This window comes from Scardinius erythrophthalmus (genome assembly GCF_964197995.2).
Source record: "Scardinius erythrophthalmus genome assembly, chromosome: 3".
Lineage (NCBI taxonomy): Eukaryota > Metazoa > Chordata > Actinopteri > Cypriniformes > Leuciscidae > Scardinius > Scardinius erythrophthalmus.
Window position 1 is genome coordinate 58,475,979 of NC_138223.1, and position 144,179 is coordinate 58,620,157.

General features: G+C 39.3%; 14 protein-coding genes across 14 annotated transcripts; 1 reads left to right on the plus strand and 13 right to left on the minus strand.

Annotated features, from left to right (window-relative positions):
• Positions 1-1,047: 1,047 nt before the first annotated feature.
• Positions 1,048-2,594, plus strand: LOC308687985 (microfibril-associated glycoprotein 4-like; the record flags this gene model as incomplete). The annotated part of the gene is made up of 5 exons (XM_081360801.1): positions 1,048-1,053; positions 1,156-1,356; positions 1,437-1,533; positions 2,082-2,249; positions 2,338-2,594. The coding sequence occupies 5 exons, from the start codon at positions 1,048-1,050 to the stop codon at positions 2,592-2,594; spliced, it is 729 nt and encodes a 242-aa protein (XP_081216927.1).
• A 6,050-nt stretch (positions 2,595-8,644) lies between these two features.
• LOC308688781 (microfibril-associated glycoprotein 4-like) lies at positions 8,645-11,137 on the minus strand (the record flags this gene model as incomplete). The annotated part of the gene is made up of 4 exons (XM_081362145.1): positions 8,645-8,898; positions 8,977-9,144; positions 9,251-9,347; positions 10,931-11,137. The coding sequence occupies 4 exons, from the start codon at positions 11,135-11,137 to the stop codon at positions 8,645-8,647; spliced, it is 726 nt and encodes a 241-aa protein (XP_081218271.1).
• A 14,596-nt stretch (positions 11,138-25,733) lies between these two features.
• LOC308688893 (microfibril-associated glycoprotein 4-like) lies at positions 25,734-26,819 on the minus strand (the record flags this gene model as incomplete). The annotated part of the gene is made up of 5 exons (XM_081362331.1): positions 25,734-25,990; positions 26,080-26,247; positions 26,338-26,434; positions 26,515-26,718; positions 26,814-26,819. 5 exons carry the CDS (start codon positions 26,817-26,819, stop codon positions 25,734-25,736), a joined length of 732 nt encoding a protein of 243 aa, XP_081218457.1.
• Positions 26,820-35,378: 8,559 nt separating this feature from the next.
• Positions 35,379-36,476, minus strand: LOC308687986 (microfibril-associated glycoprotein 4-like; the record flags this gene model as incomplete). The annotated part of the gene is made up of 5 exons (XM_081360802.1): positions 35,379-35,647; positions 35,737-35,904; positions 35,995-36,091; positions 36,172-36,375; positions 36,471-36,476. 5 exons carry the CDS (start codon positions 36,474-36,476, stop codon positions 35,379-35,381), a joined length of 744 nt encoding a protein of 247 aa, XP_081216928.1.
• Positions 36,477-41,559: 5,083 nt separating this feature from the next.
• LOC308687987 (microfibril-associated glycoprotein 4-like) lies at positions 41,560-42,655 on the minus strand (the record flags this gene model as incomplete). Its single annotated transcript, XM_081360803.1, has 5 exons — positions 41,560-41,828; positions 41,918-42,085; positions 42,174-42,270; positions 42,351-42,554; positions 42,650-42,655. 5 exons carry the CDS (start codon positions 42,653-42,655, stop codon positions 41,560-41,562), a joined length of 744 nt encoding a protein of 247 aa, XP_081216929.1.
• Positions 42,656-45,648: 2,993 nt separating this feature from the next.
• On the minus strand, positions 45,649-46,744 carry LOC308687988 (microfibril-associated glycoprotein 4-like; the record flags this gene model as incomplete). The annotated part of the gene is made up of 5 exons (XM_081360804.1): positions 45,649-45,917; positions 46,007-46,174; positions 46,263-46,359; positions 46,440-46,643; positions 46,739-46,744. The coding sequence occupies 5 exons, from the start codon at positions 46,742-46,744 to the stop codon at positions 45,649-45,651; spliced, it is 744 nt and encodes a 247-aa protein (XP_081216930.1).
• Positions 46,745-49,734: 2,990 nt separating this feature from the next.
• Positions 49,735-50,830, minus strand: LOC308687989 (microfibril-associated glycoprotein 4-like; the record flags this gene model as incomplete). The annotated part of the gene is made up of 5 exons (XM_081360805.1): positions 49,735-50,003; positions 50,093-50,260; positions 50,349-50,445; positions 50,526-50,729; positions 50,825-50,830. 5 exons carry the CDS (start codon positions 50,828-50,830, stop codon positions 49,735-49,737), a joined length of 744 nt encoding a protein of 247 aa, XP_081216931.1.
• Positions 50,831-59,345: 8,515 nt separating this feature from the next.
• On the minus strand, positions 59,346-60,449 carry LOC308687990 (microfibril-associated glycoprotein 4-like; the record flags this gene model as incomplete). Its single annotated transcript, XM_081360806.1, has 5 exons — positions 59,346-59,614; positions 59,704-59,871; positions 59,968-60,064; positions 60,145-60,348; positions 60,444-60,449. The coding sequence occupies 5 exons, from the start codon at positions 60,447-60,449 to the stop codon at positions 59,346-59,348; spliced, it is 744 nt and encodes a 247-aa protein (XP_081216932.1).
• A 7,356-nt stretch (positions 60,450-67,805) lies between these two features.
• Positions 67,806-68,903, minus strand: LOC308687992 (microfibril-associated glycoprotein 4-like; the record flags this gene model as incomplete). Its single annotated transcript, XM_081360808.1, has 5 exons — positions 67,806-68,074; positions 68,164-68,331; positions 68,422-68,518; positions 68,599-68,802; positions 68,898-68,903. The coding sequence occupies 5 exons, from the start codon at positions 68,901-68,903 to the stop codon at positions 67,806-67,808; spliced, it is 744 nt and encodes a 247-aa protein (XP_081216934.1).
• Positions 68,904-71,931: 3,028 nt separating this feature from the next.
• On the minus strand, positions 71,932-73,027 carry LOC308687993 (microfibril-associated glycoprotein 4-like; the record flags this gene model as incomplete). The annotated part of the gene is made up of 5 exons (XM_081360809.1): positions 71,932-72,200; positions 72,290-72,457; positions 72,546-72,642; positions 72,723-72,926; positions 73,022-73,027. The coding sequence occupies 5 exons, from the start codon at positions 73,025-73,027 to the stop codon at positions 71,932-71,934; spliced, it is 744 nt and encodes a 247-aa protein (XP_081216935.1).
• Positions 73,028-76,039: 3,012 nt separating this feature from the next.
• On the minus strand, positions 76,040-77,149 carry LOC308687994 (microfibril-associated glycoprotein 4-like; the record flags this gene model as incomplete). The annotated part of the gene is made up of 5 exons (XM_081360810.1): positions 76,040-76,308; positions 76,398-76,565; positions 76,668-76,764; positions 76,845-77,048; positions 77,144-77,149. The coding sequence occupies 5 exons, from the start codon at positions 77,147-77,149 to the stop codon at positions 76,040-76,042; spliced, it is 744 nt and encodes a 247-aa protein (XP_081216936.1).
• A 3,000-nt stretch (positions 77,150-80,149) lies between these two features.
• Positions 80,150-81,263, minus strand: LOC308687995 (microfibril-associated glycoprotein 4-like; the record flags this gene model as incomplete). Its single annotated transcript, XM_081360811.1, has 5 exons — positions 80,150-80,418; positions 80,508-80,675; positions 80,782-80,878; positions 80,959-81,162; positions 81,258-81,263. 5 exons carry the CDS (start codon positions 81,261-81,263, stop codon positions 80,150-80,152), a joined length of 744 nt encoding a protein of 247 aa, XP_081216937.1.
• A 3,058-nt stretch (positions 81,264-84,321) lies between these two features.
• LOC308687996 (microfibril-associated glycoprotein 4-like) lies at positions 84,322-85,417 on the minus strand (the record flags this gene model as incomplete). The annotated part of the gene is made up of 5 exons (XM_081360812.1): positions 84,322-84,578; positions 84,668-84,835; positions 84,936-85,032; positions 85,113-85,316; positions 85,412-85,417. 5 exons carry the CDS (start codon positions 85,415-85,417, stop codon positions 84,322-84,324), a joined length of 732 nt encoding a protein of 243 aa, XP_081216938.1.
• An 11,773-nt stretch (positions 85,418-97,190) lies between these two features.
• LOC308688780 (microfibril-associated glycoprotein 4-like) lies at positions 97,191-98,176 on the minus strand (the record flags this gene model as incomplete). The annotated part of the gene is made up of 4 exons (XM_081362144.1): positions 97,191-97,447; positions 97,537-97,704; positions 97,793-97,889; positions 97,970-98,176. 4 exons carry the CDS (start codon positions 98,174-98,176, stop codon positions 97,191-97,193), a joined length of 729 nt encoding a protein of 242 aa, XP_081218270.1.
• Positions 98,177-144,179: the final 46,003 nt, after the last annotated feature.

The window sequence follows — 144,179 nt, forward strand, 5'->3', positions numbered from 1 at the left end:
TGAGAGAATGAACTTGTTATCTTGATGTTTTGAGATGAGACTCCTGTTTATAGTTAGAGCCTGGCCAAATCCAACCTTGGAAAAGCTGTGTGTTGGTGTGTGTGTGTTAGTCTTCTTGGCAGGGGCGTCAGACAGGGGGTAATAGTGGAACTGAGTAACAGGGGCCCTTGGTGAAGGGGGGCCCCACAAAGATATATTGATATATATTGGTGTTGTGAGGGGCCCACCCCTTGGTTCTGTGACCGGGGCCCAACATTTGGTGCTACGCCCCTGCTTCTTGGTTACAGGTTAAGGAACCACTGGCATTGTTGGAGATTGACTGAGTTGTTGTTCGGGACATGCTGGCACCCAGCAACCCAAATCTGCGACCTGGAAGGTCACGATGTGCCTGACTTCAGGGTCCGAGTGTCAGCTGCATAATCTATGGAGATATGCTTCAGTCTATCTGTATATGTGTGGAAAATTACTATGTTTATCAATTTCTTAGCCAATCTGAATCATTCAACCTGTAAGCAATGACATAGCTTAGACCTTGGAAATGGTATAACTGCTGTGATCTTTTTAACTGTAAGCGGGGCGGCCTACAAACTCCTGTGTGAGTCTTGAAGCTGACTTCTGCTGATGAAATTTTTTTATAATTCTGACTCCAGGTCTTCTTTCAAACATCTGGTCCTTGGGTCCTAAACTGTTAACCCCTAACAATACACATCTTTGAAATCAGACAAGTACTCTGCTTCATATAGGATCAGGGAATCGCCGTACCGTAACATTTTGGATGTTTCCTAAATGTGAAAACAGCTGCTGGAGGATTTTTCCGAGATTGCCACAAACGGACTTTGACACTAACACACAGAGGAGGAGCTCGGAAATCAGATATTTAAAGACTGTTTGTGCCATCAAAGACTGAAGAACACAAACGGTGAGTTACTGTTTTATTCTCCAACATTTAACATAGACAGTCTGGGCTTTCAGAAGTTCTTACAATGTTTAACACATTTTTAGATAAATGTATCTTTGCTGTGAAACTGCTGAGGAGAGATTGAGAAGATGGCAGTAAGTTCACTGGTTTTCCTTCATTGTGTCAATCACATTTTTAGAGACGGTTCCACCTTGATTTCAGTGTGATGTTCATCGCTCTCTTTCCGTCTCTTGTAGATGAAGGTGTTTTTGGTGGTTCTTCTCCCAGTTGTATTGGGCAGTGACTGTAAATTCATGCCATTCGACTGTTCTGATGTCTATAAATCAGGAGAAACAGTCAGTGGGATTTACACCATCTATCCAGCAGGAGACGTTCCTGTCTGGGTTTACTGTCACATGGTCTCAGATGGGAAAGATGAAGACAACGGAGGATGGACGGTACGAATGTGACTTTAGATCATCAAACACACATCAGAACATACATTATGAATCATATATTCTATATAAACCCATCACAGGTGATTCAGAGGAGAATGGACGGCAGTGTGAATTTCTATCGGCCGTGGAATCAGTACAAGAGAGGATTCGGGAATGTGGAGAGCGACTACTGGCTGGGTAAGATGCGTCGTTTTTGTTATCTGAATATCTGAGTTTCTGAATCCACCCGCAGTCTTTAGTATCACACTGTGAAGTCTAAGGACAGTAATTTTAAGCTGTTTGTAATATTTTAATGAATAAGATTTTAAACTTTTAACTCAAATCAATATTTCATGTCAACAATGACGTGGTGATAAGCCGTGTAATCACTCTTAAATGTCCTTCTAGTTTGAACTTGTTCATTTGTCTTGGCTCAAAGCTGTTTGCTAGAAACTGTTTTTCTTTGTGTAAGTTTTACAAGTGGGCTAATATTTCATATCCAATTATTTCATTATGTGTAGAGTAACACAGCCCGTTGTTATCTCAAAATAAGCCCTCTCAGGATGATAAAAGACCTCTACACTTCAGGTCAATGTCCTAATCAAGATGTCAGGGTTTATTTTGTGATAAATACCGCATGATTGTACATTATACCATACTTGGTGTTCATGACTCTCTCTCTCTCTGTGTGTGTGTGTGTGTGTGTGTGTGTGTGTGTGTGTGTGTGTGTGTGTGTGTGAGAACAGGGCTGGAGAACATGTACCAGCTGACACGTAACAGAAAGTACATGCTGAGAGTGGATCTGGAGGACTTTGAAGGAAGGAAGGGTTTTGCTCTGTACTCATCCTTCTCTGTGGATTGTGAATGTGTCGGATATCAGCTGCATGTTTCAGGGTTCACTGATGGAGGAGCAGGTAGGACACTTTCATTCATCCTCATGAATATTCATTTGTGACGTTCCAGTTGAGTTACTGTCCTCAATGATGCTCTTACTCTCTACAGGCGACTCTTTATCTGGCCATAATGAACTGAAGTTCTCAACCTTTGACAAAGATCAAGATGCTTATGATAAGAACTGTGCCAAAGAGTTTCTTGGGGCATTTTGGTACGGAGCCTGTCACACTACAAACCCCAACGGTGTGTATTTATGGGGGGAAGATCCCACTCATCACGCCATTGGAAATGTTTGGTACACCTGGAAGACCAGTCACGCTGTCGGTATGAAATCCATCAGCATGAAGATCAGACATGTGTCTTAGAAACATTACAGTGCTTCTGAAGGGGACACATTGGACTTTTAATCTTTTTTATGACATTTTAAGATTTTCTTCTCTTTCCATTGTGTAACTGAGCAATATTTTAAATATATGTTGGCTGCTGGTGTTGCACATTTTATTTTGGTCATTTCTCATGTTATGATTTTACTATAGTGTTACTAATATTAGGCCTCTCTTCAAAAACTTTAAGTAAACTTATACAGTGAATGCCCTTTTCTTTAAATATAACCCAAAACTAGACATATTTGACAGACCTGTTGGTTGAGTGTGGCTAAAAGGCCAGGGTTTTAGTATGAAGTAGTGTTCGGATAAATCACAGATTGGATAACATTTACCTTTTCAACAGATGGTGTGTTGAAAATAGTTTGTCTGTGCCAAAGAAAAGTCAGGTAGTTAGAAGGTATGTAGAGAGCGGTGCAAACTTTTCCTGAAAGTTTGTGCTGGTGAAGCCTTTTAAATGACCCAAACATTGTCATTTTGGCCATATTTACTTTAAAATAACACCATGCCTGTTCATTTAGTAATAGTGTTTGAGGCCAGTGCAGAAGTGATGAACTGAACAGCCTATGAACAGAAGTCTAATATAACAGTCTTGACACTCCTGGCGGGTTGAGATACTCTTAACATCAAGACTGCTGTTTATTGTCTCGAAGACAGTGATGACCCAAGATGAATGATCTTGTCCTCAAAACACTTCTGGATCCTCATGTTATAGTGCTATAGTTATATTGTCACAAAGTGGTCGTTCAACCATGTTGATTTATGATGTCACACATGTGGTGGAGTAATTAACTTCTGAGATTGAATTAACGCGAGATGTTTTGCAATAAATTACAGACATGGCATCTGAGGACTATTTCTAATTTTTCTCAGTTATTTTGATTTGTTTCCAGATTCAATCATAGACTCGTTCTTACGCACTAGAGCTCGTTCACACATGCGCACTCTTCAGAAACAGTGCTTTCAATCTCTTGACAAACTAAAAGACGTAAATGACATTTGTATGTATTCTAAATAAAAGATTGTACTGAATGTCAGCTTGCTTATTTTGCTCAAGATAAGGATTTATTGTCCACATGTCTAGAGCTGTCGCTCCAAACACATAACTTTGCAATGTTCTGTGTGAATTAAAGTGATTTGATATCTCATGTTTGTTGTCATTTGAGTTTTTCAGTGGTCTTACTTTTACAGCTGTGAAATTAATGATCATACACATCTTTGAAATCAGACAAGTACTCTGCTTCATATAGGATCAGGGAATCGCCGTACCGTAACATTTTGGATGTTTCCTAAATGTGAAAACAGCTGCTGGAGGATTTTTCCGAGATTGCCACAAACGGACTTTGACACTAACACACAGAGGAGGAGCTCGAAAATCAGATATTCAAGGACTGTTTGTGCCATCAAAGACTGAAGAACACAAACGGTGAGTTACTGTTTTATTCTCCAACATTTAACATAGACAGTCTGGGCTTTCAGAAGTTCTTACAATGTTTAACACATTTTTAGATAAATGTATCTTTGCTGTGAAACTGCTGAGGAGAGATTGAGAAGATGGCAGTAAGTTCATTGGTTTTCCTTCATTGTGTCAAATACATTTTTAGAGACGGTTCCACCTTGATTTCAGTGTGATGTTCATCTCTCTCTTTCCGTCTCTTGTAGATGAAGGTGTTTTTGGTGGTTTTTCTCCCGATTGTATTGAACAGTGATTGTAAATTCATGCCATTCGACCGTTCTGATGTCTATAAATCAGGACAAAAGCTCAGTGGGATTTACTCCATCTATCCAGCAGGAGACGTTCCTGTCTGGGTTTACTGTCACATGGTCTCAGATGGGAAAGATGAAGACAATGGAGGATGGACGGTACAAATGTGACTTTAGATCATCAAACACACATCAGAACATACATTATGAATCATATATTCTATATAAACCCATCACAGGTGATTCAGAGGAGAATGGACGGCAGTGTGAATTTCTATCGGCCGTGGAATCAGTACGAGAGAGGATTCGGGAATGTGGAGAGCGAATACTGGCTGGGTAAGATGCGTCGTTTTTGTTATCTGAATATCTGGAGTAAATCCACTGCAGTTTTCAGTCTTTAGTATCACACTGTCAAGTCTAAGGACATTTAAGCAGTTTTGAACGTTTTAATGAATAGGTAAGATTTTAAAACAGTTTCAACATGAATCAATATTAAATGTCAACACTTACTGTATGTGGCGATAAGCTGTGTAATCAGTGGTATGACTCTTAATGTCCGCGTAGTTTGAACTTGTTCATTTGTCTTGGATCAAAGCTGTTTGCTGGAAACAATTTTTCTTTGCGGAAGCTTTACAAGTGGGCTAATATTTCATATCCAATTATTTACATATGTGTTGAGTAGGCATATAATAAACACACAGTCACCCAATTGTTATCACAAAATAAGCCCCTTCAGGATGATGAAAGACCTCTACACTTCAGGTCGATGTCCTAATCAAGATGTCAGGGTTTATTTTGTGATTACTACTAACTTCAAAATTCAGAATGTCTCATCTGTGGCAAGAGAGTATTGTTAGTGAATATAATCTATTAACATCAAATAACCACTTTTGGTCAGTGATGAGATTAGTGATTTATTCTACTTTATGCTGCTGAAAACTATATCACCTGATTATCTTTGTTTCTGGCTTTATTTGCAACAAATTATGGTTTTGGTAAAAACTGTTACAAAAACCACAAACCCCCAAAAAAGCTAAGAGTCTAACTGACCAACTACAGGAAACACTGATCACCATAATGGTGACCAATATTTTAAATAAATCCTGAACATCTAAACCTCTGTTAATTCTCAATTAGAACTTCTGTAGATATATGAAATAAAGTCAATCTGGTTAGTAATAAGTGAAGCTGGTAATGCTGTTTGAGTTGTTTAATCCTCCTCTGCTGAGATCTTCACAGATTTAATGTCTTCTTTTCTCTTCAGTTGATTTCATCTAAGCCTGTGGCTGAAGTCAGTTGTAGTGCTTGTGTTTCTCTTTTTTCTGTTCTTGTTGTTCTCTTTCCTTCGGTGATTCTGCTTGTTAACAGCAGGTGTTTGTCACTAATTCTCAATCATCACTTAATTAATCACTTAAGTGTCTCTTTAACTTTAACACTGATTCAGAGTTATATTTTAACTCTCTGTAGAGAGGGGCCAAATGTACTCTGAGCATAGTTAATTTAACTCTGGGAATTTAGCTGTGTAAGCTTTAAGCTATGTGAGCACATGGAAAACAGAATCCATACAGGACTTGTTTATTAGTGACAGTAGTCGTTAAGTGTTAATAAGAGTATGATCTTGCTTCAATTCCTACTTCAAATAAGTAAATTGTGATGTTCTCTTTCCATTAGGGTTGGGTATTGGTTGGGTTTTTTCTGATACCAGTACCTACTCGGTATTTTTTAAACGGTTCCGGTGCTTAAATGGTTCTTGAACCGGTACTTAAGAAAACTAAACTGCACACACTTTATCAAAAAAAAAAAAAAACCTGTGTGTGTGTGTGTCCAAACTGGACACAATGTTAACTTAAATCTTTAAAGATTTTATGATTTCTGATTAAATGAAAAATTGCGCCATTTTTTTAAGATTTCTGATTAAATAAAAAATTGCACCATTTAATAGGCTACTGATGTAAAACTTTTAAGTTAAGATCAACATTTTGTCTTCACATATTATGACTTTTACTTTAAAACAGAGAAATATCTGACACTGAGCAGAAATATTTAACACACACAGTATAGCCTCATATAAAGAAGTGTTGGAACTTTGTTAAAACATTTTGCACACGTTGTCACACTCACTGTTGAATGGCAACGCTGTTTGCTAGCCTACTTGATATGCAAGATTTGCAGTTGGCATTAAAATACTAGACTTACCCAAAGAGGAACGGCTGCTGTTATCATCATCTGTGATGTCCACCACCACACTGGCAGCCTGCTGAACTTGAACTTTCGTCAAGTGTGTTAGAGGTTTTGGGTTCTAATCCGCATTCGTACAGTTTTTTTTTTTCTCATCAAAACCGATTATGCTCATCAGTGGTTGTATATCAAGCAGGGACACTTTGTGTGCATTATATTTTGTGATTTCACCGGAACGAATAGAGTATCCGCAACAGATTGAAGCGCGCGTCCGAGTGAAGACAGTGCGGTATGCGCGAGCCACAAAAGAAAACACTGTTTCCGCGCCACTGATCGCAGCGGCAACGAGCACTTTGATCACTTGATTTAAAAAATACATTTCAGTGCTAGATCGTCTCTTATTTCACAAACGAACGAAATGAATGCTCTGCTGGTTAACTGGAGATGTTTTATTATTGGAACATTCGTGCCGTGAGATGCTTTATAGGGGGCGGTAAAAAAAAGTCAGTCACCGAAATCAGGCACCAGGAACAAATTTTCGTTCTTATTCGGTCTTGTTACTATTGTTTACGTCGGAACCGGTTCCCTTTTGGAACCGCATTTCAGTACCCAACCCTACTTTCCATACAATAATAAAAAACTGTATAGCCTATATATATATATATATATATATATATACAGTGGGGAGAACAAGTATTTGATACACTGCCGATTTTGCAGGTTTTCCTACTTACAAAGCATGTAGAGGTCTGTAATTTTTATCATAGGTAAACTTCAACTGTGAGAGACGGAATCTACAACAAAAATTCAGAAAATCACGTTGTATGATTTTTAAATAATTAATTTGCATTTTATTGCATGACATAAGTATTTGATCACCTACCAACCAGTAAGAATTCCGGTTCTCACAGACCTGTTACTGTATGTATACACCGCCGCCGACTTGAGCTGCAAAGAAGCTCTGGCCGCCCTGTCAAGGACGCTTGTCAAAAAGTACGCTTGTTGCGCTTTGGCCGCTTTTACGTAGCAGCATTCTATGTTCGATCATGGGAGAAGAGAAGTGTCACACCATGAAATGTAAACAGAAAAAACAAGCAATGCATTCGGCATATTTGTACATCATACAAATAAATAGTTAAAAAAATCATATATTGTGATTTCTGGATTTTTTTTTTAGATAATGTCTCTCACAGTGGACATGCACCTACGATGACAATTTCAGACCCCTCCATGATTTCCAATTGGGAGAACTTGCAAAATAGCAGGGTGTTCAAATACTTATTTTCCTCACTGTATATATATACACACACACACATACACACCTAGCTAGAGTAACAAAGAATGCTCTCTGAACTTTGACTAACATTCTGCATTCTGGAAAGGTTTTCTCAAAGTTATGAACAAAAACTTTCTTCCAGTAAACATTATTTATACATCGCTTAAGGAACCTTTTTACCTAAAATGTTTTTGTGTTTGATGTCTTTTTTTTTTGTTCGAATGCTCAGAGAACATTAAAAAGTAACATGATCATGTTTGCAATTTGATAAAGTTTAATGTTTCCTTAATGTCTGCATAACCAAGAAACATTTAAGAATTTTTTTTTTTTATCGTTCAGAGAACATTAAATAAATATTGTTTCTATAACTTAATGGGAATATTAGCCAAACTTTCTCAGAACCATTTTTTTGAGAAATACACCCTGTCCACAAAAATCCACTGAATGCAGCAAAATGTGCTGTAAAATTTTTTTTTTGATGTAAGACTTTTGCTGACAAATAAACAGGGATATCTGTGTTAAGATAAACTTACACATTGTTTATTTACATATAGGGTTGTATTTATAGGGAAAGTAAATCAGTTTATGAGCAGTTGAACTGAATTTCTCATAAATCCACATCAACACAACATGCATTTAATTGCTGGTGTTTATTGAAGTTTATTTTTGATTTGTTTCAGCTGTAGATTTAAAAGAAAATAAATTGATGAGATTACACAAAACAACAGCCATATATCCAAAGTTACCATATATACCAGGATTTACTAAGTTTCACAGTTAACAGAGGAAAGGAAATTCAAAACCTTAATTTTATTGTTTTTTTGTTTTGTTTTGTTTTGTTTTCTGGGAAACTCTGTAATGTTTCTTCAAATGTCTAAGACACACGTCTGATCTTCATGCTGATGGATTTCATACTGACAGCATAATTCTTCCAGGTTGACCAAACAACACCAATGGCGTAATGAGTGGGATCTTCCCCCCATAAATACACACCGTTGGGGTTTGTATTGTGACAGACTCTGTACCAAAATCCCCCGAGATACAGTTTGGCACAGTTCTTATCCGAGGAGTCTTGGTCTTTGTCAAAGGTGGAGAACTTCTGTCCATTATGGCCAGATAAAGAGTCGCCTGCAAAGAAGAAGAGCATCATTGAGGACATTTACTCAACTGAGTGTGATTTCTTGAATGTGAATGAAAGTGTCCTACCAGCTCCTCCATCCTTGAACCCTGAAACCTGCAGTTTATACCCGTCAGTTTCACAATCCACAGAGAAGGACGAGTACAGAGCAAAACCCTTCCTTCCAGTGAAGTCCTCTAGATCCACTCTCAGCATGTACTTTCTGTTACGTGTCAGCTGGTACATGTTCTCCAGCCCTGTTCACACACACACACACACACACACACACACACACACACGAAGAACATGTTCAACCAAACACATGATCATTCACACAAACAGACACACGCTGTGAGATCTTACCCAGCCAGTATTCGCTCTCCACATTCCCGAATCCTCTCTTGTACTGATTCCACGGCCGATAGAAATTCACACTGCCGTCCATTCTCCTCTGAATCACCTGTGATCAGAGCCGGATTAACGCAAAGGCAAACTAGGCACGTGCCTAGGGCCCGATTGGCGGGATGGGGCCCAGACAGAGGGACAAAAAAAAAAAAAAAAGTACAAATGTCCTATCTACAATTTATTTCAATATTTATTAATTCACTATAAATAGTGACGATGTTTATCTTAACCATAGACTGTTACATTACTGCAGTTAAACCAATTAATGTGTGCCGGCATCTGAAAGTATGTGTAACGAACGCATCCATCAGGTGCTGCGAGGCTAAAGCCTAATAAGCACACAAAGAAGCACAGCTCATAATGCAGGTGTGAGAGTTGTCGTCATCTATTTTGGAGTGATTGCAATGTATTCTAAATATAAACTTGTACTGTAGATCAGCGTCATTTCTGGAAAAATCATTCACCGCTTTATTACGAGTTTAAAAGAGCGCGAGCGTCATTAACGTGCCCAGACGCGACGCTTTGAATTTGCGCGTACAATGAATAACATCGCGTCGGGAGCTGACTAGTAAAAAAGCTACAAAATTAAAAGACAAGACGTCTGTATTCTAAGTTAAAAAGCCAACACACTACAACATTTTTAAATGTTTCAAATAGTCTAAAGGATCTCATATATATGGGTCTATCTTCTAAATTCTGCTGATGATTAGATTCCTGACATTACGCCAATAATTTCACTTTATATATTTTTTTCTGCTCAGTAGCGATCGTGTCTTTCTCTTCCACTTGATTTGTGTATAGCATATTTAAGGTAGCAATGCAATATAAAAGCACTTATGCTCATCTACTGAAGTGGGATTCTGGAACTGTGAATAAATTGAATAAAACAGCAAAATAACAACAACAACAATAACATCTTCATTAAACAAAAAAGAGATTACCGTAGATAAAGTTTGATTAATATGTACAGTACCGGTAAAAGTCTGGACCCATTACTATTTTTAATGTTTTTGAAAGAAGTTTATTATTATGCTCTACAAGCCTGCATTTATTTGATCAAAAATACAGAAAAAAAAATATATGTGTTAAATATATAAAAAGTGATAGTGAAGACTTTTTTAAAACAACTCTTTAATAATCAAAAATCCTGAAAAAAAGTATCACAGGTTATAAAATAAATATTAAGCACCATTTCTAACATTTGATAATAAATCAGAATGATCACGTGGCACTAAATTCAGCTTTGCATCACAGAAATATAAAGTATAGTAAAATAGAAAACCATTATTTTAAATTTTAATAATATTTCACTTTATTATTTTTCTGTTTTTTTGATCAAATAAATCCAGGCTTGATGAGCATAAGAGACTTCTTTCAAAAACATTAAAAATAGTAATGTGTCCAAACTTATGTACTGTGTAAGTAAAAATATACTGCTTTTAAAATTAAATGTTGTATAAATAAAAAGGTTAGGAATCATATTTGTTTCAAGTGTTTTTTTATTGGGGGTGGGGGGCCTCCAACATGAATTTTGCCTAGGGCCTCCTAATGTCTAGAACCGGCTCTGCCTGTGATGGGTTTATATAGAATATATGATTCATAATGTATGTCCTAATGTGTGTTTGATCACACTCGTACCGTCCATCCTCCGTTGTCTTCATCTTTCCCATCTGAGACCATGTGACAGTAAACCCAGACAGGAACGTCTCCTGCTGGATAGATGGAGTAAATCCCACTAAGCTTTTGTCCTGCTTTATAAAGGTCAGAACAGTCGGCCGGCATGTCTCCATCCTGACTGCACCCGCTCACCAGAACAACAGAGAGAAGAACCGCCAAGAACACCATCAACTACACGAGACAGACAGAAAGAGATGAACATCACACTGAAACCCTCTCTAGACATGTAGAGTTGTTGATGAAATTACTGCCATCTTCTCGGACTCTCCTCAGTAGATCACAGAAGATTGGATTTATCTAGACAAAAATAACAGAAACATTTAATTTTTTTCAATCTAAATGTCAGAATGTTCTGTGAGGTAAATGAAGAATAAAACAGTAACTCACCGTTTGTGTTGTTCAGTCTGACACAAACACTCTTCATATATCTGTCAGATTCTCAGACTCCTCCTCTGTGTTACAGAGGAAATTTACTTTACGAACACCCACATTTTGGATGCAAATGAAAAAGGCATCTGTCATCCTTGATGGAAGTTAAACATGCGGTGACAGACACAATTGTCTTTTATATATTCAGTAAATCTGACTGTATCTTTGTGATTTTAGGTTACAATTTGTAGTTTGGATTACTTCATCATGATTAATTATCATTTTGGGTGTAAATGTGGTCTGTCTCATAATCTATGTTAGACAGGCCCGGCTGCAGAATGAAATGACTGAGGGGGCATGTGAAATTGTTAAGGGGGCTTAACTTTATACCATCAATGAACAATACACAATAACTTGCTTAGTAAAAAAAGATAAGCCAGCTTCATTTATTATGCATATATTAACCCTTTCACGCTTAATTTTAATATTCTAACTGACTCTGAGTTTTTTCAAGGCGACTGTTATTTTAGAATTTAGAACGTTCCCCCTTAATGTTTCCATGGCAACGCGTCATATTTGTCACGTGACACACCGCGGATATATCGCTTTTATTTCCTTTTCCCTTTTTGATTCAAAATACTCACAAACTTGCTTATCATGTCATCAACTATCTGATAAAAAAAATGTGTATGTGAGTGTGTTTGGTCATTTAAAAACCTTTATAAATAATCTTGATCTTGATCTATAACGTGAGATGGCTGTTTCTTTGCGCCGCGTTCTGAGAATCCTGTGAGTCATCAATTTCTCCCGAAATACATGCAAGAAAGTGGAATAGAAGAATAGAGTAAACTACTTTATAGTTACTTCCACTGTGTTTGTCTGATATGATGAATAGCACACGTCGGCAAATTATATTTGAATAGATTGTTATTGCTGCTTCCACAGACATCAGTGTGTATTTTACAAACTCCAAATGTATTGTTTTACTAGTGCTTAATGTGTATTTAATTGTCTGAAACCTAAAATAAAAATTGTGAGGTTGAAAACACTGCATAGTTGTGATATATGACAGCGCTGAGCGCGTCCGACTCTGGCTCAGCGCCAACCAACGCGCGAAAGCACAGTTTGAATCTGGCCGTTATGTCACGTAACCGAACATTCTAAATCCCATATGTGGGACCGTACTCTCAGGGGCACTGAAATAAAAAAAAATCCCATATATGGGACTGTACCGCTCAAAAGGTTAAACATTTCATTTGTAACCATAAATACAAAAATGAAACTGAGGGGGCACAAATCAGATCTGAGGGGGCAATGCCCCCTTTTGCCCCCTCGTGGCGCCGGGCCTGATGTTAGATTTAATGAATGTTCACTGTTTTGTTTGACATGCTGTGCTTACAGTGATTCAGCTATATTCTGAAAACAGCTAAATTCTTATTATGATTATTACACCTGAATTGAAGTCTATGGTAGCATATAACAGTGTTTGATTAGAAGTTGTGACATTGGCACATAAATAGAGGAGAGTCTGAACATTGACCATAGTAAATTTGGAAACTCTATCTCAAACCCTATATCGCCACCAATGGGTCAAATAAAGCACTCATGTTAATGCTAATATCTTATGAACCATATGTTTTTTTGTATCTTCTACAAATTTTGTCTAGTCTGCCTAAACAATGCATAGTTTCGGAACAGTGGCAAGTACTGGACACGATATATGAAAAAAATGCTTTTTTATTGTATAATATTAATATTTTGACCAGAAATCACAAAATTGTCTCTTTAGATTCTGTGTGACATATAGAGTTGAGTTGAGTGGTACCCAATTTTCATGTCGGCCATTTTGAGCACCACCCTTTTTGTACATAAAATGCTATATTTTGGCGCCAACCTTCTCAGGCACCTTCAGGGCACTGTGGCGATAACACATGCAAACTTTAACAATGATAAGTCAAAGCATTCACAAAATATAGCATTTTATATTTTCCACACCTCCTAGTGGAAAAAAACATGTAAACATATGTTTAGAACTTTTGTTCTGACGGATCTTTTATGACCGAAACATTTCTCTAGACAAAACTTGCCATGGTTTTCCATTTTGATTTATCGCTTTAACGTCTTTTCACAAATTCTTTCAAGACTGTTTACCCGATTGGAATGAAACCACTGAAATAATAACCTGTGTGGTTAAGTTGTTAAGCTGTAATGAATTAGGAAAGAAAATTCTCTCTGCCAAAAAAAATGTTGTCAAACCTTGGGAGTGCCAAGTTTTGTAGTGCACAAAAATATAAATAGCTATAACTCTTAAACATAATAATATATATTCACAAAATTTGATGCACTTCTTTCCCAACGCCTTCCTGGCCTGGAGGACAGTCCTCAGATCCGCCTTCTCAGGAGGCTGTGGGCGAGAGCGCCGGCTAGAGCGCCCCCTGGTGGCAGCCTCCTTAGACCTTGAGTGGCAAGGGAGATACTGCCTGAAAGCTGCTGATTGCTTTTTCAACTCCTGGAACCTGTCGAGGACCGCATTAACAGCGTCGCCGAACAGGCCAGAAGGTGAGACCGGGGCATCATGGAGGACGGCAATATCATCAACTGTAGGTCCCTGCCCCTATCAAGGTCTTTTAAAATGTCTGCCTGGTAAGCCTGCAAGATATGCAGGCTTGTACCAGCCTGACACGCTGCCATATAAGCTCTGCACACCAAAGCAGATGTAGTATAGCAGGGTTTGGTGGGCAGCGCCGGGGCTTTTCTGGGATGACACAATGGCGAGGGAGAGGTACTGGCCAAAGCCTCTTCCACCCGCAGCATCATCCCATAGCCATTCTCCTTAGCCCCAACGATGTTAGCGTGAAGGCTGTGAACTGTGCTGCAGAAAGTGCTCATCAAGCTTACCTCTACCCTGCGCTTCCTGCCTTTTGTGTGGCTAACTGATGTTTAGTTTGAGCCACCACATGAGTCACAACCTCCACAAGCTCCTCGTACACTGGTGCACTCTGAAATGGTGAGCTTCCATCGAGATTCCCCACCATGATGCTGAGCACATCTACATTTGAATTGTATATCTGCAGCACCGGGCTCTCAACCCGAGCGTAAGAAGCCTTGGGGCGGGCTTCCGCACGGGGAGTGGTGGGATTGGAGTTAGCAGATGAGGACTGAGAAAGGGCCAAAGCAGTCTCAATCCCCTCTGCCAGCTCCATCTGCGAGCCCCACAATCTGAGCCAACACGGAGCCTCAATGGACGCAGGACCCGAACCGCGAGGAGTGTGATCCTAATTGCACTCTGATAGATAGTGCTTCACAGTGGCCGCAAGCAGCCCCCTCAGACCTGTTGCACTAAGAGGCGGTCCCCATAGTGTCATTATCGAAGCAGTGCGAATTCCCTCGAAAGGGAACATTGCCATTATCGGCCAATCAGGATCCAGAAGTTATAAGAAAATGTTAAAAGCCAATTGGAATAAAACGCAGTGAACTTATTTGACACTTGACCTAAGAGAATTGTGGAATAACAAATAACAAAAAATGCTGTTGTGATTTAAAGCAATTTAAATTGTTTTACATAATGTAGGCTTTCTCAGAAACAGAAGAATCTGAGACTAATATCTGCAGTTGTTTGCTGTCAAGAAATGAAACTTTAAAAGCAATTTTGGTTCAATTGTAAGTGATTCTGTTTGTTCCATTTTTAAACACTTAGCCAAAAAGAATCGCCATAATGCTACAACCAAATTATATGCGCTTTGTGGGCTTGGTTGGGCCCAATAATTGCTGCATACAGCTATATATATTTTTTTTTTTTTGGAAAATGTTCAAATGAATCCATATGTTTATTTATAATAAGTCATAATCCACATCCAGACATAACCATTTTACCTAAAACCACAAAGGATTAGGGGATTAGGATAAAGCACAAAGGATTGGGCACAAATTCCATTTCCTTCTACAGCACATCCTGGACCAACATAGACACATCAAACAAACTACAGTTAAACAAAATATATAATCGTTTTGATTCATCATAGATTAATGTTTGATTTTGATGTTTGTCATCAGATCAGCTGACTGCCATGACCTCAGAGCCCAACACATTGTTCTCCAAAACTTTTCTCTGCTTAAATCCATTTTTCCATGAGTGCTCCTGGAAGAGTTTACCAGAGATACAGTATTTTCAGTTCTCAGCATACCTTACATGTAACTGGGTGGCAAGTGTATATGTTTTAGAACAGGATAAGAAAAGCAGAGACATTTTACTGTTTAATGTTCTGTTCTGAATTATAGGCTACTTTTAAACAAAGAATATATGATGACAGAAATGCAGAAAGGTCTGTGAGGGTTTGGCTTTTATTTAATATTTTAAAGGTGGCCCTCTTGTGGTTAAAAAACAAAACTGCATGCATCATCTCCATGTAGCCTTTACAACATTTCAAATCCTTCAGTTCCCTATCAGTCAGTTACGTTCTACGTTACAGCAGAACTGATGAATTGGGATCTCGACAGACAGCCCAATCACCATAGATTGTAAACTAAATGAGCCAGTGGACATTGCCGTGTCAGATTGGTATCACGCACCCTGCTTGCACTTGCACATTCAAGCTTTTGCCTTGGAGCCGAGCGTTTCATAGATTTTGCTCTGCAATCATCCATACGAGTGTTCTACAAACCCGGAAGAAGCTCTGCAGAGAGTGTTGGTGTGACAGCGCGTCAGCGGTGGTCGCCATTTAAAGAGACGTTTCCTCTGCATTCATTACAGTTAAACTAAAAGAGTTCCTGTGCACACAGCAGCCCTCCACTAGTTTTGTGCGCTGTGCAACGACCATTCCCTTTGCACTTCAACATTATAAAAGAGCTATTTCCCTAAAAGAGCAATCACAAGTGTTATGTTGCGTCTTTTTAAAGATGTCATTTCACCCGTGTGTTTCTGGATGCTGTCGTTACCTGGTTTCAACTGACAGCCCCGATCGTTGCCTCGTGTGTCTGGGCTTAAAGGGATAGTTCGCCCATTTAAGACATGAAGTTGTATGCAATCCTTACCAGCACTATAGTGCATACACACTGCCCCACTCTGTGGTCACCTCCCTGGTCAGAGTTCTGGCCGCTGGAAGTTTTTCAAGAAAGTATTCCCGGTTAGTTTCCGGGGCCTCAAAACTGTGCGTTTTTACGTGAAAAAAATGATATGCGTTTCAAAGCTTGATTAATTTACATCACAAAAAACACTCAATTCATACCTCAGTTTTAATCGGCACTATTTTCTTTCCATTTCTATCAATCCGCGCTGCTGTCAACGTCAATAGTGCGCACGTTCCGATCAGCTGTTCCATAGTGTTTACACAATCGAATGACAACGACGTAAAAAGTTGAAAATTAACAATGGTGCAAACATGGACTGCACTACATCCTGAAACATCTAAACAGACCAGGACTTACACAAAGATCTTATTTGTGGACTTCAGTTCGACCTTCAATACCATCATGCCTGATCTTCCCACAACTGACCCAGCTCTCAATGCCAACAGACAGGCAGCAGCTTTTGAGGCTGGGGAAAGTCTCATCCAGGACCCTCACTATCAGCACTGGTGCTCCTCAGGGTTACGTTCTCTCCCCACTGCTCTTCTCGCTGTAAACTGTACAGCGCTCTCGTCACTGTAAACGACTGCACTTCAAAAGACCCTCTTCTGAACAGCAGGCTGTCTGGTTCAGTCACAACCACCATGGAGCTGAAAAGGCACAAAACAGTGGAGATGATCTCAGGAGAAACCCCCAACTCACCATCATGAACAGCACTGTGACATTCAGGTTCCTGGGCACCACCATCTCTCAGGACCTGAAATGGGACACTCACATAGACTCAAAAACGACCCAGCGGAGGTTGTACTTCCTTCGTCAGCTGAGGAAGTTCATCCTGCCACAGGAGCTGCTGAAACAGTTCTACTCAGCCGTCATTGAGTCTGTTCTGTGTTCATCTAGAACCAGGGCCGGTTCTAGACATTTGGAGGCCCTAGGCAAAATTCATGTTGGAGGCCCCCCACCCCCAATAAAAAACACTTGAAACAAATATGATTCCTAACTTTTTTATTTATACAACATTTCATTTTAAATTTAGTATATTTTTACTTACACAGTACATAAGTTTGGACAAATTACTATTTTTAATGTTTTTGAAAGAAGTCTCTTATGCTCATCAAGCCTGGATTTTATTTTATCAAAAATACAGAAAAATAATATAGTGAAATATTATTACAATTTAAAATAATGGTTTTCTATTTTACTATACTTTAAAATATATTTCTGTGATGCAAAGCTGAATTTAGTGTCACGTGATCCTCCAGAAAACTTTATAATATTCTGATTTATTATCAAATGTTAGAAATGGTGCTTAATATTTATTTTATAACATGTGATACTTTTTTTCAGGATTTTTTGATTATTAAAAAGTTGTTTTAAAAAAGTCTTCACTATCACTTTTATATATTTAACACATCCTTGCTGAATATTCCTGTTTTTTTTTTCTGTATTTTTGATCAAATAAATGCAGGCTTGTAGAGCATAATAAGAAACTTCTTTCAAAAACAATAAAAATAGTAATGGGTCCAGACTTTTTACTGGTAGCCTACTACATCAAACTTTATCTAAGGTAATCTCTTTTTTGTTTAATGAAGATGTTATTGTTCTTGTTGTTATTTTGCTGGTGTATTCAGTTTATTCACAGTTCCAGAATACCACTTCAGTAGATGAACATAAACGTGCTTTTATAATTGTTTTCATAGCTGCGTTATGGGCAGATATTGCATTGCTACCTTAAATATGCTATACACAAATCAAGTGGAAGAGAAAGATACGATCGCTACTGAGCAGGGAAAAAAATCTAAACTAATATTCGTATAGGCTATGATGTCAGGGTATTATCTAATCATCAGCAGAATATAGAAGATAGACCCATAGATATGAGATCCTTTATTTGAAACATTTAAAAATGTTGCAGTGTGTTGGTTTTTTAACTTTGAATACAAACGTCTTATCTTTTACTTTTGTAGCTTTTTTACTAGTCAGCTCCCAACGCGATGTTATTCATTGTACGCGCAAATTCAAAGCGTCGCGTCTGGGCACGTTAATGACGCTCGCGCTCTTTTAAACTCGTAGACTAACAAAGCGGTGAATGATTTTTCCAGAAATGACGCTGATCTACAGTAGCCCACACGTTTATATTTAAAATACATTGCAATCACTCCAAAATCGATGACCTGCATTACGAGCTGTGCTTCTTTGCGTGCCTATGTAGACTTTTGTACAGTCATGGGCTGGCGTTAATGTGACGTAATGTAACAGTCTATGGTTAAGATAAACATCGTCACTATTTTTAGTTAATTAATAAATTTTGAAATAAATTGTAGATAGGACATTTGTACATTTTTTTTTTTTTTTGTCCCTCTGTCTGGGCCCCATCCCGCCAATCGGGCCCTAGGCACGTGCCTAGTTTGCCTTTGCGTTAATCCGGCTCTGTCTAGAACTATCTGGTTTGGTTCAGCTACCAAATCAGACAAAAGGAGACTACAATGTACAGTCAGTACGGCTGAGAAGACTATTGGTTCCCCCCTGCCCAACCCTCCAGGACCTCCTGTACTCCAGAGTGAGAAAAATGGCTAAGTAAATCCCGCCGGACCCCTCACACCCAGCCCACTCTCTCTCTGAACTGTTGCCTTCTGGCCGGCGCTACAGAGCACTGAGCATCAGAACAGCCGGACACAAGAGCAGTTGTTTTGGCCCTCAGGCTATATTCAGTCTGGACAGTTGAAACCCTCATAACTATACATCATATATCATAACTGTCCATTTGCACATAACATCTCAAAATTCTACATGTCTAATTAACATCTCAATCTGTACTCCTGTTAATAACATATCTGTACATTCATTAAACTTATTACACTGTATATATTTTTTTCAGTCTATATTTCTCACTGTACTATATAGCATTATTTAAATTTAGTTCTTCTTTAAAATAGTGTTGTGCTAGATAACATTTTATTGTGTAATTTATTTGTATGCCTGCACTGGAAGCACCAAATTCCTTGTGTGTGTAAATATATTTGGAAATAAAGCCCTTTTTCTGATTCTGATGTGTTTCCATTAATAACCACCAAACAACAATTACTGTCAGGATCTAAAAATGCCATGAACTGCATATTCTTGAATGAGGGCTCCCTCTGTTGACGGACAACAGGGTTCACAGGCAGACTCATAGTGTGTGTCGATCAGATGAGTTTGAGCTTGGATGGCCATATGGTGTCAAATTCATTCCAGTGCACTGAAATGTCATGTTTTCTTCACATATATTCTCCAAAGCTGACAGAAATAGAGGACAAGTATATATCCATAAAGAACAAAGAACCTTTAACATCCATGGAATCTTTTCAAAAGACACTTTATAGTGGAAAAAGGTTCTTTAGATTTTTAAAAATGTCCTTCATACTAGTAAAAAATGGTTCCTTCAAGAACTGATTACTAAATGTTTCTTTGGGGAACCAAAAATGTCATCTTAATTTGGCCATGTTCATATAGCAGCAGACTATGGCTGTTGTCAGTCTGGTATTTCAGTCCTTAATACGGTTATGTTCATAAACTGTTTGATTATTTACAGGAGGGACAACCGCATTCTATTACAAACTCATTCCTGTAAATTTTAGGGCTCATTACAGCATTCTCAAAAACCCTAGGTCAAGGTCAATTTATAAAGCACATTTAAAAACGGTTGCAGGCTGACCAAACATTTAAAAGCAGCAAAGAACCGACGGAACTATATACTAAAAGCCATGGAGAAAAGATGAGTTTTGAGGCAGGGTTTGGACTCAGATAAAGTGGAAGCCGGTCTAATGTGATCTGGTGGGTTATTCCAAAGAGTGAGGCCAGACACTTCAAAGGCTCTATTTGCCCTGGTCTTCAGGCGGGTTTTGGGAATCTTAAGGAAGAATTTGCCCTCCGATATTAGTCCTCTCATGGGAGTGTGTAGGGGTGGAGTAGATTTGTCAAATAACAAGGGGCAAGATTATTAAATGATTTGTAAACAAGTAGAAAGATTTTAAACTTGATTCTATAATGAATCGGCAGCCAATGAAGGGATCTCAGAAGAGTTATTTTTTTACAAACTTCTGTAGGCGGGAGGTCTTAGATATGCAGTAGTAGAGGGAGTTGCAATAATCCAGTTGAAAAATTATTAAAGCATGGATAGCAACCTCTAGATAGCCCTCAGAAAAAAGGTTTGATTTTAGAGAGAGAGTGAAGATAGAAGAAACTTGAACCTACAACAGTACTGAATTGTTTGTCAAATGTCAGACAGTTGTCGAATTCCTCACCCAAATTACAAGGGATGGATGAATTAAAAAAAACTAAAGGTTGAGTAGATTTCGTGCCCCTGAGTTCTTGTTTTATTCTCCAACATTTAACATAGACAGTCTGGGCATTCAGAAGTTCTTACAATTTTTAACAAATTTTTAGATCAAAACCTTTACTTTGCTGTGAAACTGCTGAGGAGAGATTGAGAAGATGGCAGTAAGTTCACTGGTTTCCTTCATTGTGTCAATCACATTTTTAGAGACGATTCCACCTTGATTTCAGTGTGATGTTCATCTCTCTCTTTCCGTCTCGTGTAGATGAAGATGTTTTTGGTGGTTCTTCTCCCGGTTGTATTTAGGAGTGACTGTAAATTCATGCCATTCGACTGTTCTGACGTCTATAAATCAGGAGAAACAGTCAGTGGGATTTACACCATCTATCCAGCAGGAGACGTACCTGTCTGGGTTTACTGTCACATGGTCTCAGATGGGAAAGATGAAGACAACGGAGGATGGACGGTGCGAATGTGACTTTAGACCATCAAACACACATCAGAACATACATTATGAATCATATATTCTATATAAACCCATCACAGGTGATTCAGAGGAGAATGGACGGCATTGTGAATTTCTATCGGCCGTGGAAAGAGTACAAGAGAGGATTCCGGAATGTGGAGAGCGAATACTGGCTGGGTAAGATGCGTCGTTTTTGTTATCTTAATATCTGGAGTTTGTAAATCCACCGAGGTTTTCAGTCTTTAGTATCACACTGTGAAGTCTGAGGTCTTCATTATTTTAAGCTGTTTTGAGCATTTTAATGAATAGGTATGATTTTAAAACCGTTTCAACATGAATCAATATTAAATGTCAACACTGATGTGGTGATAAGTCTTGTAATCAGTCGTATGACTCTTTCTGTCTAGTTTGAACTTGTTCACCTGTCTTGGCTAAAAGTTGATTTCTAGAAAACTGTGTTAGTGGGCTAATAATCCATATCCAATTATTTACTTCTGTGGTAAGTAGGCATATAATAAAAGGGCTAAAGCACAGTCAGCCCGTTATTATCTCAAAATAAGCCCTTTCAGGATGATATAAGACCTCTACACTTCAGGTCAGTCCTAATCAAGATGTCAGGGTTTATTTTGTGATAAATACCGCCTGATTGTACTTTATCCTATACTTGGTGTTCATGTCCAGTGTTTTGGTTGAACATTCTTTGTGTGTGTGCGTGTGTGTGTGTGTATGTGTGCCCTTGTTTATATTACATTGTGGGGACCAAATGTCCCCATAAGAATAGTAAAACCTGAGATCACCTACATTGTGGGGACCAGCCAGCGGTCCCCACTTTTCAAAAGGCTTATAAATCACACAGGATGAGTTGTTTTGAGAAAGTAAAAATGCAGAATGTTTCCTGTGATGGGTAGGTTTAGGGGCAGGGGCAGTGTAAGGGGATAGAATGTACATTTTGTACGGTATAAAAACCGTTACGTCTATGGAGAGTCCCCACAAAGATAGTGAACCAGACATGTGTGTGTGTGTGTGTGTGTGTGTGTGTGTGAGAACAGGGCTGGAGTACATGTAGTATCAGAGTATTCCTTTCATCGTCCCTATGACTGTGCCATAGATTTACTGCCAGGTACGTCTCCGCCCAAGGGCAAGTTATATTCACTCTCTGTTCCAGAGAGGGAGGCCATGGAGAAATATATTTCTGATTCTATAGCAACAGGGTTCATCCATCCTTCCTCTTCTCCAGCGGGGGCGGGGTTTTTTTGTGGGGACGAAGGACGGGTCTCTGCGACCTTGTATTGACTACCGGGGGCTGAACAGCATCACGGTAAAGAATACTTATCCTTTGCCGTTGATGTCTTCAGCCTTCGAGAGGTTGCAGGGAGCGTCCATCTTCACGAAATTGGATTTACGTAATGCTTATCATTTGGTCCGCATCAGGGAGGGGGATGAATGGAAGACCGCTTTTAACACCCCCAGGGGGCACTTTGAATACTTGGTCATGCGCTTCGGGCTGTACAACTCCCCAGCGGTCTTCCAAGCACTTGTCAACGACGTGTTGCGAGACATGGTCGATCAGTTCATATATGTCTACCTGGATGACATATTGATTTTTTCTTCGTCTCTCCAGGAACATGTGCAACACGCATGTGCAACATGTGCAACACGCAGCCGAGGCTGCGTTTGCCAAACTGAAGGGTTGCTTCGTTTCAGCCCCCATTCTGATAACCCCTGATCCATCACGTCAGTTCGTGGTGGAGGTCGATGCGTCAGAGGTGGGGGTAGGTGCAGTGTTATCCCAGCGTTCCTCCTCAGACGATAAGATGCATCCTTGCGCGTTTTTGTATCATCGTTTATCCCCTGCGGAGCGCAATTATGACATTGGCAACAGAGAGTTATTGGCAGTCAAGTTAGCATTGGAGGAATGGCGCCACTGGTTAGAAGGGTCGGGGGTACTTTTTATCGTCTGGACCGATCACAAGAACTTGGAATATATTCGGACAGCTAAAAGACTAAACTCCAGGCAGGCTCGGTGGGCTCTTTTTTTCGGTCGTTTTGATTTTACTCTCTCGTACCGCCCGGGTTCCAAAAACATCAAACCCGATTCTTTATCGCGTATTTTTGACCGTTCCGAACGCCCGTCTACTCCCGAGTGCATTTTACCAGAGTCTCTATTCGTCTCTACACTCACATGGGAGATCGAATCGAAGGTCAAGAAGGCCTTAGAAGGGGTAACGCCTCCGACTCGTTGTCCACCGAATCGTTTATTTGTGCCTGAGGGTTTACGGTCCAGCGTGATTCAGTGGGGACATTGTTCCAATGTGGCTTGCCATCCAGGAGTTAATCGCACTAAATTTTTGGTCAAGCAACGATTCTGGTGGCCTCTCATGGCTTGTGACGTTCACAATTTTGTCTTGGCTTGCTCAGTTTGTACCACAGGTAAGACTTCCAATCGCCCTCCAGATGGGTTACTTCAACCGCTGCCGGTGCCTTCGAGACCCTGGTCCCATATCGCTCTAGATTTTGTCCGCCTCAATCTTCCTCCAGTGTACAGGAGGATTCATCCCGTCTTTCATGTGTCCAAAATTAAGCCCGTTTTTTTTGCTCGTATTAATCCGCCAGTTCCGGTTCCCCCCCGCCGCGACTCGTAGATGGGGAACCTACTTATTCGGTCAGTCGTGTCCTGGACTCAAGGTGGAGGGGACGTGGATTTCAGTACTTGGTGGACTCGGAAGGTTACGGTCCGGAGGAGAGGAGTTGGGTACCGGCTAGAGACATCCTGGATCACTCCCTTATCGATGATTCTAATCGGCAGGTAAGGGAGCCTGGGAACGCCAGGAGGCGTTCCTAGGGGAGGGGGTACTGTCACGGTTCATAAATCCTATGCCTCTTTCTTGTCTCGTGTTCCTGTTGTTGTATGTTGCGTGCTGATTGTGTGGGCGTGCCGGCTGATCAGCACTCATCAACAATCAAGTTCATCACTCCGTCACCAGCTGCAGCTCATCTCAGCACCTATATATACTCACTCAATTCTCATCTCCTTTGTCAGATCGTTGTATGTGGTTCCCGGTGTGTGATCTCGTCATGTTCCAGTCTCGGTGTCTCCTCGTTCCTGTTCGTGTCCCCGTGGATGTTCACCCTGGATTTGTCACGTCACGTCATCACCCTTCATCACGGCACATCTGACCATCGAAGTCCCTGCGCCACTACCCTGTTTCGCTCTGGACACTATCTATCATCAACTTGTTTACAATAAAGAGAAAAGAGTTTACTTGCATTTGCTTCCGTGTTTCTATCATGACAATAATCTTGCTTCAATTCTTACGTCAAATAAGTCAAGTCAAGTCATCTTCATTTATATAGCGCTTTTAACAATGTAGATTGTTTCAAAGCAGCTTTACAGAGATAAACGTATAATTTAAGGTACCAGAGATTGTTTTGGCTTTATAGCGGTTCTTTAGTAAAGTTATTTTCTAGCTAAGGTTAGTTATGATTGATTCGCTTCCGTCGCACCGATCATTTGTTCTTAAATTAGGGGCCGCTAAGACGACACCACACAATTCTCTCTACACAAACTTTAAACGCAAACCTGTGAGAAACGCTTATGGCGTTCACATGCACATTAAGAATTGGTTCTATAGTTATGTGCATTTGAATATATGTATATATATATGTACGCAGGTTTGTAATTCCCTACAAACCAAGCCTAAACAAAGTACTGGTGTTTCCTTATAATTTTTGATACAGAATTTTATTTTATTTTTATCAATTTGGGGTAGATACGCGAATTGAGTTTCCCGACAACGCTTTATCTGTAGAGTGGTAAAGGGATCCTCCATAGGGAGAGGAGAACACCAAGTATGGATCCTCAATTTACATCTCAAAGTAAATTGAGATGTTCTCTGTCCATACAATAAAAACATGTATGGCCTATATAAACACATACACACACCTAGCTACAGTAACAGGGAATGTTTAATTTCAGGAATTTTTTTGGAATGCTCAGAGAACATTAAAAAGTAACATTTTCATTTTTGCAATTTGATAAAATTTTATGTTTCCTTAACGTTTGCACAACCAAGAAACATTTCCAAACCAGGAAAATCTGCTGGATGCAGCAAAATGTGGTGTAAGACTTTTGCTGACAAATAAACAGGGATATCTGTGTTAAGAAAAACGTACACGTTGTTTCTTTAGGATTGTATTTATAGGGAAAGTAAATCAGTTTATGAACAGTTTAACTGAATTCCTCATTTACTGTTTCTGAGGTCTATTGTGAAGATAAACAAATCCACATCAACACATAATGCTTTTCATTGGAGTTTTTTGAAGTTTATTGTTGATTTGTTTCAGTTGTAGATTTAAAAGTGAACCAAAACAAAAAAGAAAATAAATTGATGAGATTACACAAAACAACAGCCATATATCCCAAGTTACCATATATCTTATGGTTTACTAAGTTTCACAGTTAACAGAGGAAAGGAAACCCAAAACCTTAATTTGATTGTTTTGTTTTTTTGTTTTGTTTCTAAGAAACTCCGTAATGTTTCTTCAAATGTCTAAGACAAACGTCTGATCTTCATGCTGATGGTTTTCATACCAACAGCGTAATTACTCTTCCAGTGGTACCAAACATTTCCAATGGCGAAATGGGTGGGATCTTCCCCCCCTAAATACACACCGTTGGGGTTTGTACTGTGACAGGCTCTGTACCAAAATCCCCCGAGATACTGTTTGGCACAGTTATTCGCCCAGGAGTCTTGGTCTTTGTCAAAGGTGGAGAACTTCTGTCCATTATGGCTAGATAAAGAGTCGCCTGCAGAGAAGAAGAGCATCATTGAGGACATCAGGTGCACATTTACTCAACTGAGTGTGATTTCTTGAATGTGAATGAAAGTGTCCTACCAGCTCCTCCATCCTTGAACCCTGAAACCTGCAGTTTATACCCGTCAGATTCAGGACCCACAGAGAAGGACGAGTACAGAGCAAAACCAATCCTTCCAGTGAAGTCCTCCAGATCCACTCTCAGCATGTACTTTCTGTTACGTGTCAGCTGGTACATGTTCTCCAGTCCTGTTCACACACACACACACACACACGAAGAACATGTTCAACCAAACACATGATCATCCACACAAACGGACACACACTGTGAGATCTTACCCAGCCAGTATTCGCCCTCGGTTGCCCCGAATCCTCTCTTGTACTGATTCCACGGCCGATAGAAATTCACACTGCCGTCCATTCTCCTCTGAATCACCTGTGATGGGTTTATATAGAATATATGATTCATAATGTATGTTCTGATGTGTGTTTGATGATCTAAAGTCACATTCGTACCGTCCATCCTCCGTTGTCTTCATCTTTCCTATCTGAGACCATGTGACAGTAAACACAGACAGGAACGTCTCCTGCTGGATAGATGGAGAAAATCCCACTGACTGAGTCTCCTGATTTATAGACATCAGAACAGTCGACCGGCTTGTCTACAGGATTGCACTCACAGCCCAATAAAACAGGGATAAGAGCCACCAACAATAACATCTGCACGAGAGAGAATGAGGTGAATATCAGTCTGAAATCAAGGTGGAAACCATCTTAAAGAATCTGACTGACAAAAAGGAAACAGAAAAACTTACTGCCATCTTCTTAATCTGTCCTCAGTAGATCACAACAGAGATGTTTGTTTCTTTTAAAAAAAAAAATTCTTTACTCAGACAATTTGTAGAGAATAATGTCCAGAGAAGCTTTGGAGAGCAAACCAGCAACTCACCGTCTGTGTTTTCCAGTTGGAGACGATACAAACGCTCCTTTAAATATCTGATGTTCATGCTCCTCCTCAGTGTCAAAATCCATTTGAAGCAATGTTTTAAAAAACATTCTTTTTGCAAATTTAAGAATCAACCAAAATGTGAAAGCATGGGAATTCCCAGTTCCTGTTATTTATAAACCATTGGTATGCACAGATAAATGTTCCTAAATACAGCCCACTTAATCACAAATAATCTTAAAATCGTGGAGTCCACCAGCAGAACATTAACAATTGTTCCTCAATAACAAATTTACCAGCTGTCCATAAATACTCAAACCACACAAATAAAAGATCACAGATTAACTGAGTTAGACCCACACAAGTCTGTGACCTAAAGAAGTCAAACATGCATGAGTCAGTTGTACTGGAAGAGGATTTACTAGGTGAACGACCATGGAAACACTCAAACATGACATTTCAAATCAATTTCATTCGAATGTTAAACATTGAATATAATCTCAGGACTTCAGGCGATCAGAATCTTTCATTCTTACACACTTCCTCATCTCTGATTTGGTGACTTACCTTGGTTGTTGTTCTACAGGGAAGCATGTTGGAATATTTTGCAGTGTTTGGAATATATACGAGTGCTGAAGTTTGTAAGTTTGAACATACAATTGTACATGCAGCGTTATAATCTCAGACAGACTGTAACGACAATGCGTAGAAAACCAACCACAAAATAATCTTCTTCCAGAATATTAATTCAAACAGAATATTAATTCAAGATTTGGTCAGGACTTCTATCCTCATCCATCTTGTCACGGGATCCAGGCGCCGACCAGCCTGACTAATTACACCCCCAACACTAACCAAATAGCTGGTCAATACTAAGCTTTGTTGACAAAACGCTGACTGTTTAAGAGAAAGACAGAGACCAAGGTCTCACACAAGAGTCCTCACATTCCAGGGTCAAATCACCAATCCGGGGCCATAAAATCAGGCTCCAGCTGGTCTACGCTAACCAACGAAAACCCCCAACTAAGAACTTTTATGAGCCCAGCCAAAGGAAGAACTTGTCAATGTGAGATAGCTTGGAAAAGAATGATTGGTTCAGAGTGACACAACTCGAGCCCACAACATTCCAGCCCCCTTCCTCCTTAACCCTCTGAGGTCGGCAAACGCGCCGGCGCGTTTTGCTGGATTTTCTCCACATTGTAGCACTATAAACTTAAATTACTCCGTCATTTATGGTCATACAGAAAAAAGAAAAATATAAAAATTATCTGTGATATTTCTACTTTTGTATGTGTCCACTTACAATCAAATCAAAACATTGTGCTTTTGTAAAATAAAGAAAATAGACAGGGTGTGCGTTCTGCCTCTCCGTCGCGGTGAACTTTTTTTTCTTGAGCACGTCTATAAACTGAAACAAAACTCAGCGAATACTTGTCACACATTTATGAGCCATACACCTTTATAAACATTTAAGTGTGTACTTTTAAATGATCGGGTTCAAAACGAAAACCAATATTTTCTGTTTAAGGAATTTGTATAAAACCAACAAGATGTCCAGCTTCTCAAATGCTTGCTCATTACAGTTAATTTGGCCACGCCCACTCACACAAAAGATATTCACATGCAAATCTCCACATGGAACGCGAACGCGCTCGTTACCTCAACAACAAAACACCAAAACACTTCACTTCACTTTTCGTTGAGTTTGAAAGACGCGCCAGAGCTTACATTGGATTTAGGCTACCTCAGAAGAAGCAGAACGCGATTTGAAGACAAGAAAGATTTAAGGTAAGAAATGTTTACATATTAGTTTGTTATTGTCGCATAAATGTCACATTGCAGTTCAACTGTTGCTAGATTTATGGGGACTATTATAATATTTAGACCCGTGTTTACTGTTAGGCCTACTGTGTTTGTGGATATCTGGTCAAACGTAGATATGTATGGTAACCATAATGATTTATATGTGAGCGCGATCGCGTTTGAATGTATCAGATTTTGCAGCGCAATCGCGTTTGAATGTATCATTTGAAAATTTGAAAAGCAAAACACACCAAACGGCTTCATGTTTTTACTATTATCTCGTTTCATATCATCATAACGAATGGAAACATTTGAAGTAACATGATAATCAATATATTTTTCTCTAGCTTGGTTGTTACTGAAATATTTTGTAAGATTTATACTGCTATCTATTGTTATTATTATTTTACCCAGCACTGCGCATAGCTTATGCCTACAAGGCACAACAAACCTGGTGTTCATTATATTATATATTGTTGGAAACATTTGTGTGTGTGTGTGTGTGTGTGTGTGTGTTTGTATTTTGTGAATTTTAAAAAGCAATTTTAACCAGAAAAATCTAATATTTATTTGCAAAATCTTGCAGGCCTTTCTCTTGATATCAGTATGTTCACTTTTTTTTCAGGGCCCAGATGCCACTGAGTCCTGCCGACTTCAACATTCACATGAGTCTCTGGAACATGAACATGGTAAAGTGAAAATCAAACACCTTGGAAATGAGAGGTATTTTACAATGTTTTTAGGAATGGCACAAAGGTCTCTGTCTTTCAATAAGTGCTTTTTTGCCATTTGTTGTGTCTATTTGGATTATGTTGTGTAAATAAATCCAAACAATCTAAAAGCCATTCTTTTTTAAATCTCCTCATTTACAGTATTGTGCAAGGTTGCTCAGAATGATAGGGGCCCTTATAGCTCCTAATAGGGCCGTTAGGGGAGTGTCTTTGTCTTTCTCAGGTGAGAAAAGCCATACATATTAATGAGCTGTCGAATAAGGCTTATTCATACAAAACACGTCGTAAAAATTTTAAATCAATATATTGTCTTCTCTGAATGAGCAGTCAGGGTGATTTTCACATAGTTTTAGAGCAAATATTCTAGGCTACGTGATACAATTTTCAAAAGTCTTGTAAAGAAATAATTAGTAGGGGTTTCATGACCTTATTTCTGTGAGAATTTTTTTTGTATTTTCACAAACCACGCATAAATGTCATTATCTCAAAACTGCAAACTTTTACATACATGCTGTTGATATATTATTGTAGCAGAGTTTGTGCTGAATACAGTGTAATTAGACTTTAGCCATGAAAATGTCACAAGTAACAGAAATAACCAGAAATGTCAGAGCATGTCAGAACACCTCCAGGGCCCAGAAAACAGCTCAGACCTCAGAGGGTTAAGGATTTCTGAACGAACAAACCAATTCTCTTCTGAGATTCTTCCTACAGTATGCGTAAAACTCATTCAAGAACAATTTTCAATGGACTCTTTACATCATACATCAAAGCATCATACATCATTCTATGTGTTTCTACGATATATGTGTCCATTTAATATGCTTTAATCCCATATAATTCATGCAATTGTTATAATTATTAGATGTTTGAATGAAAGTGGGTTGTGTTTCATATCAGTATGATCGTATGCCCGAGATTCAAAAGATGGCTTGAATGATATCTGTGTAATAGGTTTTGATCTTCTTTTAATTAGAAATCATGTCTAAACTGGCCTCTGTTCTCTCTGCTTAACCCCCTGGGGTCGACGGTATCGCCGGCGATACCAGCTCGCTTTTTTTCAGTTCAGTTCAAAAGAAATTCATTTTGCTCTGTGGACTTTGATATTACAAGCAAGTTTCATACATCAATCGATTCTGTTAAATGTGTATTATTTTTGTGTATACTCACAATAAAAACAAAGTGTTGTGCTTTTTGCCAAATAAAGAAAAATAAACGTGATGCGAGTTCTGCCTTCTCTCTCTCAGTGAAGACCATTCTGAAACGCGTCCGAAAATGAACTGTAACTCAGCGAATACTCAGTCAAACAGACATACAGATACACAGACATGAAGCTTGAATTATATGCTTTTAAATGAGGTAATTTATATAAAAAACAAATATTCTCATCTTGTGAAATCTGTATTAAAAGAGAGCGATCCCAGTCGAGCTCATTAGAGCTAATTCAAAGGTAATGTGACTCCGCCCACGGAGAGCGCGTGCTATTCAAACGCAAACTACTGAGGCAATCCAAGCAAACCTGTGAACGCCCCCATCTCAGCTCGAGAAAACAAGTTTATTCAGATCATTGTAGCCTACGTTTTTACACCATCTGGCAGCGCCAGGGCCGGAGTGGGGCCACTTTTCAGCCCTGGAGTTCATGCCCAAGACCGGCCCACTTTTTCCACGGTGGAATTCCAAATTAGCACTTTTTCCAATTTGGATAAATGAAGCAACAGTTCAGTTGTTACTATTGTGTAGTTGGTATTAATACCATAGTTCAACAAATAATGTAAAGGTTAAATAATAATTCACTTAGACTTTATAAGAAGCAATTGCGATTTTATATCACACAATTCAGACTATATCTCGTAATTCTGTATTTCTGACTTTAAAAAGAAGCAATTGCAACTTTATTTCACGCAGTTCTGACTTTATATCTTGCAATTTCTGACTATAAGAAGCAATCGACTTTAATTCACACAATACTGACTTTATAACACGAAATTGCGACTTTATATCTCACAATTTTGACCATCTCGCAATGCTGACTTTATAACACGCAATTGCAACTTTATTTCAGGCAATTCTGACAGTTATATCTCGCAATTCTGACAATTGAGACTTTATATCACGCAATTCTGACCATCTCACAATGCTGACTTTAACACGCAATTGCAACTTTATTTCAGGCAATTCTGACTTTATAACACGCAATTGAGACTTTATTTCAGGCAATTCTGACTTTATAACACGCAATTGAGACTTTATTTCACGCAATTCTGATGTATTCCGAAATGTAAACTCGCAAGTGTGAGATAAAAAGTCGCAATTATCTTTTAAAACGTTTTATTCTGTGACGCAAACAAGCTTCCATACCTCCTGGCCTCTTCCTCCCAGCCATCCTCCCTGACGCGTACCGTTACGGTAGGGCCGGCCAGGCGCGGTAGGCGCCGGCGATGCCGTGGACCCGCGGCCGCAGTAGCCTACCTAAAACGTTTTGGAAAAGACTGGCTGTGGACCCAACCAACTCTATAGTAGGGGAGGGGAGAACTCCCTCACATGGTACAACCCATGCAGAGGCTGCGCGCTGCAGTGTCAGAAGGCGGAACGTGTAATGTTACTAACGTGACATTGAAATGTGAAAAGAAAAAAAAAAAGAAAAATCCTTGACCGGCCCAAAAGTGAAGCGGCCCACCGGGAATTCTCCCGATTCTCCCGATTACCCAATCCGGGCCTGGGCAGCGCTGTGAGAAACATTAATAATGGAAAATCTACCTCAGAGTGCGGGTATTGCAGGAGAGAGGATCCGAATATGTAGTAAGTTTTTTTTCCTTCTCAAGTTAATCGCGTTTCTGTGAATGAATGAACGGCAGCCGCAGAGATGCGCGCTGTTTATCACAGCTCGCAAAAAGACAGTTTAAATTTAAATTGCGTCTCTGTGTGAATGAATGATGATGTTTTAGCAAACTGTATTGCTATACTGAGCAGTGGCGTAGCCACGAGGGGGCCTGGGTGGGCCTAGGCCTCAGATTTCTGATGGCTTAAAATAAAATAATAAAAATAAGAAATTTTTGATGTGTTAGTCTAATTGATAGATTGATCAATCAAAATACTGCGCGGTAAAATGCGGCTGTTTTCAAACTTGATTTGACGTGTTGTGCCTAACCTACGCTGTCATCTTCGCGTGAGAGTTCATGCGGTGAATGGCAGCGTTGTGCAAAGTACAATATTACGCACGAAAATATGAGCGAGAAGGAGAAAATATGTCATCTACATCTGAGTATGATTTAGCTTACTACAAGATGACAGCGAGTGAAGCGGCTAGGAGACAGAAACGCACATATTTCATCACAGAATAGCGGTGAGACTTCGACTCAGATCGGCACATTGCGCAATGACTTGTTTGCAATTGATGAACCGCCTTCACAACCAGTGATGACCACATTTCCTGTATAGCCTATATCTGTTGTATATGAAGAGTTTGGTTTCAAAACGCGATAAATTCATTATGATTAATTTTGAGTAATAATGTGTTTTCTTTACCAAGAGAGTGGAAAGATTAAAACCACTATTTTTTGTTATCAAAATTATAAATCAAATCGATGGAGCTCCAAAGACAACAACGCGTTCAGACGCGACGCATGCGCATTCGACAACAGGAAGTGTTTCGAACATCAAACAACATCACTTCAGATCATCAAACACACATCAGAACATACATTATGAATCATATATGCTATATAAACCCATCATAGGTGATTCAGAGGAGAATGGACAGCAGTGTGAATTTCTATCGGCCGTGGAAAGAGTACAAGAGAGGATTCGGGAATGTGGAGAGCGAATACTGGCTGGGTAAGATGCGTAGTTTTTTTATCTGAATATCTGGAGTTTGTAAATCCACCGAGGTTTTCAGTCTTTAGTATCACACTGTGAAGTCTGAGGTCTTCATTATTTTAAGCTGTTTTGAGCATTTTAATGAATAGGTACGATTTTAAAACCGTTTCAACATGAATCAATATTAAATGTCAACACTGATGTGGTGATAAGTCTTGTAATCAGTGGTATGACTCTTTCCGTCTAGTTTGAACTTGTTCACCTGTCTTGGCTAAAAGTTGCTTTCTATAAAACTGTGTTAGTGGGCTAAAAATAATCCATATGCAATTATTTACTCCTGTGGTAAGTAGGCATATAATAAAAGGGCTAAAGCACAGTTAGCCCGTTATTATCTCAAAATAAGCCCTTTCAGGATGATAAAAGACCTCTACACTTCAGGTCAGTCCTAATCAAGATGTCAGGGTTTATTTTGTGATAAATACCGCCTGATTGTACTTTATCCTATACTTGGTGTTCATGTCCAGTGATTTGGTTGAACATTCTTTGTGTGTGTGTGTGTGTGTGTGTGTGTGTGTGTGTGTGTGTGTGTGTGTGTGTGTGTGAACAGGGCTGGAGTACATGTACCAGCTGACACGTAACAGAAAGTACATGCTGAGAGTGGATCTGGAGGACTTTGAAGGAAGGAAGGGTTTTGCTCTGTACTCGTCTTTCTCTGTGGATTGTGAAAAGAGTTTGTACAAAATGTATATCCATTCATTACTGTAAGCTATAGCCTAATATGTGAGCACATGGAAAACAGAATCCCTACAGGACTTGTTTATTAGTGACAGTAGTCTTTAAGTGTTAATAAGAGTATAATCTTGCTTCAATTCTTCGTCAAATAAGTAAAGTCAAGTCATCTTCATTTATATAGCGCTTTTAACAATGTAGATTGTTTCAAAGCAGCTTTACAGAGATAAACGTATAATTTATGGTAACAGAGATTGTTTTGGCTTTATAGTGGTTCTTTAGTAAAGTTATTTTCTAGCTAAGGTTAGTTATGATTGATTCGCTTCCGTCGCACCGATCATTTGTTCTTAAATTAGGGGCCGCTAAGACGACACCACACAATTCTCTCTACACAAACTTTAAACGCAAACCTGTGAGAAACGCTGATGGCGTTCACATGCACATTAAGAATTGGTTCTATAGTTATGTGCATTTGAATATATGTATATATATATATGTACGCAAGGTTTGTAATTCCCTACAAACCAAGCCTAAACAAAGTACTGGTGTTTCCTTATAATTTTTGATACAGAATTTTATTTTATTTTTATCAATTTGGGGTAGATACGCGAATTGAGTTTCCCGACAACGCTTTATCTGTAGAGTGGTAAAGGGATCCTCCATAGGGAGAGGAGAACACCAAGTATGGATCCTCAATTTACTTCTCAAAGTAAATTGAGATGTTCTCTTTCCATACAATAAAAAAATGTATGGCCTATATAAACACATACACACACCTAGCTACAGTAACAGGGAATGTTTAATTTCAGGAATTTTTTTGGAATGCTCAGAGAACATTAAAAAGTAACATTTTCATTTTTGCAATTTGATAAAATTTTATGTTTCCTTAACGTTTGCACAACCAAGAAACATTTCCAAACCAGGAAAATCTGCTGGATGCAGCAAAATGTGGTGTAAGACTTTTGCTGACAAATAAACAGGGATATCTGTGTTAAGAAAAACGTACACGTTGTTTCTTTAGGATTGTATTTATAGGGAAAGTAAATCAGTTTATGAACAGTTGAACTGAATTCCTCATTTACTGTTTCTGAGGTCTATTGTGAAGATAAACAAATCCACATCAACACATAATGCTTTTCATTGCTGGAGTTTTTTGAAGTTTATTGTTGATTTGTTTCAGTTGTAGATTTAAAAGTGAACCAAAACAAAAAAGAAAATAAATTGATGAGATTACACAAAACAACAGCCATATATCCCAAGTTACCATATATCTTATCGTTTACTAAGTTTCACAGTTAACAGAGGAAAGGAAACCCAAAACCTTAATTTGATTGTTTTGTTTTTTTGTTTTGTTTCTAAGAAACTCCGTAAGACAAAGGTTTGATCTTCATGCTGATGGTTTTCATACCAACAGCGTAATTACTCTTCCAGGTGTACCAAACATCTCCAATGGCGTAATGGGTGGGATCTTCCCCCCCTAAATACACACCGTTGGGGTTTGTACTGTGACAGGCTCTGTACCAAAATCCCCCGAGATACTGTTTGGCACAGTTATTCGCCCAGGAGTCTTGGTCTTTGTCAAAGGTGGAGAACTTCTGTCCATTATGGCTAGATAAAGAGTCGCCTGCGGAGAAGAAGAGCATCATTGAGGACATCAGGTGCACATTTACTCAACTGAGTGTGATTTCTTGAATGTGAATGAAAGTGTCCTACCAGCTCCTCCATCCTTGAACCCTGAAACCTGCAGTTTATACCCGTCAGATTCAGGACCCACAGAGAAGGACGAGTACAGAGCAAAACCAATCCTTCCAGTGAAGTCCTCCAGATCCACTCTCAGCATGTACTTTCTGTTACGTGTCAGCTGGTACATGTTCTCCAGTCCTGTTCACACACACACACACACACACGAAGAACATGTTCAACCAAACACATGATCATCCACACAAACGGACACACACTGTGAGATCTTACCCAGCCAGTATTCGCCCTCGGTTGCCCCGAATCCTCTCTTGTACTGATTCCACGGCCGATAGAAATTCACACTGCCGTCCATTCTCCTCTGAATCACCTGTGATGGGTTTATATAGAATATATGATTCATAATGTATGTTCTGATGTGTGTTTGATGATCTAAAGTCACATTCGTACCGTCCATCCTCCGTTGTCTTCATCTTTCCTATCTGAGACCATGTGACAGTAAACACAGACAGGAACGTCTCCTGCTGGATAGATGGAGAAAATCCCACTGACTGAGTCTCCTGATTTATAGACATCAGAACAGTCGACCGGCTTGTCTACAGGATTGCACTCACAGCCCAATAAAACAGGGATAAGAGCCACCAACAATAACATCTGCACGAGAGAGAATGAGGTGAATATCAGTCTGAAATTAAGGTGGAAACCATCTTAAAGAATCTGACTGACAAAAAGGAAACAGAAAAACTTACTGCCATCTTCTTAATCTGTCCTCAGTAGATCACAACAGAGATGTTTGTTTCTTTTAAAAAAAAAATTCTTTACTCAGACAATTTGTAGAGAATAATGTCCAGAGAAGCTTTGGAGAGCAAACCAGCAACTCACCGTCTGTGTTTTCCAGTTGGAGACGATACAAACGCTCCTTTAAATATCTGATGTTCAGGCTCCTCCTCAGTGTGAAAATCCATTTGAAGCAATGTTTTAAAAAACATTCTTTTTGCAAATTTAAGAATCAACCAAAATGTGAAAGCATGGGAATTCCCAGTTCCTGTTATTTATAAACCATTGGTATGCACAGATAAATGTTCCTAAATACAGCCCACTTAATCACAAATAATCTTAAAATCGTGGAGTCCACCAGCAGAACATTAACAATTGTTCCTCAATAACAAATTTACCAGCTGTCCATAAATACTCAAACCACACAAATAAAAGATCACAGATTAACTGAGTTAGACCCACACAAGTCTGTGACCTAAAGAAGTCAAACATGCATGAGTCAGTTTTACTGGAAGAGGATTTACTAGGTGAACGACCATGGAAACACTCAAACATGACATTTCAAATCAATTTCATTCGAATGTTGAACATTGAATATAATCTCAGGACTTCAGGCGATCAGAATCTTTCATTCTTACACACTTCCTCATCTCTGATTTGGTGACTTACCTTGGTTGTTGTTCTACAGGGAAGCATGTTGGAATATTTTGCAGTGTTTGGAATATATACGAGTGCTGAAGTTTGTAAGTTTGAACATACAATTGTACATGCAGCGTTATAATCTCGGACAGACTGTAACGACAATGCGTAGAAAACCAACCACAAAATAATCTTCTTCCAGAATATTAATTCAAACAGAATATTAATTCAAGATTTGGTCAGGACTTCTATCCTCATCCATCTTGTCACGGGATCCAGGCGCCGACCAGCCTGACTAATTACACCCCCAACACTAACCAAATAGCTGGTCAATACTAAGCTTTGTTGACAAAACGCTGACTGTTTAAGAGAAAGACAGAGACCAAGGTCTCACACAAGAGTCCTCACATTCCAGGGTCAAATCACCAATCCGGGGCCATAAAATCAGGCTCCAGCTGGTCTACGCTAACCAACGAAAAACCCCAACTAAGAACTTTTATGAGCCCAGCTAAAGGAAGAACTTGTCAATGTGAGATAGCTTGGAAAAGAATGATTGGTTCAGAGTGACACAACTCGAGCCCACAACATTCCAGCCCCCTTCCTCCTTAACCCTCTGAGGTCGGCAAACGCGCCGGCGCGTTTTGCTGGATTTTCTCCACATTGTAGCACTATAAACTTAAATTACTCCGTCATTTATGGTCATACAGAAAAAAGAAAAATATAAAAATTATCTGTGATATTTCTACTTTTGTATGTGTCCACTTACAATCAAATCAAAACATTGTGCTTTTGTAAAATAAAGAAAATAGACAGGGTGTGCGTTCTGCCTCTCCGTCGCGGTGAACTTTTTTTTCTTGAGCACGTCTATAAACTGAAACAAAACTCAGCGAATACTTGTCACACATTTATGAGCCATACACCTTTATAAACATTTAAGTGTGTACTTTTAAATGATCGGGTTCAAAACGAAAACCAATATTTTCTGTTTAAGTAATTTGTATAAAACCAACAAGATGTCCAGCTTCTCAAATGCTTGCTCATTACAGTTAATTTGGCCACGCCCACTCACGCAAAAAATATTCACATGCAAATCTCCACATGGAACTCGAACGCGCTCGTTACCTCAACAACAAAACACCAAAACACTTCACTTCACTTTTCGTTGAGTTTGAAAGACGCGCCAGAGCTTTCATTGGATTTAGGCTACTTCAGAAGAAAAACCAATTTGAAGACAAGAAAGATTTAACCCTCTGAGGTCGACAAACACGCCGGCGCGTTTTGCTGGATTTTCTCCACATTGTAGCACTATAAACTTAAATTTCTCCGTCATTTATGGTCATACAGAAAAAAGAAATATAAAAAAAGAATGTGGTATTTCTACTTTTGTATGTGTCCACTTCCAATCAAATCAAAACATTGTGCTTTTGTAAAATAAAGAAAATAAACAGTGTGCGCGTTCTGCCTCTCCGTCGCGGTGAACTTTTTTTTCTTGAGCACGTCTATAAACTGAAACAAAACTCAGCGAATACTTGTCACACATTTATGAGCCATACACCTTTATAAACATTTAAGTGTGTACTTTTAAATGATCGGATTCAAAACGAAAACAAATATTCTCTGTTTAAGTAATTTGTATAAAACCAACAAGATTTCCAGCTTCTCAAACGCTTCCTAATTATTTTTAATTTGGCCACGCCCACTCGCGCAAAAGATATTCACATGCAAATCTCCACATGGAACGCGATCGCCCTCATTACCTCAACAACAAAACACTTCACTTCACTTTTCGTCGAGTTTGAAAGACGTGCCTGAGCTTACATTGGATTTATATCAGAAGAAGAAGAACGATATTTGAAGACAAGAAAGATAAGGTAAGAAATTCTTACATATTAGTTTGCTATTGTTGCATAAATTTCACATTGCAGTTGAACTGTTGCTAGATATATGTTGAATATTATAATATTTAGACCCGTGTTTACTGTTACTGTGTTTGTGGATATCTGCTCAAACGTAGATATGTATATGGTAGGCCTAACCATAATGTTTTATATTTGATCGCGATCGCGTTTTAATGTATCATATTTTTGATCGCGATCGCGTTTTAATGTATCATATTTTTGATCGCGATCGCGTTTGAATGTATCATATTTTGGAAAAGCAAAACGCTCCAAACGGCTTCATGTTTTTACTATTATCTCATTTCATATCATCATAACGAATGGAAACATTTGAAGTAACATGATAATCAATATATTTTTCTCTAGCTTAGTTGTTACTGAAATCTTTTTGAAAATATATATAGGCTGCTATATTGTTATTATTTTATGCAGCACTGCGCATAGCCTATACCTACAAGGCACAACAAACCTGGTGTTCATTATATATTGTTGGAAACATTTGTGTGAGTGAGTGTGTGTGTGTATTCTGTGAATTTTAAAAAGCAATTTTAACAAGAAAAATCTAAAATGTATTCCCAAAATCGTGCAGGCCTTTCTCTTGATATCAGTATGTTCACTTTTTTTTTTTTTTTTTTTTTTTCAGGGCCCAGATGCCACTGAGTCCTGCTGACTTCAACATTCACAGTACATGTCTCTGTACATGAACATGGTAAAGTGAAAATCAAACACCTTAGAAAATGAAAGGTATGTACAATGTTTTTAGGAATGGCACAAAGGTCTCTTTCTTCAATAAGTGCTTTTTTGTTATGTATCTTTAGATTATGTTGTGTTGTAAATAAATCCAAACAATTTTAAAAGCCATTCTTTTTTAAATCTCCTCATTCTTTGTGCAAGGTTGGTCAGAATGATGGGCCCTGATAAGCTCCTAATAGGGCCATTAGGGAGGTTCTTTGTCTTTCTCAGGTGTGGAAAGCTTTCATATTAATGAGGTGATCCGCCCCTTCGCATATTGCTTTCTAACACAAAACACGTCGTAAAATTTTTAAATCAATATATTGTCTTCTCTGAATGAGCAGTCAGGGTGATTCTCACATAGTTTTAGAGCAAATATTCTAGGCTACGTGATACAATTTTCAAAAGTCTTGTGAAGAAATAATCAGTATGGGTTTCATGACCTTATTTCAGTGAGAATTTATTTTTGTATTTTCACAAACCACGCATAAATGTCATTATCTCAAAACTACAAACTTTTACATACATGCTGTTGATATATTATTGTAGCAGAGTTTGTGCTGAATACAGTGTAATTAGACTTTAGCCATGAAAATGTCACAAGTAACAGAAATAACCACAAATGTCAGAGCATGTCAGAACACCTCCAGGGCCCAGAAAACAGCTCAGACCTCAGAGGGTTAAGGTAAGAAATTTTTACATATTAGTTTGTTATTGTTGCATAAATGTCACATTGCAGTTGAACTGTTGCTAGATATATGGGGAATATTATAATATTTAGACCCGTGTTTACTGTTAGGCCTACTGTGTTTGTGGATATCTGGTCAAACGTAGATATGTATGGTAACCATAATGATTTATATGTGAGCGCGATCGCGTTTGAATGTATCAGATTTTGCAGCGCGATCGCGTTTGAATGTATCAGATTTTGCAGCGCAATCGCGTTTGAATGTATCATTTGAAAATTTGAAAAGCAAAACACACCAAACGGCTTCATGTTTTTACTATTATCTCATTTCATATCATCATAACGAATGGAAACATTTGAAGTAACATGATAATCAATATATTTTTCTCTAGCTTGGTTGTTACTGAAATATTTTGTAAGATTTATACTGCTATCTATTGTTATTATTATTTTACCCAGCACTGCGCATAGCTTATGCCTACAAGGCACAACAAACCTGGTGTTCATTATATTATATATTGTTGGAAACATTTGTGTGTGTGTGTGTGTGTGTGTGTGTGTGTGTGTATTTTGTGAATTTTAAAAAACAATTTTAACCAGAAAAATCTAATATTTATTTGCAAAATCTTGCAGGCCTTTCTCTTGATATCAGTATGTTCACTTTTTTTCGGTGAACATCCGCTGGATGCAGCAAAATGTGGTGTAAGACTTTTGCTGACAAATAAACAGGGATATCTGTGTTAAGAAAAACGTACACGTTGTTTCTTTAGGATTGTATTTATAGGGAAAGTAAATTAGTTTATGAACAGTTGATCTGAATTCCTCATTTACTGTTTCTGAGGTCTATTGTGAAGATAAACAAATCCACATCAACACATAATGCTTTTCATTGCTGGAGTTTTTTGAAGTTTATTGTTGATTTGTTTCAGTTGTAGATTTAAAAGTGAACCAAAACAAAAAAGAAAATAAATTGATGAGATTACACAAAACAACAGCCATATATCCCAAGTTACCATATATCTTATCGTTTACTAAGTTTCACAGTTAACAGAGGAAAGGAAACCCAAAACCTTAATTTGATTGTTTTGTTTTTTTGTTTTGTTTCTAAGAAACTCCGTAAGACAAAGGTCTGATCTTCATGCTGATGGTTTTCATACCAACAGCGTAATTACTCTTCCAGGTGTACCAAACATCTCCAATGGCGAAATGGGTGGGATCTTCCCCCCCTAAATACACACCGTTGGGGTTTGTACTGTGACAGGCTCTGTACCAAAATCCCCCGAGATACTGTTTGGCACAGTTATTCGCCCAGGTGTCTTGGTCTTTGTCAAAGGTGGAGAACTTCTGTCCATTATGGCTAGATAAAGAGTCGCCTGCGGAGAAGAAGAGCATCATTGAGGACATCAGGTGCACATTTACTCAACTGAGTGTGATTTCTTGAATGTGAATGAAAGTGTCCTACCAGCTCCTCCATCCTTGAACCCTGAAACCTGCAGTTTATACCCGTCAGATTCAGGACCCACAGAGAAGGACGAGTACAGAGCAAAACCAATCCTTCCAGTGAAGTCCTCCAGATCCACTCTCAGCATGTACTTTCTGTTACGTGTCAGCTGGTACATGTTCTCCAGTCCTGTTCACACACACACACACACACGAAGAACATGTTCAACCAAACACATGATCATCCACACAAACGGACACACACTGTGAGATCTTACCCAGCCAGTATTCGCCCTCGGTTGCCCCGAATCCTCTCTTGTACTGATTCCACGGCCGATAGAAATTCACACTGCCGTCCATTCTCCTCTGAATCACCTGTGATGGGTTTATATAGAATATATGATTCATAATGTATGTTCTGATGTGTGTTTGATGATCTAAAGTCACATTCGTACCGTCCATCCTCCGTTGTCTTCATCTTTCCTATCTGAGACCATGTGACAGTAAACACAGACAGGAACGTCTCCTGCTGGATAGATGGAGAAAATCCCACTGACTGAGTCTCCTGATTTATAGACATCAGAACAGTCGACCGGCTTGTCTACAGGATTGCACTCACAGCCCAATAAAACAGGGATAAGAGCCACCAACAATAACATCTGCACGAGAGAGAATTAGGTGAATATCAGTCTGAAATCAAGGTGGAAACCATCTTAAAGAATCTGACTGACAAAAAGGAAACAGAAAAACTTACTGCCATCTTCTTAATCTGTCCTCAGTAGATCACAACAGAGATGTTTGTTTCTTTAAAAAAAAGAATTCTTTACTCAGACAATTTGTAGAGAATAATGTCCAGAGAAGCTTTGGAGAGCAAACCAGCAACTCACCGTCTGTGTTTTCCAGTTGGAGACGATACAAACGCTCCTTTAAATATCTGATGTTCAGGCTCCTCCTCAGTGTCAAAATCCATTTGAAGCAATGTTTTAAAAAACATTCTTTTTGCAAATTTAAGAATCAACCAAAATGTGAAAGCATGGGAATTCCCAGTTCCTGTTATTTATAAACCATTGGTATGCACAGATAAATGTTCCTAAATACAGCCCACTTAATCACAAATAATCTTAACATTAACATTAACAATTGTTCCTCAATAACAAATTTACCAGCTGTCCATAAATACTCAAACCACACAAATAAAAGATCACAGATTAACTGAGTTAGACCCACACAAGTCTGTGACCTAAAGAAGTCAAACATGCATGAGTCAGTTTTACTGGAAGAGGATTTACTAGGTGAACGACCATGGAAACACTCAAACATGACATTTCAAATCAATTTCATTCGAATGTTGAACGTTGAATATAATCTCAGGACTTCAGGCGATCAGAATCTTTCATTCTTACACACTTCCTCATCTCTGATTTGGTGACTTACCTTGGTTGTTGTTCTACAGGGAAGCATGTTGGAATATTTTGCAGTGTTTGGAATATATACGAGTGCTGAAGTTTGTAAGTTTGAACATACAATTGTACATGCAGCGTTATAATCTCAGACAGACTGTAACGACAATGCGTAGAAAACCAACCACAAAATAATCTTCTTCCAGAATATTAATTCAAACAGAATATTAATTCAAGATTTGGTCAGGACTTCTATCCTCATCCATCTTGTCACGGGATCCAGGCGCCGACCAGCCTGACTAATTACACCCCCAACACTAACCAAATAGCTGGTCAATACTAAGCTTTGTTGACAAAACGCTGACTGTTTAAGAGAAAGACAGAGACCAAGGTCTCACACAAGAGTCCTCACATTCCAGGGTCAAATCACCAATCCGGGGCCATAAAATCAGGCTCCAGCTGGTCTACGCTAACCAACGAAAACCCCCAACTAAGAACTTTTATGAGCCCAGCTAAAGGAAGAACTTGTCAATGTGAGATAGCTTGGAAAAGAATGATTGGTTCAGAGTGACACAACTCGAGCCCACAACATTCCAGCCCCCTTCCTCCTTAACCCTCTGAGGTCGGCAAACGCGCCGGCGCGTTTTGCTGGATTTTCTCCACATTGTAGCACTATAAACTTAAATTACTCCGTCATTTATGGTCATACAGAAAAAAGAAAAATATAAAAATTATCTGTTATATTTCTACTTTTGTATGTGTCCACTTACAATCAAATCAAAACATTGTGCTTTTGTAAAATAAAGAAAATAGACAGGGTGTGCGTTCTGCCTCTCCGTCGCGGTGAACTTTTTTTTCTTGAGCACGTCTATAAACTGAAACAAAACTCAGCGAATACTTGTCACACATTTATAAGCCATACACCTTCATAAACATTTAAGTGTGTACTTTTAAATGATCGGGTTCAAAACGAAAACCAATATTTTCTGTTTAAGTAATTTGTATAAAACCAACAAGATGTCCAGCTTCTCAAATGCTTGCTCATTACAGTTAATTTGGCCACGCCCACTCACGCAAAAAATATTCACATGCAAATCTCCACATGGAACTCGAACGCGCTCGTTACCTCAACAACAAAACACCAAAACACTTCACTTCACTTTTCGTTGAGTTTGAAGGACGCGCCAGAGCTTTCATAGGATTTAGGCTACTTCAGAAGAAGAAGAACGCGATTTGAAGACAAGAAAGATTTAAGGTAAGAAATTTTTACATATTAGTTTGTTATTGTTGCATAAATGTCACATTGCAGTTGAACTGTTGCTAGATATATGGGGAATATTATAATATTTAGACCCATGTTTACTGTTAGGCCTACTGTGTTTGTGGATATCTGGTCAAACGTAGATATGTATGGTAACCATAATGATTTATATGTGAGCGCGATCGCGTTTGAATGTATCAGATTTTGCAGCGCGATCGCGTTTGAATGTATCAGATTTTGCAGCGCAATCGCGTTTGAATGTATCATTTGAAAATTTGAAAAGCAAAACACACCAAACGGCTTCATGTTTTTACTATTATCTCATTTCATATCATCACAACGAATGGAAACATTTGAAGTAACATGATAATCAATATATTTTTCTCTAGCTTGGTTGTTACTGAAATATTTTGGAAGATTTATACTGCTATCTATTGTTATTATTATTTTACCCAGCACTGCGCATAGCTTATGCCTACAAGGCACAACAAACCTGGTGTTCATTATATTATATATTGTTGGAAACATTTGTGTGTGTGTGTGTGTGTGTGTTTGTATTTTGTGAATTTTAAAAAACAATTTTAACCAGAAAAATCTAATATTTATTTGCAAAATCTTGCAGGCCTTTCTCTTGATATCAGTATGTTCACTTTTTTCGGTGAACATCCGCTGGATGCAGCAAAATGTGGTGTAAGACTTTTGCTGACAAATAAACAGGGATATCTGTGTTAAGAAAAACGTACACGTTGTTTCTTTAGGATTGTATTTATAGGGAAAGTAAATCAGTTTATGAACAGTTGATCTGAATTCCTCATTTACTGTTTCTGAGGTCTATTGTGAAGATAAACAAATCCACATCAACACATAATGCTTTTCATTGCTGGAGTTTTTTGAAGTTTATTGTTGATTTGTTTCAGTTGTAGATTTAAAAGTGAACCAAAACAAAAAAGAAAATAAATTGATGAGATTACACAAAACAACAGCCATATATCCCAAGTTACCATATATCTTATCGTTTACTAAGTTTCACAGTTAACAGAGGAAAGGAAACCCAAAACCTTAATTTGATTGTTTTGTTTTTTTGTTTTGTTTCTAAGAAACTCCGTAAGACAAAGGTCTGATCTTCATGCTGATGGTTTTCATACCAACAGCGTAATTACTCTTCCAGGTGTACCAAACATCTCCAATGGCGAAATGGGTGGGATCTTCCCCCCCTAAATACACACCGTTGGGGTTTGTACTGTGACAGGCTCTGTACCAAAATCCCCCGAGATACTGTTTGGCACAGTTATTCGCCCAGGTGTCTTGGTCTTTGTCAAAGGTGGAGAACTTCTGTCCATTATGGCTAGATAAAGAGTCGCCTGCGGAGAAGAAGAGCATCATTGAGGACATCAGGTGCACATTTACTCAACTGAGTGTGATTTCTTGAATGTGAATGAAAGTGTCCTACCAGCTCCTCCATCCTTGAACCCTGAAACCTGCAGTTTATACCCGTCAGATTCAGGACCCACAGAGAAGGACGAGTACAGAGCAAAACCAATCCTTCCAGTGAAGTCCTCCAGATCCACTCTCAGCATGTACTTTCTGTTACGTGTCAGCTGGTACATGTTCTCCAGTCCTGTTCACACACACACACACACACGAAGAACATGTTCAACCAAACACATGATCATCCACACAAACGGACACACACTGTGAGATCTTACCCAGCCAGTATTCGCCCTCGGTTGCCCCGAATCCTCTCTTGTACTGATTCCACGGCCGATAGAAATTCACACTGCCGTCCATTCTCCTCTGAATCACCTGTGATGGGTTTATATAGAATATATGATTCATAATGTATGTTCTGATGTGTGTTTGATGATCTAAAGTCACATTCGTACCGTCCATCCTCCGTTGTCTTCATCTTTCCTATCTGAGACCATGTGACAGTAAACACAGACAGGAACGTCTCCTGCTGGATAGATGGAGAAAATCCCACTGACTGAGTCTCCTGATTTATAGACATCAGAACAGTCGACCGGCTTGTCTACAGGATTGCACTCACAGCCCAATAAAACAGGGATAAGAGCCACCAACAATAACATCTGCACGAGAGAGAATTAGGTGAATATCAGTCTGAAATCAAGGTGGAAACCATCTTAAAGAATCTGACTGACAAAAAGGAAACAGAAAAACTTACTGCCATCTTCTTAATCTGTCCTCAGTAGATCACAACAGAGATGTTTGTTTCTTTAAAAAAAAGAATTCTTTACTCAGACAATTTGTAGAGAATAATGTCCAGAGAAGCTTTGGAGAGCAAACCAGCAACTCACCGTCTGTGTTTTCCAGTTGGAGACGATACAAACGCTCCTTTAAATATCTGATGTTCAGGCTCCTCCTCAGTGTCAAAATCCATTTGAAGCAATGTTTTAAAAAACATTCTTTTTGCAAATTTAAGAATCAACCAAAATGTGAAAGCATGGGAATTCCCAGTTCCTGTTATTTATAAACCATTGGTATGCACAGATAAATGTTCCTAAATACAGCCCACTTAATCACAAATAATCTTAACATTAACATTAACAATTGTTCCTCAATAACAAATTTACCAGCTGTCCATAAATACTCAAACCACACAAATAAAAGATCACAGATTAACTGAGTTAGACCCACACAAGTCTGTGACCTAAAGAAGTCAAACATGCATGAGTCAGTTTTACTGGAAGAGGATTTACTAGGTGAACGACCATGGAAACACTCAAACATGACATTTCAAATCAATTTCATTCGAATGTTGAACGTTGAATATAATCTCAGGACTTCAGGCGATCAGAATCTTTCATTCTTACACACTTCCTCATCTCTGATTTGGTGACTTACCTTGGTTGTTGTTCTACAGGGAAGCATGTTGGAATATTTTGCAGTGTTTGGAATATATACGAGTGCTGAAGTTTGTAAGTTTGAACATACAATTGTACATGCAGCGTTATAATCTCAGACAGACTGTAACGACAATGCGTAGAAAACCAACCACAAAATAATCTTCTTCCAGAATATTAATTCAAACAGAATATTAATTCAAGATTTGGTCAGGACTTCTATCCTCATCCATCTTGTCACGGGATCCAGGCGCCGACCAGCCTGACTAATTACACCCCCAACACTAACCAAATAGCTGGTCAATACTAAGCTTTGTTGACAAAACGCTGACTGTTTAAGAGAAAGACAGAGACCAAGGTCTCACACAAGAGTCCTCACATTCCAGGGTCAAATCACCAATCCGGGGCCATAAAATCAGGCTCCAGCTGGTCTACGCTAACCAACGAAAACCCCCAACTAAGAACTTTTATGAGCCCAGCTAAAGGAAGAACTTGTCAATGTGAGATAGCTTGGAAAAGAATGATTGGTTCAGAGTGACACAACTCGAGCCCACAACATTCCAGCCCCCTTCCTCCTTAACCCTCTGAGGTCGGCAAACGCGCCGGCGCGTTTTGCTGGATTTTCTCCACATTGTAGCACTATAAACTTAAATTACTCCGTCATTTATGGTCATACAGAAAAAAGAAAAATATAAAAATTATCTGTTATATTTCTACTTTTGTATGTGTCCACTTACAATCAAATCAAAACATTGTGCTTTTGTAAAATAAAGAAAATAGACAGGGTGTGCGTTCTGCCTCTCCGTCGCGGTGAACTTTTTTTTCTTGAGCACGTCTATAAACTGAAACAAAACTCAGCGAATACTTGTCACACATTTATAAGCCATACACCTTCATAAACATTTAAGTGTGTACTTTTAAATGATCGGGTTCAAAACGAAAACCAATATTTTCTGTTTAAGTAATTTGTATAAAACCAACAAGATGTCCAGCTTCTCAAATGCTTGCTCATTACAGTTAATTTGGCCACGCCCACTCACGCAAAAAATATTCACATGCAAATCTCCACATGGAACTCGAACGCGCTCGTTACCTCAACAACAAAACACCAAAACACTTCACTTCACTTTTCGTTGAGTTTGAAAGACGCGCCAGAGCTTTCATAGGATTTAGGCTACTTCAGAAGAAGAAGAACGCGATTTGAAGACAAGAAAGATTTAAGGTAAGAAATTTTTACATATTAGTTTGTTATTGTTGCATAAATGTCACATTGCAGTTGAACTGTTGCTAGATATATGGGGAATATTATAATATTTAGACCCATGTTTACTGTTAGGCCTACTGTGTTTGTGGATATCTGGTCAAACGTAGATATGTATGGTAACCATAATGATTTATATGTGAGCGCGATCGCGTTTGAATGTATCAGATTTTGCAGCGCGATCGCGTTTGAATGTATCAGATTTTGCAGCGCAATCGCGTTTGAATGTATCATTTGAAAATTTGAAAAGCAAAACACACCAAACGGCTTCATGTTTTTACTATTATCTCATTTCATATCATCACAACGAATGGAAACATTTGAAGTAACATGATAATCAATATATTTTTCTCTAGCTTGGTTGTTACTGAAATATTTTGGAAGATTTATACTGCTATCTATTGTTATTATTATTTTACCCAGCACTGCGCATAGCTTATGCCTACAAGGCACAACAAACCTGGTGTTCATTATATTATATATTGTTGGAAACATTTGTGTGTGTGTGTGTGTGTGTGTTTGTATTTTGTGAATTTTAAAAAACAATTTTAACCAGAAAAATCTAATATTTATTTGCAAAATCTTGCAGGCCTTTCTCTTGATATCAGTATGTTCACTTTTTTCGGTGAACATCCGCTGGATGCAGCAAAATGTGGTGTAAGACTTTTGCTGACAAATAAACAGGGATATCTGTGTTAAGAAAAACGTACACGTTGTTTCTTTAGGATTGTATTTATAGGGAAAGTAAATCAGTTTATGAACAGTTTAACTGAATTCCTCATTTACTGTTTCTGAGGTCTATTGTGAAGATAAACAAATCCACATCAACACATAATGCTTTTCATTGGAGTTTTTTGAAGTTTATTGTTGATTTGTTTCAGTTGTAGATTTAAAAGTGAACCAAAACAAAAAAGAAAATAAATTGATGAGATTACACAAAACAACAGCCATATATCCCAAGTTACCATATATCTTATCGTTTACTAAGTTTCACAGTTAACAGAGGAAAGGAAACCCAAAACCTTAATTTGATTGTTTTGTTTTTTTGTTTTGTTTCTAAGAAACTCCGTAAGACAAAGGTCTGATCTTCATGCTGATGGTTTTCATACCAACAGCGTAATTACTCTTCCAGGTGTACCAAACATCTCCAATGGCGAAATGGGTGGGATCTTCCCCCCCTAAATACACACCGTTGGGGTTTGTACTGTGACAGGCTCTGTACCAAAATCCCCCGAGATACTGTTTGGCACAGTTATTCGCCCAGGTGTCTTGGTCTTTGTCAAAGGTGGAGAACTTCTGTCCATTATGGCTAGATAAAGAGTCGCCTGCGGAGAAGAAGAGCATCATTGAGGACATCAGGTGCACATTTACTCAACTGAGTGTGATTTCTTGAATGTGAATGAAAGTGTCCTACCAGCTCCTCCATCCTTGAACCCTGAAACCTGCAGTTTATACCCGTCAGATTCAGGACCCACAGAGAAGGACGAGTACAGAGCAAAACCAATCCTTCCAGTGAAGTCCTCCAGATCCACTCTCAGCATGTACTTTCTGTTACGTGTCAGCTGGTACATGTTCTCCAGTCCTGTTCACACACACACACACACACGAAGAACATGTTCAACCAAACACATGATCATCCACACAAACGGACACACACTGTGAGATCTTACCCAGCCAGTATTCGCCCTCGGTTGCCCCGAATCCTCTCTTGTACTGATTCCACGGCCGATAGAAATTCACACTGCCGTCCATTCTCCTCTGAATCACCTGTGATGGGTTTATATAGAATATATGATTCATAATGTATGTTCTGATGTGTGTTTGATGATCTAAAGTCACATTCGTACCGTCCATCCTCCGTTGTCTTCATCTTTCCTATCTGAGACCATGTGACAGTAAACACAGACAGGAACGTCTCCTGCTGGATAGATGGAGAAAATCCCACTGACTGAGTCTCCTGATTTATAGACATCAGAACAGTCGACCGGCTTGTCTACAGGATTGCACTCACAGCCCAATAAAACAGGGATAAGAGCCACCAACAATAACATCTGCACGAGAGAGAATTAGGTGAATATCAGTCTGAAATCAAGGTGGAAACCATCTTAAAGAATCTGACTGACAAAAAGGAAACAGAAAAACTTACTGCCATCTTCTTAATCTGTCCTCAGTAGATCACAACAGAGATGTTTGTTTCTTTAAAAAAAAAAAATTCTTTACTCAGACAATTTGTAGAGAATAATGTCCAGAGAAGCTTTGGAGAGCAAACCAGCAACTCACCGTCTGTGTTTTCCAGTTGGAGACGATACAAACGCTCCTTTAAATATCTGATGTTCAGGCTCCTCCTCAGTGTCAAAATCCATTTGAAGCAATGTTTTAAAAAACATTCTTTTTGCAAATTTAAGAATCAACCAAAATGTGAAAGCATGGGAATTCCCAGTTCCTGTTATTTATAAACCATTGGTATGCACAGATAAATGTTCCTAAATACAGCCCACTTAATCACAAATAATCTTAACATTAACATTAACAATTGTTCCTCAATAACAAATTTACCAGCTGTCCATAAATACTCAAACCACACAAATAAAAGATCACAGATTAACTGAGTTAGACCCACACAAGTCTGTGACCTAAAGAAGTCAAACATGCATGAGTCAGTTTTACTGGAAGAGGATTTACTAGGTGAACGACCATGGAAACACTCAAACATGACATTTCAAATCAATTTCATTCGAATGTTGAACGTTGAATATAATCTCAGGACTTCAGGCGATCAGAATCTTTCATTCTTACACACTTCCTCATCTCTGATTTGGTGACTTACCTTGGTTGTTGTTCTACAGGGAAGCATGTTGGAATATTTTGCAGTGTTTGGAATATATACGAGTGCTGAAGTTTGTAAGTTTGAACATACAATTGTACATGCAGCGTTATAATCTCAGACAGACTGTAACGACAATGCGTAGAAAACCAACCACAAAATAATCTTCTTCCAGAATATTAATTCAAACAGAATATTAATTCAAGATTTGGTCAGGACTTCTATCCTCATCCATCTTGTCACGGGATCCAGGCGCCGACCAGCCTGACTAATTACACCCCCAACACTAACCAAATAGCTGGTCAATACTAAGCTTTGTTGACAAAACGCTGACTGTTTAAGAGAAAGACAGAGACCAAGGTCTCACACAAGAGTCCTCACATTCCAGGGTCAAATCACCAATCCGGGGCCATAAAATCAGGCTCCAGCTGGTCTACGCTAACCAACGAAAACCCCCAACTAAGAACTTTTATGAGCCCAGCTAAAGGAAGAACTTGTCAATGTGAGATAGCTTGGAAAAGAATGATTGGTTCAGAGTGACACAACTCGAGCCCACAACATTCCAGCCCCCTTCCTCCTTAACCCTCTGAGGTCGGCAAACGCGCCGGCGCGTTTTGCTGGATTTTCTCCACATTGTAGCACTATAAACTTAAATTACTCCGTCATTTATGGTCATACAGAAAAAAGAAAAATATAAAAATTATCTGTGATATTTCTACTTTTGTATGTGTCCACTTACAATCAAATCAAAACATTGTGCTTTTGTAAAATAAAGAAAATAGACAGGGTGTGCGTTCTGCCTCTCCGTCGCGGTGAACTTTTTTTTCTTGAGCACGTCTATAAACTGAAACAAAACTCAGCGAATACTTGTCACACATTTATAAGCCATACACCTTCATAAACATTTAAGTGTGTACTTTTAAATGATCGGGTTCAAAACGAAAACCAATATTTTCTGTTTAAGTCATTTGTATAAAACCAACAAGATGTCCAGCTTCTCAAATGCTTGCTCATTACAGTTAATTTGGCCACGCCCACTCACGCAAAAAATATTCACATGCAAATCTCCACATGGAACTCGAACGCGCTCGTTACCTCAACAACAAAACACCAAAACACTTCACTTCACTTTTCGTTGAGTTTGAAAGACGCGCCAGAGCTTTCATTGGATTTAGGCTACTTCAGAAGAAGAAGAACGCGATTTGAAGACAAGAAAGATTTAAGGTAAGAAATTTTTACATATTAGTTTGTTATTGTTGCATAAATGTCACATTGCAGTTGAACTGTTGCTAGATATATGGGGAATATTATAATATTTAGACCCATGTTTACTGTTAGGCCTACTGTGTTTGTGGATATCTGGTCAAACGTAGATATGTATGGTAACCATAATGATTTATATGTGAGCGCGATCGCGTTTGAATGTATCAGATTTTGCAGCGCAATCGCGTTTGAATGTATCATTTGAAAATTTGAAAAGCAAAACACACCAAACGGCTTCATGTTTTTACTATTATCTCGTTTCATATCATCATAACGATTGGAAACATTTGAAGTAACATGATAATCAATATATTTTTCTCTAGCTTGGTTGTTACTGAAATATTTTGTAAGATTTATACTGCTATCTATTGTTATTATTATTTTACCCAGCACTGCGCATAGCTTATGCCTACAAGGCACAACAAACCTGGTGTTCATTATATTATATATTGTTGGAAACATTTGTGTGTGTGTGTGTGTGTTTGTATTTTGTGAATTTTAAAAAGCAATTTTAACCAGAAAAATCTAATATTTATTTGCAAAATCTTGCAGGCCTTTCTCTTGATATCAGTATGTTCACTTTTTTTTCAGGGCCCAGATGCCACTGAGTCCTGCCGACTTCAACATTCACATGAGTCTCTGGAACATGAACATGGTAAAGTGAAAATCAAACACCTTGGAAATGAAAGGTATTTTACAATGTTTTTAGGAATGGCACAAAGGTCTCTGTCTTTCAATAAGTGCTTTTTTGCCATTTGTTGTGTCTATTTGGATTATGTTGTGTAAATAAATCCAAACAATCTAAAAGCCATTCTTTTTTAAATCTCCTCATTTACAGTATTGTGCAAGGTTGCTCAGAATGATAGGGGCCCTTATAGCTCCTAATAGGGCCGTTAGGGGAGTGTCTTTGTCTTTCTCAGGTGAGAAAAGCCATACATATTAATGAGCTGTCGAATAAGGCTTATTCATACAAAACACGTCGTAAAAATTTTAAATCAATATATTGTCTTCTCTGAATGAGCAGTCAGGGTGATTTTCACATAGTTTTAGAGCAAATATTCTAGGCTACGTGATACAATTTTCAAAAGTCTTGTAAAGAAATAATTAGTAGGGGTTTCATGACCTTATTTCAGTGAGAATTTTTTTTGTATTTTCACAAACCACGCATAAATGTCTCAAAACTGCAAACTTTTACATACATGCTGTTGATATATTATTGTAGCAGAGTTTGTGCTGAATACAGTGTAATTAGACTTTAGCCATGAAAATGTCACAAGTAACAGAAATAACCAGAAATGTCAGAGCATGTCAGAACACCTCCAGGGCCCAGAAAACAGCTCAGACCTCAGAGGGTTAAGGATTTCTGAACGAACAAACCAATTCTCTTCTGAGATTCTTCCTACAGTATGCGTAAAACTCATTCAAGAACAATTTTCAATGGACTCTTTACATCATACATCAAAGCATCATACATCATTCTATGTGTTTCTACGATATATGTGTCCATTTAATATGCTTTAATCCCATATAATTCATGCAATTGTTATAATTATTAGATGTTTGAATGAAAGTGGGTTGTGTTTCATATCAGTATGATCGTATGCCCGAGATTCAAAAGATGGCTTGAATGATATCTGTGTAATAGGTTTTGATCTTCTTTTAATTAGAAATCATGTCTAAACTGGCCTCTGTTCTCTCTGCTTAACCCCCTGGGGTCGACGGTATCGCCGGCGATACCAGCTCGCTTTTTTTCAGTTCAGTTCAAAAGAAATTCATTTTGCTCTGTGGACTTTGATATTACAAGCAAGTTTCATACATCAATCGATTCTGTTAAATGTGTATTATTTTTGTGTATACTCACAATAAAAACAAAGTGTTGTGCTTTTTGCCAAATAAAGAAAAATAAACGTGATGCGAGTTCTGCCTTCTCTCTCTCAGTGAAGACCATTCTGAAACGCGTCCGAAAATGAACTGTAACTCAGCGAATACTCAGTCAAACAGACATACAGATACACAGACATGAAGCTTGAATTATATGCTTTTAAATGAGGTAATTTATATAAAAAACAAATATTCTCATCTTGTGAAATCTGTATTAAAAGAGAGCGATCCCAGTCGAGCTCATTAGAGCTAATTCAAAGGTAATGTGACTCCGCCCACGGAGAGCGCGTGCTATTCAAACGCAAACTACTGAGGCAATCCAAGCAAACCTGTGAACGCCCCCATCTCAGCTCGAGAAAACAAGTTTATTCAGATCATTGTAGCCTACGTGTTTACACCATCTGGCAGCGCCAGGGCCGGAGTGGGGCCACTTTTCAGCCCTGGAGTTCATGCCCAAGACCGGCCCACTTTTTCCACGGTGGAATTCCAAATTAGCACTTTTTCCAATTTGGATAAATGAAGCAACAGTTCAGTTGTTACTATTGTGTAGTTGGTATTAATACCATAGTTCAACAAATAATGTAAAGGTTAAATAATAATTCACTTAGACTTTATAAGAAGCAATTGCGATTTTATATCACACAATTCAGACTATATCTCGCAATTCTGTATTTCTGACTTTAAAAAGAAGCAATTGCAACTTTATTTCACGCAGTTCTGACTTTATATCTTGCAATTTCTGACTATAAGAAGCAATCGACTTTAATTCACACAATACTGACTTTATAACACGCAATTGCGACTTTATATCTCACAATTTTGACCATCTCGCAATGCTGACTTTATAACACGCAATTGCAACTTTATTTCAGGCAATTCTGACAGTTATATCTCGCAATTCTGACAATTGAGACTTAATATCACGCAATTCTGACCATCTCACAATGCTGACTTTAACACGCAATTGCAACTTTATTTCAGGCAATTCTGACTTTATAACACGCAATTGAGACTTTATTTCAGGCAATTCTGACTTTATAACACGCAATTGAGACTTTATTTCACGCAATTCTGAAGTATTCCGAAATGTAAACTCGCAAGTGTGAGATAAAAAGTCGCAATTATCTTTTAAAACGTTTTATTCTGTGACGCAAACAAGCTTCCATACCTCCTGGCCTCTTCCTCCCAGCCATCCTCCCTGACGCGTACCGTTACGGTAGGGCCGGCCAGGCGCGGTAGGCGCCGGCGATGCCGCGGACCCGCGGCCGCAGTAGCCTACCTAAAACGTTTTGGAAAAGACTGGCTGTGGACCCAACCAACTCTATAGTAGGGGAGGGGAGAACTCCCTCACATGGTACAACCCATGCAGAGGCTGCGCGCTGCAGTGTCAGAAGGCGGAACGTGTAATGTTACTAACGTGACATTGAAATGTGAAAAGAAAAAAAAAAAGAAAAATCCTTGACCGGCCCAAAAGTGAAGCGGCCCACCGGGAATTCTCCCGATTCTCCCGATTACCCAATCCGGGCCTGGGCAGCGCTGTGAGAAACATTAATAATGGAAAATCTACCTCAGAGTGCGGGTATTGCAGGAGAGAGGATCCGAATATGTAGTAAGTTTTTTTTCCTTCTCAAGTTAATCGCGTTTCTGTGAATGAATGAACGGCAGCCGCAGAGATGCGCGCTGTTTATCACAGCTCGCAAAAAGACAGTTTAAATTTAAATTGCGTCTCTGTGTGAATGAATGATGATGTTTTAGCAAACTGTATTGCTATACTGAGCAGTGGCGTAGCCACGAGGGGGCCTGGGTGGGCCTAGGCCTCAGATTTCTGATGGCTTAAAATAAAATAATAAAAATAAGAAATTTTTGATGTGTTAGTCTAATTGATAGATTGATCAATCAAAATACTGCGCGGTAAAATGCGGCTGTTTTCAAACTTGATTTGACGTGTTGTGCCTAACCTACGCTGTCATCTTCGCGTGAGAGTTCATGCGGTGAATGGCAGCGTTGTGCAAAGTACAATATTACGCACGAAAATATGAGCGAGAAGGAGAAAATAAGTCATCTACATCTGAGTATGATTTAGCTTACTACAAGATGACAGCGAGTGAAGCGGCTAGGAGACAGAAACGCACATATTTCATCACAGAATAGCGGTGAGACTTCGACTCAGATCGGCACATTGCGCAATGACTTGTTTGCAATTGATGAACCGCCTTCACAACCAGTGATGACCACATTTCCTGTATAGCCTATATCTGTTGTATATGAAGAGTTTGGTTTCAAAACGCGATAAATTCATTATGATTAATTTTGAGTAATAATGTGTTTTCTTTACCAAGAGAGTGGAAAGATTAAAACCACTATTTTTTGTTATCAAAATTATAAATCAAATCGATGGAGCTCCAAAGACAACAACGCGTTCAGACGCGACGCATGCGCATTCGACAACAGGAAGTGTTTCGAACATCAAACAACATCACTTCAGATCATCAAACACACATCAGAACATACATTATGAATCATATATGCTATATAAACCCATCATAGGTGATTCAGAGGAGAATGGACGGCAGTGTGAATTTCTATCGGCCGTGGAAAGAGTACAAGAGAGGATTCGGGAATGTGGAGAGCGAATACTGGCTGGGTAAGATGCGTAGTTTTTTTATCTGAATATCTGGAGTTTGTAAATCCACCGAGGTTTTCAGTCTTTAGTATCACACTGTGAAGTCTGAGGTCTTCATTATTTTAAGCTGTTTTGAGCATTTTAATGAATAGGTACGATTTTAAAACCGTTTCAACATGAATCAATATTAAATGTCAACACTGATGTGGTGATAAGTCTTGTAATCAGTGGTATGACTCTTTCCGTCTAGTTTGAACTTGTTCACCTGTCTTGGCTAAAAGTTGCTTTCTATAAAACTGTGTTAGTGGGCTAAAAATAATCCATATGCAATTATTTACTCCTGTGGTAAGTAGGCATATAATAAAAGGGCTAAAGCACAGTTAGCCCGTTATTATCTCAAAATAAGCCCTTTCAGGATGATTAAAGACCTCTACACTTCAGGTCAGTCCTAATCAAGATGTCAGGGTTTATTTTGTGATAAATACCGCCTGATTGTACTTTATCCTATACTTGGTGTTCATGTCCAGTGATTTGGTTGAACATTCTTTGTGTGTGTGTGTGTGTGTGTGTGTGTGTGTGTGTGTGTGTGTGTGTGTGAACAGGGCTGGAGTACATGTACCAGCTGACACGTAACAGAAAGTACATGCTGAGAGTGGATCTGGAGGACTTTGAAGGAAGGAAGGGTTTTGCTCTGTACTCGTCTTTCTCTGTGGATTGTGAAAAGAGTTTGTACAAAATGTATATCCATTCATTACTGTAAGCTATAGCCTAATATGTGAGCACATGGAAAACAGAATCCCTACAGGACTTGTTTATTAGTGACAGTAGTCTTTAAGTGTTAATAAGAGTATAATCTTGCTTCAATTCTTCGTCAAATAAGTAAAGTCAAGTCATCTTCATTTATATAGCGCTTTTAACAATGTAGATTGTTTCAAAGCAGCTTTACAGAGATAAACGTATAATTTATGGTAACAGAGATTGTTTTGGCTTTATAGTGGTTCTTTAGTAAAGTTATTTTCTAGCTAAGGTTAGTTATGATTGATTCGCTTCCGTCGCACCGATCATTTGTTCTTAAATTAGGGGCCGCTAAGACGACACCACACAATTCTCTCTACACAAACTTTAAACGCAAACCTGTGAGAAACGCTGATGGCGTTCACATGCACATTAAGAATTGGTTCTATAGTTATGTGCATTTGAATATATGTATATATATATGTACGCAGGTTTGTAATTCCCTACAAACCAAGCCTAAACAAAGTACTGGTGTTTCCTTATAATTTTTGATACAGAATTTTATTTTATTTTTATCAATTTGGGGTAGATACGCGAATTGAGTTTCCCGACAACGCTTTATCTGTAGAGTGGTAAAGGGATCCTCCATAGGGAGAGGAGAACACCAAGTATGGATCCTCAATTTACTTCTCAAAGTAAATTGAGATGTTCTCTTTCCATACAATAAAAAAATGTATGGCCTATATAAACACATACACACACCTAGCTACAGTAACAGGGAATGTTTAATTTCAGGAATTTTTTTGGAATGCTCAGAGAACATTAAAAAGTAACATTTTCATTTTTGCAATTTGATAAAATTTTATGTTTCCTTAACGTTTGCACAACCAAGAAACATTTCCAAACCAGGAAAATCTGCTGGATGCAGCAAAATGTGGTGTAAGACTTTTGCTGACAAATAAACAGGGATATCTGTGTTAAGAAAAACGTACACGTTGTTTCTTTAGGATTGTATTTATAGGGAAAGTAAATCAGTTTATGAACAGTTGAACTGAATTCCTCATTTACTGTTTCTGAGGTCTATTGTGAAGATAAACAAATCCACATCAACACATAATGCTTTTCATTGCTGGAGTTTTTTGAAGTTTATTGTTGATTTGTTTCAGTTGTAGATTTAAAAGTGAACCAAAACAAAAAAGAAAATAAATTGATGAGATTACACAAAACAACAGCCATATATCCCAAGTTACCATATATCTTATGGTTTACTAAGTTTCACAGTTAACAGAGGAAAGGAAACCCAAAACCTTAATTTGATTGTTTTGTTTTTTTGTTTTGTTTCTAAGAAACTCCGTAAGACAAAGGTTTGATCTTCATGCTGATGGTTTTCATACCAACAGCGTAATTACTCTTCCAGGTGTACCAAACATCTCCAATGGCGTAATGGGTGGGATCTTCCCCCCCTAAATACACACCGTTGGGGTTTGTACTGTGACAGGCTCTGTACCAAAATCCCCCGAGATACTGTTTGGCACAGTTATTCGCCCAGGAGTCTTGGTCTTTGTCAAAGGTGGAGAACTTCTGTCCATTATGGCTAGATAAAGAGTCGCCTGCGGAGAAGAAGAGCATCATTGAGGACATCAGGTGCACATTTACTCAACTGAGTGTGATTTCTTGAATGTGAATGAAAGTGTCCTACCAGCTCCTCCATCCTTGAACCCTGAAACCTGCAGTTTATACCCGTCAGATTCAGGACCCACAGAGAAGGACGAGTACAGAGCAAAACCAATCCTTCCAGTGAAGTCCTCCAGATCCACTCTCAGCATGTACTTTCTGTTACGTGTCAGCTGGTACATGTTCTCCAGTCCTGTTCACACACACACACACACACACACACACGAAGAACATGTTCAACCGAACACATGATCATCCACACAAACGGACACACACTGTGAGATCTTACCCAGCCAGTATTCGCCCTCGGTTGCCCCGAATCCTCTCTTGTACTGATTCCACGGCCGATAGAAATTCACACTGCCGTCCATTCTCCTCTGAATCACCTGTGATGGGTTTATATAGAATATATGATTCATAATGTATGTTCTGATGTGTGTTTGATGATCTAAAGTCACATTCGTACCGTCCATCCTCCGTTGTCTTCATCTTTCCTATCTGAGACCATGTGACAGTAAACACAGACAGGAACGTCTCCTGCTGGATAGATGGAGAAAATCCCACTGACTGAGTCTCCTGATTTATAGACATCAGAACAGTCGACCGGCTTGTCTACAGGATTGCACTCACAGCCCAATAAAACAGGGATAAGAGCCACCAACAATAACATCTGCACGAGAGAGAATTAGGTGAATATCAGTCTGAAATCAAGGTGGAAACCATCTTAAAGAATCTGACTGACAAAAAGGAAACAGAAAAACTTACTGCCATCTTCTTAATCTGTCCTCAGTAGATCACAACAGAGATGTTTGTTTCTTTAAAAAAAAAAAAATTCTTTACTCAGACAATTTGTAGAGAATAATGTCCAGAGAAGCTTTGGAGAGCAAACCAGCAACTCACCGTCTGTGTTTTCCAGTTGGAGACGATACAAACGCTCCTTTAAATATCTGATGTTCAGGCTCCTCCTCAGTGTCAAAATCCATTTGAAGCAATGTTTTAAAAAACATTCTTTTTGCAAATTTAAGAATCAACCAAAATGTGAAAGCATGGGAATTCCCAGTTCCTGTTATTTATAAACCATTGGTATGCACAGATAAATGTTCCTAAATACAGCCCACTTAATCACAAATAATCTTAACATTAACATTAACAATTGTTCCTCAATAACAAATTTACCAGCTGTCCATAAATACTCAAACCACACAAATAAAAGATCACAGATTAACTGAGTTAGACCCACACAAGTCTGTGACCTAAAGAAGTCAAACATGCATGAGTCAGTTTTACTGGAAGAGGATTTACTAGGTGAACGACCATGGAAACACTCAAACATGACATTTCAAATCAATTTCATTCGAATGTTGAACGTTGAATATAATCTCAGGACTTCAGGCGATCAGAATCTTTCATTCTTACACACTTCCTCATCTCTGATTTGGTGACTTACCTTGGTTGTTGTTCTACAGGGAAGCATGTTGGAATATTTTGCAGTGTTTGGAATATATACGAGTGCTGAAGTTTGTAAGTTTGAACATACAATTGTACATGCAGCGTTATAATCTCAGACAGACTGTAACGACAATGCGTAGAAAACCAACCACAAAATAATCTTCTTCCAGAATATTAATTCAAACAGAATATTAATTCAAGATTTGGTCAGGACTTCTATCCTCATCCATCTTGTCACGGGATCCAGGCGCCGACCAGCCTGACTAATTACACCCCCAACACTAACCAAATAGCTGGTCAATACTAAGCTTTGTTGACAAAACGCTGACTGTTTAACCCTCTGGGGACCAAGGTGTTTTTGGGGCCCTTGAGAAGTTCTGACATGCCTTGACATTTGTGCTTTTTTCAGTTATTTATAAACATGTTAATGACAAAGGTGTAAATTCACTCTATATAGCACAAACAGGGCTACCATAATATGCAAGCAACTTGTATGTAGATGTTTGTATTTTTAAGAGAATAATGTTTATGCGTGGTTATTGGAAAAAATAAAAATGAAAGTTGCTGAATTAAGACCACAAAACACATATTAAATATGTGTCCACAAGACTTTTGACCAATGGATGTGGTCCCTTTGAGTTCTAGCTTCAAAATTATATGAAAATAGTCTTGCTTTATCGTTCACAAAAAAAAAATACATTGATTTAAATGGTGTAAAACAGGTTTTGCTTGGAAAGCCAATATGCGAGGGGGAGGAGTAGTTCACACCCACTCTGCATAATGACTCTGCCTAATGAGCAATCCTTTCAGGTGTGACACTGACTGAGCCACAATACAAGGACAAAGGATGTATTTAGAAGAAGACTTATATTGACCATTTAAGATTTTGCTTACATCTCTCTTGTAAATATGTTTTGCTATTTTATTAAAAATGTTACAATTACAACAATAATTACAATTTCAACAATATTTCAAGTGTACTCTTTCTTTGTAAAAAAGAAAAAGAAAAAAAGATTATAGGCCTACATTTTATCATATGTATTCATTAGTTTGAATATAGCCGCATTGGAACATCTAACATCTTAGTCTATGACTTTATTTTTGACATATATATATATATATATATATATATATATATATATAAAACGTTAGATATGAGCAGAAATTGCTAAACAAAAGCTTATTTTATGTGGCAGTATATTTTACAGTAGCCTAAAAACTGTACCCAAATCTAGTCAACAAGTGACTGACTGTAGCGTTGTTTTTATGAAATATTAGGGCATATAAATGCTAATTTGCAGTTTAATACGTTGCTTGTACAAATACATTTTATTTCAACATATTCCAGTCGATTTTTACTCATCTCAGTAGGCTATAGCAAAGCAGTTTATTCTTTCACACACAGACGCGCGATTTATATTTAGGCTAAACAGTCTTTACAAATATGTACCCTTCATTCATCTCACAGAAAGGCGAGTCATATTATAGAAATGCGATTCATCTTTTTGCGGTTTGCATAGGCCTACACTAACGTTATTCCATAACGTTATTCCACACGTGAGAAAAGAAAACAGCCTACCTCACTCCTCAGCGGGATCTGCTCCTCATATCAGGATATATTGCTCCTCATATCAGCACTGTTCTGAGGAATCTTTTCTCCATAAGGTAGGCTATATTATGCCTCACTCGATCGCGACGCGCTTTGTTTACAGCTGATGTGGGCGTTTCACAGATCTTCAATAGTTCTCAGAATTTGCGTTTGAATAGCACGCGCTCTCCGTGGGCGTGTCACATTACTGTGAATTAGCTCGTAATGAGGTCGACTGGAGTCGCTCTCTTTTTATACAGATTACAGAAGCTGATAATATTTGTTTTTTATATAAATGACTTTATTTAACAGATGCGATCTCAAGCTTTATGCCCGTGGGTCTGTTTGCCTGTTTGACTGAATTTTCGCGGAGTTATAGATTATTTTCGAACGCGTTTCAAATGGGAGTTTACGGATAGAGAGAAGGCAGAAATCGCATCATGTTAAAGTTTCTTTATTTGTCAAAAAGCAAAACACTTTATTTTTATTTTGAGTATACAGAAAAAAAATAGAAAACTGAACAGGATCGATTGATGTATAACACGAAAACTAAAGATCAAAATTAACAGAGCATTTTGTGTTTATTTTTCATTGCTAAAAAAAAAAAACGAGCAAAACGCGCCGGCGCGTTTTTGGTCCCCAGAGGGTTAAGAGAAAGACAGAGACCAAGGTCTCACACAAGAGTCCTCACATTCCAGGGTCAAATCACCAATCCGGGGCCATAAAATCAGGCTCCAGCTGGTCTACGCTAACCAACGAAAACCCCCAACTAAGAACTTTTATGAGCCCAGCTAAAGGAAGAACTTGTCAATGTGAGATAGCTTGGAAAAGAATGATTGGTTCAGAGTGACACAACTCGAGCCCACAACATTCCAGCCCCCTTCCTCCTTAACCCTCTGAGGTCGGCAAACGCGCCGGCGCGTTTTGCTGGATTTTCTCCACATTGTAGCACTATAAACTTAAATTACTCCGTCATTTATGGTCATACAGAAAAAAGAAAAATATAAAAATTATCTGTGATATTTCTACTTTTGTATGTGTCCACTTACAATCAAATCAAAACATTGTGCTTTTGTAAAATAAAGAAAATAGACAGGGTGTGCGTTCTGCCTCTCCGTCGCGGTGAACTTTTTTTTCTTGAGCACGTCTATAAACTGAAACAAAACTCAGCGAATACTTGTCACACATTTATAAGCCATACACCTTCATAAACATTTAAGTGTGTACTTTTAAATGATCGGGTTCAAAACGAAAACCAATATTTTCTGTTTAAGTAATTTGTATAAAACCAACAAGATGTCCAGCTTCTCAAATGCTTGCTCATTACAGTTAATTTGGCCACGCCCACTCACGCAAAAAATATTCACATGCAAATCTCCACATGGAACTCGAACGCGCTCGTTACCTCAACAACAAAACACCAAAACACTTCACTTCACTTTTCGTTGAGTTTGAAAGACGCGCCAGAGCTTTCATTGGATTTAGGCTACTTCAGAAGAAGAAGAACGCGATTTGAAGACAAGAAAGATTTAAGGTAAGAAATTTTTACATATTAGTTTGTTATTGTTGCATAAATGTCACATTGCAGTTGAACTGTTGCTAGATATATGGGGAATATTATAATATTTAGACCCATGTTTACTGTTAGGCCTACTGTGTTTGTGGATATCTGGTCAAACGTAGATATGTATGGTAGGGCTGTAGTCAAGACCACCTTTGTCGAGTCCAAGACAAGTCCAAGACCAGGTCTAGTCGAGTCCAAGTCAAGACCGAGTCCAAAGAGGTTCGAGTCCGAGTCAAGACCGAGTCCAAAAAGGTTCGAGTCCGAGTCAAGACCGAGTCCAGGACAGGAAAAAAAAAGTCTGCTAAAAAATATAGGCTAGCCTATAGAAATTAAATCATTATGTAATAATGAAATAATGAATAATTTTAATTTTATTTAAAATAATTGACTAATTCAAAGAACAACAAAAAAATAATAATTATATAGCCTAGGCCTAACACATTCGTTTTGACTGTCTGATCAGCCTTACATTCTGTTCCTGTCAATCATACACGCGATGTCAACCAATTAAACTGCATGAGGGAAGACCGAGACAACTCACAGACACACACACACACACACACACAAGAGATGCGGATAAACCGCGGATCGGGCGGATGACGTGACGAAAAATAATATTTTAATTAATTTCGGGCGGGTGGCGGCTGAAGCAATCAAATGAAAAAAGTTTGCCACTAAGCAAACCTGCAAGTTATGAGCTGGGTTATTTTGTTTCGATATTAGCTATATTTTAAAACAGCCAGTCATTGCGCCTACCACTCATGGAATAGGCAAAGAAAGAAAGGTAAGAAAAAAAGTCGTAAAACTTTGCCCATTAATTAGATGTGCAAGCAGGGCCGGAGTGGGGCCACTTTTCAGCCCGGGAGTTTCAGGCCCAAGACCGGCCCACTTTTTCCATGGTGGAATTCCAAATTAGCACTTTTTTAAAATTGGATAAATGAAGCAACAGTTCAGCTCGTACTATTGTGTAGTTAGTATTAATACCATGGGTTAACAAATAATGTAAAGGTTAAATAATAATTCACTTAGACTTTATAAGAAGCAATTGCAACTTTTTCACACAATTCTGACGTTATATTTCGCAATTCTGACTTTATATTTCGCAATTCTGACTTTATAACACGCAATTGCTACTTTATATCACACAATTCTGACTTTATATCTTGCAGTTCTGACTTTATAAGCAATTGCGACTTTATTTCACACAATTCTGACTTTATAATTTGCAATTCTGACTTTATAACACGTTTTATGATTTTATATCACACAATTCTGACTCTATATCTGGCAGTTCTGACTTTATAAGCAATTGCGACTTTATATCACACAATTCTGACTTTATATTTCGCAATTGTGACTTTATAACACGTTTTATGACTTGATATCACACAATTCTGACTCTATATCTTGCAGTTCTGACTTTATAAGCAATTGCGACTTTATTTCAGGCCGTTCTGATTTTACATCTTGCAATTCTGACTTTATAAGAAGCAATTGCGACTTTATATCACGCAATTCTGACTCTATATCTCACTATTCTTTATAACACGCAATTGCAACTTTATTTCAGGCAATTCTGACTTAATATCTCACAATTCTGACTTTTTAACACGCAATTGCGACTTTATTTCAGGCAATTCTGACTTTATATCTCGCAATTCTGAGAAAAAAATTCAGAATTGCCAGATGTAAACTCGAGATAAAAAGTCGCAATTATCTTTTAAAATGTTTTATTCTGTGGCGGAAACAAAGCTTCCATAGCTTACCTCCTGGCCTCTTCCTCCCATCCATCCTCCCTGACGCGTACCGTTACGGCCGGCCCAGCTATCGGCAGGCGCCGGCGGAGCCGCGGTAGCCTCCCTGAGAAAACGTTTTGAAAAGACGGGCTATGGACCCAACCATTTCTATAGGAGGGGAGGGGAGAACTCCCTCACATGGTACAACCCATGCTGAGTTGCGCGCTGTGGTGGCAGAATGCGGAACGTGTGTATCCTAATGTAACTAATGTGACATTGAAATGTAAAAAAAATAATAAAAAAAAATTCCTCGACCGGCCCAAAAGTGAAGCGGCCCACCGGGAATACTCCCGATTCTCCCGATTACCCACTCCGGGCCTGCGTGCAAGGCAAGCAGGCTAGTTTTCGGGGTGTTATGGACAATTAAAAATGTGAATATTCACGTTGCACTAGCGGTGGACTTTCAGCGAGTTTATTTAAACATTTATTTTTTAAAGAGCCGTTTGTGAGTCAAAAGAGCCGGCTCTTTCAGTGAGCTGAGTGAAACGAGCCGGCTCACGAAAAAGAGCCGAAATACTTATTAGGTGGCCAGTGTTTCACTTTCCCTCCAATAATATATTGTTTTAATATCGCGGCGACGTATGTGTGATTACTGGGAACATAATAAAGAAACCCGGACTCGGTCGAGACCAAAAGCCATATTTGGCAAGACCAGTGGCCGAGACCGAGACAAGTCCGAGTCCGAATACCAGCGAGTCCGAGACAAGTCCGAGACCATAGAAAAGCGGTCTCGAGTCCGGACTCGAGTCCAAGACCGGACTCGAGTACTACAGCCCTAATGTATGGTAACCATAATGATTTATATGTGAGCGCGATCGCGTTTGAATGTATCAGATTTTGCAGCGCGATCGCGTTTGAATGTATCAGATTTTGCAGCGCAATCGCGTTTGAATGTATCATTTGAAAATTTGAAAAGCAAAACACACCAAACGGCTTCATGTTTTTACTATTATCTCATTTCATATCATCACAACGAATGGAAACATTTGAAGTAACGTGATAATCAATATATTTTTCTCTAGCTTGGTTGTTACTGAAATATTTTGGAAGATTTATACTGCTATCTATTGTTATTATTATTTTACCCAGCACTGCGCATAGCTTATGCCTACAAGGCACAACAAACCTGGTGTTCATTATATTATATATTGTTGGAAACATTTGTGTGTGTGTGTGTGTGTGTGTGTGTTTGTATTTTGTGAATTTTAAAAAACAATTTTAACCAGAAAAATCTAATATTTATTTGCAAAATCTTGCAGGCCTTTCTCTTGATATCAGTATGTTCACTTTTTTTCGGTGAACATCCGCTGGATGCAGCAAAATGTGGTGTAAGACTTTTGCTGACAAATAAACAGGGATATCTGTGTTAAGAAAAACGTACACGTTGTTTCTTTAGGATTGTATTTATAGGGAAAGTAAATCAGTTTATGAACAGTTGATCTGAATTCCTCATTTACTGTTTCTGAGGTCTATTGTGAAGATAAACAAATCCACATCAACACATAATGCTTTTCATTGCTGGAGTTTTTTGAAGTTTATTGTTGATTTGTTTCAGTTGTAGATTTAAAAGTGAACCAAAACAAAAAAGAAAATAAATTGATGAGATTACACAAAACAACAGCCATATATCCCAAGTTACCATATATCTTATGGTTTACTAAGTTTCACAGTTAACAGAGGAAAGGAAACCCAAAACCTTAATTTGATTGTTTTGTTTTTTTGTTTTGTTTCTAAGAAACTCCGTAAGACAAAGGTCTGATCTTCATGCTGATGGTTTTCATACCAACAGCGTAATTACTCTTCCAGGTGTACCAAACATCTCCAATGGCGAAATGGGTGGGATCTTCCCCCCCTAAATACACACCGTTGGGGTTTGTACTGTGACAGGCTCTGTACCAAAATCCCCCGAGATACTGTTTGGCACAGTTATTCGCCCAGGTGTCTTGGTCTTTGTCAAAGGTGGAGAACTTCTGTCCATTATGGCTAGATAAAGAGTCGCCTGCGGAGAAGAAGAGCATCATTGAGGACATCAGGTGCACATTTACTCAACTGAGTGTGATTTCTTGAATGTGAATGAAAGTGTCCTACCAGCTCCTCCATCCTTGAACCCTGAAACCTGCAGTTTATACCCGTCAGATTCAGGACCCACAGAGAAGGACGAGTACAGAGCAAAACCAATCCTTCCAGTGAAGTCCTCCAGATCCACTCTCAGCATGTACTTTCTGTTACGTGTCAGCTGGTACATGTTCTCCAGTCCTGTTCACACACACACACACACACACGAAGAACATGTTCAACCAAACACATGATCATCCACACAAACGGACACACACTGTGAGATCTTACCCAGCCAGTATTCGCCCTCGGTTGCCCCGAATCCTCTCTTGTACTGATTCCACGGCCGATAGAAATTCACACTGCCGTCCATTCTCCTCTGAATCACCTGTGATGGGTTTATATAGAATATATGATTCATAATGTATGTTCTGATGTGTGTTTGATGATCTAAAGTCACATTCGTACCGTCCATCCTCCGTTGTCTTCATCTTTCCTATCTGAGACCATGTGACAGTAAACACAGACAGGAACGTCTCCTGCTGGATAGATGGAGAAAATCCCACTGACTGAGTCTCCTGATTTATAGACATCAGAACAGTCGACCGGCTTGTCTACAGGATTGCACTCACAGCCCAATAAAACAGGGATAAGAGCCACCAACAATAACATCTGCACGAGAGAGAATGAGGTGAATATCAGTCTGAAATTAAGGTGGAAACCATCTTAAAGAATCTGACTGACAAAAAGGAAACAGAAAAACTTACTGCCATCTTCTTAATCTGTCCTCAGTAGATCACAACAGAGATGTTTGTTTCTTTAAAAAAAAAAAATTCTTTACTCAGACAATTTGTAGAGAATAATGTCCAGAGAAGCTTTGGAGAGCAAACCAGCAACTCACCGTCTGTGTTTTCCAGTTGGAGACGATACAAACGCTCCTTTAAATATCTGATGTTCAGGCTCCTCCTCAGTGTCAAAATCCATTTGAAGCAATGTTTTAAAAAACATTCTTTTTGCAAATTTAAGAATCAACCAAAATGTGAAAGCATGGGAATTCCCAGTTCCTGTTATTTATAAACCATTGGTATGCACAGATAAATGTTCCTAAATACAGCCCACTTAATCACAAATAATCTTAACATTAACATTAACAATTGTTCCTCAATAACAAATTTACCAGCTGTCCATAAATACTCAAACCACACAAATAAAAGATCACAGATTAACTGAGTTAGACCCACACAAGTCTGTGACCTAAAGAAGTCAAACATGCATGAGTCAGTTTTACTGGAAGAGGATTTACTAGGTGAACGACCATGGAAACACTCAAACATGACATTTCAAATCAATTTCATTCGAATGTTGAACGTTGAATATAATCTCAGGACTTCAGGCGATCAGAATCTTTCATTCTTACACACTTCCTCATCTCTGATTTGGTGACTTACCTTGGTTGTTGTTCTACAGGGAAGCATGTTGGAATATTTTGCAGTGTTTGGAATATATACGAGTGCTGAAGTTTGTAAGTTTGAACATACAATTGTACATGCAGCGTTATAATCTCAGACAGACTGTAACGACAATGCGTAGAAAACCAACCACAAAATAATCTTCTTCCAGAATATTAATTCAAACAGAATATTAATTCAAGATTTGGTCAGGACTTCTATCCTCATCCATCTTGTCACGGGATCCAGGCGCCGACCAGCCTGACTAATTACACCCCCAACACTAACCAAATAGCTGGTCAATTGTTGACAAAACGCTGACTGTTTAAGAGAAAGACAGAGACCAAGGTCTCACACAAGAGTCCTCACATTCCAGGGTCAAATCACCAATCCGGGGCCATAAAATCAGGCTCCAGCTGGTCTACGCTAACCAACGAAAACCCCCAACTAAGAACTTTTATGAGCCCAGCTAAAGGAAGAACTTGTCAATGTGAGATAGCTTGGAAAAGAATGATTGGTTCAGAGTGACACAACTCGAGCCCACAACATTCCAGCCCCCTTCCTCCTTAACCCTCTGAGGTCGGCAAACGCGCCGGCGCGTTTTGCTGGATTTTCTCCACATTGTAGCACTATAAACTTAAATTACTCCGTCATTTATGGTCATACAGAAAAAAGAAAAATATAAAAATTATCTGTGATATTTCTACTTTTGTATGTGTCCACTTACAATCAAATCAAAACATTGTGCTTTTGTAAAATAAAGAAAATAGACAGGGTGTGCTTTCTGCCTCTCCGTCGCGGTGAACTTTTTTTTCTTGAGCACGTCTATAAACTGAAACAAAACTCAGCGAATACTTGTCACACATTTATGAGCCATACACCTTTATAAATATTTAAGTGTGTACTTTTAAATGATCGGGTTCAAAACGAAAACCAATATTTTCTGTTTAAGTAATTTGTATAAAACCAACAAGATGTCCAGCTTCTCAAATGCTTGCTCATTACAGTTAATTTGGCCACGCCCACTCACGCAAAAAATATTCACATGCAAATCTCCACATGGAAATCGAACGCGCTCGTTACCTCAACAACAAAACACCAAAACACTTCACTTCACTTTTCGTTGAGTTTGAAAGACGCGCCAGAGCTTTCATTGGATTTAGGCTACTTCAGAAGAAGAAGAACGCGATTTGAAGACAAGAAAGATTTAAGGTAAGAAATTTTTACATATTAGTTTGTTATTGTTGCATAAATGTCACATTGCAGTTGAACTGTTGCTAGATATATGGGGAATATTATAATATTTAGACCCATGTTTACTGTTAGGCCTACTGTGTTTGTGGATATCTGGTCAAACGTAGATATGTATGGTAACCATAATGATTTATATGTGAGCGCGATCGCGTTTGAATGTATCAGATTTTGCAGCGCGATCGCGTTTGAATGTATCAGATTTTGCAGCGCAATCGCGTTTGAATGTATCATTTGAAAATTTGAAAAGCAAAACACACCAAACGGCTTCATGTTTTTACTATTATCTCATTTCATATCATCATAACGAATGGAAACATTTCAAGTAACATGATAATCAATATATTTTTCTCTAGCTTGGTTGTTACTGAAATATTTTGGAAGATTTATACTGCTATCTATTGTTATTATTATTTTACCCAGCACTGCGCATAGCTTATGCCTACAAGGCACAACAAACCTGGTGTTCATTATATTATATATTGTTGGAAACATTTGTGTGTGTGTGTGTGTGTGTGTGTGTGTGTGTGTGTGTGTGTGTGTGTGTGTGTGTGTGTGTGTTTGTATTTTGTGAATTTTAAAAAACCAATTTAACCAGAAAAATCTAATATTTATTTGCAAAATCTTGCAGGCCTTTCTCTTGATATCAGTATGTTCACTTTTTTTCGGTGAACATCCGCTGGATGCAGCAAAATGTGGTGTAAGACTTTTGCTGACAAATAAACAGGGATATCTGTGTTAAGAAAAACGTACACGTTGTTTCTTTAGGATTGTATTCATAGGGAAAGTAAATCAGTTTATGAACAGTTGAACTGAATTCCTCATTTACTGTTTCTGAGGTCTATTGTGAAGATAAACAAATCCACATCAACACATAATGCTTTTCATTGCTGGAGTTTTTTGAAGTTTATTGTTGATTTGTTTCAGTTGTAGATTTAAAAGTGAACCAAAACAAAAAAGAAAATAAATTGATGAGATTACACAAAACAACAGCCATATATCCCAAGTTACCATATATCTTATACTTTACTAAGTTTCACAGTTAACAGAGGAAAGGAAACCCAAAACCTTAATTTGATTGTTTTGTTTTTTTGTTTTGTTTCTAAGAAACTCCGTAAGACAAACGTCTGATCTTCATGCTGATGGTTTTCATACCAACAGCGTAATTACTCTTCCAGGTGTACCAAACATCTCCAATGGCGAAATGGGTGGGATCTTCCCCCCCTAAATACACACCGTTGGGGTTTGTACTGTGACAGGCTCTGTACCAAAATCCCCCGAGATACTGTTTGGCACAGTTATTCGCCCAGGTGTCTTGGTCTTTGTCAAAGGTGGAGAACTTCTGTCCATTATGGCTAGATAAAGAGTCGCCTGCGGAGAAGAAGAGCATCATTGAGGACATCAGGTGCACATTTACTCAACTGAGTGTGATTTCTTGAATGTGAATGAAAGTGTCCTACCAGCTCCTCCATCCTTGAACCCTGAAACCTGCAGTTTATACCCGTCAGATTCAGGACCCACAGAGAAGGACGAGTACAGAGCAAAACCAATCCTTCCAGTGAAGTCCTCCAGATCCACTCTCAGCATGTACTTTCTGTTACGTGTCAGCTGGTACATGTTCTCCAGTCCTGTTCACACACACACACACACACGAAGAACATGTTCAACCAAACACATGATCATCCACACAAACGGACACACACTGTGAGATCTTACCCAGCCAGTATTCGCCCTCGGTTGCCCCGAATCCTCTCTTGTACTGATTCCACGGCCGATAGAAATTCACACTGCCGTCCATTCTCCTCTGAATCACCTGTGATGGGTTTATATAGAATATATGATTCATAATGTATGTTCTGATGTGTGTTTGATGATCTAAAGTCACATTCGTACCGTCCATCCTCCGTTGTCTTCATCTTTCCTATCTGAGACCATGTGACAGTAAACACAGACAGGAACGTCTCCTGCTGGATAGATGGAGAAAATCCCACTGACTGAGTCTCCTGATTTATAGACATCAGAACAGTCGACCGGCTTGTCTACAGGATTGCACTCACAGCCCAATAAAACAGGGATAAGAGCCACCAACAATAACATCTGCACGAGAGAGAATGAGGTGAATATCAGTCTGAAATTAAGGTGGAAACCATCTTAAAGAATCTGACTGACAAAAAGGAAACAGAAAAACTTACTGCCATCTTCTTAATCTGTCCTCAGTAGATCACAACAGAGATGTTTGTTTCTTTAAAAAAAAAAAATTCTTTACTCAGACAATTTGTAGAGAATAATGTCCAGAGAAGCTTTGGAGAGCAAACCAGCAACTCACCGTCTGTGTTTTCCAGTTGGAGACGATACAAACGCTCCTTTAAATATCTGATGTTCAGGCTCCTCCTCAGTGTCAAAATCCATTTGAAGCAATGTTTTAAAAAAACATTCTTTTTGCAAATTTAAGAATCAACCAAAATGTGAAAGCATGGGAATTCCCAGTTCCTGTTATTTATAAACCATTGGTATGCAAAGATAAATGTTCATAAATACAGCCCACTTAATCACAAATAATCTTAAAATCGTGGAGTCCACCAGCAGAACATTAACAATTGTTCCTCAATAACAAATTTACCAGCTGTCCATAAATACTCAAACCACACAAATAAAAGATCACAGATTAACTGAGTTAGACCCACACAAGTCTGTGACCTAAAGAAGTCAAACATGCATGAGTCAGTTTTACTGGAAGAGGATTTACTAGGTGAACGACCATGGAAACACTCAAACATGACATTTCAAATCAATTTCATTCGAATGTTGAACATTGAATATAATCTCAGGACTTCAGGCGATCAGAATCTTTCATTCTTACACACTTCCTCATCTCTGATTTGGTGACTTACCTTGGTTATTGTTCTACAGGGAAGCATGTTGGAATATTTTGCAGTGTTTGGAATATATACGAGTGCTGAAGTTTGTAAGTTTGAACATACAATTGTACATGCAGCGTTATAATCTCAGACAGACTGTAACGACAATGCGTAGAAAACCAACCACAAAATAATCTTCTTCCAGAATATTAATTCAAACAGAATATTAATTCAAGATTTGGTCAGGACTTCTATCCTCATCCATCTTGTCACGGGATCCAGGCGCCGACCAGCCTGACTAATTACACCCCCAACACTAACCAAATAGCTGGTCAATACTAAGCTTTGTTGACAAACGCTGACTGTTTAAGAGAAAGACAGAGACCAAGGTCTCACACAAGAGTCCTCACATTCCAGGGTCAAATCACCAATCCGGGGCCATAAAATCAGGCTCCAGCTGGTCTACGCTAACCAACGAAAACCCCCAACTAAGAACTTTTATGAGCCCAGCTAAAGGAAGAACTTGTCAATGTGAGATAGCTTGGAAAAGAATGATTGGTTCAGAGTGACACAACTCGAGCCCACAACATTCCAGCCCCCTTCCTCCTTAACCCTCTGAGGTCGGCAAACGCGCCGGCGCATTTTGCTGGATTTTCTCCACATTGTAGCACTATAAACTTAAATTACTCCGTCATTTATGGTCATACAGAAAAAAGAAAAATATAAAAATTATCTGTGATATTTCTACTTTTGTATGTGTCCACTTACAATCAAATCAAAACATTGTGCTTTTGTAAAATAAAGAAAATAGACAGGGTGTGCGTTCTGCCTCTCCGTCGCGGTGAACTTTTTTTTCTTGAGCACGTCTATAAACTGAAACAAAACTCAGCGAATACTTGTCACACATTTATGAGCCATACACCTTTATAAACATTTAAGTGTGTACTTTTAAATGATCGGGTTCAAAACGAAAACCAATATTTTCTGTTTAAGTAATTTGTATAAAACCAACAAGATGTCCAGCTTCTCAAATGCTTGCTCATTACAGTTAATTTGGCCACGCCCACTCACGCAAAAAATATTCACATGCAAATCTCCACATGGAACTCGAACGCGCTCGTTACCTCAACAACAAAACACCAAAACACTTCACTTCACTTTTCGTTGAGTTTGAAAGACGCGCCAGAGCTTTCATTGGATTTAGGCTACTTCAGAAGAAGAAGAACGCGATTTGAAGACAAGAAAGATTTAAGGTAAGAAATTTTTACATATTAGTTTGTTATTGTTGCATAAATGTCACATTGCAGTTGAACTGTTGCTAGATATATGGGGAATATTATAATATTTAGACCCGTGTTTACTGTTAGGCCTACTGTGTTTGTGGATATCTGGTCAAACGTAGATATGTATGGTAACCATAATGATTTATATGTGAGCGCGATCGCGTTTGAATGTATCAGATTTTGCAGCGCGATCGCGTTTGAATGTATCAGATTTTGCAGCGCAATTGCGTTTGAATGTATCATTTGAAAATTTGAAAAGCAAAACACACCAAACGGCTTCATGTTTTTACTATTATCTCATTTCATATCATCATAACGAATGGAAACATTTCAAGTAACATGATAATCAATATATTTTTCTCTAGCTTGGTTGTTACTGAAATATTTTGGAAGATTTATACTGCTATCTATTGTTATTATTATTTTACCCAGCACTGCGCATAGCTTATGCCTACAAGGCACAACAAACCTGGTGTTCATTATATTATATATTGTTGGAAACATTTGTGTGTGTGTGTGTGTGTGTGTTTGTATTTTGTGAATTTTAAAAAACAATTTTAACCAGAAAAATCTAATATTTTTTTGCAAAATCTTGCAGGCCTTTCTCTTGATATCAGTATGTTCACTTTTTTTCGGTGAACATCCGCTGGATGCAGCAAAATGTGGTGTAAGACTTTTGCTGACAAATAAACAGGGATATCTGTGTTAAGAAAAACGTACACGTTGTTTCTTTAGGATTGTATTTATAGGGAAAGTAAATCAGTTTATGAACAGTTGAACTGAATTCCTCATTTACTGTTTCTGAGGTCTATTGTGAAGATAAACAAATCCACATCAACACATAATGCTTTTCATTGCTGGAGTTTTTTGAAGTTTATTGTTGATTTGTTTCAGTTGTAGATTTAAAAGTGAACCAAAACAAAAAAGAAAATAAATTGATGAGATTACACAAAACAACAGCCATATATCCCAAGTTACCATATATCTTATGGTTTACTAAGTTTCACAGTTAACAGAGGAAAGGAAACCCAAAACCTTAATTTGATTGTTTTGTTTTTTTGTTTTGTTTCTAAGAAACTCCGTAAGACAAACGTCTGATCTTCATGCTGATGGTTTTCATACCAACAGCGTAATTACTCTTCCAGGTGTACCAAACATCTCCAATGGCGAAATGGGTGGGATCTTCCCCCCCTAAATACACACCGTTGGGGTTTGTACTGTGACAGGCTCTGTACCAAAATCCCCCGAGATACTGTTTGGCACAGTTATTCGCCCAGGTGTCTTGGTCTTTGTCAAAGGTGGAGAACTTCTGTCCATTATGGCTAGATAAAGAGTCGCCTGCGGAGAAGAAGAGCATCATTGAGGACATCAGGTGCACATTTACTCAACTGAGTGTGATTTCTTGAATGTGAATGAAAGTGTCCTACCAGCTCCTCCATCCTTGAACCCTGAAACCTGCAGTTTATACCCGTCAGATTCAGGACCCACAGAGAAGGACGAGTACAGAGCAAAACCAATCCTTCCAGTGAAGTCCTCCAGATCCACTCTCAGCATGTACTTTCTGTTACGTGTCAGCTGGTACATGTTCTCCAGTCCTGTTCACACACACACACACACACACACACACACACACGAAGAACATGTTCAACCAAACACATGATCATCCACACAAACGGACACACACTGTGAGATCTTACCCAGCCAGTATTCGCCCTCGGTTGCCCCGAATCCTCTCTTGTACTGATTCCACGGCCGATAGAAATTCACACTGCCGTCCATTCTCCTCTGAATCACCTGTGATGGGTTTATATAGAATATATGATTCATAATGTATGTTCTGATGTGTGTTTGATGATCTAAAGTCACATTCGTACCGTCCATCCTCCGTTGTCTTCATCTTTCCTATCTGAGACCATGTGACAGTAAACACAGACAGGAACGTCTCCTGCTGGATAGATGGAGAAAATCCCACTGACTGAGTCTCCTGATTTATAGACATCAGAACAGTCGACCGGCTTGTCTACAGTATTGCACTCACAGCCCAATAAAACAGGGATAAGAGCCACCAACAATAACATCTGCACGAGAGAGAATGAGGTGAATATCAGTCTGAAATCAAGGTGGAAACCATCTTAAAGAATCTGACTGACAAAAAGGAAACAGAAAAACTTACTGCCATCTTCTTAATCTGTCCTCAGTAGATCACAACAGAGATGTTTGTTTCTTTAAAAAAATAAATTCTTTACTCAGACAATTTGTAGAGAATAATGTCCAGAGAAGCTTTGGAGAGCAAACCAGCAACTCACCGTCTGTGTTTTCCAGTTGGAGACGATACAAACGCTCCTTTAAATATCTGATGTTCAGGCTCCTCCTCAGTGTCAAAATCCATTTGAAGCAATGTTTTAAAAAACATTCTTTTTGCAAATTTAAGAATCAACCAAAATGTGAAAGCATGGGAATTCCCAGTTCCTGTTATTTATAAACCATTGGTATGCACAGATAAATGTTCCTAAATACAGCCCACTTAATCACAAATAATCTTAACATTAACATTAACAATTGTTCCTCAATAACAAATTTACCAGCTGTCCATAAATACTCAAACCACACAAATAAAAGATCACAGATTAACTGAGTTAGACCCACACAAGTCTGTGACCTAAAGAAGTCAAACATGCATGAGTCAGTTTTACTGGAAGAGGATTTACTAGGTGAACGACCATGGAAACACTCAAACATGACATTTCAAATCAATTTCATTCGAATGTTGAACGTTGAATATAATCTCAGGACTTCAGGCGATCAGAATCTTTCATTCTTACACACTTCCTCATCTCTGATTTGGTGACTTACCTTGGTTGTTGTTCTACAGGGAAGCATGTTGGAATATTTTGCAGTGTTTGGAATATATACGAGTGCTGAAGTTTGTAAGTTTGAACATACAATTGTAAATGCAGCGTTATAATCTCAGACAGACTGTAACGACAATGCGTAGAAAACCAACCACAAAATAATCTTCTTCCAGAATATTAATTCAAACAGAATATTAATTCAAGATTTGGTCAGGACTTCTATCCTCATCCATCTTGTCACGGGATCCAGGCACCGACCAGCCTGACTAATTACACCCCCAACACTAACCAAATAGCTGGTCAATACTAAGCTTTGTTGACAAAACGCTGACTGTTTAAGAGAAAGACAGAGACCAAGGTCTCACACAAGAGTCCTCACATTCCAGGGTCAAATCACCAATCCGGGGCCATAAAATCAGGCTCCAGCTGGTCTACGCTAACCAACGAAAACCCCCAACTAAGAACTTTTATGAGCCCAGCTAAAGGAAGAACTTGTCAATGTGAGATAGCTTGGAAAAGAATGATTGGTTCAGAGTGACACAACTCGAGCCCACAACATTCCAGCCCCCTTCCTCCTTAACCCTCTGAGGTCGGCAAACGCGCCGGCGCGTTTTGCTGGATTTTCTCCACATTGTAGCACTATAAACTTAAATTACTCCGTCATTTATGGTCATACAGAAAAAAGAAAAATATAAAAATTATCTGTGATATTTCTACTTTTGTATGTGTCCACTTACAATCAAATCAAAACATTGTGCTTTTGTAAAATAAAGAAAATAGACAGGGTGTGCGTTCTGCCTCTCCGTCGCGGTGAACTTTTTTTTCTTGAGCACGTCTATAAACTGAAACAAAACTCAGCGAATACTTGTCACACATTTATGAGCCATACACCTTTATAAACATTTAAGTGTGTACTTTTAAATGATCGGGTTCAAAACGAAAACCAATATTTTCTGTTTAAGTAATTTGTATAAAACCAACAAGATGTCCAGCTTCTCAAATGCTTGCTCATTACAGTTAATTTGGCCACGCCCACTCACGCAAAAAATATTCACATGCAAATCTCCACATGGAACTCGAACGCGCTCGTTACCTCAACAACAAAACACCAAAACACTTCACTTCACTTTTCGTTGAGTTTGAAAGACGCGCCAGAGCTTTCATTGGATTTAGGCTACTTCAGAAGAAGAAGAACGCGATTTGAAGACAAGAAAGATTTAAGGTAAGAAATTTTTACATATTAGTTTGTTATTGTTGCATAAATGTCACATTGCAGTTGAACTGTTGCTAGATATATGGGGAATATTATAATATTTAGACCCGTGTTTACTGTTAGGCCTACTGTGTTTGTGGATATCTGGTCAAACGTAGATATGTATGGTTACCATAATGATTTATATGTGAGCGCGATCGCGTTTGAATGTATCAGATTTTGCAGCGCGATCGCGTTTGAATGTATCAGATTTTGCAGCGCAATTGCGTTTGAATGTATCATTTGAAAATTTGAAAAGCAAAACACACCAAACGGCTTCATGTTTTTACTATTATCTCATTTCATATCATCATAACGAATGGAAACATTTCAAGTAACATGATAATCAATATATTTTTCTCTAGCTTGGTTGTTACTGAAATATTTTGGAAGATTTATACTGCTATCTATTGTTATTATTATTTTACCCAGCACTGCGCATAGCTTATGCCTACAAGGCACAACAAACCTGGTGTTCATTATATTATATATTGTTGGAAACATTTGTGTGTGTGTGTGTGTGTGTGTGTGTGTTTGTATTTTGTGAATTTTAAAAAACAATTTTAACCAGAAAAATCTAATATTTTTTTGCAAAATCTTGCAGGCCTTTCTCTTGATATCAGTATGTTCACTTTTTTTCGGTGAACATCCGCTGGATGCAGCAAAATGTGGTGTAAGACTTTTGCTGACAAATAAACAGGGATATCTGTGTTAAGAAAAACGTACACGTTGTTTCTTTAGGATTGTATTTATAGGGAAAGTAAATCAGTTTATGAACAGTTGAACTGAATTCCTCATTTACTGTTTCTGAGGTCTATTGTGAAGATAAACAAATCCACATCAACACATAATGCTTTTCATTGCTGGAGTTTTTTGAAGTTTATTGTTGATTTGTTTCAGTTGTAGATTTAAAAGTGAACCAAAACAAAAAAGAAAATAAATTGATGAGATTACACAAAACAACAGCCATATATCCCAAGTTACCATATATCTTATGGTTTACTAAGTTTCACAGTTAACAGAGGAAAGGAAACCCAAAACCTTAATTTGATTGTTTTGTTTTTTTGTTTTGTTTCTAAGAAACTCCGTAAGACAAACGTCTGATCTTCATGCTGATGGTTTTCATACCAACAGCGTAATTACTCTTCCAGGTGTACCAAACATCTCCAATGGCGAAATGGGTGGGATCTTCCCCCCCTAAATACACACCGTTGGGGTTTGTACTGTGACAGGCTCTGTACCAAAATCCCCCGAGATACTGTTTGGCACAGTTATTCGCCCAGGTGTCTTGGTCTTTGTCAAAGGTGGAGAACTTCTGTCCATTATGGCTAGATAAAGAGTCGCCTGCGGAGAAGAAGAGCATCATTGAGGACATCAGGTGCACATTTACTCAACTGAGTGTGATTTCTTGAATGTGAATGAAAGTGTCCTACCAGCTCCTCCATCCTTGAACCCTGAAACCTGCAGTTTATACCCGTCAGATTCAGGACCCACAGAGAAGGACGAGTACAGAGCAAAACCAATCCTTCCAGTGAAGTCCTCCAGATCCACTCTCAGCATGTACTTTCTGTTACGTGTCAGCTGGTACATGTTCTCCAGTCCTGTTCACACACACACACACACACACACACACACACACACACGAAGAACATGTTCAACCAAACACATGATCATCCACACAAACGGACACACACTGTGAGATCTTACCCAGCCAGTATTCGCCCTCGGTTGCCCCGAATCCTCTCTTGTACTGATTCCACGGCCGATAGAAATTCACACTGCCGTCCATTCTCCTCTGAATCACCTGTGATGGGTTTATATAGAATATATGATTCATAATGTATGTTCTGATGTGTGTTTGATGATCTAAAGTCACATTCGTACCGTCCATCCTCCGTTGTCTTCATCTTTCCTATCTGAGACCATGTGACAGTAAACACAGACAGGAACGTCTCCTGCTGGATAGATGGAGAAAATCCCACTGACTGAGTCTCCTGATTTATAGACATCAGAACAGTCGACCGGCTTGTCTACAGGATTGCACTCACAGCCCAATAAAACAGGGATAAGAGCCACCAACAATAACATCTGCACGAGAGAGAATGAGGTGAATATCAGTCTGAAATTAAGGTGGAAACCATCTTAAAGAATCTGACTGACAAAAAGGAAACAGAAAAACTTACTGCCATCTTCTTAATCTGTCCTCAGTAGATCACAACAGAGATGTTTGTTTCTTTAAAAAAAAAAAAAATTCTTTACTCAGACAATTTGTAGAGAATAATGTCCAGAGAAGCTTTGGAGAGCAAACCAGCAACTCACCGTCTGTGTTTTCCAGTTGGAGACGATACAAACGCTCCTTTAAATATCTGATGTTCAGGCTCCTCCTCAGTGTCAAAATCCATTTGAAGCAATGTTTTAAAAAAACATTCTTTTTGCAAATTTAAGAATCAACCAAAATGTGAAAGCATGGGAATTCCCAGTTCCTGTTATTTATAAACCATTGGTATGTACAGATAAATGTTCCTAAATACAGCCCACTTAATCACAAATAATCTTAAAATCGTGGAGTCCACCAGCAGAACATTAACAATTGTTCCTCAATAACAAATTTACCAGCTGTCCATAAATACTCAAACCACACAAATAAAAGATCACAGATTAACTGAGTTAGACCCACACATGTCTGTGACCTAAAGAAGTCAAACATTCATGAGTCAGTTTTACTGGAAGAGGATTTACTAGGTGAACGACCATGGAAACACTCAAACATGACATTTCAAATCAATTTCATTCGAATGTTGAACGTTGAATATAATCTCAGGACTTCAGGCGATCAGAATCTTTCATTCTTACACACTTCCTCATCTCTGATTTGGTGACTTACCTTGGTTGTTGTTCTACAGGGAAGCATGTTGGAATATTTTGCAGTGTTTGGAATATATACGAGTGCTGAAGTTTGTAAGTTTGAACATACAATTGTACATGCAGCGTTATAATCTCAGACAGACTGTAACGACAATGCGTAGAAAACCAACCACAAAATAATCTTCTTCCAGAATATTAATTCAAACAGAATATTAATTCAAGATTTGGTCAGGACTTCTATCCTCATCCATCTTGTCACGGGATCCAGGCGCCGACCAGCCTGACTAATTACACCCCCAACACTAACCAAATAGCTGGTCAATACTAAGCTTTGTTGACAAAACGCTGACTGTTTAAGAGAAAGACAGAGACCAAGGTCTCACACAAGAGTCCTCACATTCCAGGGTCAAATCACCAATCCGGGGCCATAAAATCAGGCTCCAGCTGGTCTACGCTAACCAACGAAAACCCCCAACTAAGAACTTTTATGAGCCCAGCTAAAGGAAGAACTTGTCAATGTGAGATAGCTTGGAAAAGAATGATTGGTTCAGAGTGACACAACTCGAGCCCACAACATTCCAGCCCCCTTCCTCCTTAACCCTCTGAGGTCGGCAAACGCGCCGGCGCGTTTTGCTGGATTTTCTCCACATTGTAGCACTATAAACTTAAATTACTCTGTCATTTATGGTCATACAGAAAAAAGAAAAATATAAAAATTATCAGTGATATTTCTACTTTTGTATGTGTCCACTTACAATCAAATCAAAACATTGTGCTTTTGTAAAATAAAGAAAATAGACAGGGTGTGCGTTCTGCCTCTCCGTCGCGGTGAACTTTTTTTTCTTGAGCACGTCTATAAACTGAAACAAAACTCAGCGAATACTTGTCACACATTTATGAGCCATACACCTTTATAAATATTTAAGTGTGTACTTTTAAATGATCGGGTTCAAAACGAAAACCAATATTTTCTGTTTAAGTAATTTGTATAAAACCAACAAGATGTCCAGCTTCTCAAATGCTTGCTCATTACAGTTAATTTGGCCACGCCCACTCACGCAAAAGATATTCACATGCAAATCTCCACATGGAACGCGAACGCGCTCGTTACCTCAACAACAAAACACCAAAACACTTCACTTCACTTTTCGTTGAGTTTGAAAGACGCGCCAGAGCTTTCATTGGATTTAGGCTACTTCAGAAGAAGAAGAACGCGATTTGAAGACAAGAAAGATTTAAGGTAAGAAATTTTTACATATTAGTTTGTTATTGTTGCATAAATGTCACATTGCAGTTGAACTGTTGCTAGATATATGGGGAATATTATAATATTTAGACCCGTGTTTACTGTTAGGCCTACTGTGTTTGTGGATATCTGGTCAAACGTAGATATGTATGGTAACCATAATGATTTATATGTGAGCGCGATCGCGTTTGAATGTATCAGATTTTGCAGCGCGATCGCGTTTGAATGTATCAGATTTTGCAGCGCAATCGCGTTTGAATGTATCATTTGAAAATTTGAAAAGCAAAACACACCAAACGGCTTCATGTTTTTACTATTATCTCATTTCATATCATCATAACGAATGGAAACATTTGAAGTAACATGATAATCAATATATTTTTCTCTAGCTTGGTTGTTACTGAAATATTTTGGAAGATTTATACTGCTATCTATTGTTATTATTATTTTACCCAGCACTGCGCATAGCTTATGCCTACAAGGCACAACAAACCTGGTGTTCATTATATTATATATTGTTGGAAACATTTGTGTGTGTGTGTGTGTGTGTGTGTGTGTGTGTGTGTGTTTGTATTTTGTGAATTTTAAAAAGCAATTTTAACCAGAAAAATCTAATATTTATTTGCAAAATCTTGCAGGCCTTTCTCTTGATATCAGTATGTTCACTTTTTTTCGGTGAACATCCGCTGGATGCAGCAAAATGTGGTGTAAGACTTTTGCTGACAAATAAACAGGGATATCTGTGTTAAGAAAAACGTACACGTTGTTTCTTTAGGATTGTATTTATAGGGAAAGTAAATCAGTTTATGAACAGTTGAACTGAATTCCTCATTTACTGTTTCTAAGGTCTATTGTGAAGATTAACAAATCCACATCAACACATAATGCTTTTCATTGCTGGAGTTTTTTTAAGTTTATTGTTGATTTGTTTCAGTTGTAGATTTAAAAGTGAACCAAAACAAAAAAGAAAATAAATTGATGAGATTACACAAAACAACAGCCATATATCCCAAGTTACCATATATCTTATGGTTTACTAAGTTTCACAGTTAACAGAGGAAAGGAAACCCAAAACCTTAATTTGATTGTTTTGTTTTTTTTGTTTCTAAGAAACTCTGTAATGTTTCTTCAAATGTCTAAGACAAAGGTCTGATTTTCATGCTGATGGTTTTCATACCAACAGCGTAATTACTCTTCCAGGTGTACCAAACATCTCCAATGGCGTAATGGGTGGGATCTTCCCTCCCTAAACACACACCGTTGGGGTTTGTACTGTGACAGGCTCTGTACCAAAATCCCCCGAGATACTGTTTGGCACAGTTATTCGCCCAGGAGTCTTGGTCTTTGTCAAAGGTGGAGAACTTCTGTCCATTATGGCTAGATAAAGAGTCGCCTGCGGAGAAGAAGAGCATCATTGAGGACATCAGGTGCACATTTACTCAACTGAGTGTGATTTCTTGAATGTGAATGAAAGTGTCCTACCAGCTCCTCCATCCTTGAACCCTGAAACCTGCAGTTTATACCCGTCAGATTCAGGACCCACAGAGAAGGACGAGTACAGAGCAAAACCAATCCTTCCAGTGAAGTCCTCCAGATCCACTCTCAGCATGTACTTTCTGTTACGTGTCAGCTGGTACATGTTCTCCAGTCCTGTTCACACACACACACACACACACACACACACACGAAGAACATGTTCAACCAAACACATGATCATCCACACAAACGGACACACACTGTGAGATCTTACCCAGCCAGTATTCGCCCTCGGTTGCCCCGAATCCTCTCTTGTACTGATTCCACGGCCGATAGAAATTCACACTGCCGTCCATTCTCCTCTGAATCACCTGTGATGGGTTTATATAGAATATATGATTCATAATGTATGTTCTGATGTGTGTTTGATGATCTCAAGTCACATTCGTACTGTCCATCCTCCGTTGTCTTCATCTTTCCTATCTGAGACCATGTGACAGTAAACACAGACAGGAACGTCTCCTGCTGGATAGATGGAGAAAATCCCACTGACTGAGTCTCCTGATTTATAGACATCAAAACAGTCGACCGGCTTGTCTACAGGATTGCACTCACAGCCCAATAAAACAGGGATAAGAGCCACCAACAATAACATCTGCACGAGAGAGAATGAGGTGAATATCAGTCTGAAATTAAGGTGGAAACCATCTTAAAGAATCTGACTGACAAAAAGGAAACAGAAAAACTTACTGCCATCTTCTTAATCTGTCCTCAGTAGATCACAACAGAGATGTTTGTTTCTTTAACCCCCTGAGGTCGGCTGTCGCGCCGGCGCGATAGGCTCGTTTTTTTCCGTATGAGTGCAAAAAAAAAAAAAAATAAAAAAAAATTTTTTTATCTTATATGCTTGTGTTATACATCAATCGATCCTGTTTAGTGTGTATTTTTTTTTGTGTATGCTCATAATAAAAACAAAGTGTTGTGCTTTTTTCCATATAAAGAAAAATAAACATGATGCGAGTTCTGCCTACTCTCCGTCAGTGAAGTCGATTCTGAAACGCGTCCGAAAATGAACTGTAACTCAGCGAATACTCAGTCAAACAGGCATACAGTCACACAGGCATGAAGCTTGAATTTTCTTCTTTTAAATGAAGTAATTTTTATGAAAAACAAATATTCACAGTTTCTGTAATATGTATGCAAAGAGAGAGATGTCAGTCGTTCTCATCTCAGCTAATTAAGTTTTAATGTGCTCCGCCCAAGGAGAGCGCGCGCTATTCAAACGCAAATGTGAGGCGATCCAAACAAACCTGTGAAACGCCCACATCAGCTGGATAACACACCGCGAGTTCACTTTCAGACTTATGTACTTTACGATGCTGTGAGGAATAATACTATCTTGATAATAATCCTGCAAAAATTTACCTCAGAAGTTCTGGAAGTATCATTTCGAGGAGCAAACGGATCCCGCTGAGGAATTAGGTCAGTTCTGTTTGCTTTGTTCTAATCTGAATGAATGAACGCACAGATGCGTGCTGTTGTGGAGCTACAGCTGGCAAAAATACTGTTTAAATATGAATTGCGTTTCTGTGTATGAATGAATGAACGAACGAACGCACAGATGCGTGCTGTTGTGGAGCTACTACAGCTGGCAAAAATACTGTTTAAATAATATGAATCGCGTTTGAATGAATGAACGCAAAGATGCGTGCTGTTGTGGAGCTACTACAGCTGGCAAAAATACTGTTTAAATATGAATTGCGTTTCTGTGTATGAATGAATGAACGAACGAACGCACAGATGCGTGCTGTTGTGGAGCTACTACAGCTGGCAAAAATACTGTTTAAATAATATGAATCGCGTTTGAATGAATGAACGCACAGATGCGCGCTGTTGTGGAGCTACTACAGCTGGCAAAAATACTGTTTAAATAATATGAATCGCGTTTGAATGAATGAACGCACAGATGCGTGCTGTTGTGGAGCTACTACAGCTGACAAAAATACTGTTTTAATATGAATCGCGAATACAAAGAAAGATTACACTGGAAATATTGTTACAATTTTAAATGTTGTTGTAATTGTATAACCTTAATTGTATAATATATATATATATATATATATATATATATATATATATATATATATAAGGATAGATGTAAACAAAATCTTAAAAGGTCATTATAAGCCTTCTCTTTAAATAATTTTATTATGCTTTATTAGTGACACATTTGGGAAGAGAATATATTCCAAATCTGAAAATACAGTATGAGAACAATTAACTGCACAATTACTAGAAATGTTTACCTTGGATATTTTACAATTTGCAAGCAAAATTTGTGGAAAAAAACAACAAACCAGTTATATATTGTCCTTGCATTTTTGTGGCTCATTCACACACCTGAATGAAAGGCTCATTACGTATGCAGCCTCATTATGCGGGCCCCATTGACTCCACAGGTGTGAATCACGCCCACCCGCATATGGCCTTTCCAAACAAAAAGTGTTTTACAAGATTTAAATCAATGTATTGTGTTATGTGAATGATTAGGCAGGATGATTTTCACATAATTTTGAAGAAAAAATTCTAGGCAACGTCATCCATTTGTCAAAAGTCTTATTTACATATATTTAGAATGTGTTTTATGGCCTTATTTCAGAAACTTTAGTTTTTTGTTTTTGAAAAAACCATGCATAAACATTATTCTATCAAAAATACAAACATGTACATGCAAGTTGTTCATATATTATGGTAGCCCTGTTTGTGCTAAATAGAGTGAATTTACACCTTTGCCATTAATATGTTTATAAGCAACTGAAAAAAGCACAAATGTCAGGGCATGTCAGAACATCTCAAGGACCCCAAAAACCCCTCAGACCCCAGAGGGTTAATCATCTGTCCACTATAGTGGACCTCATGCATCACTAGCTGTATTTCAGCTACAATTCATACTATTACTGTAACTGATGTTCTTGAAAATACTTAATCTGCAGAAACTTTTTTTGACTGTAAATAAATGTATTTGTGTTATTAGAATATAATTTGCATTAACATAAAAAAAGTAATGTGATTACATAATGTATGTGTTACAGTACGTAGACACAGGAGAGGAAGATGGATGGTGAACAGTGATTTATTGAAATACAAGGGTGCAGGGATGTGGTGAGCAGGGTAGAGGAGTCCAAAGAAGACACAGAGTAAAGGAAGACGCTGAAAACAAGTGATGTGTCGTTCGCGAACGAGATTCTTTGTAGTGAACAAGAAGAGCCGACTTCTGTCGGGGAGAGCCGAATCTTTATTTGGGGCAGGACTTTATTTGGATGGGCACACCATGCGGCCAATCACATGGCAGGACAGACTAGGATGGACTTTATCAATGCAGAAATGTTCTCCATGAACACCTGTGATTACTGATAAAGCACCAACTTAATAAAAGTCAAGGGTCAAGAGCCCAACTAAAGCAAACACTGATCCCCATAATAGTGACCTCAAACGAAACATTTTCAATAAGACATCAACATCTAAACCTCTGTTAATTCTCAATAAGATCTTCTGTAGACGTCTGACAGAAATAAAGTCAGTCTGGTTAGTGATAAGTGAAGCTGGTAATGCTGTTTGTGGAGTTGTTTAATCAGATCTTCAGAGAGTTAATGTCTTTTATCTTCAGTTCATCTAAGGCTGTGTCTGAATAAAGTTGTAGTTTGTGTTCTTATTACTCTTTCGAAAGATGATTGAAAGAATGTTTCAGGAACATCACACTAACCTTTAAATAACATTCTAATGACATTAAGGAAACTGGACATTTTTATGTTCTTGGAATGTTACAAATCAATGTTCCTAGAATGTTTAATTTTAAATCAAAATTAAGTTGAAAGAACGTTTGAGGTACATTATACTTTGTAAAACACGTTCCTGGACATTTTTCACGTTCCCAGAACCAACACTGAATATTTGGAGAATGTTCTTATAACAAAAGTCTATTAGCTGGGGAGTTGGGTTTTGATAGTTGTACCTTGACAGGTTGTAGAGATCTCTGATGGAATCACGTCCTCATGTTCTGATATCAAAGATACGCGAAGTTCAACTTGTATTAAGTTCAATTGCCTTTGCAATATTTTGCATTTATATTTTTTTGTATATATTTGATAGTTTTCAAATGATTTTATTTAACTTTATTGATTGGTTTGTTAAATACACACAATATTGCTGTGTTATTACTGTAATATGTTTAATACAGTATATCTTCAGTTTAAACCATAAACGCATATTGTCCACTCAAGTGGACATCTGAAAATCTCTTTAAAAAAATGTGTAAAAAAAACCCTAAAACCTTTTTAGGCTAAATCTTGTTTTACATGCCCTTAGAGCAATAAAAACACATAGGGTGAAAAATACTGACTGAGGTTATCATAATTCATGCATTAGAAAGGGTTAAAAATATATATTTATTTTGTGCGGTACTAGCTAGAAGCACAACTCACTATAAGTTTCTGTTGTTGAACGCGGCTAATTTGCGTGACCAACTTGAACAAAAACGAAATCTAAAATTTCTGACCTCGAAATCGAGTGGATTCTTATTGAAATAACTTGCCTGGTTAAAAGTCTGTGCTGACCAACTGGCCCCAATCTTCAGGCAGATCTTCAACAGCAGTTTGAAGTTCCCTGTTGCTTCAAAATCTCTGTTATTATTCCGATCCCCCCAAAAAAAACCAAATCACTGGACTTAATGACTACAAACATGCGGCTCTCACATCTGTGGTCATGAAGTAATTTGAAAGTGTTAGCCTACCAGAAGAACATCACTGAACACCACTGGACCCCTGCAGTCTGCCTAGAGAGCAAACAGGTCTGTGGATGATGCAGACAACATGGACTGCACTACATCCTGAAACATCTCAACAGACCAGGACTTACACAAGGATCTTATTTGTGGACTTCAGTTCGGCCTTCAATTCCATCATGCCTGATCTTCCCACAACTGACCCAGCTCTCAATTCCAACAGACAGGCAGCAGCTTTTGAGGCTGGGGAAACTCTCATCCAGGACCCTCACTATCAGCACTGGTGCTCCTCAAGGTTGCGTTCTCTCCCCACTGCTCTTCTCACTGTAAACTGTACAGCGCTCTCATCACTGTAAACGACTGCACTTCAAAAGACCCTCTTCTGTCAAGCTCCTGAAATTTGCAGACAACACAATAGACGAGTTACAGACGAATCTGCCTATAGGCAGGAGGTTGAACAGCTGGCTGTCTGGTTCAGTCACAACCACCATGGAGCTGAAAACAGTGGAGATGATCATGGACTTCAGGAGAAACCCCCCACTCACCATCATGAACAGCACTGTGACATTCAGGTTCCTGGGCACCACCATCTCTCAGGACCTGAAATGGGAAACTCACATAGACTCAAAAACGACCCAGCAAAGGTTGTACTTCCATCATTAGCCGAGGAAGGTCAATCTGCCACAGGAGCTGCTGAAACTGTTCTACTCAGCCGTCATTGAGTCTGTCCTGTGTTCATCTAGAACTATCTGGTTTGGTTCAGCTACCAAATCAGACATATGGAGACTACAATGTACAGTCAGTACGGCTGAGAAGACTATTGGTTCCCCCCTGCCCAACCCTCCAGGACCTCCTGTACTCCAGAGTGAGAAAAATGGCTAAGTAAATCCCGCCGGACCCCTCACACCCAGCCCACTCTCTCTCTGAACGGTTGCCTTCTGGCCGGCGCTACAGAGCACTGAGCATCAGAACAGCCGGGCACAAGAGCAGTTGTTTTTGCCCTCAGGCTATATTCAGTCTGGACAGTTGAAATCATCATAACTATACATCATATATCATAACTGTCCATTTGCACATAACATCTTAAAATTCTACATGTGTAAATAACATCTCAATCTGTACTCCTGTTAATAACATATCTGTACATTCATTAAACTTATTACACAGAATATATTTCTCACTGTACTATATTGCATTATTTAAATTTCGTTCTTCTTTAAAATATTATTATCGTGTTAGATACAATTTTATTGTGTAATTCCTTTGTATGCCAGTACTTTCCAACTGCACTGGAAGCACCTGTCACCAAGACACATTCCTTGTGTGTGTAAATATACTTGGCAATAAAACTCTTTCTGATTCTGATGCGTTTCCATTAATAACCACCAAACAACAGTTACTGGCAGGATCTAAAAATGCCATGAACTGCATATTCTTGAATGAGGGCTCCCTCTGTTGACGGACAACAGGGTTCACAGGCAGACTCATAGTGTGTGTCGATCAGATGAGTTTGAGCTTGGATGGCCATATGGTGTCAAAATCATTCCAGTGCACTGAAATGTCATGTTTTCTTCACATATATTCTCCAAAGCTGACAGAAATAGAGGACAAGTATATATCCATAAAGAACAAAGAACCTTTAACATCCATGGAATCTTATCAAAAGACACTTTATAGTGGAAAAAGGTTCTTTAGATTTTTAAAAATGTCCTTCATACTAGTAAAAAATGGTTCCTTCAAGAACTGATTACTAAATGTTTCTTTGGGGAACCAAAAATTTCATCTTAATTTGGCCATGTTCATATAGCAGCAGAATATGGCTGTTGTCAGTCTGGTATTTCAGTCCTTAACCCTCAGAGGTCGGAGATCACGCCGGCGTGATCTGCTCGCTTTTTTCCTTATGAGTTGAATTGAGACCCAAAATACTCTTTTGACTTTGATTTTACAAAACAAGTTTCATACATCAATCGATTCTGTTAAATGTGTATTATTTTTGTGTATACTCACAATAAAAACAAAGTGTTGTGCTTTTTGCCAAATAAAGAAAAATAAACGTGATGCGAGTTCTGCCTTCTATCTGCCAGTGTCGTCCATTCTGAAACGCGTCCGAAAATGAACAATAACTCGGTCAGTTACTCGGCGAATACTCAGTCAAACAGGCAAACAGACATACAGGCATGAAGCTTGAATTCTGTTCTCTTAAATGAAGTAATTTATATAAAAAACAAATATTCTCATGTTAAGAAATCTGTATTAAAAGAGAGCGATTCCAGTCGACCTCATTAGAGCTAATTCAAATGTAATGTGACTCCGCCTACGGAGAGCGCGCACTATTCAAACGCAAATGAATGAGGCAATCCAAGCAAACCTGTGAACGCCCACATATCAGTTTATTCAGATCATTACTTTAACACCGTCTCAGCAGCGCTGTGAGCAATAACAATAATGAAAAAAGTACCTCAGAAGTGCGGGTATATCGAGGAGCGAGCTGAGGAATACTGTAAGTTTTTTTTTCTTCTCACGTGAATCGGGTTTCTGTTTTTGATGAATGAACGGCAGAGATGCGCGCTTTTTACCACAGCTCGCAAAAAGACAGTTTAAATTTAAATCGCGTGTGTGAATAACTGTATTACTATGAGTAAAAATCGACTGAAATATGTTGAAATAAAATGTAGGCTATTTGTACGTATTTGTACGTAGCAATACGTATTAAACTGCAATTTTATATGCCCTAATATTTCATAAAAACAACGTTACAGTCAGGCGAAATATGAAAGACAACATTTTGTTGACTAGATTTGAGTACAGTTTTTACTGTAGAATATACTGCCACATAAGCTTTTGATGAAAAAAGTAGCCTACCTCAGAAGTGCGGGTATATTGAGGAGCGAGCTGAGGAATACTGTAAGTTTTTTTTTTCTTCTCACGTGAATCGGGTTTCTGTTTTTGATGAATGAACGGCAGAGATGCGCGCTGTTTACCACAGCTCGCATAAAGACAGTTTAAATTTAAATCGCGTGTGTGAATGAATGATGATGTTTTAGCAAACTGTATTACTATACTGAGATGAGTAAAAATCGACTGAAATATGTTGAAATAAAATGTAGGCTATTTGTATAAGCAATACGTATTAAACTGCAAATTAACATTTATATGCCCTAATATTTCATAAAAACAACGTTACAGTCAGGCGAAATATGAAAGACAACATTTTGTTGACTAGATTTGAGTACAGTTTTTACTGTAGAATATACTGAATATATATATCAAATAAGCTTTTGTTTAGCAATTTTTATATATGTATATAAAATAAAGTCATCAACTAAGATGTTAGCTGTTCCAATTTGGCTATATTCAAACTAATGAATACATAGATAGGCCTAAAATGTAGGCCTATAATCTTTTTTTTTTTTACAAAGAAAGAGTACACTAGAAATATTGTTGAAATTTTAATTATTGTTGTAATTGTAACCTTTTTAATAAAATAGCAAAACATATTTACAAGATAGATAAGCAAAATCTTAAATGGTCAATATAAGTCTTCTTCTAATTTTTTGTCCTTGCATTGTGGCTCAGTCAGTCAGAGTCACACCTGAATGAATGGCTAATTATGCAGAGTCATTATGCATAATGGGTGGGACATTTTGTATTCCAAGGTGTAAACCACTCCTCGTTCACGCCCACTCGCATAATGGCTTTCCAAGCAAAACCTGTTTTACATCAATTTAAATCAATGTATTGTTTTATCTGAACGATAAAGCAAGACTATTTTCACATAATTTTGAAGCCAGAACTCGAAGGAAGAACATCCATTTCTCAAAAGTCTTATTCATGCATATTTATTATGAGTTTTGAGGTCTTCTTTCAGCAACTTTCATTTTTCATTTTTTCAATAACCACGCATAAGCATTATTCTCTTAAAAATAAAAAAATATACATGCATGGTGATCACATATTTTGGTAGCCCTGTTTGTGCTATATAGAGTGAATTTACACCTTTGCCATTAACATGTTTATAAATAACTGAAAAAAGCACAAATGTCAGAGCATGTCAGAACACCTCCAGTGCCCAGAAAACACCTCAGACTCCAGAGGGTTAATACGGTTATGTTCATAAACAGTTTGATTATTTACAGGAGGGACAACCGCATTCTATTACAAACTCATTCCTGTAAATTTTAGGACTTATAACAGCATTCTCAAAAAACCCTAGGTCAAGGTCAATTTATAAAGCACATTTAAAAACGACCAAACTGCTGTACAATGAAATAAAATAAAGAGTACACTCTAAATGAACAGCAAACATTTAAAAGCAGCAAAGAACCGACGGAACTATATACTAAAAGCCATGGAGAAAAGATGAGTTTTGAGGCAGGGTTTGGACTCAGATAAAGTGGAAGCCGGTCTAATGTGATCTGGTGGGTTATTCCAAAGAGTGAGGCCAGACACTTCAAAGGCTCTATTTGCCCTGGTCTTCAGGCGGGTTTTGGGGATCTTAAGGAAGAATTTGCCCTCCGATATTAGTCCTCTCATGGGAGTGTCTAGGGGTGGAGTAGATTTGTCAAATAACAAGGGGCTAGATTATTAAATGATTTGTAAACAAGTAGAAAGATTTTAAACTTGATTCTATAATGAATCGGCAGGCAATGAAGGGATCTCAGAAGAGTTCTTTTTTACAAACTTCTGTAGGCGGGAGGTCTTAGATATGCAGTAGTAGAGGGAGTTGCAATAATCCAGTTGAAAAATGATAAAAGCATGGATAGCAACCTCTAGATAGCCCTCAGAAAAAAGGTTTGATTTTAGAGAGAGAGTGAAGATAGAAGAAACTTGAACCTACAACAGTACTGAATTGTTGGTCAAATGTCAGACAGTTGTCGAATTCCTCACCCAAATTACAAGGGATGGATGAATTAAAAAAAACTAAAGGTTGAGTAGATTTCGTGCCCCTGAGTTCTTGTTTTATTCTCCAACATTTAACATAGACAGTCTGGGCATTCAGAAGTTCTTACAATTTTTAACAAATTTTTAGATCAAAACCTTTACTTTGCTGTGAAACTGCTGAGGAGAGATTGAGAAGATGGCAGTAAGTTCACTGGTTTCCTTCATTGTGTCAATTACATTTTTAGAGACGGTTCCACCTTGATTTCAGTGTGATGTTCATCTCTCTCTTTCCGTCTCGTGTAGATGTTTTTGGTGGTTCTTCTCCCGGTTGTATTGAGGAGTGACTGTAAATGCATGCCATTCGACTGTTCTGATGTCTATAAATCAGGAGAAACAGTCAGTGGGATTTACACCATCTATCCAGCAGGAGACGTTCCAGTCTGGGTTAGGGCAATTCCACGCAAAACTGTCACATCCATAACGCCAACACAATGCCATGGTATTGTGTTGGCGTTATGGATGTGACAGTTTTGCGTGGAATTGCCCGTTAACTGTCACATGGTCTCAGATGGAAAAGATGAAGACAACGGAGGATGAATGTGACTTTAGATCATCAAACACACATCAGAACATACATTATGAATCATATATTCTATATAAACCCATCACAGGTGATTCAGAGGAGAATGGACGGCAGTGTGAATTTCTATCGGCCGTGGAATCAGTACAAGAGAGGATTCGGGAATGTGTAGAGCGAATACTGGCTGGGTAAGATGCGTCGTTTTTTTATCTGAATATCTGGAGTTTGTAAATCCACCGAGGTTTTCAGTCTTTAGTATCACACTGTGAAGTCTGAGGTCTTCATTATTTTAAGCTGTTTTGAGCATTTTAATGAATAGGTACGATTTTAAAACCGTTTCAACATGAATCAATATTAAATGTCAACACTGATGTGGTGATAAGTCTTGTAATCAGTGGTATGACTCTTTCCGTCTAGTTTGAACTTGTTCACCTGTCTTGGCTCAAAGCTGCTTTCTAGAAAACTGTGTTAGTGGGCTAAAAATAATCCATATCCAATTATTTACTTCTGTGGTAAGTAGGCATATAATAAAAGGGCTAAAGCACAGTTAGCCCGTTATTTTCTCAAAATAAGCTCTTTCAGGATGATAAAAGACCTCTACACTTCAGGTCAGTCCTAATCAAGATGTCAGGGTTTATTTTGTGATAAATACCGCCTGATTGTACTTTATCCTATACTTGGTGTTCATGTCCAGTGATTTGGTTGAACATTCTTTGTGTGTGTGTGTGTGTGTGTGTGTGTGTGTGTGTGTGTGTGTGTGTGTGTGTGTGTGTGTGTGTGTGTGAGAACAGGGCTGGAGTACATGTACCAGCTGACACGTAACAGAAAGTACATGCTGAGAGTGGATCTGGAGGACTTTGAAGGAAGGAAGGGTTTTGCTCTGTACTCGTCTTTCTCTGTGGATTGTGAAAAGAGTTCGTACAAAATGTATATCCATTCATTACTGTAAGCTATAATATGTGAGCACATGGAAAACAGAATCCATACAGGACTTGTTTATTAGTGACAGTAGTCTTTAAGTGTTAATAAGAGTATAATCTTGCTTCAATTCTTCGTCAAATAAGTCAAGTCAAGTCATCTTCATTTATATAGCGCTTTTAACAATGTAGATTGTTTCAAAGCAGCTTTACAGAGATAAACGTATAATTTATGGTAACAGAGATTGTTTTGGCTTTATAGCGGTTCTTTAGTAAAGTTATTTTCTAGCTAAGGTTAGTTATGATTGATTCGCTTCCGTCGCACCGATCATTTGTTATTAAATTAGGGGCCGCTAAGACGACACCACACAATTCTCTCTACACAAACTTTAAACGCAAACCTGTGAGAAACGCTGATGGCGTTCACATGCACATTAAGAATTGGTTCTATAGTTATGTGCATTTGAATATATGTATATATATATATGTACGCAAGGTTTGTAATTCCCTACAAACCAAGCCTAAACAAAGTACTGGTGTTTCCTTATAATTTTTGATACAGAATTTTATTTTATTTTTATCAATTTGGGGTAGATACGCGAATTGAGTTTCCCGACAACGCTTTATCTGTAGAGTGGTAAAGGGATCCTCCATAGGGAGAGGAGAACACCAAGTATGGATCCTCAATTTACATCTCAAAGTAAATTGAGATGTTCTCTTTCCATACAATAAAAAAATGTATGGCCTATATAAACACATACACACACCTAGCTACAGTAACAGGGAATGTTTAATTTCAGGAATTTTTTTGGAATGCTCAGAGAACATTAAAAAGTAACATTTTCATTTTTGCAATTTGATAAAATTTTATGTTTCCTTAACGTTTGCACAACCAAGAAACATTTCCAAACCAGGAAAATCCGCTGGATGCAGCAAAATGTGGTGTAAGACTTTTGCTGACAAATAAACAGTGATATCTGTATTAAGAAAAACGTACACGTTGTTTCTTTAGGATTGTATTTATAGGGAAAGTAAATCAGTTTATGAACAGTTGAACTGAATTCCTCATTTACTGTTTCTGAGGTCTATTGTGAAGATAAACAAATCCACATCAACACATAATGCTTTTCATTGCTGGAGTTTATTGAAGTTTATTGTTGATTTGTTTCAGTTGTAGATTTAAAAGTGACCAAAAACAAAAAAGAAAATAAATTGATGAGATTACACAAAACAACAGCCATATATCCCAAGTTACCATATATATTATGGTTTACTAAGTTTCACAGTTAACAGAGGAAAGGAAATCCAAAACCTTAATTTGATTGTTTTGTTTTTTGTTTCTAAGAAACTCTGTAATGTTTCTTCAAATGTCTAAGACACACGTCTGATCTTCATGCTGATGGTTTTCATACCAACAGCGTAATTACTCTTCCAGGTGTACCAAACATCTCCAATGGCGAAAATGGTGGGATCTTCCCCCCCTAAATACACACCGTTGGGGTTTGCTCGGTGACAGGCTGCGTACCAAAATCCCCCGAGATACTGTTTGGCACAGTTCTTCGCCCAGGAGTCTTGGTCTTTGTCAAAGGTGGAGAACTTCTGTTCATTATGGCTAGATAAAGAGTCGCCTGCAGAGTAGAAGAGCATCATTGAGGACATCAGGTGCACATTTACTCAACTGAGTGTGATTTCTTGAATGTGAATGAAAGTGTCCTACCAGCTCCTCCATCCTTGAACCCTGAAACATGCAGTTTATACCCGTCAGTTTCACAATCCACAGAGAAGGACGAGTACAGAGCAAAACCCTTCCTTCCAGTGAAGTCCTCTAGATCCACTCTCAGCATGTGCTTTCTGTTACGTGTCAGCTGGTACATGTTCTCCAGCCCTGAACTCACACACACACACACATGAAGAACATGTTCAACCAAACACATGATCATCCACACAAACGGACACACACTGTGAGATCTTACCCAGCCAGTATTCACTCTCCACAGTCCCGAATCCTCTCTTGTACTGATTCCATGGCCGATAGAAATTCACACTGCCGTCCATTCTCCTCTGAAACACCTGTGATGGGTTTATATAGAATATATGATTCATAATGTATGTTCTGATGTGTGTTTGATGATCTAAAGTCACATTCGTACCGTCCATCCTCCGTTGTCTTCATCTTTCCCATCTGAGACCATGTCACAGTAAACCCAGACAGGAACGTCTCCTGCTGGATAGATGGTGTAAATCCCACTGAGCTTTTGTCCTGCTTTATAAAGGTCAGAACAGTCGGCCGGCATGTCTCCATCCTCACTGCACCCGCTCACCAGAACAACAGAGAGAATAACCGCCAAGAACACCATCAACTACACGAGACAGAGAGAAAGAGATGAACATCACACTGAAACCCTCTCTAGAAATGTAGAGTTGTTGATGAACTTACTGCCATCTTCTCAGTCTCTCCTCAGTAGATCACAGCAGAGGTCTGATTTATCTAGACAAAAATAACAGAAACATTTACATTTTTTCAATCTAAATGTCAGAATGTTCTGTGAGGTAAATGAAGAATAAACTCACTGTAACTCACTGTTTGTGTTGTTCAGTCTGACACAAACACTCTTTATATATCTGTCAGATTCTCAGACTCCTCCTCTGTTACAGAGGAAATTTACTTTACAAACACCCGCATTTTGGATGCAAATGAAAAAGGCATCTGTCATCCTTGATACAAACTGTACATGTAGTGAGACAAAATTGTATTTTATCTATTCAGTAAGTCTGACTGAACCTGGGTCATTTAGTTTATAACTACAGTTTGTAGTTTGGATTAATTCCATCATGATTTATTATGATTTTGGATGTAAACGTGATCTCTCTCATAATCTGCCTTAGATTTCATGACTGTTCCCTGTGTTGTTTGATGTGCTTGCTGTGACTTCAGTGCTTGGCCCCAAATTCTTCTTCTGATTTTTATTATAAATATTCTTGAATGAAAGTCAATGGCAGCCCATAGAAAATTGGCACATAGATAGAGGAGAGTCTGTATATTGACTGATCATTTTGAACCGTAAGACCTAGAAACGTCTCGGTTACGTATGGTAACCCTCGTTCCCTGAGTCCAGGGAACGGAGACGCCTCGTCGGGGGAGTTCCCCTGACGAATTGGGATCACGCTAGGGAGACCAATTGCCTTCGAGTGAATTAAAACGAGCCAATGAACATTGGCATGCAAGGTTTGCATTCCGCGGCCCGCCTACCAGTGCGGGTATAAGGCGGAATCAAGCGCATACACAAACGCTTTTCGCTGAGGAGCCGAACGGTGTCCAGTCCTCTGCGAAGGTACAGCAGCATGGCGACGGGACGAGGCGTCTCCCTGCCCTGAGTCCAGGGAACGAGGGTTACCATACGTAACCGAGACGTTCCCTTTCGTCAGCAGGGAACTCCGACGCCTTGTCGGGGGAGTTCCCCTGACGAATTGGGATCCCTACCAAAACGCCATGGTGCTGGCCCCTTCCAGCGCCCAGCTAAGCTACAGCCCTGCAGCAGTTTCCAGAAATTTTGCGGGAGCTAGCTAGGGAATCACACTGCTGTTCCGCAAGACCCAATCAGTGGATATTGGATAACACTGGGAAAGCGTGTCCGACCCCAAGGATATAATAGGGGGGGGGGACGCTGCGGAAGCTGAGGCAGCCTAGAGGAAAGCCCTCAATACACATATGTACTAACCACGTAGGGTAGTGAAACATATGGCAGTCCTTGAAGGTAGTCCCAGTCCGGAGGAATGAGGAGCATACTCAACAAGGACGACAGAATGAGTCTGTCAAGGGGAAGACACGGCTGAACTGCACGTGGCAATCATGGGTCGCCGCAGGGACCACTGGAAAAACACCCAGTCTACTAGCAACTCCTTACTGAAGGTAGCAGACCTGGTGCCGGGCGGTCCGCAACGCCTGGCACCGGAGGGGGTGATGGAGGAACTCACGAGGTTAGCCGTTTGTTGGGTAACCAACAGAGCAAAAAGACGCACGTATCCGCTCACGGAATGGCGTCGCAAGCCGACACACCTATTCCCTCTAATTACTGGCCGTAGCAAGTACTCGGGAGGAAACAGGTTCCACACGTAGGCTATAAAACCTAGCGAACGTGTTCTGTGTCGCCCAGCCCGCAGCTCTACAAATGTCTGTTAGCGAGGCGCCTTGTGTCAGAGCCCAAGAAGCAGCAACACTCCTAGTGGAGTGAGCCCACAACCTGGGTGGGCAGGGCTCACCCTGGGACTCATAAGCCCTGGTGATAGCATCCACTAGCCAGTGGGCTAACCTCTGCTTGGAGACAGCCTTCCCCTTCTGCTGGCCTCCATAACAAACAAGAGCTGATCTGAGGTCCTAAAGCTTTGCGTTCTGTCTATATAACCCGGAGGGCCCGGACGGGACAGAGAAAAGCTAGGGCTGGGTCTACCTCCTCCTGGGGCAGCGCTTGCAGGTTCACTACCTGGTCCGCGAAGGGAGTGGTAGGAACCTTGGGCACATATCCGAGCCGGGGTCTCAACACAACGTGAGAAAGGCCGGGCCCGAACTCTAGGCACGATTCATCGACCGAAAAAGCCTGCAGATCCCCCACCCTCTTGAAAGAAGCCAATGCTAACAGGAGTGCTGTCTTAATGGACAGGATATTAAGCTTGACTGTCAGCAAAGGCTCAAAAGGAGGACTTTGGAGCGCTTTGAGCACTAAAGTTAAGTCCCAAGAGGGTACAGGGTGCAAGTAGCGAGGTGGATTTAGCCTCCTAGCACCCTTGAGGAATCTGATGACCAGGTCGTGCTTCCCCACGGACTTACCTTCAACTACATCGTGATGCGCGGCTATTGCGGCAACATACATTTTGAGGGTGGAGGGAGACAGCCTTCGCTCCAACCCCTGTTGTAGGAAGGAGAGCACGACACCGATCGGGCAAGTTCGTGGGTTCTCCCCGTGGGAAGAACACCAGCCGACGAACAGGTTCCACTTCAGAGCATAGAGGCACCTCGTAGAGGGGGCTCTAGCTGAAGAGATGGTATCTACCACTGCCTGTGGTAGGCCATCTAGAACCTCTGCGTCCCATCCAGGGACCAGACATGGAGTTTCCAGAGGTCTGGACGCGGGTGCCATAGGGTGCCCCTACTCTGAGAAAGAAGGTCGTTCCTCAGAGGAATCGGCCAAGGAGGGGCTGTCGCGAAGAGCATGAGTTCTGGGAACCAAGTCCGGGTTGGCCAATACGGGGCCACCAAAAGGACTTGCTCGTCGTCCTCCCTGACCTTGCACAGAGTTTGTGCAAGAAGGCTCACTGGGGGAAACGCATATTTGCGTAGGTCCCGGGGCCAGCTGTGTGCCAGGGCATCCGTGCCGAGAGTCCCTTCGGTCAGGGAGTAATACCACTGGCAATGGGTCGTGTCCGGAGAGGCAAACAGGTCTACCTGTGCGGCTCCGAAGATTCGCCAGATCAGCTGGACCACCTGGGGATGGAGTCGCCATTCTCCCGGAAGGGGGGACCGACGTGAAAGTTCGTCGGCCACAGGATTGAGCTCCCCGGGGACATGAACGGCACGAAGCAACCTCAGATTCTTCTGACTCCATAGGAGGAGGTGGGAGGCGAGTCGCGACATACGACGGGAGCGTAGACCACCTTGTCTGTTGATGTACGCAACGGTCGCAGTGCTGTCCGTACAGACCAGTACGTGTTTGTGTCTGAGAAACCCCTTGAGGCGACACAAAGCTAGGTGTACTGCTTGCAACTCTAGGCAGTTGATGTGCCAATGCAGCTGGGGCCCCGTCCCCAGACCCGAGACTGCATGCCCTCTGTACGTGGCTCCCCAGCCCTTGGCAGAAGCATCTGTGAAAACCACAGCATGCCTGGAAACCTGGACTAGGGGCACTCCGGCCCGTAGAAACCCAGGATCCAACCAAGGGGAGAAGGTTTGGCGACAGCTCGGGGTGACTTTGACCCGGAACTTGCCGCTCTGCCACGCCCACCTCGGGACTCGATCGCGAAGCCAGTGCTGGAGCGGTCTCATATGCAACAGACCGAGCGGTGCTACTGCGGCTGCCATATGCCCCAGGAGCCTCTGAAATTGTTTCAGTGGAACCGCTGACATGCCTCGAAAAGACTTGAGGCAGTTGAGCACTGACTGGACGCGTTCCTCCGTGAGGCGCGCAGTCTTGGCGACCGAGTCCAGCTCCATATTGAGATAAGAGATCCTCTGCACAGGGGAGAGTTTGCTCTTGTCCCAGTTGACCTGAAGCCCCAACTGACTGAGGTGCCGGAGCACCATGTCCCTGTGATCGCACAACACATCTCGCGAGTGTGCCAGAATGAGCCAGTCGTCGAGGTAGTTGAGAATGCAAACGCCTTGTTCTCTCATGGGAACAATGGCCGCCTCCGCGACTTTCGTGAAGACACGGGGCGACAGGGCCAGCCCGAAGGGTAGGACCTTGTACTGATATGCTCGACCCTCGAAAGCAAACCGAAGGAACGGTCTGTGTCGAGGAAGTATCGAGACATGAAAGTACGCGTCCTTCAGGTCGATCGCTGCAAACCAATCCTGGGGACGGATGCACTCGAAAATGCGTTTCTGCGTGAGCATCTTGAACGGGAGCTTGTGCAGGGCCCGATTCAATACTCGCAGATCCAGCATTGGCCGTAACCCACCGCCTTTCTTGGGTACAATGAAGTAAGGGCTGTAAAACCCTGACCTCATATCGGCTGGAGGGACCGGCTCGATCGCGTCCTTCGCCAGTAGGATGTCGATCTCTTTCCGCAAGACCGGGGCATCCACTGGACGCACATGGGTGAAGTGGACGCCGCAACGAGCCCACCCGCACGACCGGTGTACCCGCGGAGGGGCAGCGAGGTGGGGGCAGGGACACGGCTCTGGTGGCATTGTGGCGGCCGAGAGCGGGGTCTGGGTGTGTATTTGAACAACACCTACCTGCCTCCACCGGGGGACAGACGGCAGAGAAGACCTGAGAGTGTTCTGCTGCGGTCTGTCACCTGGCGAGGGAAGGGGAGGAGACAAGGAGCAAGGCCCGAGGGCGGCTGCTGGTCTCGCCTTCCCGCCCAGCGACAGACAGGAGTGGCGTGACCGAGGTGGCGCCACTGCTATCTGAGAGCTGGGGAGAGAGGACTGAGAGTGGCGAGACCCGAGGGTGGCGCACACTGACGTCCTACTCTTGAGCGGGAGAGACTGCATGTTCGGCAGTCCCAACCGCGAATGACCCAGAGGAGGAAGAAACTGCTCTTTTTTAGGTTTTGGGTACCACCGACCAGCTGGTCGGCGGCGGAACAGAAACTAGAAAAATTTAACAAAGGATTCTCCACCCGGCCCTCCCCCGGGGGAAGGAGTGGTGATGACACACACTCCCAAAGAGCAGTTTTCGTCACACTCTCTGGGTCGCTCCTCTCAGGGTCATTTCCCCTCCTTTTGCTGGGGGGGAAACGAACTCCGAGCGGGCTGGTTTTAAGGCGCTTCTGGACCACAGTGTGGACATCGTCTGACCGTAGGCCAGCGCTGTGACTAATCACGGTCAGTCATAAAGCGCAGCTCTACTCCGAGTCAGAACTACCCACGTGCACTGAATGTGCAGGGGTAGTGAGAGAGGAAAAACTTCTGCAGATTTAGGCATGTTTGGCTTGCCATATTGGCACCAAAATACTTCCATACTGCCAAAATTTTTCACACACATCTAGGCACTTTAGACCCAGGAAGTGTGGCTGTCAAGTCTGAACCTTCAGCATGAGAACACACCATTACAGTAGGAACTCAGCATCATTTTCAGAGTATAACAGCCCTCTCTCCGATGTAGCAATCGACATCCGTCCTCCCCTGGGGCCCCGAATGAAATGCTTGGTCCCTCATGATAAGGACCAAAATCCCACTCAAAGCCTCGACGGCACACGGCACGCTGAACGGCTCAAGCCTTTACGAGAAAGGGGAGGCGAACAACGTGCCGACGTGGTCATGCACTCATGAGAGAACATGAACCACCCATGAACGCCGTCTCAACACACTGATTAGGCATGTGAAACAGCGATCATGGCCGTCAACCAGGCATGCAAGACAGTGAACGTGGCCATCGCTGGCACACGGCACGCTGAGCGTTCAAGCCCTCAGGCAAGACGAAAACGTGCCGACGTGGTCATGCTCTCATGTAGAGAGCACAAACCACCCACGAACACAGTCTCAGCATGTTTGTGATGCGCTAGAGGAGTGGGAAGCTCATGAGGGTCTTTCACCTGGCGAGACATTCCGCACTGTAACCCTCAGATCACCAATGTTATTTGCCAAAGTAGCCCCCTCCTGGTGCACCAGAAGAGAAACTAGATCGGGAAACAATCAAAGGGACTCACCTCATAGAGGCACGCGAGTCTTGATCTTGACCACGCATCTTGAGCGCCGAATGACGCGCGCTGGGTTGCCGTGACAACCCACGCTGTCAACCGGCGCTCGACGGCACACGGCCCGCTGAGCGGCTCGAGCCTTTAAAAAGGGGAGACGAACAACGTGCCGACGTGGTCATGCACTCATGAGAGAATATGAACCACCCACGAACGCAGTCTCACACACTGATTAGGCATGTGAAACAATGAACGTGGCCGTCAAATAAGGACAGGAACGATCGCATCCAGAAACACACGAGTGAAACGTCATCCTGAAAAGGACCCGATCTTCACTCGTGTTGCTCTTTCAGGAAGAAATTACTCTCTTTATTGTGCTGAAGCACACAGGGACCCAACGCGGCGACACAGCGGGGAAACTGCAAGCCCGCTGTGCGCACTCAACCGTTTACCAGCTGTAAAAACAGCTTTTGAATTAACAGCGTGTAGACGCAGCCGGCAGACAGGAAATCGCGCGGTCGCTGAAACGCCGTCTCACCAACACAGAGAGGTCCCTTCCCGAAACAGCAGACTCGTAGAGCGTAAGATAAATACAATCTTAAAACTCATTCACTCAGAGAGGACACAACCGGTCGGCTCCGAAGCAGAAAGCGTTTGTGTATGCGCTTGATTCCGCCTTATACCCGCACTGGTAGGCGGGCCGCGGAATGCAAACCTTGCATGCCAATGTTCATTGGCTCGTTTTAATTCACTCGAAGGCAATTGGTCTCCCTAGCGTGATCCCAATTCGTCAGGGGAACTCCCCCGACGAGGCGTCGGAGTTCCCTGCTGACGAAAGGGAACTACACTTTTCCTCTGATTCAGGAGCTCATGCCGAGTTGAATGCATCCATGCTAACCAAAGTTTGCTCAGTTTCAGGAACAGTGCCATTCACTGGTCGAGAGATATGAAAATGGCCTTTTTCGAGTTTGACCAAGTCACACATTAATCTCTTTAGATTCTGTACAACATGTAGAGTTGAGTGATACCCAATTTTTACATGTCTGCCATTTATATGCTTATAACTTGTGTTCTGTTTGACCTTTCATTGACCCAAACTCTTCTCTTGTTTTCTCTTGTTTTGATTTATTGCTTTAACCCTTTGATGAGTACAATCACACCAGTGTGATTAGAACACTCAGTGCATCATACAGAGTATATAAACTGACAACGTGTTTTATTCATATCAGATACACATTGTAGGTGTTAGGTAACTTACTCTATTCTTCTCCTACCAGCCACTTACTTTCATGTATTGCGGGAGAAGTGGATGAATTGACGTGTTGTAAATTCGACAGATCCGATTCTCTGAATTGCAGTGTGAACTAACATGGCGGCGTCTATCGCATGTTATATATCAGCTGACAATAAAGTGATTCGTTCTAAAATAACGGTCGCCTTACAAAACTCACAAAGGGGGATCAGCAAAAAGATTTTAAATTTACGCTTTTCTTAATTGTTTCTTAAGTGTTACATGATTCTCTGTTCCAAAATAAAAAAAATATATATAATAAAATATATTCCAAAAATATTCTGTCCGATATTGTCCGGGGTGGAGTGACGTCTGGTGGCCATCAAGGACACTCCAGCTGGTGATCGTGACACTACTTATCTCCCAAACAAATAAGGACTTTTTAAGCTGCCCTGTGTTTCAAGGAAACCTGGCTGGATGAAGCCATTTCAGAGGGCACGCTACATCTGACTGCCAGGCTTCCAGCTGTTCAGAGCAGTAGCAGCACTGAAGAAGATCTGCAGTCCCGAACTAGAAGCTCTCTTCATCAACTGTAAGCCTTTCTACTCCCCACAGGGGTTTTCCTCGCTGATTCTCCTAAGTGTTTACATTCCTCCAGATGTGTGAACACAGAGCAACAACAACAACAAGACTCTGTTATCATCAGAGGTGGAGAATCCAGGGGTCAAAAAGTAAAAGTCCTGCCATTTGTTTATTCCACCCATGAACTCACACAGCAAAAACTTAAATGATAAAAACTTAAGTGTTAAATGAACTCTCCTGGGAGTTTATTTGGCTCCAGACTCAAGAGTGTTAAAGTTAATGAGATAATTAAGTGATTGAGTGAGTGATGATTGAGCATTATTGAAGACACCTAAAGTTAACAAGCAGAATTACTGAAGGAGAAAATCTCTTTTTTTAAGTTACCATTATGGCGATCAGTGTTGGCTTTAGTTGGGCTCTCTTTACCCTTAAACTAATAACTTTAGATTTTGTTTGGCTGTTGTATCTGGGTTACAACTCTCAGATGAACAAAGAGAAACGTTGATCAGGTGGTGTTGGTTATGTTTAGACATAATCATAATTTGACCTGAATCACAAAACTCATTTAGAGAGTTAGGTATACCTTGTTGATTATAGCTGCCTGTGATTCTAATGTTATGCCATGTTAATCATTTTCAATGTAATCAGAAAGATTTCTTGAAAGTTGTTCTGATCAAAAGACTTCGAAAAACTATATTATTTGGACACACTGACATCAAGAATCAGCCTGTGATTCTCAACAATGGTGACAATAATAAAGCATGTTGCAGTGCATCCTGGCTGCCATCAATCAAAACTCATCCATGGCTCCCATCATGCATTGCGGTATGAATAAATTATGATCTGAATTGTCTTGTTTTCCTAATTGAATATTCTTTTTGTCATACACTGAATCTTGATGTCTGTGTGTGCCTTAAAGAAAGATTTTCTTTTTCTTTATCAGAACAACTTTTAAGAAATAATTTGAATTATATTGAAAAATCTGGATCTTAATCTGTAGAATCACTATGATGTTGTAATGACCAATATACATTTAAGTCAGAGATTAGGCTCTAAATGAGTTCAGTGATTCAGGTCAAATTATGATTATGTTAAAATATAACCAACACCACCTGATCAACTTTTCTTTTTGTTCATCTGGCTGTAATAACTCAGATCAACAGCCAAACAAAATCTAAAGATAATCATTTGAAGGTCAACTGCCCAACTAAATCGAACTCTGATCTCCATAATGGTGACTAACATTGTGATTTTTCTCCTTCAGTGATTCTGCTTGTTAACATCAGGTGTCTTCAATAATGGTCAATCATCACTCAATCAATCACTACATTTTCTCATTAACTTTAACACTCTTGAGTCTGGAGCCAAATAAACTCACAGGAGAGTTCATTTAACACTGGAGTTTTTGCTGTGTGAGTTCATGGGTGGAATAAACATATGGTAGGACTTTTTCTTTCTGACCCCTGGACTCTCCACCTCTGGTTATCATTCACAGGGATTTTAATGAAGCAAACCTGCCAAAATACAGACATCCCATTACATGTCCCACCAGAGACATGTCCCACGCGGTCAGCTGTCAAATCACTCCAACCACTTCCATTCTCCTATTTGACCAGGAGGATATATATACACGTGTCATTACTGGTAAGCATGCAAACTGCTCGCAACCCTCCCGCCCTCACCACTATAAGTATCAAGCATATTACTGTGCACCTTCTGGCTGTTGTCTTCTTTTGTTTCAGATTACCAAAGCTGTCAAGTCCTAGCTGTCATGGACATCCCTGCTGAGAGACACTCATCCTCATAGCCAAGCTACTGTATAGATGTCCCGGGTTTACTGCCACGTCTACATGTTAACACTGTTTTGCTTTGAAGTCATTACTAAAGTGTTTTAATCAACAATGACTCGTTTAGGCTACATGATATCTTCCTTTATTTCAGATGAGAACATTTCAGCATTTATTTTATTTCGTTTTAACATACAATACTGCCTACATTTAAACAAACATTTTAAAATCAAAAGTTAAACCTTTAAAAGAAATTCAGGTGTAGTGTAATCAGTCGGTCTCTGTCCTCCCGTTTCCACAGTAGTGGTGCTGGATCTCTTGCGGGAGCTGGGCTCGTGTTCGGCGGGGAAACTGCTAACTTCAGACCGCCGCCTGTGTTTCACTCATAGCTGAAAGATGCTGTGACTGACTCCATAACCTGCCCATAAACAAACAGTGTGGCGCTCTGAGAACATATTTAAACATCTGATGTAAATAGATTTAGTAAAATAATTTATTTTATGCAAGGGATCAGTCGTTTCATCACGCAAATAAGACCGACTCATTAGCTGGGTAGGCTAACTGACATCGCGTCCTTGTATGTTGCCTTGCATAAAATAAAATGATTTACAGCACAGTAATGATTTTATAGATTAAATAAAACGTACACAAACCCTGTATTATAACTCTCCAGAAGAGGATGCAAATGCTGCGCTCTCACATCACCAAATCACAGTAAAATGTAGACTAGCACGATATTGCCAGAACTGGAATGGTGCAAAAGAAGTTTAAAGTCTATAAAGTGTATAAGGTGTAATGTACATTATAATAAGTTTTGCTAATGAAATAAAAAGTTTGCTTATTTTCAGATCAATATATAAGCTATAGGTAAATGTCTGCACTTATTTTTCTTATTAGTGCTGAAGAATGACTAAAACTGTCTAGAGAAAAAAAAAAAAAAAAACATTGATCAGTGCTTTTTACTTTTTAAGTACTTTAATAATGAATTACCTTTGTACTTTTTCTAAGGTAATTTTGAAAATGAATAGGCCTAATTATAATTTTACTGGAGTAATATTTTATTGGGAGTAATATTTTATTATTATATTTATATATATCTGTACTTTTACTCAAGTACTTGATTTGTGTACTTCATCCACCACTCCACTGCTAAAAAAAACCCCTGGATTATTGTAGTGACTACTGTACAACTGTTCATTAGTAGTCATAATTATTTTTCTTTAACCTTAATTAATAGATACACTGTTAACCCTTGCTGTAAAAAACACTCAGAGGCTGTTTTCCCAATCACACCCTATACCCTCATTCACTATTCCCTACATTAGTTCACTGATATAGTCCCCTTGACAGAGTGAATGAAAAGAAGTGAGTGAATTGAGAAACTGATGAACACCTGATAAGCAGAATCACTGAAGGACAGAGAAACAAGAACAGAAAAAAGAGAAACACAAAAACTACAACTGACTTCCAGCAACACTGAGTGTGAAACCAGTTTACAAACCAGTTTAACATTATTTCTTTTGTACAAAAGTTATTCTTGAGAATTAACAGATATTTAATTGTTGATGTTTTATTGAAAATAATAAAGTTATTATCACCATGATGGAGATCAGTATTTGTTTTAGTTGGGCTCTTGAACCATTGACTTTAATATATCAGTTTATCTCTGATTGCTTTAACTATGAGTTTATAAAACACATTTGTTATGGCAAGAAGAAGTCAGGAGAAAGATAAGGTGTTTAAGACTATTGTGATGATTACATAATCGTCCAGAACATGTCTGATTCACTAATCTTAACCAGTGTATAAGCTTTGTATTTATGGGTATTTCATATTAAACATATCTGTAAATCTATAATGTGAAATACAGCAATGTCTTCTTTATTCTGAAGAAAATTGAAATAATGCTGAAGTGTTTTAAAACTTTTTGAGCTCCTGCTTGTCTTAGACACACACAGACATCAACAATCAGCACATGAATCTCAACAATGGTGACAATAAAAACGTTCATGTCGCAATGCATGCTGGGTTCCAGGATTGTATAAAACTCCCAGCATGCACTGCTGCATGATTAAATAAATACAAATAAGTTATTATAGGTTATACAATAATTTGTTTTTTTTTTATTATTATAATTAACATTACCACAATCATTCACAAACCATGTGTGTGTACTAGTGCACTGACATAGTTCAATCAGCCAATGAAATACTAATACTAAAGAGTCAAGGGTCAGAATCCCAACCAAAGCAAGCACTGATCTCTATAATGGTAACTTCAAATCAAACATTTTCAATTAAACATCTCAATAATAACTTCTGTAGGTGTATGACAGAAATAAAGTCATACTGGTTAATAATAAGTGTAATAATGTGTAATGGTTGGAAGTCAGTTGTAGGTCTTGTGTTTCTCTATTTTCTGTTCTAACAGCAGGTGTTCATCACTAATGCTCAACAATCACTTACATATCCCCTTAATTATCTCACTGCAACACTGTCTCAATGTTACTTTTACTCTTTGTAGTGTGGATTTTCCTGTGGGGTTGAAAGGGTTAACAGTGTAAGATAAAAAGTCACACCCACAAAATGTATTTTAACAGTAATAAACTGTAAGTTAAAAAACAGGTATATACTGGCAACACTGTTGCCAGTAGTTTACTGTAAAATGTATTTTTTGGGTCACCATTGTGCAGAAGAGTAGAGCCTGTGCTTCAGTCCAGGAGAAGATCTACAAACATTGATGATTTGCTGCATGTTGCTTTATTTAACAGGCGGTGACTGTGTAGTTGCTGGTCCAGTGGAAATCTCTTTATTTACAATACTTTTTTTTTAGTGGTCTCAAATGAAAGAAGTTCATAGTAATACTTTGCTCACATTATTTATGCAGTATAAAATTTAGTTAATACATTTAAATGACAGTTGGTCAATTTAAGGCAGTCGGTTTCTGCAAGTGTAATCAGTTAACTTGAATTTTAATTTAGTGCATTTTTACAGAAACAAACTGTAGATTACAGTAAAGAACTGTACAATTAACAGTATATTACTGGCAACAGTGTTAATAATAATATAATAATAATAATAAACTTTATTTATTTGGCGCCTTTCTGGACACTCAAGGTCGCCTAGTGTTGCCAGTATTTTACTGTAAAAAACCCCGGTAAGGTCTAACTGTGTAATTAATAGTAGTTCTTCAGGAGGAATGGCAGAATTTATTAGTTATTGAATAACTAACTGATACTTAACACAATCAAAAAATTATATTACATACTGATTAGTTAACACATCTTCCTTAGTAGTTAACAGTACATTTTACATTTTATTTATTTATTTAACAGGGACCATACAGTCAAACATAGTTACAATACAAAGCCTGTAACTGATGTGCAGTATATAGAGTTTATAGCTAATGCTAATTTTCAACTCCTGTCCCTGGTTGGGCATTTTTAAGTACATTATAAAACAGATACATACAAATAGAAAACATTCAGATTTCTTCAAACACACACAGACACACACACACACACACACACACACACACACACACACACACACACACACACACACACACACACACACACACACACACACACACACACACACACACCATCACAGGAGACATTCTGCATTTTTACATTTAAAAAAAAACTAATTCTGTATGATTTATAAGCTTTTGTACCCATGGGGACCTCAATTTAGGTCCCCACGGTGACACGAGTCCCCATGAGTCTGTGTGCATTCAGGTTTAAGTCCCCACCGGTGTAGAAAAACATGTCCACACACACACACACACACACACACACACACACACACACACACACACACACACACACACACACAGATATGACCTTTTTCAAGTCAGATATGACCTTAATGTCAGATGGTAGCGAATTCCAGAGTCTACAGCTCTTGACAGAAAAGGCTGTCTGTGCGAAGCTTGTCTTACAGTATGGGATTTGTGCTGCTTCTGGTAACTCTTTTGCAGTTCTGTATTTTAATAAATTTACTATAGGTAAACTATTTGGTCATTTAGCAGACTCTTTTGTCCAAAGCGACTTACAAATTAGGACTAAATTAAGCGAGTCATCGTGAAGAGGCAAAAACAGCGCAAGAAGTGCTCAAAATACTAAGTTCAGGCATTGTTCAGAGTAGCATAAGCCCGATAAGGGAGGATTAAAGGAAAAGGAAATATTTTTTTTTTTATGAGGTTAAGTGCTCACGGAAGAGTGTTAATCAGTGTGTTAATCAAGAATTACCTAGTTCTTCAGTAATTCCTTATTAGTTACGCAGTAAGAAACAGTTTTCTAAAGTGTTACCACAAATATCTCCCTTTGCTTTGAACTTTGAGCGTTGTAACTCTGCAGATGTTGTTTATGCTCAAACAGCAACATTACACACTAACTAAAGTTAGAAAAGTCAAATCATAATCAACCACCGCTTTAAATATCTGAAACCTACATTAAATATTATGCGTTTGAAAACACTGCTGTGATAAGTGACAAGCGCTGAGCGCGTCCGTCTCTGACACCCTAGCAAGGAGAGGGGATCCTGTTTGTGGACTTCAGCTCAGCCTTCGACACCATCATCTCAAACCTCCCCCTGTCCAAATTAACCCAGATAACCCAAACTGCCCTCCTCTATCTGTTAGTGGATCACCAACATCATGACAAAATACTATTTATCTTGTACTTATATTTATTTAGCTCAGCAAAACACTTATTTACATTCCCATATATTTGTATATAACACGCTGTACATACACATATTGTCTGTTTTTGTATGTTGCGTATTTTTAGCATCTGTGTCTTGTCACTGTCATTCTGTCAGTGTAAGACAAATTCCTCATATGTGTAAACATACTTGGCAATAAAGCTCATTATAATTCTGAGGTTGCAATATGAAATCATTTGAATATATGTTCACAAGGCATTGTGTGCTTAGCAATTAACATCAACTACCAGATCATAGATAAATATATAATATTAAGCACTGTTTGTTTTGTGAGCTTTTTTTGTCAGATAAAAACTGTACCAATATTTTATGTCCTGAAGAAAATGATATTGGAGCATTTAATATTTGATGGATCTGTCATAGTGTGTATCTGTTCTTTTGTAAGTTTGGCTGAATTACAGCTCACATGACTTCCAGCTTTGTGTGTGAATTAGTGAATATACATATGCTTCTTATTAACATTCAGCCACTTAATTATTTTAAAAAGGCACAATATTAATAACCATTTATAAAATATAAAATTATTCTGTTCAAACTGTTTAGCACATAAAAAAGGATCTTAAACATGATTCATTTAAATGTATAATTGTGTGTAATTGGTATTCGTTTGAAAGATTTTCATAACTATTTTGAGACGTCATTCTTTTATGAGAATTTGTCAATGGTGTCACAACAGTTTCTTAATTTGTGATGTAAATAAATAAATAGATAACAACCGAACCCTCACACACATTTCTGCAGTTTTATGATCAAATATACCCCTGTCTAAACCTCTTCATGACAGAACATTAAACAGTAACATGTCTCTGCTTTTCTTATCTTGCTCTAAAAAACATTTTCTCTTTCCATCCAGTAACACGCAAGGTATGCTGGGAACTGAAATTACAGAAGGTGTAATCTTCTGTGTGCACTCATGGAAAAATGGGAGAGAAAAGTTCTGAAGAACAATTTGGACTCTTGAGTCTTGTCAGTCAGCTGATCTTCCAAAATGACAAACATGTTGAATCGACAAGATTAAATCTTTTGTTTAACTGGAGTCTGTTTGATGAGCCTATGTTAGTTCAGGATGTGCTGCAGGAGGAAAACAGCATTTGCATGGATTGGTTCAATTGGTAAACCAAGCCCCTCCCTTATTTACCCTCTGTTACTGGCATAAGCAAAATCATCAAAAAGCATTGTAAAGGGTTAACAGTCAGTTGCTTACTCAATATATATCATGACATAATGCAGGCAAAGAACAACGTTTTGGTGACATTTTGCTCAACCTTTATCAAAAGGTTAGTAAGACCTGACATAAAAGAAGAAGTAAAATTTAGTTTGTTATATTGTTAGACCTAGAAAAAGAGGAAGTCAGGTAAAAGTTTGTCATAATGTTAGACCCAAAGGAGAAGTCAGGTTAAAGTCCACATGAAATCAAAATTGACCATATTTACTTTGTTTGCCTAAATTGATCGTTTTGTGGTGAACAATTCATCCATGCAAGTCAATCCACACAAAAAAATGTTTTGGCTTCGTAATCTTTAATCAAAATCTGAAAATGCCCCTCCCCTCTGCATTGGAGGACCTTCTCTGATGACGTAGGTTTGACGGCTTGGTTTGGGCAACGCTTAACCACTCCCCTCAAACCGTTAGTCTGTTATGAGCAGAGATGGAGAGGAGGAGCGCTAGAGTAAAACCCTGCCCTCTGTTCAATATTCCGTTTCACTGGGAAATACGTCACAACACTGGAGAAAAGTCGTTTGCAACTTCCGGTTCACGCGGACTTTAAAAGTTTAACAAGTTGAATTCAGGTTAGAAGTTTAACACAGGTTAGCTCTAAAAAAAATGGTTTACTATCTTATTTATTAAAAATCCACCACAACAATCACCACATTATTACGGACTCCAGACTATTCAGCCATGATTACATCCACCTGTGTGACTCATTAGCTAATTACCTATTATTAATTACTATAATAGCCTGGTTATCTCAGTCATTCTTTGCAAAGTCTTGCCTAGAGTTACTCTGCATTTCTCAGCATTCTCCCTGCTTTCATGTTACTTGGTTCTTTGATTTTTGCCTGTTTCTTGGATTCCCCTTTTGCCGGTGTCCCCTGCCTGTTTGTTGGTTTGGACTGCCTTCCTGTGCTTGACCCTTTGCCTGTGTTTGGATTACGATTCTGGATTACTCAATAAAAGCTGTGTTTGGATCTCAACCTTTGTGTCTCAGAGCAGTTCGTAACAGGTAGTAGTTCATCCGTTTTGTTGTGTAGGGAGCGGAGATTCGCCAGAGGACTAGGCAGCGAGGTTCTAAAGCCACGCTGTCTGAGCTGGACTTACCACCCTTTTGTGCGTCTTGTATCGCTTGTGCACATCCAACTACAATGTCCACCAAATTTGAAAACTGGTAAAATATTGGGTGGTGTTTACTACCTGAAGGGGCTGGATTCTGGAATCCACTCATGCTTCAATATGTAATGAGGGATTATGATCAAGGTATTAATCAATATTTTCCCTTCTAAACATCAAATGAGTTGAATGACTTCTTGTTTTGTTTGAGAAAGATCTCCAACATGTGTTAAAACATAAGGGTCGTTGGAACAATTATTTCAAGAGACCAATTCTTTGTTAAAGCTTTACTTTACTGTGTTACATTAAAGGGCACCTATTATGACTCTTTTCACAAGATTTAAAATAAGTATCTGATGTCCCCAGAGTGTGTATGTGAAGTTTTAGTTCAAAATACACAGCAAAAACTCCAGTGTTAAATTAACACTCCTGGGAGTGTATATGAGTCCACACTCAAGAGTGTAAAGTGTTCAAATATGAGTGTTAAATTAACACTCAAGAGTGTTGAAGTTAATGAGATAATTAAATGATTAATTTAGTGATGATTGAACATTATTGAAGACACCTGATGTTAACAAGCAGAATCACTGAAGGAGAAAATCACAAATTGTAAGTTACAATTGTGGTGATCAGTGTTTGCTTTAGTTGGGCTCTTGACCCTTATAGGTTTACTTTAAATTTTGCTTGTCTTGTACATCAAAAACAATAACACATTATTTGTGGACATAAGCAAAAAAGAAGCATGTTCTTCTGATTAAGCACAACATTTTATTGATCTTGAACAGCCAAAATTTCTCTTTATTTTTTTCAATGTTTAACATTCCGTGAGCTTAGAATTATAAGGTTCTATCTCCACTTTTGGTCGAAATTGAGTTATTGACAATCTGATCCATTAGGTGTTTATTAATGCCTGTGTGGTGTTATTTTTGTAAAAAAAAAATTTTGTTAGTAGTTATTACTAAAATAAAAAGGTTCCATCTCACAAAACATAAACCGAGTTTAAAAACTTTGATCCTCAATAAACTACAATAAACGGAGATAGAACCTTATAATTCTAAGCTCTCGATTTGTTAACCAAACTAAAATACCAATTGCAAAATACTGAATTATTATATAAAGATAGTTCACCCAAAAATGAAAATTATGTAATTTACTCACCAAATTCCAAACCTGTATGAGTTTCTTTCTTCTGCTGAACACCAAAGAAGATATTTTGAAGAATGTTTGTAACCAAGCAAATAGAGCATCCACTGACTACCATTATTGGAGAAAAAATGATTATGGTAGTTAATGGGAAGCAACATCTGCTTGGTTACAAACATTCTTCCAAACATCTTTGTGTTTAGCATAACATAGAAAGGTATACAGGTTTGAAACATGAGGTTGAGTATATGTTGACAATTTTCATTTTTGGGTGAACTATCCCTTAAACACATTGTTTGGCTCATTTTTTGTATCCACTACCCCCAGCTCTTCCTGGAGTGTGTTTCAGGTGTTCTGCCATTGCTGCATCAGTTTCAGTGTCTGTAGCATGTGGGCTCCACCTCTTCACAGCATCTAAGGGAAGAGAATATATTTATTTTTAAAATAAATGAAAATTAAAAATTTGAGGTAAATGACATGCACTTATTTTCAAAATATTTTTATGGTCTTCAGCTAAATAAAATAAAAAACATGGAACAAGTCAAGATGAATGAATCATGAATGAAACATTAGAAAAATCAGGTAATCAACATGCATTACATTTTATTTTATTGTATAAAAGATGTTCTGCTTTAAATTGGTGTTGGGGGGGCGGGGGGAACAGCATTTGTCCCCTGCCTCTACAATTCCACTGTGGTGCCCTTGAGAAAGACCCTTAAAGGCCATCTTTCAATTTAATTTTATAACTTAATTTATACAGAATCTTGTATGAAAATGTCAATTCAAAAAGACATACATAAGAATACATATGTTTTATAAGACCCACGGGCAGAAATTAAGAAAAAAGTGTACCTATTCTAAGCTAGGCTTCAAAAAACCGCCCTTTTCCAGAGAACGCGTCATATGACGTAAGGACAGGCAAACAAAGGCGGGGGCGCTGCCCTGGACCCTGGTTCTCAGTGTGGGTTTACGTAGTCTGAGAGGTGGCAATAGAAAAGAGAGCTTGTCGTTATCGTTATTATATAGTACGTTTGAGTTGTCACAATGGTGAATTCTTGTGTTTGTTTTGGATGCAGCAACTCCAACTTGTCTGGCCATCGGGTCCACCGATTTCCAAACAAGAAACACAAAGATTTCCGTGCTTGGATACGTTTCGTCCAGGCAAAGAGAGGCAATTTCGCTGCCTCCTCGGTGACAAGACACACGGTGGTATGCGAAAAACACTTCACACCGGACAACTACAACCAAGGAGATCTTATGGAATATCGCATGGGATTTCGACGAAGAGAGTGGGTTAGGCTGGCAAATGGAGCTGTCCCATCGGTGCATGCAAGTCCACCAGCAAAATCTGGCGGGAGTGAAGAGTCCGTTAGCACTAGCAGAGAATCTGCGCGCCGAAAACGGGAGATTTGCACAGTAAGTCTTAGAATACTTTATACAAATTGTTGCATCGAAATGTAGCTCTGCATGTAATTTCTGCAAATGTATTTTTCTTGATGTTATAATGGATTAGTCTTGGCATGACTTAGTTTGAGAAGTTAACGTTAGCACCATGAAGGCACGAAAGCCCGCCTAGCTGTTAACGTTAGCTTACTCCTGTTACACCCCGTGAGGCTGCACATGAGCCTCCTGACACTTATTTTATTGAACTAATAAGACAGGCTTCCAGACTGCGACCATTTTCTGAGAATGTGGGAGTCAAAATTTTATGTGGTCGCATTTGTGCGAGTGCATGCAGGTTCATGTAATGTTAGCCTACTACTCGGTTAAATTCACGCATAAATTTTCCTGCATTGAACTTGGTTTAGCGCCCGCCAAAGTGAATTTTTGTCCCGCCAAAGCTTTATTTGATCGGTGAGTAATAGATGAACTGCTGCGCTTGGCTTGTGACAGTGTGCATGTTTCGAGCAGAGAGAGCGAGAGCCCCTGTCGCGCGCGCGCACTCTGTAAACAAGACTTCACCGTCTCCAAAACGAATCCAAGTAATGCTTTACATTTTCGCCTGGCATCCGAAGAGAGAGAGTGCGCGCGCGACCGGGGCTCTCTCTCTGTGAAGCTGGTATCAACAGGGCACATGCGAGGGAATGCAGCTCGGGACAACTTTGAAAAGATTTTGAAAAGATTAGCAGTCTTTTAAATAATGCATGAATGGGGTATTTTCATGAAAGGACTACATTTTTTTAAAGTTTAAAGTTGTGATTTTGTTTTCAGATTTTGGGAGAGAGTGCTGCCAGCAAAGACGGGGCGGGTGCAGCTGCCACTTCAGATCCTGAAGATGATGTAGATGGAGACATCTCTACAACGGAGCCAGTAGTGGTCCATCGTGGATCACAGTGCAACATGAGAAGTTTACATCGTTCATTAGGTAGTTAGCTTATATCTAGCATTCACCATACATGCCATATACAATCACAAATAAGGATTACATGTCAAAATTTTTCATGATCTCCATGGTTACTATTTTGTAATTTACACTTTTCAGACAGTAAACATTAAAAATTATGAACTTCATAATGTTAGAAAAATATATTTTGTACTGGGATGCATTAGATTAGTGCATGTGTTGTTGCCAATGAATGTACAATGGTGAACAATTATTAAGATGAATCTCTTTCATCTAAGCTGTTCAGGTAAAGCCTCAGATGGTGGATGTGGGGACTCAAACCGAAAGGTTTGAGCATCGCAGATCAACTCCACTGGCCAGTCCTGAACAAAGTGATGATGAATGGTCATTTTCTGATATCATCAAAAAAATTGCAAAGATGAGTCATTGTCTTAGACCCATTTGAACTGAAAACATTAATGTCATGTATTTCCGTTGCATTTCACTGCATTGGGTTAGCTTTGGAGACCTAAATGTTCTATCTAATTATCTCCTACAGACTTCTCTTGGCGGCCCTACATTACAATAGTAATGGCAACAGAGATGTAGCTCGAACCAGTGAGGGTGAGGCACGCTACGCCGTTCGCTACCCACGGTTTCGGAAAGGTGGCTGGGTAGTCCACCCCATCAAGGAGAAACCATCTTACGGTTAGTAGATTCACTTAGTTTTTCAATATCTTTTTTATGTGGGTCAACCATGTTACTAAATGTGTTCTAAACATTTCTCTCCTCAAGGATACGCAACAAATCTTATGGTCTCTCTGGTAGAGGAATACTCTAAGTCACCACAGGCCCTACAAGAAAGCAGTGCTGTCTTGTCCTCTGCTGCCCCGCCCCCCCCTCACCACTTCCCTCCAGAAGGTTGCCAAGGATGAGGCAGTCAGCCTCCATCTCGCACAACACTCACGCTTTAACATCTAATAAAAGATCAATTTTACCAGTTGAGTTTGTTTCACTATGGATTTATTAATCATCTTCCAAGCGGGGCCACTGGAAACCTTTGTATGTTTGTCCCTCCTCTGCAAACTGCCTCCTTATTGCTGACACAACACACGAAGGTATGGCTTTCCCAATGTCCCTGCCTAGTATTCCGTACGCCCAGCGGACAACCTGCCTGTATGCGGTGTATCGGAACTGCCTGTGGTGGAGATTGGGACATAATTACATTTTGATCATACCATGGTTTCATAATAAACAATTCCAATGGTAAATATCGCATGTCCTGTTGGCTTATATTCTACTGTACTACACAACACCAAAATTGTTTTTATAGTAAGTATATGGAAACCACTGAGTTTAAAAACCTGCTTAACAGGATTTACTATTTTGGTGTAGAAAAGCTGGTTCTTTAAATTGCAGTGTGAAATAATTTTTGCTCAAAACATACTCTGGTCTGCTGGCTTGGAGAGGGCCATGCTCCTGTCTGAAGTTCATGTATGCTATCTGCAGCACAAAAGGATTCAGACAGGATGCTTCAAACCCTGGATGGAGTGTGAGGCAGGTAATGTCTTCTGGGGGATCTAGGGTTTGGACAAGGGTCCAATAGGCGTCGACCTCCCTACAGCACACACTCTCCACTGCTGATGGCATAGCCTCACATCTACCACACAAGCACCTGTTAAACAAAATGTGCTAAGATAAACTCACTCTCCTTCCCTCCTTGTAGCTCTAGTGGATGGTGTAAGACCTTGTAAGAAACGACATGTAGACTACCTACTTACTTCCTAAAGCTTATGTAAATATGCACTGTAAAAAGACGACCCCCCACACACACACACACACACATTTATGCACAGTATAGGCTGTCAATTAGATGCATTTATCTGCATGCCTTACACCCAGTATCCCTCCACGTGACAATAAAATATCCTTGTAACAATGACTATATTTACATGAACAGCATATTCCCGTCCTAACCGGAACACTAACTGCTTTCATACATGTACTCCGCAGTACATGCGAGCTCATTTACATAATGTCCGTCGGAAATACTAGGAGGGGAATAGTATAACAGCCGGCTAAGTTCGGAATTCCAGCTGGCCGGTTATGTTGTTCAGATATACGGCCCAAACGCTTGACATCTGCAGAAGCAGAACATGCGGACACCTAGGTCTGAAAGCAGCTACTGATTAAAAAAATCAGCAAGCAATTTCTACAAAATTTCACGATAAACTATGTTGTGCAGAAATGCACAGCTTTTCCATACCTGTCCAGACTAGCTGACCGTCACAGATGTAAGCTAACGTTATAGCCTACAGCATTCATTAGAATCTGGGATCTAAACTCAACATTTTAAGACACATGTTGCATATGGTGACAATCTACATGGATGCTTGAAAAACAACAAAGTCGACAGCAATATTGCAAAATATGATTTATTAAAGATGCAATGTGATAAACATGGAGACAACGTTAGCCACAATTACCTATAGCCTGTGGTCACTCACCAAGACACCTGCCCAATTCTCCACCGATTCTCCTCACACCACAACTCTATCTCTCTCCTCTGTCCATTTACCCTTCCCCTTAACTCTGCCTGACCCCTCTCTTGCCTAGGCGGCTCATAATTATACGGCAATGGCCCATCGTAAGAGTTTACATTAACCCCTACTGCAACCTCTTCACTGTCTGACTCCATTACGAAGAGATGAGATTTACCGGCCGTTGCGTCACTTCCGATCAGAGCGTTTTTGACAGCGGAAGTAATTTTACTCACACCTTCTTTTTAAAAACTTTTTTCATGCACATTTATGATTAATTTCTTCACGCAAATCGAGTTCCTACACTATTTATCTACACGTTCATTCACAGGGATCTTCAACTTGAAAGATGGACTTTAACTAGGTGTGTAACAGTGAGAAAGTGAACAGGACATTTCTGATAAAGACAGGTGGGCTGTGATGTCCCCTGAATAGACATGTTTAGCTATTCTAAAATTACAAAATATTTTTAAAGCAGTTACTGAAAACATACATGTTCAAATCCAGCTAAACATTTCATTCTACTTCAGATAATTTACTTTCTGAAAGAAACTCTCAAAAGGCTACATTAATAATTTACAGTAATAATTTTGACTGTATCATTAAACATACTTTATACTATGGTATAATGTTGTATAAGTTCAAATTAACTTTTAGCCTACTAGCTAATTTTAGCCAAACTCAGTTAGCCAATTTCAGTTGACAATGTGGGCATCATTTCTTTCGGTTCATTCATATCAAACAAGTAAATCTCTAGCACGTGAATCTAATAATACAAAATGTACGTACCCAACAGTAGATTTCTAATAATATGGGCCTCAATTCCTCCTCTCTTCGTGGTTGTTCAAACTTCAGTGTTCCGGAGTGACTGAGTCTATGGGGAAAACGCGTTAACATCTCGTGAGATAATCTAACCTATCGCGGGATTTGGTAATGTCGGGAGATCTTTTGTTACATCTTGGCAGCACAGTTTTGGACATAAACGGTGACCAGATATAATTCTGTTTTACATGTATATGCATACATTCCACATTTTTTTGCAGTATTTACCATGCAAGGATTAAGCACAGCTTTTGCATATTTCACAAGGATTCCATGATGGAGGGTCATGATGGACTATAAATGCACGTGTAAAAGACGTCGCCAGGTGACGTCCTCTCACCCGATACACTATATTGAACTACACGTAACTAAAAGTCAAAATAACAATTAAACATGCAACCCCAGAGAACTGTAGACATGTACAAATGTATCTGAATGCATTTTTAGGAAATGTTCTGTGTTACATATTTTTACCGATTTATGCCGTCATACCGCGACTATTTTTGGACAGGGACACGACGTTGCCGTCGGACCAATGTTTGCTGGGAATGCACACCCGAGGTGAACGGCCACTCCGCTTCGCGTCATGACCGCATTACCACCTCGGGTGTGCATTATTTTTCTAATAATTCAATGGCCTGAAGTCAATTATTCCTTACATACAGCACATTTAAAAACAACCAAGGCTGGCCAAAGTGCTGTACAAAAAGTTAAATAAACTAAGAGAAATACAAATCATACCACAAAGTAAACAACAAATACTATAATAAAAAAATAATGATCACACCAGTGTTTAAGGAATATTAAAGGCCGGAGAGAATCAGTATGTGTTAGAACAGACCTAAAGACTTACATGGAGAGGTAGACTGTTCCAGAGTTTCGGACTGGCAATCACAAAGGCGCGATCACCTTATTTTTTTAGTCTGGAGCTCGGCACAGAAAGTAAGACAAGGTCTCAGAGTTCAGGAGGGAGTATGCAGATAGAGCAAATTAGTCCGTACTGAGGGGCCACATTGTCGAGGGCTTTGTAAACATTCATAATCATTTTAAAATCGATTCAGTATTTAACAGGAAGCCAGGGCAATGCAATTGGGGTTAACAGGCTCATACTTGCGAGTCTCTGTAAAGAGTTTCACTGTTAGAAAAAAGGGTTCAGTGGGGTTCTATATCTTGACTCAATTTTAAAGAGCCATTTATGCAGTGAGTGAACAATTGAAATTTAATCGAACTGATGAGTGCCAAAAACATTGATTAACTCAAGAAAGAAACAAGTTGCTGAAACCAATCTTTAATGCTAATATATAAATTGCTAATTTGCCTCTGGACACAAAAAGATTGCACTGGTTTTTGATTGAAATGTAACATCTATGCAAAATAATCCTTGAAAGATTTCTCATTTAAGGCCATTCCTGTTTGTGATTGTGTATTGTCAACAATAAGCAGAAACATTTTGCATCCCCAGTGTGGATCATTCATTTCAAAATTCATCCTCATTCTCATGTTTAAGAATCTGTTTTCTGCTTGACTAATAATTTATGCTACTGCCCACTGACATGCTTTTAAAGCTATTGTTATCCAAATTTCTTTGGCCTTCAAACACCTTAAAATGCACATATGTAGGTCTGAGAAATCCAAATTTCCTCAGGGGAGCATGCCCCCGAACCCCCCTAACTACCTCACATTTGAATGCGCGCGTCTGTGTCAGGCTCAGCCCCTGATGTTTTTAAAACCTAGAAATGCCCCTGTTTAGGACATAAGGGACCGTTCGGTATTTATGGAAGGGGCCACCGGAGGAAAATAGGGGAGGGTCATGTCTTTTTATTCTTTGTTGAGGGGAGGGTCATCCAACTTTTTTTAGTCTAGGGGGAGGGTCACCCAACTTTTATATTCATGAAAACAGCAACATTTCAAAGTGGCTTGTTTGGTGCTATTTTTTTCCATTTAGCTCCATGTTGATCTCGCGTTATCAGCCCCCCTTCGATATCAGATGGGTCTGACCCAACAAAAATCCAGTTTGGCGCTGTTTGACAGTCCGCGTGCACTTCAGTTCGCGCTTAGAAAAAGTGCATCATGTAAGAACAAAATGCCAAAGAAATGTTTACCCGGCAAAGCCAAGGGATGCAAACAGCGCGCTTTTCGGCGCCTCGCGCTTTTTTCACGTCAGTTTGGGTGACTTGGGTCAGAGAGGGTCTGATTATAATTTCACAAAGTCATCTGAAGCCATTCCATAGCTTAATGTGAGGTACAGAAGTCTATTTACATCATTAAATTAAAGTTTACGGAAACTCGTTTTCCCTCTGCGCTGTCATTCTCCATTCAGTATTCAAACAGCGCGTGCGCGCCTCGTCCGGTTACAGCAGGATGCACGGTAAAACTCTCTCCAATTTGGATTTGCATAAAATAACTTTATTTTGTGTATTTGTATGTTACGTTTGTTGCTGTTGTTAAACGACTCGTGTGCCAGGACTATAAATCGGCATCAAACGCACAATAACTGTAATTTAAAACGTACTCGGTTACTAATGTAACCTCGGTTCTCTCTAGAAGAGGGAACGAGTATTGCGTAAGGTTAGCTTACGCATCGGGAAAGTCTTCTTTCTTCGAGATCTGAAGCCAAAAAATTATCCTTAATTTTGTATTCATTGTCAACGCAGTGCAGCAGCCGACAGACCTAGGCAGGCTGTATAAGTGTGCTCATTGGCTGCTCGGTGGCAACTGCTTAAGCCTATCGGTGAGCGCTCTGAACGCGGCAACCAATGAGGGCTTCGCGCCCTCCACACCCTTCTAACCGTCAGAATGGGTGTGGCCAGCGTGTATATATTCAGCGCTCACAGGCTAAAATTCTGGTTTTCGCAGTCTGAAGCGCAAAAGCTCGTGGCGCGACACGGCAGGTTACGCAATACTCGTTCCCTCTTCTAGAGAGAACCGAGGTTACATTAGTAACCGAGTACGTTCTCTTACGAGAGGTCTCTCGTATTGCGTAAGATTAGCTTACGCATCGGGAACCCTTTGTCAACGCCGTGTGCGCCGAGCATCCAGCCCATGAATCCCAGGGAAACCGGGGAAAACACTCTGCTGGGAAATGTGGCCGGTCGGAGAGACGGGCCAGCGCAGTACAGGCACTTCATGCAGCATATGAAATAGAGCGGCGCGGCCGGTCTATAAACATATAACAGTACAAACAGTAGGGCCGGCAGAGCGAGCCCATACAGTACATAAGCACTCATAAGGGTAGGAGAAAAACGACATAGTCGGTCTCACATGAAGAGAAAAAAGAGCCGAGAGGGAAATGACTTGTGCCCTAAACGGGGTTCCAATCGCTTTGGGGATGTAACCATGTCTCGGTCTGAGAATGACTTTCAAGTCATTCGGCCCGAACTCAAGACATGCAGGGCTAACAGATAGCGCGTGCAAATCACCCACTCGTTTGACTGAAGACAGAGCTATCAGAAAAACGTTTTTTTAAGCGACAGATACTTTAGATCCGCGGATTCAAGCGGTTCAAAGGGAAAAGCCTTTAGGGCCGCTAGGACCAAGGACAGATCCCACGAGGGAACCGAGGGGGGCCGCGGGGGATTCATCCGTCTAGCTCCTCTGAGGAAGCGGAAAATGAGCTCATTCCTTCCCATTACCCGGCCGCGTGTCGTCTCAGCGAACGCTGCAATAGCGGCCACATATACTTTGAGCGTGGAAGGGGATCTGCCCTTTTCCAACAGCTCTTGTAAGAAGGAGAGCACCCGCGGGACCCCGCATGCTCGCGGATCCAAGCTCTTAGTAGCGCACCATTTAGAAAACACCGACCATTTAGACGCGTGGAGGGGGCTCTCGACTGTGTGATCGTGTTCACGACCCCTTCTGACAGGTCAACGGGTATCCGTTGATCACCCATGCATGCAGCGACCAGCGCTCTGGATGGGGATGCCAGATCGATCCACCGGCTTGGGAGAGGAGATCCTTTCTCACCGGGATCGGCCATGGGGGTGAGTGCGACAGCCTCACTAGCTCTGGGTACCAAGTTTGGTTTTCCCATCGCGGGGCTATAAGCAGCACTGAGTGGTGCGTTTCTCTGATCCTCAAAATGACCTGTGGCAACAGGGAGATCGGAGGAAAAGCATACAGCGGGAGGCTGGGCCATGTCTGGGACAGCGCGTCCTCGCTCTTCGAATAAAACTTCGGGCATTGAGCATTGTCTTTCGACACAAAGAGGTCGATTTCCGCTCTGCCGAATAGGCGCCAGAGAAACTGGACTGTCTGGGGGTGCAGAGACCATTCTCCCGGGGAAATGTTGTCCCTGGACAGTCTGTCTGGACCGACATTCAGGTGGCCCGGTACGTGCGCGGCTCTCAGCGAGCACAGCGAGCGGTAAGCCCACACGAGAAGGCGTTCTGTCAGCCTGCACAGGTTCCTGGATCTGACACCGCCCTGTCGGTTCACATAGGATACCACGGACGTGTTGTCCGAGCGGACTAGCACATGATGATCCCGTATGAATGGGAGGAAGCGCCTGAGCGCGTTCTCGACCGCCATCATCTCCAAACAGTTTATGTGGAGGCATTTTTCCCGGTCTGACCATAGGCCAAAAGCCGGTTTGCCCTCGAACAGAGCGCCCCAGCCTGAGGTGGAAGCGTCCGTCGAGATAACTTTGCGGTGTGAGATAGCTCCCATTGTCACTCCCCGCTGGTACCAGTCGGCCGCTAACCAGGGCTTCAGAGCTGAAACGCAGCTCTGAGACACTCTGATGCGAACACCGCTCGGGCATTCAGCCAGCGTTGTAGCGGGCGCATTCGTAAAAGACCCAGCCGAAGCACTGCTGCGGCTGAGGCCATACAACCCAGTAACCTCTGAAATGTTTTGAGAGGTACGGTGCTGCCCGGCCGGAGGAACGCGGCCAGGCGTCGAATGCAGCGCGCGCGCTGTGTTCGACAGGCGGGCCGTGTACTGATATACCTGACCGTCGAAGGCGAATCTCAAGAATGGCCTGTGACGGGGTATTATCTGGATCTGAAAGTACTCGTCTTTTAGATCGATAGATATAAACCAGTACCTCGGGCGAATTTGCGCAAGAATTTGTCTGGTTGTGAACATTTTGAATGGTCTTCTCATAAGAGCCTTGTTCAAACGTCTCAGATCCAAAATTGGTCTGAGAGCTCCGTCCTTCTTGGGAACGAGGAAATAACGGCTGTAAAAGCCCGACTCGCTCATGGAAGGGGAAACCGGTTCTATAGCCCTTTTGCACAGAAGTGTAGCTATTTCTGCTCGAAGTAGATGTGCTACTTCCACATTCACTCTGGTCTCGATACGCGCTTGAAAGCGCGGAGGGCGGCGAGCGAACTGCAGAGTATAGCCCTGTTTTACTGTGCTTAGCACCCGTTCTGATGCGCCTGGAATAGCTTCCCACGCTTTTGCGTGTGCAGCCAGGGGCAGAATGGCCTCCGGGCTCCGATCGCCGCGCATCGTGGGCTCGAGAGCTCGAAACGGAGGGGTGGGCGCGCTCTTGGTGCTTAGATACGGCGGATCGCACGCAGCGATAGCTGGCCGTTTTACACAGTGTCCCGGTGGCTTTAGACGGGGAACATACAGTGTGAGGCGCGATGGCGGCGTCGGGGGTGAAAATGTTCGTTAGTATGTGTGAGCGCTCGAGGGCGGGCACAGGACTTACATTCAGGGGCGGGCGCGGCGCGCGTGCTCTTGGTGCTTAGATACAGCGGATCGCACGTAGCGATAGCTGGCCGTTCTACACACAGTGTCCCAGTGGCTTTGAACAGGGAACATATAGTGTGAGGCGCGACGCGCGATGACGGCGTCGGGGCGAAAATGTTAGTTAGTATGTGTGAGCACTCGAGGGCGGACACAGGACTTACATTCAAAACATGACCGGTCGTGCGAGGCCGTGTGACAGAGCGGGCAGTGAGTAGGTGTGGGCACGGAGAAGTGGACACGTGACCTACTTCTAACACTAAAGCGGCTTTTGCCTGCTTCATGAGAGTGGGCTCTGTGAGAGACACGGGATGTATAGTGCTTGTGTACAGGGGTGAGCACAGAAACGTGGGCACATTCACTGTACTAGAAACACATACGGCGTCAGCCGTGCAACCAGACATTTTGCTCTTTTGAAATGTCTCTGGGATGCGCGCAGGCGAGCGGGTAGATATACCGGCTCGTTGACTGCGGGGTAAACAGCTGCAGTAGCCGTGGCAACGGGGACTGACAGTGCGTGAAGCTTCGACGGTGGTCCAGCCGCAGAGCTGCGGGGCTAACCGTCTTTTCTTCTCTCGTGTTTAGACGCTCAAAAATACTCGAGCACCCTGAGTAGGTGTGGTGCGAGAGGCGGGTTCGCTTTCTGTAAGTAAGAAAGACTGGCCGCAAGCTCGGAAAAAGCAAGCAGCATAAATTTTTATCTGCCCCGAGAGCTGGGATCGAACACGGATCTCTCGCACGAAAGCGTATGGTTCTGCCACTGAGCCACAGGGGAAAACACATTAGCTTTCGGTTAGCGCGAGCATATAAAAAGCGACCTCATGTGTCGCGTCGGCGTTTGTTTGCAGGCGTGCGTGTGTTTAAAACAGGCTCGTTTACTGCAATAGTAATATTTCCAGTCGCCTGAACTTAAGAGGGGACTGAGAAATGTGTGAGAATTGGCGGTTGTCCAGCCGTAGCGAGACTAACACACTCTCTTATCTTTTCGCCGGTGAGTGAGGCGCGCACGCTGAACGCTGCTCGTGACCGTCCGCTTCGTCATCCCTTGAACGGCGCAATCTGCGCGGCCCAACGAGGGAGAGAGCGGGCTTGCTTTCTGTATGTAAGAAAAACTGGCCGCGAGCTCGGAGAAGGGAACAGCATAAATTTTTATCTGCCGCGAGAGCGGGGACCGAACCCGGGTCTCTAGCTTGACAGTCTAGGATTCCGCCACTGAGCCACAGGGGCGAATACATTAGTACTCGGTTAGCGTCATCATGTCTTGTGACAGCGTTTGCTTGCAGGCGAGCGTGTATTTATAACAGGCTCGTATACTGCAATAGTAACAATTCCAGTCGCCTGAACTTAAGAGGGGACTGAGAAATGTGTGAGAAATGGAGGTTATAGTCCAGGCCACGGCGGGACGAAAACACTCTGTTCCCCTTTCACCGGTGAGTGACGCGCGAGGACGGAGTAGCTTTCTTGTAACGTAAAGAGAGCTCCAAGACCGTCCGCTCCTGCCATCCCTTGTGAGCGGCTCAGTTTGCGCGGCTCGAACAGAGGGAGAGGAAACTCGCTCCGAGACCGTCCGCTTCTGCCATCCCTTGTGAGCGGCGTAGTTGCACGGCTCGAACAGAGGGAGAGTACGGGTATCTATCACATTCGCCTCATCTCCTGACGCGGCGGCGGCGCGGGCGAGAGCCGGCGGTTGAGCGGCCGTGAGGGAGAGGGCGAGAGAGAGCTCGAGGGAGAGGTTCCGGCGAGCTCCTCAGTCACAACAGTCTCCGGTGGTCGCTGCAAGCGGCGCTTCTTAATGCACGGCCCGGCAGGGACAGGCGGAGCGACAGCTTGGTCGAAAGCTTCAAGTCGAGCCCGCAGGGTCGACATTGAAAGCTCTTCGCACTCGGAGAGTGCGGTGGCGGCGTGCCCGCGGCCCAGGCGGAGAGCGCAGAGAGGTGGCGGTTTTACAAAAACGCCTCGTGCTCTTTTAGAATACACACATTAACAGAAATAATGTAAAGGATATGTCGCCGGATAGCGTAGCAGGCACGGATGGCTGAAGGCGGCGAAGACGGCCGGCTTCCTCAGGCACTGTCCTAAGCTTGCTGGTCGCTGGTTTCAACGGCGGCGGCTCTCAAGATCCAGCGATGCGAAGAGCGTCGCTGAAGACAAGAAAATCAGAATTTTAGCCTGTGAGCGCTGAATATATACACGCTGGCCACACCCATTCTGACGGTTAGAAGGGTGTGGAGGGCGCGAAGCGCCCTCATTGGTTGCCGCGTTCAGAGCGCTCACCGATAGACTTAAGCAGTTGCCACCGAGCAGCCAATGAGCACGCTTATACAGCCTGCCTAGGTCTGTCGGCTGCTGCACTGCGTTGACAATGAATACAAAATTAAGGATAATTTTTTGGCTTCAGATCTCGAAGAAAGAAGACTTTCCCGATGCGTAAGCTAACCTTACGCAATACGAGAGACCTCTCGTAAGAGAACTGTGAAGAAACAAATGATCAATAAACTGTTGGACAGATATAACGTACTCTAGGATTTCCGCGCTCGACATTCTTCGCTTTGTGCAGTGAACTTTTAAATGCACACTTGTGCTGCTGTGCAGCTCTGCACACTGTGACTCCATGTTGCTTTGAGCACATCATTCTGCACCCGCGATGCACATACGCGCTTTGTGCGCTCTGTTTTGAAGCGTTTCATATTATCATGGTTTTGCGCACTGAAAGATTTTTAAAAGCATATATTTTTTATACCTAGCCTGCACAATAATTTAATTGTATATTATTTATATATAGTCTACACTTCTGAATTCTTGACATTCATATATAAATATTAAATTGTGAAATGTATGATTGCCTGATTGAATTTTATAAGAGCATGCCTAGGCCTACTAATAGTAATTTGTTTTTATTAACATTTTTAGATTTTATCAAATTACTGTGCAGATTTTTTCAAGAATTACTCTTTGACGCTGATTTATATACTCACTAAGTTTAATAAAAAATACATAGGCTACTACATTTATGTAATATTTAAAGGTGTTAACGGTAATCTTACACTGCAAAATGATAACTTGCAAAGGATTAAATTCATCACAATTATGTAAGTATCTGGATATATGCCGCGGGGCGAGGGCTTCGATAACCTCTCTCTTTTTTGACCATACATGTGTTTGCATCCCTAAAGCAATTTAAGTTAACATAATAAAATACGTAGACCAACACCACAAAAACTAGTTAAACTAGTAAATTCGTTAAAATTGGGCGATTCCAGTGTTATGGACGTGACATTTGCAGTCAAAACTTGAAATATAAATTCTCAGAAAATGCATTTAATACCAATATTTTGAAACGTCTGAAAGGAGTCAAGACATTAGAAAAATATCAGTCTACACATGCATTTTATATTTAATATGAGGGAAATACACATGTGACGTGACACAAAAAATCTTTAACTTTTAGGTGGCAAAATATTTTTTAGTAGGCTAGCCTAATTCTAGGCTATAAATTACACTGTGCAAACCACAAGATATATACCCACCGGATGAATAAAGAGCGGCCTCCACAGAACATACAATATTATTTTTATTTTATTTTTCGTGTTCGCATTTATGTGAGTGAAAAAAAAAATGTAGGGGAGACCGGGGACAGTTGCAACACTTTTTGCATTTCTCTCAGTTACTCAGAGACTATTTGGAGTAGACCAACCAAATTTGTATATATTAAACTTGCATCTGTCTGCTAATTACCCATACCATTTAAAGATGATTATATATGACATATCGTTCACAGTATTTATTTGAATGGAAGAAGTCAGATGTTGCAACTGACCCCGACCCAGGGGACGGTTGCAACACAACCCAGGGACGGTTGCAACACGTTAAAAATACCTTAAATTTCTCTAATTAATTTTAGCTTTTTGTCTCAATGAGCATATAATTCTGAAAATATTAACTGTTTTAGGCCTACTATAATATTATAGTATTATGTATTTCAATAATATTATTGTAGCCTATAATTTATTTATTTAGTCATATTTATCGAATAACAGTTGAGTTTTGTTTGTGTAAAACATAGGCCTACATAGATTCAGTGTGCAGGAATTACAGATGATATTCAATCTCTCCATATTTCAGTGTCAGACATGAAGAATTGAACAATTTGCAATGCAACAAACCTTTATTAAACATGCAATTTATAACTTGTTGCAACCGTCCCCAACCCTATCAGCCATGACAGAACATCATATTCCTGCTAGACACACTGACTTTGACACATGCTAACCATGTCACTTAGAAGTCAACAAAACAATAATTCAAACTAAGTAAGTTTTGATTAATTCATACAAAATGACTGGACAGTATGACAAAAATACATCTCATGAAAAAAATTACTTTCATACCTCCAAAACAAGTTTTGTTCAATAAATGCAGCAGCATTTGTTGAATATGTCTACTGTCTTTTTGGTGGGGGGAGGGTCTAACTGTGCATGTTCAGTATGAGTGTCATCACTCTAGCTTGTTTCTGATTGGAGAAAAATGACATGTTGCAACCATCCCCTGTTACAACTGTCCCCGGTCTCCCCCTATGGGCTCAGTTCTCCATTACGGACATGACTCTGAAAGCGACTTTCACAGAGACCTCAAACAGAAAGCACAAAGCCTTTCTTTAAAGTGAATTTCGTTTTTTTATTAATTGTATCTTAATTTTAATCAATGTTTCATCTGGATTTAATAAATAAGAATTAAATATAGCCTATAGAAAATAGATAATCATGACTCGGAGGCGCGGGCGAGTGAACTTGACTCTTGTCTCATAAATGAACCGAAACTCAGCGTAAGGTATGCTACTTGCCTCATAGACCTGAGAAATATATAGAAAGCTTGAAATGTTAATGTTAAACAGAACAATTCAAAACAAAGGAAAACAGACTGCTTCTGCTTATGAAATGTGCATTTCTCTCTGGCGCATTCCGGTTAGAAGATCGCAACGCATCGTCAACTTCATCTTTGCAGTCGACACAGAAAACACTTGTTTATTATTAAACAATTAAAATGTCTCCTTGCTATTATTGACATATTCATAATCATTACTTTTGCCGGTTCTTTGTGACAGCTTTTAGATGCTTTGTTGGCAGCGCCACCGACATGTTGAACGCGTCACACCGCATCAGCACCGAAAACATGATTTTTTTTTCAAATCTAAAATAAAAATTCGTGATACGAACCTTTGGTTACGTAGGTTTGGTCTATCGTTACAATACAGTAGGCTACTAGTACTTGAACTAGTACAGAAGTAAAGGTAGGCTAATCAATAAATTATCGGGGAGGGTCATGCCTTTTTTCACAATCATTTTGGAGGGTCATAGAAAAATGTATTGCTGGCGAAGGGAGGGTCATGTCTTTTTTGACAACAGATCTCAAAACTCCTCCGGTGGCCCCTTAAATAAAAAACGAACAGTCCCTAAGTGTTAGCAACAAAATTATAAAAGATCATTAAATGACATGAAATATAGTTATGTTACACATACATTCATCCATACATCCATACATTCATTCATTCATTCATACATACATACATACATACCTTCTCTTCCTTTGAAACCAAATAACTGATTTCTTGTGGCGTCGCTGCATCATTGGGAAGAGAATCACAATAGTATAAATGAAGTTCCAAGTGCCCAACCAAAGAGAACACTAATCACCATAATGGTGACTAAACATTTTAGGAAAATCAACAAATTTTTCAGTTGTATTGACAATTCAACATTCAAGATGACTTTGGGAAATGACTGAATGGAACTAGTGAAAGATAACTGCAGAAGTGGAGGACATGAGTGAAAAGTCCATTAAGAATTTCCCCGCCTCAAAAACCACACTCAAACCAATAAATTCATCTTAAATTGGGTTTTTCGAGTAAACAAAGCATAGTATGTGAATAGTACAGATTAATATATTTACAATACAATTAACTTAAGACATTAAGTAAAGTTAACTAAAAAGTGTTAGTTAGAATCACTGTTAGATTTTACAATGTATACAAGGAATTAATTGCATAATGCTTTCATGTTTAACAGGTTATTTAGATTTTTTTCTAGTGATAAGCATACCTGTCAACCCTCCCATATTTTACCTTGCTATCCCGCTATCATCCCGTTTAAATATTTTCCTGTATTTCTCCCGTATTTTTAATCTTTCTACAAAAAAATACCACTGGGCGCAAACCAGTTAAGCAGAAATCCCGCCCTGCAGCTAATATCATTGGTTAAGGTTACAATGACGGGTAGGTTTAGGGATCAGTGTTTGGTGTAGGCTCCGCTGAAGTAGTTTGGCGGGGTAAAACGCGCGCAAAGAAGAACAGCAGCATCCCGAGGATGAAAATGACAGAGATGGCGTTGGAGACTATGTATGTAATGTATTATGTATGTAATACAGAGATTATGTATTTATTTATGTTAATATAGCTTGCCTCTCCCTTCCAGCACCGAGCTTTGCACTCCTTGCACTCCTGGATTTGGGGATTTTCTGCCATTTCTCTCTACAGATCCTCTCAAGCTCAGTGAGCCATTTTCACAGTTCCAACTTTTTCTGTATACCACTGATGGAGGGTTTTTTTCTAAAATGTTTTGTTGGACGTTCATCTTACATTTTATAAATGTCACTACTTGTTTCAGAACATTCAAAAGTAATATTCACATACAGTTTAAAGAATGATAAAATTGAGTGGTATCTTAACATTTAGCATTTTAAAACACTTAAAAAACTGGATGTTTTAAACATTCAGAGAACACTCAGAAACTTAATGGTAATGTTAGCAAAACATTATTTTTTGGTAATGTTATGTAAAAATAACATATTTTTGTTAGCAGGGATTCATCTTCAGCGTTTAGATCTTTCCCAGACAGTTGAATTTCCCACAGATCCACTCCGAATCAATGTGTAGAAACATCTCAAAGATGACCTGGAGAAATATGATGCACCTGAGATAAAGTTGAAATGTCATAGCAAAGTGTCTAAATACGGTGATATTCTGGCTGAAATGAGGGTGATATTTCAGCTGTTGTTGTTCTTTAATACATTTGCAGGCAAAACAACGTTTTTTTTTCTTTGTCATTAAATAGTATGGAGTGCTGATCGATGTGAAAAATAAAACAATTGAAAGCATTTTAGAATACGGTTACAAAATAAAATGTGAAGAAAAAAAAATATTCACAAGGTATGCCTACTGTGTGTGTCATATTCCCCCTGCATTAAAGATACATTAAAATGAAAGCCCAGTGCTCAACCAAAAAAAAAAACCTTAAAACAGAATATTTTTTAGGACTAGTGGCCACGGATCAAAAAAACATAATCCAAAGATAAGAGAAACAGTGTCTGATATATGGAGTTGCAAGGTATGGAAGCTTTCTCCATCTATCTCACTATTTTGACTTTATTTCTCAGAATTGTGAGATTAAAAAGTCGCAGATACCTTTTTTTTTTTTACTCCATGGCAGAAATAAAGCTTCCATAACAAGGTAGTGATCACCGGTAAGGCTTTGTGAAGATGCATGTTTGTATATGAATAACCACCAAACAACAATTACTGGCAGGAACTAAAGATGCCATGAACGGCATATTCTTGAATGAGGGCTCCCTCTGCTGACGGACAACAGGGTTCGCAGGCAGACTCATAGTGTGTGTCGATCAGATGAGACTTGTCTTCGCTTGGGCCGCCCTATTGCGTCAAAATCATTCTAGTGCACTGAAATGTCCAGTGTACTGCAAAAACCAGCGATTGCTCACTGTGTTCACTTACCAGAAATGTCATGTTTTTCTTCAACCATATTCTCCACAGCAGACAGAAATGGAGAAAAAGCACATATTTTTTTGCTCGAAATTGGCATCCATGAAGAACCTTTGAATCTTTCCATAAGACAAAATGTTCTTACCGGTAATGTTGGAAAAATTATTTAGATTTAAAAAATTAAGAAAAAATGGTTTCTTCAAGAACTCTTTACTTACACTGAGTTCTTTGGGGAACCAAAAATGATTCTTCTATTGCATCGCTGTGAAAATCCCTTTTTCCAATATTTATTTTACGGAGTGTAGGTTAAACTAACCACATGGTTTTGGGCATGCATGAGTTGTCTTGGTTATAGTGTTTGACTGCCAAAAAAAAAAAAAAAAAAAAAAAAAAAAAATTTGGGCTGGATTTAGAGAGGAAGATTTAAAAAAAAATTAATCTTCAGTCTGTTCATTTCAGTTTGCACCAGTTCCTCATTCAGTAAGGACATAAACTCACCGTCATGCAAGTGCTGATTCATTTTAATAGTAAATGCAAAGAGCTGACCAAAAAAAATTTAAAATAAAGACAACATTATTGGTTAATTGAGTTGCATGAGCAGACGCTTGCTTCTGTAAAACACTAGTGTTTCTAAGACACACTTTGATCTTCATACTGACAGTGTAACTGTTCTTCCAGCTGGACCAAACAACACCAATGCTGAAATGGGTGTCGTCTTCTCCCCATAAATACACACCGCTGGGGTTCCAGACAAAATTTGTACCAAAATGCCCCGAGAAACTCTTTAGCACAGTTATCTCCATATAGGAGTCTTGGTCTTTGTCAAAGGTGGAGAACTTCTGATCATTATGGGAAGATAAAGAGTCGAGAAGAAGAACATCATTGAGGACAATAACTCAATGGAAATGTGTTTTCATGAGGATGAATGAAAGTGTCCATACTATGGGGCGCCGTTTGTAAAGCGGCTCACGCTGAAAATAACAGCAACATTTTGTCACATTTAGCTTCAAACAATGTTTAAAAAACTGGTATGAATTTTTGACGGTCACTTTTTACCACATTTACAACAATATTTGTCAACTTAGAGATATTTTAAATAGTTAAATCTAAATATTAAATGTTACACCTAAATGTTAAATGTTAAATCTAAATGCTAAATCTAAATCTAAATGCTAAATCTAAATCTAAATGTTAAATCTAAATCTAAATGTTAAATATAAATATAAATATAAATGTGAAATCTAAATATTAAATCTAAATCTAAATGTTAAATCTAAATGTTAAATCTAAATCTAAATGTTAAATCTAAATATTAAATCTAAATCTAAATGTTAAATCTAAATGTTAAATCTAAATGTTAAATCTAAATCTAAATCTAAATCTAAATGTTGAATCTAAATCTAAATGTTAAATCTAAATGTTAAATCTAAATCTAAATGTTGAATCTAAATCTAAATGTTAAATCTAAATCTAAATATTGAATCTAAATGTTTGGGGTGAAACTAAATATTTAACTAATATGCAAATTCAAAATGCCGGTAACAGGAAGTGCCAAAATAAAAGCTCGAGGTGGTCAGTGTGTGTTTATAGCATGGTTTATAGTGTCAAATAACGAATAAAAACCATCTCATCCGAGGAAATGGACTCTTGGACATAGATTATCGTGATAATAACTACCTAAAATAATAAACACGTTTGGAGAAACTGTATTTGAAGAGTATGCTAGTGTCACTTTTATGAAAAGTGCGGGACTTATGACCTGTAGCCATAATAGCCAGCCACTAGGGGGCTCACTTTGACTTTGAATGTCATGTCATCGCTCTGTCATCACGATACTCTACAGTTTCTCCAAACGTGTTTATTATTTTAGGAAGTTATTATCGTTATATTATAGTTATTATTATGAGATGGTTTTTATTCGTTATTTGACACTATAAACCATGCTATAAACACACACTGACCACCTCGAGCTTTTATTTTGGCACTTCCGGCATTTTGAATTTGCATATTAGTTAAATATTTAGTTTCACCCAAAACATTTAGATTCAACATTTAGATTTAGATTCAACATTTAGATTTAGATTTAGATTTAACATTTAGATTTAACATTTAGATTTAGATTCAACATTTAGATTTAGATTTAACATTTAGATTTAACATTTAGATTTAGATTTAATATTTAGATTTAACATTTAGATTTAGATTTAACATTTAACATTTAGATTTAACATTTAGATTTAGATTTAATATTTAGATTTAACATTTAGATTTAGATTTAACATTTAGATTTAACATTTAGATTTAGATTTAATATTTAGATTTAACATTTAGATTTAGATTTAACATTTAACATTTAGATTTAACATTTAGATTTAGATTTAACATTTAGATTTAGATTTAACATTTAGATTTATATTTAGCATTTAGATTTAATATTTAACATTTAGGTGTAACATTTAATATTTAGATTTAACTATTTAAAATATCTCTAAGTTGACAAATATTGTTGTAAATGTGGTAAAAAGTGACCGTCAAAAATTCATACCAGTTTTTTAAACATTGTTTGAAGCTAAATGTGACAAAATGTTGCTGTTATTTTCAGCGTGAGCCGCTTTACAAACGGCGCCCCATACTTAACTGCACCTCCATCAGTGAACCCTGAAACATGCAGTTTATACCCATCAGATTCAGGACCCACAGAGAAGGACGAGTACTGAGCAAAACCCTTCCTGAAATGGTTTTAAATAAGCAGCTTAAATATTCAACCATGTTGAATTTCAGCCCATAAAAATTCAAGCCTTTAAAATGCAAGCGTGTTTAATGCAATGCCTATTTTTTTCAAGTAGTGCAATTCAACAGGCTTTTTTGTTTCAAAAACATTTGGCATTATTTTACTTCCATACGTCATGGCGACAGCGTTTGTGAGATACAGAACGGCTGCCAAGCTCACAGAAGAGGACGGGACCGTCCAAGTGAGTACATTAATTTACGTGATGGGAAATGAGGCGGCAAATATTTTCAAATCCTTCGTTTTCAATGAAAGAGAAAAAGACGTAGTATTAAATGTATTAAAAATATACTTGAAATACAAATAGTATGTTTATAATACATTTGTATTACCAACATGCTTATTTGAAGTGCATTAAAAATATATTGAATTGCATTTTAATATTTCTAAAAAGTATACTACAAGAAGTACATTGGTAATAAATATATGCTTAATTATACTTTTAAGAAATATGCTAAACACAAGCATACTTTTAATATATTTTTAACAAATGCACAATAAGTACATTGGTAATAAATATATGCTTATTTATACTTTTAAGAAATATGCTAAACACAAGCATACTTTTAATATATTTCTAACAAATGCACTGGAGCGATTGTGTTTCTTTAGAGGACTTGGAGGAAACCACGCGATTCATATGGATTAGGGGATGTTTTTTTGCGATTAACTTTCTTAAATGTTTTGCAACTGCTTAAGGTTGAGTGATCATGACAGCATTTTGATTTTTTTTTTATCTAACGTTAATAGAAAATGTAACTGTTAGTGTTGTTTTTATTTCCCCCCCATCTTCAAGTTCGCAAGACGTGTGACATTTGGAACCTCATTATGTTGTGATTCTAGGTTTGTATTACATTTACGTTGTCTTTGCCAGTCGTTTACTCAGTGTAACAGCATGTCTTTTTCAGTTCAGCTATATTCAATTTGACCAATCAGAGCCAAGCTTTTCGTACGTGTGCTGATACTGATTTCTAGCAACTTCAGCACTGGGGTATATAGTCAAAGTCTAAAGTCTTTGATAAATGGATTTAAAATCTATGTGGAGAGATTTGTCTCTGTCTTAAAACAACTATAAAACATTGTCCAATGCATCTGCAAAAAAACAGAATTAGTTATTATAACATGTAGCCTACAACATGACATTCATTTTATTTGTATTTGCAAAATGAAGCTGTGTATTTATTTCTGATTACCTGAACATTTTGGCTTTATTGTTATTTTGTAAATGATTTGAAAAGTTTTTAAAAAACTGACCAGCCAATTTTGGAAGTGTGATTGGTGTTTATGTTTGTTCAAGCTTGACAACCTTATTGCCTTTTTGATAACTTTCTATGGCTGCGTTTGTAACACTTTTTGACATTAAAGGGATAGTTCACTTTGAAATTAAATTTTGGTATGTTTTAGCTTACCTCAAGGGCATCCAAGATGTAGGTGTCTTTGTTTCTTCAGTAGTTTCAATTTTGATATTTTTAGGTCAAACCGTTCTTGTCTGTCAGTCATATAATGCAGGTCTGTGGTCACGGTCTCAAAGAGCATGAACAGAGTCCAAATTAAAACAATTCCCCATCGTCCAAATTAAACAATTCCCCATCGTAAGTACACATTGATGGCCTAAGACACGAAACGAGCGGTTTGTGTGAGAAAACGAACAGTATTTACATTGTTTTTAGCTCTTATACACAGCCACGTCCAAGTGATCTGAGGGCGCGCTTGATCTGTTGGTTTTCTCACACAAACCGCTCGTTTCGTGTCTTAGGCCATCAATGTGTACTTACGATGGGGAATTGTTTAATCTTCTTTGAGACCGTGACCTTAGACCTGCATTATATGACTGACAGACAAAAACGGTTTGACCTAAAAATATCAAAATTGAAACTACTGCGGAAAAAAAGACACCTACATCTTGGATGCCCTTGAGGTAAGCTAAAACATACCAAAATTTAATTTCAAAGTGAACTATCCCTTTAACATGCGACCTGTATCCGGAAGTTGTCCACTTACACATTTAAAAGGCAAGTGTAAACGCGCTTCTTTATTTGCAATCAATTTCCAGTCAGTACACACTTCCATAATTGGCTGGTCAGATTTTTGCAAACTTTTCAAAGATCGTTTACAAAATCTTATTATAGATTAGGCTAAAGATGATAGATTTATTATAATGATAGAATGATGATAGATGATACTCTATTATTAATAGAGTTAAAGATGTTTAATTTGTATCATCTTTTCTCTTAATCTGGTGTCCTGCTTCAGACCTAATTAAATTTATGGAAACAGAATCCGATCAGTTATCCAGATACAGAGGCTACTTAATGTGAACAAATGTAAACGCGCCATGCCTGACTGATATATAAATATGTATGTATGTAAATCTCTCTCTTTTTTTAAATATTAATACGTCTCCCGCTGGATAGATGGAGTAAATCCCACTGAGCTTTTGTCCTGCTTTATAGACATCAGAACCAGCGGCGGTTTCTTCATTAGGGCGATCGGGCGACACACCACTAAAGTGTGAAAGGGAATTTTTCAATCACTATCTCATTCAACCACAGAGTTACGCTAGCAGTCACTCACTGTTGTTCTGCCTCTGGATATAGTCCAATCAGCGCCGAGTCACGTTCTGTGGAGTACCGCCTCTTTTTGGGCGATTTCACTCTGGCTGAGAATCGCCCAGAGTCTTCCCATAGACTTACATTCAAAGATTTTTTTTTTCGAACTGCAGGCACTGCAATGCATTCTCTATGGGTTCCGGGAGGGCTCGCACTAACGTGCTTTCGTCATCATACGTAACCTTAACTTGTGCAGCGATTGGTGGTAACAAATGTACCTAAAAGCGATTGGTGGTACCTTGGTGGTACCTAACAAATGTACCTTGTGCAGCGATTAGTGGTAACAAAAGCCCCTAAAAGCGGCCAGGGCTGAGCATCTCCGCAAACTAATAGAAAACAACCATAACAATCCTAAGTTCTTATTTAACACCGTGGCGAGACTAACAAATAAACAGATGACTCCTGAACAAAATATTCCATTACAGTTTAGTAGTAATGATTTCATGAAGTTCTTCACTGAGAAAATAGAAAACATCAGAACCACAATTGTAAACGTTCAATCCTCAATCGCGCCTTATAATTCAGCCTCAATTATCACCCCGCAAGAACAATTACAGTGCTTTACAACTATAGAACAAAAAGAGTTAAATAAACTTTTTACTTCATCTAAAACAACAACATGTTTACTAGATCCTATACCAACTAAACTATTGAAAGAAGTGTTACCTGTAGTGGAAGAGCCTCTCCTCAATATTATTAACTCGTCTTTATCTTTAGGTTATGTTCCAAAAACATTTAAACTGGCAGTTATAAAACCTCTCATTAAGAAACCACAATTAGATCCGAATAATCTAGTAAATTATAGACCCATTTCAAATCTACCTTTTATGTCTAAAATACTAGAAAAAGTTGTGTCCGCTCAACTGGGCTCTTTCTTACAAGAAAATGACACCTATGAAAAGTTTCAGTCTGGGTTCAGGCCGCATCATAGCACTGAAACTGCGCTCGTTAAAATCACAAATGATTTACTTTTAGCTTCTGACCAAGGCTGTATCTCAATATTTGTTTTACTTGATCTTAGTGCTGAGTTCGATACTATAGATCATACAATACTCTTAGATCGATTACAAAATTATACTGGTGTTCAAGGACAAGCATTAAGCTGGTTTAGATCGTATTTATCTGACCGCTACCATTTTGTTTATTTAAATGGAGAAAAATCGATCATAACTCCAGTAAACTATGGAGTGCCACAGGGATCTGTGTTAGGCCCTCTATTATTCTCAATATATATGCTGCCACTTGGAAATATTATAAGGAAACATGGAATTAGTTTCCATTGTTATGCTGATGACACTCAAATCTATATTTCATCACGGCCGGATGAAAACGCTAAATTATCCAAATTGACAGAGTGTGTTAAAGATATAAAAGATTGGATGACGCGTAATTTTCTTTTATTAAATCCAGACAAGACAGAGGTACTACTTATCGGTTCAAAAAACCGCCCACAAAACCTCTCACAATACAACTTTAACATAGTAGGATGTCCTGTTACTTCATCCTCTACAGTAAAAGACCTGGGTGTTATATTAGACTGCAACCTGTCTTTTGAAAATCATATTTCATATGTAACAAGAACAGCCTTTTTCCACCTTAGAAACATTGCTAAGCTACGTGACATGCTATCAGTTTCTGATGCAGAAAAGTTAGTTCATGCATTCATGACTTCGAGACTAGATTACTGTAATGCGTTATTAGCCGGTTGTCCTGCATCCTCAATAAACAAGCTACAGTTAGTCCAAAATGCCACCGCTAGAGTTCTAACTAGATCAAGAAAATATGATCATATAACACCGATTTTATCATCACTACATTGGTTACCTATAAAGTCCCGTATTAATTACAAGGTATTGCTACTGACTTATAAAGCCCTAAACGGCTTAGCTCCAGTCTATTTAACGGATCTTCTATCACCCTATAATCCATCGCGCTCTTTAAGATCACTAAATTCGAGGCTTTTGGTCATACCTAGGATATCTAGGTCCACCAAAGGAGGGAGAGCATTTTCACATTTAGCTCCAAAACTCTGGAATAGTCTTCCGGATACTGTTCGTTGCTCAGACTCGCTCTCCCAGTTTAAAACTAGATTAAAGACGCATCTCTTCAGCCAGGCATTCATATAATACTTTTAATCTTACAGTTAAATCCGACCTCTAGCATATAAACGCCAGAGGAGAACTGGCCCCCGACTGAGCCTGGGTTCTCCCAAGGTTTTTTTTTCTCCATTAGGTCACCTGATGGAGTTTTTCGGTTCCTTGCCACTGTTGCCTTTGGCTTGCTCAGTTGGGGATATTTAATTTAATTAATCAATCAACGATACTATTGATCAGCATTACCAAACGTAGACGTTCCACTAGAAACAAACATTGATGTATTGTTCTAATTTATTGAAGCTGCTTTGATACAGCCTGTGTTGTGAAAAGCGCTATATAAATAAACTTGACCTGACTTGACTTGACTTGACCTCTAATAGTATTTAGCCATAAGCTGAAGTGACATCCAATAATTTCCTCAGTGCATAACTTACATTTCACGGACATATTCTCCATCTGTAAATGTTAGAAAGTCCAGTTTGCTGTCATGAGTGGGCGAGCTTTCTGCAAGCTATACTTCCGTGAACGAGCGCCCCCGCGCGCATGCGCGCCGAACAGACGGAGCGCAATGAATAGGAGCGCAATTATTCTGACTAAAATATACATTAGCATTAAATTATAAATATATTTAGCTAAAATATAGCTATATTTAGCTAAATTTAGCTTGAATATTTGTTGTTGTTGGTGAACATATATGTGCTAGAGAATTTCAAACCTACATGTGTATTTTTATGATATTAGCCTTTTTTTTTTTTGGTTTAGTAAATTCAACTACTTCTTTAAAAAGCATTATTTTGTTTTTAGATTGTAATGTTGCAATGTTAGAATGTAATGTGATTTGACCCCTTTTTGGATAGACTGCAGATAGACAGCAACACTATGTTTGTTTTTATAACCTTCAATATGAACATTGTTTGTAGGACAATATCGATCAGGATATTAAATTTTTTTTTAAATTAAATACAGTTTTTTTTTATTCAAATAGAAAAATAATAATTAAATACTCAGATTATACCATACATCACCATTTAGCCCAAAAATTCAGATTTATTTGGCAATTGGCTACCCTACCGGCTGAAGTTTTAGCTAAACTTTAGGCTAATGATAGCTACATTATTATCACTGTTAAATTGTTATTTAACAATAAGCCTACATTCAGTCCTGAATTAAAAATTCAGTTTGTTGTGCCCCCCCCCAAATTTTTTAGCACCAGCCGCCACTGATCAGAACAGTCGACCGGCTTGGAAACATCAGCAACACAAACAGATGCCGTGAAAACAGAGAGCAGAGCCGCGACACACACCGTCATCTGGAGAGACACGACTGATCAAGATCCTCATTTATAATGATCAATTCACACTGAAATTATAATAAAAGTAAAACAGTCGCTGTAAATGCGGATGAACTTACCGCCATCATCTCAATCTTTTCTCAGCTGATCACTGCAGATTATAATCAATGTTTTATTTATAAATCTGGAGGAAATCAAAGCAAAAATATCATCAGATTATTGTTGTTTGTGGTCATTTTTCTGAATTACACTGTTGTAGAAATGTCT